Source organism: Garra rufa, chromosome 3, assembly GCF_049309525.1.
Source record: "Garra rufa chromosome 3, GarRuf1.0, whole genome shotgun sequence".
NCBI classification, from domain to species: Eukaryota; Metazoa; Chordata; class Actinopteri; order Cypriniformes; family Cyprinidae; genus Garra; species Garra rufa.
This window is the reverse complement of record NC_133363.1, coordinates 45,724,349-45,864,846: the sequence shown is the minus strand read 5'-3', so window position 1 is coordinate 45,864,846 and position 140,498 is coordinate 45,724,349. Positions and strand designations below refer to the sequence as shown.

General features: G+C 38.3%; 4 protein-coding genes across 5 annotated transcripts; 2 read left to right on the top strand and 2 right to left on the bottom strand.

The window, feature by feature from the left end:
• The first annotated feature begins 19,075 nt into the window (after positions 1-19,075).
• On the top strand, positions 19,076-72,800 carry tspan18a (tetraspanin 18a). Of its 2 annotated transcripts, none has more exons than XM_073837159.1 (9): positions 19,076-19,288; positions 46,331-46,401; positions 66,073-66,168; positions 69,516-69,710; positions 70,521-70,595; positions 70,681-70,779; positions 70,861-71,022; positions 71,838-71,921; positions 72,152-72,800. In XM_073837159.1, the coding sequence occupies exons 3-9, from the start codon at positions 66,106-66,108 to the stop codon at positions 72,197-72,199; spliced, it is 726 nt and encodes a 241-aa protein (XP_073693260.1). In that variant the 5' UTR covers positions 19,076-19,288; positions 46,331-46,401; positions 66,073-66,105; the 3' UTR covers positions 72,200-72,800. The 2 variants fall into 2 exon arrangements, with proteins under 2 accessions (XP_073693260.1, XP_073693259.1); XM_073837158.1 differs by having other exon boundaries at positions 46,331-46,410.
• Positions 72,801-74,034: 1,234 nt separating this feature from the next.
• Positions 74,035-78,021, bottom strand: LOC141332505 (uncharacterized). Its single transcript, XM_073837640.1, has 5 exons — positions 77,541-78,021; positions 77,292-77,362; positions 75,475-75,651; positions 75,333-75,394; positions 74,035-74,351 (listed from the first exon to the last, which is right to left on the bottom strand). Exons 1-5 carry the CDS (start codon positions 77,699-77,701, stop codon positions 74,193-74,195), a joined length of 630 nt encoding a protein of 209 aa, XP_073693741.1. The 5' UTR covers positions 77,702-78,021; the 3' UTR covers positions 74,035-74,192.
• A 214-nt stretch (positions 78,022-78,235) lies between these two features.
• On the top strand, positions 78,236-112,752 carry ext2 (exostosin glycosyltransferase 2). The gene is made up of 15 exons (XM_073837156.1): positions 78,236-78,413; positions 79,782-80,122; positions 80,228-80,451; positions 80,943-81,032; positions 82,982-83,098; positions 83,183-83,378; positions 85,493-85,632; positions 87,059-87,152; positions 94,808-94,939; positions 99,547-99,736; positions 102,777-102,943; positions 105,710-105,853; positions 106,016-106,144; positions 110,892-110,974; positions 111,717-112,752. Exons 2-15 carry the CDS (start codon positions 79,808-79,810, stop codon positions 111,853-111,855), a joined length of 2,160 nt encoding a protein of 719 aa, XP_073693257.1. The 5' UTR covers positions 78,236-78,413; positions 79,782-79,807; the 3' UTR covers positions 111,856-112,752.
• Positions 112,753-113,758: 1,006 nt separating this feature from the next.
• On the bottom strand, positions 113,759-139,801 carry alx4a (ALX homeobox 4a). Its single transcript, XM_073837155.1, has 4 exons — positions 139,225-139,801; positions 124,179-124,489; positions 120,394-120,522; positions 113,759-117,770 (listed from the first exon to the last, which is right to left on the bottom strand). The coding sequence occupies exons 1-4, from the start codon at positions 139,568-139,570 to the stop codon at positions 117,453-117,455; spliced, it is 1,104 nt and encodes a 367-aa protein (XP_073693256.1). The 5' UTR covers positions 139,571-139,801; the 3' UTR covers positions 113,759-117,452.
• Positions 139,802-140,498: the final 697 nt, after the last annotated feature.

Here is a 140,498-nt window from a genome sequence, read left to right as displayed (position 1 = left end):
CGGAATTCGAAGTGCGGATCAATGCACACTCTAACAGCTAATATTGCCCACAACACATTGCACGGTGAATGAGAATTTGATTAGAACTACAAACACGCATGAAAACTACAAACATGGCGGATACGCGCGACCAGCGGACAGGTATGCCACGTTCCAGGCAACCTGTTACTCGTGTTTTTACAACCTTCTACCCGTGAAAGTGCACCCGAACGGCAGTCAAACCCGTGACTTCCCACTTGTGAACTCGTACTAGATCGATGTACTCCCAGTTCCGAGTTCTGGCGTAACATAGCCCGCGAAACAACAATGTCAGTCCTAATGGGTGCAGTGTTTATGCAAGTGGTACACGGTGGAAAAATAGAGCTTAGGACAATATAACGTTGCAATCAAATTAATAATAATATAAAAATAATAATAATCATAAATGTGCCCAGGCAGTTTGGCGTGACTTGCCTGGAACGCTACAAAGTCGTGAGTCGTGGTTTGAAGTGGTGATTTACCATAGGGGTGGGCGATATGACCTAAAATTAATATCACGGTATTTTTCATCTTTTGAACGCTGACGGTATAATATCACGGTATTACTTTTGTTGGTACATTTTGGGAGGAGTAGCCTGTCCTGTCCCTTTAGTATGTGAATAAAGTTAATATTTTTATAATATAATAAGTAAATGGTAGGTATCCTTATCAAAAAGAGACATGGGAGAGTATTATGCATTCTCAACATATTTATTTTGCAAAAAACCTAAAGATCTTACTTAACAGTGTACAATAAAACAAAAATTATTTTTTGTTGAAATTTAATTTCTGCAATATTTAAAACCTTTAAATAACTGGGGGAAATCAACCCATAGCAACAGTTAAAAAGTAGACAAATTCTGTGGAGAAAAAACGCGGACTTGGCAACCCTGCATCCAACACGAGCTGCTGGAGTTAATAAAGTCATTGGACACATGAGTACGAAATTTTCGTCTAAGATTTTTGCACGTAAAAAAAAGATACAGGTTATGTTAATCGAGTTTACACACTGCCTCTGAAACTTTCCGTCCGTCATAAAAAAAATTTGGATCGTGTTTGATTTTCTGCATTTTCGCATCCATAATAAGCATTTTGAGAAGGATGGCGAATATGAGAAAAAAACGCATACGAAAATCGGACTCACTGTACAATGACCTTTAGATTTGAATGATCACTGGTCGAAAGTAAAGAGAGATGACAAAAATAGACTGGAGGACTTGCTGCAATCTTGTACTCACTGACAAATATCTATTATAAGATGTGCTGCTCCCTTTACACAGAGTGTGCGTTATCGCAAAATCGAAAGTAAAAGTAAACAGCGCGATCACTCATTTAAAAGCGATTTCTATACCCTGCATATTGAAAGTGCGAAAATTATATACAATATTAGTTCGCCTCGCGCCCGCTCAATTTGTGACCCGCTGTATAAATCCTTCGGCCGGCCGCCCGGGAAAAGTCCCGGTCGTCCCGATTGCCACTCCGCCCCTGGTATAGTCTACAGGCCCGACCTTTCTTCGCGATGTTTCACCAGTCGTTTAATGGCCACTCCCCTTTTACCTACCACCTGCAAAGCTGATACGAATATGTTTTACTTTTTTATTTACAACAAGATATTTAGTATAAGGACAGGTATTCAGACCACAACTGAACGTTTGAAGAAAATGTAATGCCTTATTATTTAGAATGAGCTATTATTGATGTAAATGCAGCCGTTCGAAGCACATAATTGATTTATTACGGTATTGACGGTATTAGAAAATCCATGTCGTGGCGCAATGTCACACCGGTGCTGACTATGACACCGGTGTACCGCCCACCCCTAATTTATCAGTTAAAAAACCTGCCTGGAACACAGCATAAGCAACAGAGCGTCCAGTACAGATGCAGCTATGACGAAGTAGTATGTCCCAAAGTTTGCCTACTATTCTGCTACATACTCAAAAGTATGTACTTTTTCTTCACAAAAAGAGTACATACTTTTAGGGCATAGTATAAGTAGGCAAATTGGGACGCAGCACAGGATTCCCAGAGCAACAATCTTGACAACATTTGTGTTTGTTCTTATCATTTCCGACCAGGTAGGTGAAATATTAGGCTAATATCTTAATTAATACTGCTTGTATGTATCTTGTATGTAATAACTTTAGTTTGTCAAAATATTGCATCCTTTCTTGCTTACAAAGTCATTCTCTATATGATGTAAGAGCTTCCACACATTTTTTCCGTGGTTTAGACAGCATAAATTAGCAGAACAACGTAGTAAGTAGTACATTAACTGTGCAATTCATGCTATTGTTTACATCTGAGTATTGCCAGCCGCGCATCTGGGTAACTGACCAAATTGTGACGTAAGTGCAAACCCTCTATTAAGTAGAAACAGAGTCTGGAAATATAAAGCATTGTTCCAGTGGGACGAGGCTTCCGCATTCAGAAAAAAGTTGGAAATCAAAAGCAAATAGTAAATTAATTATATTACATTTTAGGGGTTAATCATATATTGCAAATAATTTACAAAGTGTTGTGGATTCCTTTTCCTGGATTTAAAAAAAAAAATGTAAATAATTATTGAATGCCACAAAACTCCAAAAAGCGATGAAGTGTTGACATGAGTTGGGACATTTTCCCATCTGTCCCCTCTAAAAGGAATAAGAAGACAGAAACCAAAAGCCTTGGGACCAAAAAAGTATTCAAGATGAAAGCGAACATCGGCAAAGCTTTTGATCATTGGAGGAGCTGAAAGCTTCAAAAACCAGAAGCCAAGCTTGCTTTGCTTGACAGGTAAAATACTATGCTTACACCAAAGCAGCGGGATAGTAAAGTGAGGGGGGCATGTTTTCAATTGCTAAATTTGGTCGAAGTTTTAGATTGACATCGCTTACAGCACTTCAATTTTGTTTTATACGATGATAACAGGCTATTACTGTAGCACAAATTCATCTTTTCCCAAAGAGATATTTTAAGCTAAATCCATGTCTGCTGACTGTTGCACGCCTTTTTACTGCAATAGTGAATCTATGTTGATCTGTGGACAGATGCTCTGATGTGCTGTATCTGGCCAGAGATGGCATGAAACAGGAAGGAAAGTGTAGGGGAAGACTGAACCGAAGCTGTTTAAACAGCTGTACTGAATCAGCAAGTCCAACACCATAGCCCGCACACCTAGCTGAGATATACAGTTTAAAACCTTTGTCCTACATTTTTCTATCCAAACTTGTGTTATGTTCAGATTGTACACGTTATCTCAAAATACTAAAGCCAAACCTTGCATTAAGAAGATGTCTTTTAAATATTGTCTCTCACTGATTATTTTAGCTTTTGTCCAAGTCCATACTCTTCCTCATTATAGCTTACTTTTGCAGCCTAAATGAGACTGTATTATCTACATCACACAGTCATTTACATAGTCTTTTTTTATTAACAAAGTCATTCATTACAGCGCAGCTATAACAGTTCCTGTGATAATCCAAACTGGGTGGCAGCTGCGCAGTGCCGCTCAATTAGTTCAGGCAAAAGATTGCCCACCCGCTAAATAATATCCTGAACACTTGTGCAGTGAGGTTTATTGCCCTGCGGAGCAGAGTTACTTTGGGGATGCAGAATATATTATTCTTATAGAAAATACTGAATGAACTGAGGTGTTGCTTTAGTGTTAAACCCCAAGTCAAAAAAAACCTTTAATAAAGTATACTTTAATGCATATATTTCAGTATATTTAAAAATATAAGCTAGTTTCCCATATATGGAACTGTATTATTTAATATATTAGATTATTATTTTTATGGTCTCAGGCAGAGGATGTTATTGTATTATATTGAATTTTTATGAGATGTGTAGAGCTATAAATATATCCCCACAACATCTGTCTTTTTCATTGTATTTTGATCAAATCAGTAGCGACACATATGCAACACTCTATGACTGCTGTTTGTTGATTTAAATGGACTGCTTCCAAATGACTCACATTTTATCACTGAAGATTTAAAGGCTATTACTTTAACCCATCTGGCATGACATCACTCCAAATCACTCCTCAAAAATGCATGAAAGGCGACTCAGTCTTGGCCTTTCTCTCATCTACTCTCTGTCAAGAATCTGATGTTCAGCTTGATGGGGCTGAAACTCCTATGACAGTTGGGAGAAAAACACAGTCCCAGTAGACTCCAGCTGTCACTCTATCTTTATGTAAAGTGGAGATGAGTGTGTCAAGACAAGTCTTCACCTAAAATTTACTTGGACAGCGGCAGGCAAGCTCTGCACTGAAAGAAAACACATACATGTCATCTGAGTTAGTTTCGCTTTAAACATTTTCTTCCACATTTTGGGTCCTTCATGTTATTAACTTAACTTAAGATTTCAACATAGTTGTTATATGAAGGGAACAATTAAATTATTATTGTTGCTACTTTTAATAAAATTCTATTTATGTATACGTTTTATTTTGTATTCTTGAACCAGACTTTCAGAGTCCTGGTCTATATATATATATATATATATATATATATATATATATATTATATATATATATTATATAGCAATATATATAACACACACTACCAGTCAAAAGTTTTTGAACAGTAAGATTTAAAAAAGAAAAAAATTGTAAGATGTCTCTTCTGCTCACCAAGCCTGCATTTATTTAATCCAAAGTACAGCAAAAACAGTAAAATTTTGAAATATTTGGCTTACATAACTGAATGTCAGTGCCCACGTCTCAAGAGTTGGCACAATCCTTGCGGTCGGACAGAAGGAGAGAGAAAAGAAAGAAAGGAAGAAAGCATAAAAAACAAAAACAAGGCAAGGTTAAAGTTTACAATGAGTAGTGTAGCTTGCCAAAACCTAATGGCTTGATATATGCCCTGCAGCACACAGACGCCAGGCGGTACCTGTCTCCTCCAAGCACGGCACATGCTGTGTCTTTATAAATAGAAAAAAAGGACAAAAAACAGACTACCTCGACTTGTGATGATGAATTCATTGCTTGAAACTATACTATAGTATCTGTATCAGCTTCAACACACTTTACCTGTCTCCCCCTCAGGGAGAAGGAGGGAACTCTATACCTGGTTGTATCCACAGCATGTGGATGTCAATTAATAATGTCAGTTAACATTTCCATTCCCGCTCCCCACCCTCAGAGCTTGACCTTTCCTGAAGCCCTTTACTTTGCTGGCTTTTTAATAGCTCCTGCCAGGAATGATATCAGAGCTGGAGGGTTAGAGCCGCAACTGCAATACAAAGGAGTAACAAAAGACAGGAAGACGAGAGGAGCTGATAACCAGCTCTGCAAAGAGGTAAATGTGACGAGACACACACACACACACACACACACACACACTGGTTTACATGTTTTATAGGGACATTCCATAGGCGTAATGGTTTTTATACTGTACAAACCGTACTTTCTATGGCCCTACACCTACCCTACACCTAAACCTAGCCCTCACAGGAGATTGTGCACACTTTTACTTCCTCAAAAAAACTCATTGTGCATGATTTATAAGCCTGTTTCCTCATGGGGACCTGAGAAATGTCCCCACAAGGTCAAAATCTACTGGTATTCCTATCCTTGTGGGGACATTTGGTCCCCACAACGTGATGAATACCAGGTACACACACACACACACACACACACACACACACACACATTGGGTTTACATGTTTTATGGGGACATTCCATAGGCGTAATGGTTTTTATACTGTACAAACCGTACTTTCTATCGCCCTACACCTACCCTACACCTAAACCTAGCCCTCACAGGAGATTGTGCACACTTTTACTTCATCAAAAAAACTCATTGTGCATGATTTATAAGCCTGTTTCCTCATGGGGACCTGAGAAATGTCCCCACAAGGTCAAAATCTACTGGTATTCCTATCCTTGTGGGGACATTTGGTCCCCACAACGTGATGAATACCAGGTACACACACACACACACACACACACACACACACACACAGCTTTGTCTATTGATGGAAATATTCTGAAAACATTTAGAATCCTTTTCTGCAATTCTAACCAGCAAACATGCTTTCTATAAACGACAGGCAATTGTTTCACAAAACTTTCCAGAATTTATATTCAACATTATTGCTCTTCGTAGAGTAAAGCGGCTTATATTCGGATGTTGCTCATCTGTATTAAGGTCTATCAGGGATTACTTGAACTGTGAAAGATCATTTCTGACTCACTGAACCTGATGAATCAGACATACCTCATTTTCACAAATGCTTTCAACTTTCTGCACTGAAAAAAAATGACTTTTAAAACTAAAAACACCAGAACGATTTTGGTGAGGTGTTTAATATATATTGTTATACATGTAATATATTCTATAATTTTATATGCAATTCAAATGCATAAGTCTAAATATATTTTTGAGAGTATATACTCAAACAAATTTAAGCCTAAATTTAATATTTATGTATTTGGATTGTATATAAAAAATTGCATAATTTATAATAACTATTTGCATGTATTTGGTTTTCTTTAAATAACCATATATACAGCTGAGTTCAAAAGTTTACATACACCTTGCAGAATTTGTGAAATGTTAATTATTTGACCAAAATAGGAGGGATCATACAAAATGCATGTTATTTTTTATTTAGTATCCACATAAAAGATGTTTCTATAGTCCACAAAAGAAACAACTGAGGGACTCATATGCAACTATTACAGAAGGTTCAAATGCTCACTGATGCGTCAGAAGGAAACACAATGCATTAAGAGCTGGGGGTGAAAACATTTTGAATTTGTCTTCTGGGAAACATGTAAATATCGTCTGTGGCTTCTGAAGGGCACTACTAAATGAAAAAAGTGCATATCTTCAGTCTTTTCAAAAGTTTTCACCCCTGGCTCTTAATGATTAGTTCCCTTCCGGGAACTCGAGCCGCGTCAGGAACGCTATGGGGAACGCCATTGGCGGGCCGCACTCTGAACTGTGTATAACAACCAATGAAATGACGGGAGTGACGTCACAGGCGCGGTGACGTCATCGACCGGGAAGTATAAAACGCGTGCGTTTGAAGCCGGCGGCAGCTTTTGTCATTCAGCGAGAGCGCTCTGTGTCTGTGTCTGTCTCGGTCATACTGCTGTTTTTTCGTGCCAGTTTGCACGGCTTTTATTTGAGTAGTATGACCTTTAAAATGCAACCATGGGGGAAAGAAGTGTTACGAAACTAGGCGGTACAAGCAGCCACATAGATAGTGTGTTCCTTCCTGCCAATGCTTCATTGTTGGTGGGGATACACACAGTCTATGTGTGGTCTGCTTGAGTGTAGAGCACGCACAGTCAGCCCTCGAAAAGGCTGACTGCCCACAGTGTGAGCGTAAAAATCTCCACTGCGGGTGCTCCACAGAAGGCTCTCTTCGAGGAGGGAGCCTTCGCCAGCGTTTCTCGCGGGTCTGGCCCCGCTTCCGCCGAGGCGGAGCGGTTGCTGCACTCGCTGAGATCGCGGCTCGATCTATTAGAGGGACTGGAGACGGGTGTTTTAAAAATACCCTATCTCCTCTCCTATCTGATGGATCGGTAAACCTTTTTTCTGGATGAGGAAGCCCGCAATGCGGTTACTTCCCTCCAGGAAAGGTTTTCAACGCTTTCCATATCTTCCTCCAAGGAGGTTGATGTAAGGTGCGTTGTCAAAAGTATTTAACCGCCCCCCCTGATCGCCTCAGTATGATGAGCTGGTGGTTGTGCTGACTGTGCATTAGCTAAATAAGATATGAGCCGCAGAAAAGCAAACGTTTTGCTTCCTGCGGACTAAGTCAGCACTTCCAAACGGAGCTTTCTGTCCTTCCCGATCTACATTGAGTTTTAGATCTGGGAAAAACTAGAAAGTAAAGATGACGCCGCGGGTTGAACAGACGCTATCAGCCTCTGTTCCCCGGTCTAGGCATCATTTCTGAAGGCTCCGTCTTTGCTCTTCAGGCCGCCTAATAAAACTTCAGGCTTGATGAGCAAATGAACACGTGTCGGGGTTCCTGACGGGAAAGATTTAAACCCCAGCCGTGTACCAGCTCTCCACATCAGAGGCGCAGAAACAGAGCGATGCCGCCCGCGTTCCTCCGGCTATGCCTAGAGGACCCGGAAAGCAACGCTCTAAGTCGGGGGCTTCCAAGAAAAAGAAGAGGTTCGACCTGAGGGTCGTCCTCCTATCCAGGAAGTCCTCGCCTAAACGGCCCTGACGGTTGTGGCTCAGGGCCGTTGAGGGCAGCCCCTCGCGAGGGGGTTTGCACCGTACCTCCGGGTGCGGGTTTCAGACCCCTTCGTGGCCCTCAGGAGATGAGTCAGCTAACCCTGCCAGTGTTACAGGGCGCGGCTATCTCCCGCGAACATCCTCTAGCTGTTCCGCCCGGAAACGTAGCGGCCCTGGAGAGTTCGCAGCCCCCGCGGGGGTCTCTCGAAGAGCTAGTTCAGGAGCTTCCTGCCAGCTTGCTGTTACAGGTCTCCGAGTTAGTTCCTCGAGTAAATCCAGACACCAGTCTCGAGAGGCTGGTACCCTAAGTAAACTCTCTGGCAGCGTGGAAACTACTGCCAAATGTTTCAAAGTGGGTCCTGCGTACTGTAGAGAAAGGTTACACTATTCAGTTCGGCGCCAAGCCGACACCTTTCAGCGGGGTAAACCCCGAGCAGGGTCTGGAACAGGAAGTCAGTACAGGAAGTTTCTCAGGCTCGCTTTCAGGGGCAAAGCTCACCAATACAGAGTACTTCCTTTCGGCCTAGCTCTCACCCGAACTTTCACGAAGTGTGTGGATGCTGCTCTGGCTCCTCCGTGATTCCAGGACATCCGCATACTCGACTGGTCGATTCTGGCCAGCTCAGAATAATTAGCGGCTCAACATCGAGGTGTTGTTCTCGCTCTCATGAAAGAATTGGGGTTGAGACTCAACACCAAGAAGGGTGTGATTTCTAAAAATCACTTATCTAGGTGTAGTCTGGGATTCGACCACGATGCAGGCACGAATGTCACCTGCTCGGTTCGAGTCGATCCTTACTGCAGTAAATGCGGTCAAGCTAGGCCCGTCACCCACTGTCTACAGTCCCAAGTACTGTTAGGTCTTATGGCAGCCGCTTCCAACGTGATACCTTTTGGACTGCTGCTTATGAGACCACTTCAGTGGTGGCTCAAACCAGGCGGTTCTCCCCGAGGGGAAACCCATTTCGCAAGATCAAGGTCACGCGGCGCTGCCTACGTGCCTTGGCCATGTGGAAGAAACCCTGGTTTCTCTCTCAGGGTCCGGTTCTGGGAGCTCCTCGTCGCCGCGTCATGCTAGCGACGGACGCATCCCTCACCGGATGGGGAGGCGGTCATGAGTGGCCGCTCAACCCAAGGCCTGTGGAGCAATTCCATCTCTCCTGGCACACAAATCGCCTAGAGATGCTAGCCGTGTTCCACGCCCTGAAGTGTTTCCTTCCAAAAGGTATCCGCTCACGCCCCTTATATAAGCTGGCGTACCGGATTCTCCTATGGTCTTAAGGAAAGACTTCTCTCCCTGAGAGCAGTCCAGTATCTCTGGACGTGGGAGCAGACGTCCTGCCAGGCAGGGGCTGAGGCCCGGGGAATGGATGCTTCACCCAGAGGTGGTGAAGCAGATCTGGAGAACATTTGGCCAGGCACAGGTGGACCTGTTTGCGACTCAAGAGACATCGCACTGTCCCCTCTGGTACTCTCTAGTTCCTCCAGCTCCACTGGGGCTGGATGCCATGGCACAGACGTGGCCGAGGCTGCGTCTGTACGCCTTTCCCCTGATCGCTCTGCTCCCGGGAGTTCTGGAACGGGTCCGTCGGTTTCAAGTGCGGCTGCTACTAGTAGCCCCGTACTGGCCGGCACGAGTATGGTTCTCGGACCTGGTATCTCTCCTAGACGGCTCTCCGTGGGAGATTCCCGTCAGGAGGGACCTCCTGTCTCAGGCTGGGGGCGCAATATGCCACCCCCACCCAGAGAAGTGGAGGTTATGGGTGTGGCCCCTGAGGGGGCACAACTCATAGGAGCGAGTCTCTCAACCGAGGTTGCTGAGACCTTTCTCCAATCCAGAGCTCCCTCTACGAGGAAACTGTATGGCCTTAAGTGGAACTTATTCACGAGATGGTGCCGCGAGCACCACCTGGACCCAGTCAACTGCCCGGTCGGTACAGTTCTGGAGTTCCTATAGTCTCGCCTTTCCGCAGGGCTAGCTCACTCCACCCTGAGGGTTACGTGGCGGCTATAAACGCCTTCCACGCCCCTCTAGGTGGCCTCTCAGTGGGCAAGTACCCCCTGGTCACACGTTTCCTCCACGGTCGGGAGATCGAGGCTTCATCAGGAAGTAATGAAGCATGGAGACTCAGAAGTTGGGACCTCTGGCGACTCGATAGATATCGCAAGGTTCTCTCTGGTTCTCCTTAGTGCCTCCAGGTCCGCCCGGACTGGACGCCATAGTACAGACGTGGCTGAGGCTGCGTCTGTACACATTCTCCCGATCACTGTGCACCCTGGAGTTCTGGAAAGAGCATGCCGGCATCGTCACGGCTAGTCCAACCATGGCCTTGGACCTTCCCTCTCAAGCTGGGGGCGCGGCCTGCTACCCCCACATGGAGAGGTGGAAAGTTATGAGTATGGCCCCTGGGGGGGGCGCAACTCATAGACTAGGGTCTCTCAACCGAGGTTGTTGAGACCCTGCTCCTATCCAGAGCTCCCTTCACGAGGAAACCTTAAGTGACTGTTTGCTTCATGGTGTCACGAACACCATCTAGACCAAGTTACTGCCCGTTGGTACAGTACTGAGTCCTCGCAAACCCACAAAACCAGCTCACTCCATCCTGAGGGTGTTCGTGGCGGCTTATTGGCCTACCACGCCCCTCGTGGTGGCTCGTCGGTATGGTTTCCTCGGTGGTGCACTCAGGTTGAGACCCTGAGGGGTCTCAAGCCTCTATTACCTCCATTCCTGGAGTGCGACCAATGGGAAGTATATCTGTCCAGTATGCGCACTGGGCACATACGGCCACAAAGAAAGCATGTGGCACGTTCAGAGCTATCAGTAGATGGATCACAGATGCCATTCCTACTACTTCCAAGTCCTCTGGTCTCCCAGCTCCATGGGGAGCCAAGACTTACTCCTTCTGAGGCTGCCTGCCTCCAAAAGCTCTGACAGCAGGTGTCCCCCTCCAGGACATCTGCAATGCTGCGGGTTGGTCCTCGCCCCTGACAATTGGTCCTCGCCCCTGACATCCGTCAGGTACTATGAGCTTGACCTCAGAGCCGCTCCAGGCTCGGCTGTACTCTCGGCCTAGTGCGCTAGGCCTAGAGGGTTAGCCACCTCCCTAGCCAGGAGGAGACTTCTCAAGGCGCATTCTTTCTGCGGAAAGAAGAGAAGTCGTTTTCGCCACGACGCTCCTCGTGTGCCCGAGGGCCGAGGAGTGTCCCTGCATCCTCGCGAGCCTGAGGGCCGAGGAGCAGACCTAAAAGCCTCTTGTCCGTGTAATGCTAGACAAAGGCTCATACTCTCGCGTCCCGGTATGCTTACCAGGCCGAGCTTCCGGTCCCTCTTGTTCTGGTTACCCCCAGACAAAGGACTAAGACTCCTCGTGAGCCCGAGGGCCGAGGAGTACCTCTCGCACTGGCTGGCGAACCAGGCAGAGGTCACGGTTCTCGTGTGCCTGAGGGCCGAGAACTGCACAGCCCTCTTGTCCGCGGAATGCTAGACAATGGCTTAATTCTCCTCGTGTTCTGACGCAGGATGCTATCAGACCGAGTGTACTCCGGTCCCTCTGGTTTCTGGCTTTCCCCAGACCAAGGACTAAGACTCCTCGTCTGCCTTCACAGAAGGCCGAGGAGTGCCTCATGCACTGGCTGGCTACCAGGCGGAGGCCCCTACTGTCTTCCCCGTGAGCCCGAGGGCCGGGGATTGCAGTGCCCTCTTGTCCGCGTAATGCTAGACAATGGCTTATTCCCTCGCGTCCTGGCGGAGCTCCAGGCCGAGCCTTGGATCCCTCTTGTTCTGGCTGAACCCCCAGACAAAGGATCACCCTCTCCTCGTGTGCCCGAGGGCCGAGGAGCCTTGAGGTCAAGCTCACCGTCCTCGTGGGTCTGCGGACCGAGGACTTCCCACACCATCTGTCCGCCGAGTGCTAGACAGTGGTCATTCGGTCCCTCTTGCTCTGGCTAACTCCCAGACAAAGGACTAAGACTCTGCGTGTGCCTGAGGGCCGCGGAGTACCTCTCGTTCTGGCTGGCGACCAGACAGAGGAAGACCTCCATTCCTCGTGTGCCTGCGGGCCGAGGAGCACTCTTGGGGTCGAGTGCACTGTCCTTGTGGGTCTGCGGACCGAGGACTACCTAACACCATCTGTCCGCCGAGTGCTAGACAGTGGTCGTTGCAGTCCCTCTTGTTCTGGCCACTCCCAGACAAAGGACTAAGACTCCTCGTGTGCCCGAGGGCCGAGGAGCACCTCTCGCTCTGGTTGGAGACCAGACAGAGGTAGAACCCCATTCCCCGTGTGCCTGCGGGCCGGGGAGCACTCTTGAGGTCGAGTGCATTGTCCTCCTGGACCAAGGACTACCTACACCATCTGTCCGCCGAGTGCTAGACAGTGGTCATTCGGTCCCTCTTGTTCTGGCTAACCCCCAGACAAAGGACTAAGACTCTGCGTGTGCCTGAGGGCCGCGGAGTACCTCTCGTTCTGGCTGGCGACCAGACAGAGGAAGACTACCATTCCTCGTGTGCCCGAGGGCCGAGGACTACAGGGCCTTCTTGTCCGCGGAATGCTAGACAAGGGCTCTTTCCTTTCCACCCTGGTTGAGCAGACACTCGCAGGGCTCGGAAATTATGGGGGCGTTGGTAGTCTCGTTCCCCATAGCGTTCCTGACGCGGCTCGAGTTCCCGGAAGGGAACGTCTCGGGTTACGTATGTAACCTTAGTTCCCTGAGGGAACGAGACGCCGCGTCTCGGACCATAATTCCCGCACCCTGCGGCGCTCGCTTCATTCCTAAAAAGAGCTGCCGCCGGCTTCAAACGCACGCGTTTTATACTTCCCGGTCGATGACGTCACCGCGCCTGTGACGTCACTCCCGTCATTTCATTGGTTGTTATACACAGTTCAGAGTGCGGCCCGCCAATGGCGTTCCCCATAGCGTTCCTGACGCGGCGTCTCGTTCCCTCAGGGAACTAAGGTTACATACGTAACCCGAGACGTTTTTCCTTCTGGAGCATCAGTGAGCATTTGAACCTTCTGTAATAGTTGTATATGAGCCCCTCAGTTGTCCTTATTGTGAAAAGATGGATCTCAAAATCATACAGTCATTGTTGGAAAGGGTTCAAATACACAAAAATGCTGAAAAACCAAAGAATTTGTGGGACCTGAATCATTTTTCTGAAGAACGACAGGCAGTTAACTGTTCAGGACAAACAAGGGACTCATGAACAATCACTAAACAAACAAACAAACAAAAAAGCTGTGGATCATTCAGGTAACAACACAATATTAGGAATCAAGTGTATGTAAACTTTTGAACAGGGTCATTTTTATAAATTCACTTATTTTCTCTTGTGGACTAAATGTTGTTTTGAGTGTATAGTGTATATATACCGTATTTATTTTCACATTTTACAAAAGAAAAAAAAAGTATAGAAGTGGTAATGTAGAAGTCTAAAGCACTAAAGTTCTAAAGCACTAAAGTGCTTCAGTCAGATTAATTATTTTCAAATCGGCATTTGCAATTACATATCCCCAGGGTGAACACCACAAAGACACAATGAACATAAATGCATTAGCTAAATTATCTATCTTGTTGACATGTGTTTGCAGAAGCATCACCATGCCTTGTCTTGTGATGACATCAGGAGCTGTAAATAACTTGACTTCTCTCACTGCGATCTGTCATTCTCCCCACAGGCGACAAGGAGAGTTGTACATTATTTAATAGTGACCTCTGGCTGTAGTCACAGCAGCTCTGGAATTCATGGAGTTTTTTTTCCACTGAGTAAATAGTTTAAAATCAAGCTGCTGACAGCGTTCAAATGAGGTTCTCCCCACGTACGCATTGTGTGATGGATTTATTAGTCATCTCTTTTAGAAATAATGAGCTATTGTATGATAAAATACAATGTTTTACTTCAACCGCTTTATTGTTGTTTAGAAATGCTAAGATTTAGTCATCTGCAAACCTATAGTGACATCCAAAAGACTCAGACTGCATTGAAAAACTAGGAGTTGAAAATGATTGAAAACATTATTATGTAAAATAAATATTTAAGGAAATTTGTGACACTGATCATGTGAACTTCTCAGGTCAGATGTTTTTGTGACTCTCAAGATGTTCTTGGTTCATTCTCAAATCATGCTGGAGAACATAAACATTGTGTTTCCTGTCAAAGAGCTTAGTGCATAGCACTAGTAACACCAAGGTCATGGGTTTAATTCCTAGAGACATCAAGAACTTAAAAAATGTAAATGTGTACATAGCAATGCTAAAGTGTCTGCCAAAAGCACAAATGTAAATGAGCATCATGTTCTGAACAAACTTGTAGAGTTCATGTCAGTTTGAGAGCCAAAAAACATCAACTTTTCATTAGCGTTTAAGACTTTTTGAACCCCGCTGTCTGTGTTTTGCAGCTGAAATGTTGTTGACTGCTCTGATCTTTGGCCCACCTGTGGTGAGGACGTCCTGTATCACAACAAGCGAAGTGCTGACCTCTACCTGAGGCTTGATCAGACTCCCTGCGGTTTATTGTGCCTGACCGAATGACAGCTGGATCTTACAGACTCCTCCACCAATTTAGGTGGTTATCATTCAAGGTGGAGTCTAAAATATGATTCTTTAGTCTTGTTGAAACTAGTAAGTCTATTTCCCTTAACAACTGGCAAGAAACGAGTCACTGCATGGAACCAGACCGCATGTTAATTTTCACTCAGCAACGGAAGCATAAGTCATGGTTTGTCAAGTGACTCACTGGTGCCCTGAAGGGACAAAACATTCACATAGTCCACAATTGCTGACATATATATATATATATATATATATATTTTTTTTTTTTTGGTAACTATTTCTGAATGGTGTTTATTTAGAAAAGCAGTATAGTGAGATAAGTTATCATGTGATATGCGCAGGCCATCTTGGTCTTGGTAGATTGAATCTTATTATGTTGGCCTACCAGTCAATCCATTTTATATGAACATAATGATCAAAGATGGGTCACATCACTGGGATCTTCCTGTTATGAATGACCTCCTCCTTCCTTTCGTGCGACAGTTGCAACAGGACGTGAGCGGTCATTGACAGAATAGGAGGAAACGCAGAATGAGTGCATTTGAGAGTGTGGGAGAATCGAAGGAAGACATTTGGAAAACTATTTAAATGCTTCTTTTGGGATTTAGGGATTTGAGAGGCACTATTTGACCCATATTTCCCATATTATGATTTTAAGCCGAATTCCCATAACCTGAAAACTACAGATAGATCATTGTTAAAACGGCATGCATAAAATATTATAGAGGCTACGATGCACATTATAAATGTCAGAATATAACAGTTGGCTTTCTGTTGCACATATGCAACCACCAAAGTCAGAATGCAGCATGCTTTTATTTCACTTTCAGATGTTTATGATTTATTTTTACAGAATTTGCTTTTGTAATGAACAGCATGATGCTTTTTCGATTGCCTGCAGAGGTCATTGGAGACAATGGGCTTCCTGGAAAACGGAAAATAATGAAACAAATTTGCATGCGGAACATACAGCAGGTTGGACTTCAAAAAGCTAGCTGTCTGCTAACAGAGCTATGGCTTATTAGACAACATTACTCATTAAAAATCATTCCTAGGTTCCCGGGAAAATCAGACATTGAGTCACCTTTAGATCATAATGCAGCTCAAAATGCATTTTTTGTACAGAACGGTTACATTCAACTGCACAAGCAAGAAATCCCCATGTTACAGTGATTAATGACGTAAAAAAAGAAGAAGAGAGATTTCTGTATTATGGTAAATGCCTATTTTGAGCACTTTAAAAATACTAGCTCATGCAATGCTGTATTGAACATCTTTGGTATTTCAGTCTTCAGTCCTAAAAGGAGTTAGATGAGTTTTTATTTTTGCTGATCTTCACACAAGAAGGAAGTAAGTGATAAGATAGTTTACTAACTTGTATTCCATAAATGTTCTTGAGCTTTCGTAGCTTAAACTGATAAACTATGTACATGTCAAAAGTTTACATACACCTTGCAGAATCTTCAATATGTTAATTATTTTACCAAAATAAGATGGATCATACAAAATGCATGTTATTTTTTTATTTAGTACGGACCTGAATAAGATATTTCACATAAAAGATGTTTACATATAGTCCACGAGAGAAAATAGTAGTTGAATTTATAAAAATCATCCTGATTAAAAGTTTACATAAACTTGAATCTTAATACTGTGTTGTTACCTGAATGATCTACAGCTGTGTTTTTTTTTTTGTTTTTTTTTTGAGTCTCTTGTTTGTCCTGAACAGTTAATCTACCTGCTGTTCTTTAGAAAAATCCTTTATAGGTCCCATAAATTGTTATTTTTTTTCTGTGTATTTGAAGCCTATTCAACAATGACTGTATGATTGTGAAATGACTGTGTGAAAAGTCCATCTTTTCACACTAAGCACAACTGAGTGACTCATATGCAACTATTACAGAAGGTTCAAGCGCTCACTGATGCTCCAGAAGGGAAAACTATGCATTAAGAGCTAGGGGTGTAAACTTTTGAACAGAAAGAAGGTATGTACAATTTTCTGATTTTGCCTGAATGTCATTTTTTTTTACATTTAGTACAGCCCTTCAGAAGCTACAGAAGATACTTACATGTTTTCCAGAAGACATCTTCAAATTCTAAAAGTTTTCACCCCCTGAGACCTTGGTTTATCCATTAATAGTGACTTCTAAAATTCATGAAAACAGTTGGAGAGGTCACCTGTGACTTTTTGGATGTACTCTCGCTAAATCAAAATAACAATCATCCTATAAAGAATATCTAAATGTGACCTTTTGACTATAACTTTAGGAGTCATCAAATCTTCAACATCCCCCCTCCCCCTAAAAATAATTGTCTGTGACAGAAAAGAATAAAGTGAAGAGTGCAACAGAGCAATGTACCTGTAGTCTTTGTCTATAAATATATAGCCTCAGGGCTCAAGCGGAGCGTGTAATGATCTAGGTTGGGTCACCTTGCCTTGAAGCATTATTTATGCAGTTCTCTCAGGACCACACAGAGCCCAGATCAGTCAGTTACAGTTCCTACAGGCAGCACTGAGCGCTCACTTGAATGTCACAGTCAATATAGAGTGTGAATGGTCAAGAGTGTTGCCACAGATTCACATTCATGTATATTTTCAGAAGAACATGCATACTCATTATTTGTCTCTAGAGCTCAGGGCTGGAAATTAGAAGGTTGCAGGTTTGCGGTCAGAAACAAGAGAGCTATCATCCATCATTAGGTTAACCCCAGGTTTCTCCATCTTTGTAAACGTCATTGTCTTTTTTAAATTATATTTCTATTGGCTCTATGGGTGTAATTTACAACAGACTGAAACAGGATTTTCAGGGCAAGAATCTTAACAATATTCATGTTTGTTCTTATCATTTTCGGTTAGGTAGGTGAAATATTAGGCTAATATCTTAATTAATACTGCTCGTTAGTTTCTTTATCACCTATTAACTTTACTTTGTCAAAAGTGTGCCCTTTTCTGCTTACTAAGTCCCTCTCTGTATGATTTAACAGCTTCCACACGCTTAAGTGGTTTACGCACTGTAAAAAGTTTTCACTAGATTCAACTTAAAAACCTAAGTTCAGCAGCTGCTTTAATATTTTAAGTTAAATCAGCTTAAAACTACAAGTCATTTTAACTTATTACACTAAAAATGAGTTGATTTAACTTGTGAGTTGAAATGACTTAAGTTGATTTAACTTTAAATTTTAAGGCAGCTGCTAAACTTAAGTTTTTAAGTTGAAACTGGTGAAAACCTTTTACAGTGCATGCTTTTTATGTGGTTTACACAGCATAAATTAGCAGAACAACATATTCAGTGCATTTACATGCAATCCATGCTGTTGTTTACATCCAAGTATCTCCAATATGGCCGTGCATCCGGGCAACTGACCAAACAGTGACGTAATTGCAAACCCTCTATATTATGCATTAATGCATCTTAGCAACACCAAGGCCAAGGGTTAATTTCCCAAAGAATACATACAATTATAAAGTACATTTTGAAAGCAATGCAAGTTGCAAATGAAAATAGTTTAAACATTATAGTTCAAATTAGAAATAAATGAATTATATGTTAATAATCAGCCATTCAATTATGTAATTACAATGCATTGATGCATGTTTACTTTGTACATATTTTCAGGATTCAAAATGCTAGACTGCAAGAATGTTTAAAAATCATTTTCTGAAAGTTTAATGATGAACTGATGCTGAAGTAATAGTATATGTGCTGTCTTCTGTTTTATATTTGGGCCCTATGTGAGGAGCTGAGAAGCTAGTAATGGAAAGAAAAGTAGAATTACAGAGGCTGCTACAGCAGCCTTTATTAAGGAGACAATTTGGTCTCTCATCTTTTGTGGACTTTTATTATTTTCTGTGTTTTCTGTTCACTAGTTGATGTTCATGTAATATGTGACTCATATGTCTAGCCTACCTGTGTAGTTAATAAAACCAAATCAGTGCAGGCTCAGTTGTGAATCTTTCATTTGAGAAAAAGACTATACCCATATACTGAGTTTTCCCCCAAAGCATATATAAATAAGCCTTCGACAAAGCCTCCAAGACACCTGCTGGTCAGAGAGTTCGGTCTTACTGGAGACTTGAATGACTTGATTTAGGTTTCAGATAAAATATAGCTGCGGCAGCACGGAGTAAATCACTGTCAAGGATTTCCAGCTGTGTCCAGTTATATATAACATGATATATAAAAGGATATAGCAGGTATATATACACTAGCCCTGTGATTTTGTCTGATTTACAGGACAATTCGTCACCATTATGTGGAATATGAAGAATTAATGACAGGAGGCGTGAAGGTCTAGTAGCCGCCCCTGGCCAATGTGTGGCTGAGGAGAATCACACAGCGAGCAGCACAGCGAAGTGTTGAGTGGAGTCAGTGCCGCTGAATGATTCAGTGCTGTCGAAAGGAATGAATAAACGGGGCGAAAGATTCACACAACAGTTGAAATCCTAAGGACGTTTTCATCCTCTTGGATAACGGAGTATTCGTTAAGTTCGCCTGTACTTAAACGCGAGGATATCACAAAACACGGTAGGTGTTTTAAACCACCGCCAACATCACTGTAAACTGAAAGCGGCAGATAACTGTGGAGACGCGCGTGTGTGTATTTCTGAGATTCTGAAAGTTTCTTTGCAGACATGACATATCACAGGATACATTTGATAAACAACATTTTTATTTTAATTTATAAGTGGTGTTTTTGGCTACCTTGCAGTGAGATCTGCTAACTTTGACTGTAATGCTATAAAAGATAAAATAACGACTTTTATATAAATTGTAACTTTTGTTTTAGTTTAAATTGATGACAGTAATATAATTATGAGCATTTCACATTGCCTCATGTGTACTGACGACCATGTCTTGGAGATGAATTACAGTAGGGTTGTTTACAGGTTTGATCATCAGGTAAACATTACTGCTATCCGTTTGCATAGAACAAGGTGGGAGATGTCACGTGATGTTTGGGTGTAACCTAAGTCATTTGCAATGTGTTTTGAAGACGGGAAGACTATTTTGTTTGTTGGAAGGAAGTCTGTGTTTGTGGCTGAAATGACTAGCAATCATAGCGGGAGCCAAGCGTTTACTTATGCTTTGGTTAACTTGTGTAATCTCATTTGGCAGCTGCCAAACCTCACACATGCTCTTTGGGATTATGCTGTGCGTTTGAATTCAAGCCAGCCATATTTCTCATTTATCCCTCTTCATACTATTCCCACTGCCAGTTGTACTGTAATTTTTAGGTAAAGTGATAACAGCAAGGAGTTTACAGGTACAAAAACAGAGCTACAAAAATATTCCTAACTAATTTCTTCTAAGTGACAGAAGTGAAAATAATCAAATAAAGCCAGTCAATATGATTTTGTGCAACATGTTGGTTTGTTACTGTTCCAAGGTGGCCACCCTGGTCTAACCAGTTTGATCAAGATTTTCCTGGTCAATTTCTGCCCCACCAGATGGCAGTCCACCTGATTCATTATTTGGATCATCTTAGACCAGCTAATGACCATAAATGTCTAACTTGGAATATAAACTACCTTAAACAAGCTACCATAGAGCACTTAGCACTTATGTCACAGTTTGGTCAGTTACCCCAAAGTGGCCATATTGGAGATACTCGGATGTAAACGACAGCATGGATTGCACAGTTAATGTACTACTGAATATGTTTTGTACTGCTAGTTTATTCTGTCTAAACCACAGAAAAAACTGTGTGGAAGCTGCTAAATCACATAGAGAAGGACTTAATAAGCAGGAAAGAGCAGAATATTTTGACAAACTAAAGTTAATAGGTGGTAAAGATAAGAGCGAGCAGTATTAATTAGGATATTAGCCTAATATTTCACCTACCTGACCGGAAATGATAAGAACAAAAATGTTATCAAGATTCTTGCCCTGGAAATCTTGGTTTAGTTTAGCCAACCACAAACACCTTGTTGTATTTTGCACTCTTCTCCTTGATTTGTTATGACTTTTAGTACTCCTCCAAATGTTTTTCCTGGTCTGACCGATTAGTACAACCCAAAACATGACAATAATTCAGCATTTTTAGCAGCAATAATAAGCAAAATAAACAAGTTTTGTTTAGTTGTCATCCACATTGTATAATTATGGGTAAAGGGATTGTTCATCCAAAAATGTCAATTCTGTCATTAATTACTCACCCTTATACCATTCCAAACTCGTAAGACCTTTGTTCGTCTTTGGAACACAAATTTCAGAGAAGAACTGTTGAATAAAGTTGTTATTTTAGTTTTTTTTCTTTTTCTTTTTTTTAAATCCTTTATTCAACAATTGCACAATTTACAGGAATGTCAATCTTCATTATAAAAATAACAAATTGTGCATTTTCCAAATATTGCAGGTGTTTTAACAAAAATAAAATATAGACAAGACACATATCATCACATTTTGCCAGGGGAAGTACGGGGTTACAAAAATATATCAAAGTGTTTACAAACATTCACAGTTTTTGTTGCCTTTTGATTAAGAGAATGCTTAATCGAGTTGACATATTGCTTGACCTCATTGTTAAAAGCAATAAAAGATGTTTTGGAATGCGCAAACTTACATTTATGAATGTAATATTTTGCCAAAAGAATAATGAGATTAATAATGAAAGTTTCATTAGGCATAGTCTTAGTTCTGTTGAGGTCATAAAGGCCAAAAAGAACATCCTTCCAAAATAACTTGAAATCTTTCTCAATTTTTTCAGCAATAAAAATACAAATGTCAGACCAGAAACTTTGGACAAAGGGGCAGTGCCAAAACAGATGGGTCACTGTTTCAATACTCACAGAACAAAAAGTGCACATTACATCAATGTCTTTTTTAAATTTTTTAACAATATGATCATTAGATGGGTAAAACTTATGAATTATTTTAAATGATATTTCTCTAATTTTATTAGTCAGCAGGTATCGGCTGGGTATTTAGTTTTAGTTCTTCTTAAAAGTAGGGTTGAACCACTGATGTCACATGGACTATTTTTTTGATGTTCTTGGTACTGTTTTGACCTTGAACATGGTAGAACTCTTGCTGTCTGTGGAGGGTCAGAGAGCTCTGGGATTTCATTAAAAATATCTTAATTTGTGTTTCGGAGATGAATGAAGGTCTTATGGGTTTGGGATATCAGGGTGAGTAATTAATGACAGAATTTTCATTTTTGGATGAACTAACCCTTTAGATGTCTGATGAAAGACATAGCTTTAATGAACTATATAGGGTTTGTTGGTTTTTTGTGATGATAAATAAAATATTGGGTAATTTCATTTAAAAATATTGAAGTCTGCAGAATCGTATGTCCTTCTTTTCATGTCCTTAATGAAGAATTGAAATTTCCCACAGTGTCCCACATGGTCTGTCTCTCTCTCAACAACTCGTTGAGTCTTTTATGCATTAGGTTATGTTTTTTTTATTTGCTCAGGCCACTTAATGGGACGATCTGTCATTTGCTTACTCCCATGTTGTTTTAAACTTGAATTTATTCTGTCTAAACCACGGAAAAAACTGTGTGGAAGCTGCTAAATCACATAGAGAAGGACTTAATAAGCAGGAAAGAGCAGAATATTTTGACAAACTAAAGTTAATAGGTGGTAAAGATAAGAGCGAGCAGTATTAATTAGGATATTAGCCTAATATTTCACCTACCTGACCGGAAATGATAAGAACAAAAATGTTATCAAGATTCTTGCCCTGGAAATCTTGGTTTAGTTTAGCCAACCACAAACACCTTGTTGTTTTTTGCACTCTTCTCCTTGATTTGTTATGACTTTTACTCCAAATGTTTTTCCTGGTCTGACCGATTAGTACAACCCAAAACATGACAATAATTCAGCATTTTCAGCAGCAATAATAAGCAAAATAAACAAGTTTTGTTTAGTTCAGTGGCATTGTTTATGTCCAGTGCCGCCAATATGGCCAAATGATGACGTGCCATGAAAACACTCTATTGGTTTTAATCTGTGCAGCACAGTTAGAGTTAGATTATTATGAAATATTTCAACATGTTCTCACAGGAAGACATAGATATTTCATGAAGAGAAAAGGAAGCATGAAGGCCAACCCCTAAGCCCACCCCTAAACAGAATTATCACTGGGGCACGAGCAGATCGTATAATAATATGCAAATAAGATTGCACAATTTCAGATGAATTAGAAACCAATTAGCCAAAACATAAAGTAGCTAGGAATTGCCATGGGATTGTGTTGAATATTCAGGCTTCAACTGTTGTAATGATCATAATCCATCAGAACAAGAGACTGAAAGCTACTATCCCCTGTTCTCTGATATTTTAAGCTAAAGTAGTACTTTTTTAATGTATCGTCCAATCATCATTAAAAAAAAATCATTTGCGGATTAAATATTGATCACACCCATTATGAAAAATAATAACATTGTCAAAATTCCATTTAAAGATGATCAATCATTATTTGCTGTGCGTTACTTGATGTCCCACTTTTGCTGAACCCACCCTACACAATTTCAGACACATGTTCTTCAGTACTCCTAATACCCCTGCAATGTGCTGTCATTCACGACACTTCTGTCACAAATCCCTGCTTCCAGAAATCGACTGGCCATTTAAACTTAAGATAGATATCAGGAAAAATCCCTTTTAAAGCAGCCAGAGCCGTCATCCTCTGATATCTATTGCTATTCATCCTCTGGCTTTAGTTAAGACAGGCAAAGCCACTTAAAAGAAGCAGTCGCGCTGGGGAGGAGCTGATTGGCAGGTGAGGGGCTGATTTGGAGGCAGCGGGATTAGAGAAGTGTCTGAAAGAGAGGAGAAGAGAAGCTCGGTCAGGACCTGATTCCCCTTTAGTGATTAAACCGATTAAATGCATTTACTGGGTGGAGAAAAAGAAGGGTGTGAAAGGGCTGACGTGCCAACACAAAGCCTCTTCACACTGTGTATTTGCTGTTTACAGCATAAAACCGATTTTACGTATCTCCATCAGAAACAATGGCTCTTTAAAACGGGCTCAGACAGTTTAAGTCAATTATATAACCTGTCAGTGTCGAAAGCTGTTGGATTTAGTCTGGCTTTGTGGCTGGCAGGGGGCGAGGAAGAGCAGAACAGCTCTACAGGTGTAGCACTTGAGTGACTTTAGCATATCGGTACACCTGTGGTGCCAGTTACTGTACAGAATATAATTTCTACCGTCCACTTTATATTAGTTTATGTTCTGTTAATGCTAGTTGTCATCCACATTGTATAATTATGGGTAAAGGGATTGTTCATCCAAAAATGACAATTCTGTCATTAATTACTCACCCTTATACCATTCCAAACTCATAAGACCTCTGTTCGTCTTTGGAACACAAATTTCAGAGAAGAACTGTTGAATAAAGTTGTTATTTTAGTTTTAGTTCTTCTTAAAAGTAGGGTTGAACCACTGATGTCACATGGACTATTTTTTTGATGTTCTTGGTACTGTTTTGACCTTGAACATGGTAGAACTCTTGCTGTCTGTGGAGGGTCAGAGAGCTCTGGGATTTCATTAAAAATATCTTAATTTGTGTTTCGGAGATGAATGAAGGTCTTATGGGTTTGGGACATCAGGGTGAGTAATTAATGACAGAATTTTCATTTTTGGATGAACTAACCCTTTAGATGTCTGATGAAAGACATAGCTTTAATGAACTATATAGGGTTTGTTGGTTTTTTTGTGATGATAAATAAAATATTGGGTAATTTCATTTAAAAATATTGAAGTCTGCAGAATCGTATGTCCTTCTTTTCATGTCCTTAATGAAGAATTGAAATTTCCCACAGTGTCCCACATGGTCTGTCTCTCTCTCAACAACTCGTTGAGTCTTTAATGCATTAGGTTATGTTTTTTTTTATTTGCTCAGGCCACTTAATGGGACGATCTGTCATTTGCTTACTCCCATGTTGTTTTAAACTTGAATAACTTGAAAGAAGGGTGACATGTAGAATGAGAGCCACAGTTACCATTCATTTTCTTTACATTAGCATCATTTTATTGCAGTATTCCATACAATAAAAGTTAAGTCTCTTATTGTGTTTCACAAAAGAAAGTTTTTCAAGTCATGCAGGTCTGGAACAAAAATAAGAGTGAGTAAATGACAAAAAATTTATTTTTGGGGGAACAGTTCAAATTCAAACAGGCAGAATTTAAGAACCGGCTCCTTTTCATTTTATGGGTTGGAAAAGGAAGTTTAATTGGAATTAAAGCAGGTGGAATTAATTAATTTTTTTTTTTTTTTTTTAACAGGTGATGTTATTCTGCTTTTTTTTTTCTTTCACCATTGTCCATAAATGTATTACATGTAAAGAAGTATATATGTAAATTAAAAGATTAGTTCACTCCAGAATTAAAATGAACTATGTCATCCAAAATGTGCATGTCTTTCTTTCTTCAGTTAAGTTAAGGTTTTGAAGAAAACATTCCAGGAGTTTTCTCCATATAGTAGACTTCAATGGGAATCAACAGGTTGAAGGTCCAAATTGCGGTTTCAATGCAGCTTCATAGGGATCTACACAATCTCAGCTGAGGAATAAGGGTCTTATCTAGTGAAACAATCTGTCATTTCCAAAAAAATAAAAAAAATCTATACTTTTTAACCACAAATGCTCATCTTGCACTAGCCCTGATTCTATAACTTGACACATTATAGTCACGTTGGAAAGGACACACATGACGTAGGCAGAAGTACCGACCCAGTGTTTACAAAGCGAATGTGCAAAGAAAGTCAATGCCCCTTACAAAAAAAGGTAAATGATGTCTGACGATTTTGAAGTTGGAGGATATAAGATACCCTACCCTACCTTTTTAACTGGAGCCGGTACTTTTGTCTACTTCACACATAACCTTTCCAACATGATTACGTAATGCATGAAGTAGTAGATGCGCATTGCAGAGCTACTGCAAGGCAAGCATTTGTGGTTAAAAAGTATATACATTTTCTTTTTTTTTTTTAGAAAATGTGACCCTTATTCATCGGCTGGGATCGTGTAGAGCTCTTTGAAGCTGCTTTAAACTGCAATTCAGACCTTTAACCTGCTGATCCCCATTGAAGTCCACTATATGAAGAAAAATCCTGGAATGTTTTCCTCAAAAACCTTATTTATTTTTGACTGAAGAAAGAAAGACATGAACATCTTGGATGACATGAGTGAGTAAATTATCAGGAAATTTGAATTCAGGAGTGAACTAATCTAAAGATGACATTTTAAACGAATTTATCTCTTTCTCTTTTTAAACTTTCAGACATGACTTTGTCAAGTTATCATTCAAAGTTCGTTTTGACAGAACCTAAGTTTTGTAGTTTGAACCTGTAATTATAGTAGTTACATTTAAGTTATTTGCAGTACCACTCATTAGATTCAGATTCGAATAGCAATTCTTGTGTTTGCTACTTCAATTCAAATTCAGGAACTTAATTTGAATTTTAGAAAGCATTCTCAATTGCACAACCCCGCACCATGCAACATGTCAGAGCATGTGCGCTACCCACCAGACCACGTCTCAAACAATAAATAGTTTCTTTGTCCAGGACTCCACCTGTGAGCATTTGTGATGTTTCTTCCCCCGCCACGATCAATGGCGACCCAGGAGATCCCAGATTTCAGCTTGTAAAGGCTGGGGCCATGCATTGAGGCCTCGCCTGGGCCCATCTGAAAAGCTTTTGAAGCGTCCGTATGTGGTTGAGAACGTGGGTAAAGCTCACAGGTGTCTGTGTTCATTTCTACTTTCTGATGCGAGTCAGGGACCTGCACCACGCAGAGCATTGGCTAATTAGGAAAGAAAAGAGAGGAGACGGAATTTTATTTCACAATGAGGCAGTTCTGTCATTCCATGTCGCATATATGTGTAGATTGGTGTCTTGTAGGGAGTCACGGTGAAATGTCCAGAGACACGCAGAAGTCCCATCTGTTCCTGTTTTTCAGCTGCAGTCAAAGCCTTGCTGCTTTCTCTAAAGGCTTAGCAGGGGGCACTGATCAGGGGAGTGTTTGACTGCATTCAGGTGTTACTTTGGTTCCAGAGCTGTATGTATTATGTAAGTGTATTTTAGATAAATACAACATTTATATTATTATAGAAAATATAGAATAAAAAACAGCATATCTAAGTATCATATACAGTATAATGCACCTAGCATCTAAACTATATACAGTCAAGCCCAGTCATACCCCTGGCAAATTCTGACTTAAAGTTACCTTTATTCAACCAGCAAGTTTTTTTTTTTTATTAGAAATGACACAGATGTCTCCCAGAAGATAAGACGATGTACAAGAGGCATCATTGTGGAAAAAAATATTACTCATCTTTTATTTACATTTGAACAAAAAGTGGCATGTCCAAAATTATTCATACTCTTCTCAATAATCAATAGAAAAGCCTTTATTGGCTATTATAGCAATCAAACGCTTCCTACAATTGCTGACCAGCTTTTTGCATGTCTCCACTGGTATTTTTGCCCATTCATCTTTAGCGATGAGCTCCAACTCTTTCAGGTTGGAGGGTCTCCTTGCCATCACCCTGATCTTTAGCTCCCTCCACAGATTCTCAATTGGATTTAAGTCAAGACTCTGGCTGGGCCACTGCAAAACGTTAATTCACCACTTTTGCTGTGTGTTATGGGTTATTGTCGTGCAGAAAAGGCCACTGGTGCCCAAGGCCAAGTTTCTCTGTGAACTGCCTGATGTTGTTGTTGAGAATTTTGATGTATTGCTCCTTTTTCATGGTGCTGTTTACTGTGATTAGGTTCCCTGGTCCACCGGCTGAAAAACATCCCCAAAACATTAGGTTCCCACCACCATGTTTGACAGTGGGGATGGTGTTTCTAGGGTTGAAGGCTTCTCCTTTTTTACACCAAATGAAGGCTACATCATTGTGGCTAAACAATTAAATTTTTGTTTCATCTGACCATAAAACAGAAGACCAGAAGTCTTCTTCTTTGTCCAGATGAGCATTTGCAAAGGGCAAGTGGGCTTTTGTGTGCCTTATCTGGAGAAGTGGTGTCCTCCTTGGTCTGTGTTCGTGAAACCCAGCATTGTGCAGTGTCCGTTGGACTGTCTGCCTTGAGATGTTGACACCAGCAGAGCCCAGATTCATCAGGATGGCCTTGGTGGTGATCCTTGGATTCTTTTTTACCTCTCTCACTATCCTCCTGGCCAGCACAGGTGTCACTTTTGGCTTCCAACCACGTCCTCTGAGATTTTTCACAGTGCTTGCTGGTTGAATAAAAGTAACTTTAAGTCAGAATTTGCCAGGGGTATGGATAATTTCTGGGCTATATATATATATATATATATATATATATATCATATGTCTATCATACTCAAATTTGCTCAAATGTGGCTAGGCTGAAATTCTTGTTTTATTAAAAGTAAAAAGGAACATTAACTCCACATTCTGAAGTCATTGTTATGCTTCCTTGTAGATGTCTGCAGCATATTGAACAATGGCCAGGTGGTGCCGGAAAGCCTTCTGTCAAAAACTCTTTGATACAGCAGGATATTTAGTGTGTACTATCAGTAAGCTATGAATAATATCCTTGCCTAATTGTTTTCTCTGACAGATCTTTTTCAGTATGCACAAAATTAATTTCCAAGTGAAATGAGTTTTGTACATCAATGAACATCTCCCAAAGTTTACACGTAATTATCTTGGAATCACCATAGACCTAACACTTGTGAGCCTACAAGTAAGCAAACTAAAGATGAAAAGATTGTCATCAAATAGATTTTTTTATTAACAAAGGATGCGGGATTGAGTTTTGGATGCTAGTCGCTATCATGGCATGCAGGTGTTCCAGTTTTGGATGTGTGTGGAAATTCAATATGGTGTATTCAAGATGAACAGGAGGCTATTTTGTGTGTGTTGTACTGTTGTGCTAATAGCTATGAATGTTGCTTTGTTTTGTATTCAGTCACAGCAGAACCAGATGGATGGAGTAATAAATTGACATCTTTAGTTTTCCTGTCAGTGCTTTGACTGGGCCATATCTGGTCTTTCTGGTTACCTTGACAACTATAATAGAGACTCGTGTTTGCTTTCAGATGATTTGGTTGTATAAATGTTTAGACTGGTGTTTACATTGTATTGAAGGGCAAGTTAACTTTTAAACCCCTAGGGACATCAAGACCAGACTGTTTTCCATTAACATGAAAGTTAAAGTACTGGGACTGTTAGCAGGTGGAGGATGCTGTGTGTTGAACATTAGAACAAAAGCCAGAATCCTGTTCTTTCTCTGTGTGCTCTCTTGTTATAGAACTGGGTTGGGTTCAGCTGATCCTGTGTTCATCTACCTGTAAACGGGCCACGGCAAAGCTCTAATATTTAAGCAAATTTGTTAAAGTTTACAGAAAAATTAAAATTCTGTCATTAATTACTCACGCTCATGTTGTTCCAAACCCCTAAGACCTTTGATCGTCTTTGGAACACAAATTAAGATATTTACAAAATTTTATTCAACAGTTCTTCTCCCGCAAGCTACTGCCTGCATTGTGGTACTCTCCAAAATGGCAGAAGACGATAACTTGCTGAAGAAGAATTGCTGAATAAAGTTGTCATTTTGGAAGTGTCGTAAAAATTACGGTTGATCCACTGATGTCACATGGACCATTTTAACGATATTCTCATACTATGTTTCTGTGCCTTGATCATGGTAGGACAATGTTACAATTTTGGATGATTATGCTAATTATTTTTATGTATAATAGCAATATAGCAATACAATTCCATGCTCTTCTGTCTGAATAAATTAAAGGGGTCATCGGATGCAAACCACCCTACAATGATAAATATCCACCCAGTGGTATTTTTTTAATCTTTAAAAGTAATTCCCTTTTCAAAATCAGGTCATTCTCAGCTTCTTGTCAGAGGCCGCTCCCACGATAGTTGATAGTTGACATGAGCGCCTTACCTTAGACCCGCCCTCATCGAGCTCAAACAGTCCGACTCCGATCGCCATTGTGTCGACTCAGGAGGAAGACAAGAATGTCTCAGATTGAGCGATTGAGGTGTTCTGTTGTTGGATGTAATAATGAACATAGTAGTCGCCATTTACTCCCGACATCTGAGCCGCTGACGATGCAGAGGATTAACGTTACTTTCGTTTTTTTAAAGAAAAGCGCCTTTACCGATCTACATATGCATCTATGTTCGTGCGAATCATTCGTGATGCAGCTTTATTACCCACAGCAGAAGTGAGTATAAGGGTTTTTTATGCATCTTTGCAAATGGCCTTTCTTAATAATGTGCTAGTAAGCAAGTTTTGCAGCTAAACGTGGCTAAATGCGGATAAAGTAAACATTATGGCTCGTCATCCCACAGCAGAGAGGGGCGGGACGAGCAGAGCTCATTAGCATTTAAAGGAACAATCAACAGAATGGCTCGCTCTAAAATGGGCTGATTTTGACAAGGTAAATAGAGTGGTTTTTTACACTACCATTGAGAAATTTTAACCAAAGTATGTTATAGACTTCTCAATAAGACCCTAATGAATCATATCAACTTGTGGAAAATGGGCATCCGATGACCCCTTTAAAAAACTGCTACGCCTGAAAAGAAAGTTGGAAATTACACAAAAAATTGAATTAATTTAAGTTTCACAAGTATCATGTACAGTATTAAATAGAATGAGATAGATATTCATTTTGAGAATCATGACAAACAATTAACATTATTATTGTCAATAGACTTGACTGTTCTGACTTGCAGTGTTTGGAAAATGTGTTTAGTTTAAAGGGTTAGTTCACCCAAAATGAAAATTTTATTACTCACCCTCATGTTGTTTCAAACCCACAAGACCTTTATACATCTTTGAAACACAAATGAAGATATTTTGGATAAAATCCGAGAGCTTTTTTCGTGAATGGCAACGGAGAATGAAACGGAAGAGAAGAATCGTTGAATAAAGTTGTTATTTTTTTGCACATAAAAAGTATTCTCAAGGCTTCATAAAATTAATGGACTATTTTAACAATGTCCTTACTACCTTTCTGGGCCTTGAATGTGGTAGTTGCATTGCTGTCTATGTAGGGTCAGAAAGCTCTCAGATTTTATCAAAAATATCTTAATTTGTGTTCTGAAGATGAACGAAGGTCTTACGGGTTTGGAACAAGATGAGGGTGAGTAATTAATGTCAGAATTTTCATTTAAGTATCGAGAGGTGGCTTGTTGCCAAGGAATTTTAGGTCACACTTTATTTTAAGTTCCAATTCTTGCTATTAACAAACCATTAACTACGACTTTTGCCTCAGTAAACTCCTAATTTGTTGCTTATTAATAGTTAGTAAGGTAGTTGTTAAGTTTGAGATTGGGTAGGATTACGAATGTAGAATATGGTAATGTAGAATAAATGCTTTTTAAGTACTAATAAACAGCCAATATGTTAATAATAGCTATGGTAATAAGCAACTAGTTAACAGTGAGAATTGGAAAATTGTTATCTAACTTTACTACTATTTCATTTTATTTTTTGCTCACTATCTGCACTTTTTGTTCTCAATATGCATAGCTGTCTTTTTAGCTCTCCAATGAAACAAAATTATCTTTAATTCTAAACTGGCACCCCTTGTAGACTAAAGTGATGTTATAATTAAAAAATAGCAGGTCCGAACTGCATATGCTTGAAATAAAAGCAGAAAGAAGAGGATTAGGGGTGAGGAACTGCTCTCCACAATTCATTAGACATGCTGCTTTACTGCTGTTCACCATGTCCTACTGTGCTCTAATAGAAACTGAGCTTTGTGTTGGTGAGGAGAAATTATTTGTAATGATCATTAGGCCCAGATGGCTTGATTGCTGTGAGGCAGGGGTCCCCAAACTAAGGCCCGGGGGGCGAATGCGACCCGCCCCCACATTTGGACCGGCCCTCTGAACAATGCCAGTAAAAATGTAATTTTTAATACATGTTTTACTTATATTATGTCGGTATTTGATAATAGAGGTTGGCTTTCAAACTAAAATTTCCCTTAGTTATTAACATAGCCTAATTATTTGTTAAATTCACCGAATGGTACATTCAACATAATGCGTCATCGTGATTGAACAGGTGCAAAATCAAGACTTCACTCATCTCCCAGTTACCCAAAATTTTTCAGCTGAAAAACCAGTGGCCCCATTCCCAGTTGAAAAGCCTGTGGAAGCGCTGAAAATGCTGAAGGTGGAGTTTGACGTTTGTTAAAAAACACAGTGGACCAACAGAAGACAATGCAGCCAGAATGAGGAGTGAGACATGAGCAGCTTTAAAGTCCGTATAATTGTGAACAGGTGTTGAGACGAGTGTAACGATCACAAGACAGGTGTATACAATCAAGGAAATGCAGTGCAAGGGAAAGGGAAACAGCGACCTCAGGTGGCTGAGGGAACCCCACATCCAAGAGTCATGACATTACCCCCCCTCTAGGGATCGGCTTCCAGACGTTCCCCCACGAAAAAAAAAAAGAAAGAAACGTCAGCGGGCACCGCCGCCAGAGAAGCGTCAGCGGGCATCGCCACCACGGGAACGTCAGCGGGCACCGCCGCCAGAGGAACGTGAGCTGGCATCACCGCCAGAGGAACGTCAGTGGGCACCGCCGCCACGGGAACGCGAGCTGGCCTCACCGCCAGAGGAACGTCAGTGGGCACCGCCGCCAGAGGAACGTAAGCTGGCATCGCCGCCAGAGGAACGTCAGCGGGCATCGCCGCCAGAGGAACATCAGCGGGCACCGCCGCCAGAGAAACATCAGCGGGCACCGCCGCCAGAGAAGCGTCAGCTGGCATCGCCGCCAGAAAAACATCAGCGGGCACAGAGTGAGCGGTCACCGCCGCTTCGGGCACAGAGTGGGCGGACGCCGCCGCAGGAACGTCAGCGGGCACTGCCGCCAGAGGAACGTCAGTGGGCACCGCCGCCACGGGAACGTCAGCGGGCACAGCCGCCAGAGGAACGTCAGTGGGCACCGCCGCCACGGGAACGTCAGCGGGCATCGCCGCCACGGGAACGCGAGCTGGCCTCGCCGCCAGAGGAACTTCAGCGGGCACCGCCGCCACAGGAACGTGAGTTGGCATCGCCGCCAGAGGAACCTCAGTGGGCACCGCCGCCAGAGGAACCTCAGCGGGCACCGCCGCCAGAGGAACGTCAGCGGGCATCGCCGCCACGGGAACGTCAGCGGGCACCGCCGCCAGAGGAACTTGAGCTGGCCTCTCTGCCAGAGGAACGTCAGCGGGCACCGCCGCCAGAGGAACGTCAGCGGGCACCGCCGCCAGAGGAACGTCAGCGGGCACCGCCGCCAGAGAAGCGTCAGCTGGCATCGCCGCCAGAAAAACATCAGCGGGCACAGAGTGAGCGGTCGCCGCCGCTTCGGGAACAGAGTGGGCGGACGCTGCCGCAGGAAGTCAGCGGGCACCGCCGCCACAGGAACGTAAGTTGGCATCGCCGCCAGAGGAACATCAGCGGGCCTCGTCGCCACAGGAACGTCAGCGGGCATCGCCGCCACTGGAACGTGAGTTGGCATCGCCGCCAGAGGAACATCAGCGGGCCTCGCCGCCACAGGAACGTGAACTGGCATCGCTGCCAGAGGAACGTCAGTGGGCATCGCCGCCACGGGAACGTCAGCGGGCACCGCCGCCAGAGGAACGTCAGCGGGCACCACCGCCAGAGGAACGTCAGCAGGCATCGCCGCTACGGGAACGTCAGCGGGCACCGCCGCCACGGGAACGTCAGCGGGCACCGCCGCCACGGGAACGCGAGCTGGCCTCACCGCCAGAGGAACGTCAGCGGGCACCGCTGCCAGAGGAACGTAAGCTGGCATCGCCGCCAGAGGAACGTCAGCGGGCATCGCCGCCAGAGGAACATCAGCGGGCACCGCCGCCAGAGGAACATCAGCGGGCACCGCCGCCAGAGAAGCGTCAGCTGGCATCGCCGCCAGAAAAACATCAGCGGGCACAGAGTAAGCGGTCGCCGCCGCTTCGGGAACAGAGTGGGAGGACGCCGCCGCAGGAACGTCAGCGGGCACCGCCGCCACAGGAACGTGAGTTGGCATCGCCGCCAGAGGAACATCAGCGGGCCTCGTCGCCACAGGAACGTCAGCGGGCATCGCCGCCACAGGAACGTGAACTGGCATCGCCGCCAGAGGAACATCAGCTGCTGCAATCCCCGAAAGTATGCCTCCCGTGCCGCCGCCGTCCAGTGAACGTCCATCGACGCCAGAGAAGTGTAAATGGTCGCCATCCATTCAGGCATAGCGTGAGCGGACGCAGCCGCATCGGGCACAGAGTGAGCGGTCGCCGCCGCTTCGGGAACAGAGTGAACGTTCGCCGCCGCTTCTGGAACAGAGTGAGCGGGCATCGCCGCTTTTAAAAAAAAAAATACTTCCCCGCTGGACCCATTTGTGCTGGCTGCATTCTGTCACGGAAAGGATGAGAGATGGGTCCAAATTTGCAGGGAAGGTGAATATTTATTAAATAAACAAACAAACACAAGAAAAGGCCAACACGGCACAACACGACCTGAATACAAAACCAAAAATAAACAAAACAGGAAACACGTTCTAGGAGCCAGGATCAGTAACACAGAAATAGGGCTGTCGCGATAACCGCAATATCGCAATACCACGCTATTGACGTGCATAACCGCAGAGGAATGCAACAACCGCAGCAACCGCGATATTTGCCTGTTTTCTTTTTTTCCTAAGGATGTGCCCTTCTCACTTAATGCCTGTGTGCTGAATATTAAATTAGTAATAAGTTAGTAATGGTAACATAATGTGTTTATTATGAGGCTCGATCAGTAGATATGCACTTAACATGCCTAAACAGACAGCGAATGAGAGATAGATCGACTGAGCTTGTGCTATTACCTGCGTCTGTCAGGTATGTATGTGAAACTAGCTTGTCATGTCCAAGGAAAGTGAAATCTCTGTCTTAACATCGACGCTCTGCTGGTCAGCTGAGCCTTTAAAAGTGGCGATTAAAGTTAAAATGATTTCAACATCGTGTTTCATTACGTCTCTCTTTGAATGAATAAGCGTTTTTGAACGTGTAGTTGAATGTCCGCAAGGGAAATTCCTTAACCGCGACAGCCCTACACAGAAACAAACCACACAGAAGACAATGCAGCCAGAATGAGGAGTGAGACATGAGCAGCTTTAAAGTCCGTATAATTGTGAACAGGTGTGAGTTGAGACGAGTGTAACGATCACAAGACAGGTGTATACAATCAAGGAAGTGCAGTGCAAGGGAAAGAGAAACAGCGACCTCAGGTGGCTGAGGGAACCCCACAGCCCAGAGTCATGACAACAAGCTTCTCCACCCTTCCACCAGACTCCAGGACCTTGGTTTCCAAATTAAATACAAAACTTGCTCTCATCTAAAAAGAGGACCACTGGGCAATAGTCCATTTCTTCTTCTCCTTAGCCCAGGTATGATCCCTGTGATGTTGTCTGTGGTTCAGGAGTGGCTTAACAAGAGGAATATGACAACTGTAGCCAAATTCTTTGACACGTCTGTGTGTGGTTTGCTCTTGATGCCTTGACCCCAGCCTCAGTCCATTCCTTGTGAAGTTCACCCAAATTCTTGAATCGATTTTGCTTGACAAGCCTCTCAAGGCTGCGGTTCTCTCAGTTGGTTGTGCATCTTTTTCTTCTACACTTTTTCCTTCCATTTAGCTTTTTGTTAACATGCTTGGATACAGCACTTTGTGAACAGCCAGCTTCTTTGGCAATGAATGTTTGTGGCTTGACCCTCTTTGTGAAGGGTGTCAATGCTTGTTTTCCGGACAACTGTCAGATCAGCAGTCTTCCCCATGATTGTGTAGCCTAGTGAACCAAACTGAGAGACCATTTTGAAGGCTCAGGAAACCTTTGCAGGTGTTTTGAGTTGATTAGCTGATTGGCATGCCACCATATTCTAATTTGTTGAGATAGCGAATTGGTGGGATTCTGTTAAATGCAAGCAAAATCATCACAATTAAAGAAACCAAAGTCTTAAACTACTTCAGTCTGTGTGCATTAAATTTATTCAATACACAAGTTTCACAATTTGCGTTGAATTACTGAAATAAATGAACTTTTCCATGACATTCTAATTTATTGAGATGCACCTGTATATCTTTTAAAAAGAAATTATAATTTTTCTGTGTGGTGCATAACAAAATAATAAACTATTCTAGCATTAAAAGGTATAATAAATACAGGTAAAATCATAATAAAATAATAATAATAATAGTAGTCAGTCAGGCCCATGGAATTTTCTTTTATAAACCGACCCGGCCCCCCATTAAAGAAAAGAAAATTATGTGGCCCTCTCAGAAAAAAGTTTGGGGACCCCTGCTGTGAGGGATATGTTCATCTTAGAAATTCAACTTGGCCTGAACACACACTATGCAGACCAACCAATATTAGACAAGAAATAGCGGAGGTGCAATGACTATGTAATTTCAGTCATAGTTGTACATTGTGATGATGACTATTGATTTTTATGGTCTTGCGGCCTTCAATTACGCACCTAATCTAATGTTTTGAATTTGCATTCATGAAGTGCCATGAACTCTCTCCCAGAGACTTTTTATTGGGTAGATGCTGTTTGCTCTGAGGCTGTGCGAACTGAAGTCAGAGCTGCTGACTTTGACCAGCGCAGTAATAAATCACACTGACTCCCTCAGGAAGTTTGAACATCTCAGACAATGAAACATCGAGAAGAAATCTGGCCATGCAGTAAATAAGTTGAGAATCTGTGCCTACGTTTTTTCCTTTAGGTATTGCCTCTTTGTCTTTCCAGGTGTCTCATGGTTGCTAGTTCAGTCTTTCATACTGGTATCACTCGAGCTGCAAGTAGAAAATGAAAAGTCTGTGAATGACAAGGTTTTTATTCTTTTTCTCCTTCAGTGCTGTTCTGCAGCCACTGTCCATTTATGTGTATCCCCTTGAGATATAAGCATAATATGCATGTAAATATCTACAGTATCAGTTGTGGCGGGAGGGACGAACGACAGACACAGTGGGTGTGGCGTCAGGCCTCGGAGAGGCTTTTATTAAACAGAAAATGAAGGGAAGTGTCCAAAAGGGAAATAAAGTGTCCAAATAAAAGGGGGATCTGGTGTCCTCGTTGTGAAGGAGGTTCCGTGAAGGAGGGGCAGTGTTCAAATGGGAAGGGTCCAGGTAAGGGGCGGAGTCCGGCGGCCGCACACGCTCCCCGCTTAGGTCCGGAGCGCGAGGTGCGGCGGCATCTCTTGCAGCAACGTCCTCCTTCTGCTGCTCTGCGGCACTCTCGGGGGATTCGACGGCCCGGCAACCTGGCCCGTCAGCCGACTAACGGGTGCGGCGTTCGTCTGGACACACGGGGTCCGGCTGCTCGTCCTCTGGCGGCGCTGGATTCCTCTTCACCCCTTCCTGGACCCACGAGGACACCAGCGTGCATGCACGGGGGAGAGACCGGTCTCCTGAGGAGAGGCGCGCTCGGCATTTAAACAGCGGCGGTGATGAGGCTTCATTCCATTCAGGTGCCCTCATCACATGCCGCCAGCCCAAGACGATTACTCGCCCCTCCTCTCCCCTACACACCCACTCCCGTCAGGAGCCTGGAGAAGGGCGGCGAATAAGGGACGAGGTGGTGATGATATTTAGGGGGGAGGCAGCCGACTCGTCACACAGTGTAGGAATATAATCCTGCACTTTGAGAGCTTGCTAGACCCTGTTTTGTCCTAATACAGGGTTAAATGCAACATAAAGAAAGTGAAAATGTAATAGTAGTGATAATCAGTTTATACAGTTGAAGTCAAAAGTTTACATACACCTTGCAGAATCTGCAAAATATTAATTAGTTTACCAAAATAAGAGGGATCATGCAAAACGCATGATATTTTTTATCTAGTACTGACCTGAAAAAGATATTTCACATAAATATGTTTACATATAGTCCACAAGAGAAAATAATGGTTGATAAAAATGACCCTGTTCAAAAATTTACATACTCTTAATTCTTAATACTGTGTTGTTACCTGAATTATCCACAGCTGTGTTGTTTTTGTTTTGTTTTGTGATAGTTGTTCATGAGGTCCTTGTTTGTCCTGCCCACTGTTCTTCAGAAAAATCCACAAATTCTTTGTTTTTTCAGAATTTTTGTGTATTTGATCCCTTTCCAACAATGACTGTATGGTTTTGAGATTTATATTTTCACACTAAAGACAACCAAGGGACTTAAGGTTCAAATGCTCACTGATGCTTCAGAAGGAAAAATGATGCATTAAGAGCAAAAGGGGTGAAAACTTTTAATTTGAAGATCTGGGAAACATGTAAGTATCTTCTGTAGCTCCTGAAGGGCAGTACTAAATGAAAAAAATATAATATTAAAGCAAAATTACAAAAATGTACATGTTCATTCTGTTCAAAAGTTTACACTCCTGGTTCGTAATGCATCATGTTTCCTTCTGAAGCATCAGTGAGTGTTTGAATCTTATGTAATAGTTGAATATGAGTCCCTCAGTTGTTATCAGTGTGAAAAGATGGATCTCAAAATCATACAGTCATTGTTTGAAAGGGTTCAAATACACAAAAATGCTGAAAAAACAAAGAATTTGTGGGATCTGAAAGATTTTTCTGAAGAACAGCAGGCAGTTTAACTGCTCAGGACAAACAAGGGACTCATTAACAACTATCACTAAAAAAGAAAAAACCCACAGCTGTGGATCATTCAGGTAACAACACAGTATTAAGAATCAAGTGTATGTAAACTTTTGAACAAGGTCATTTTTATAAATGTAACTATTATTTTCTCTTGTGGACTATATGTAAACGTGTTTTATGTGAAATAAAAAAAAAAATAACATGCATTTTGTATGATCCCTCTTATTTTGGTAAAATAATTAACATTTTGCAGATTCTAAGTTGTATATAGCTGCATATAGGTGCTATTTATAATATGTAAAGAAAAAGGCAGAAAGTTTTGGTTTGATTTTGAAACATTCATTTAATTCATTCATTTGATTGTCATTCAGTTTGATTCATTGTTAATTTGATAACACTGAAGGAAAATACTCAGTAAGAATGTAGTGTTCTTCTACCATTTTACACATTTCATAACATTTAGTTCAATTCTACCGAATGATTTTCTTCTGAAGTCAGTGCAGAAAATGTGAAAGACGTCTGGGCCAAGGAGATCTATAATACCTGGACATTATCGATTGATATTTTATGAGAACAGTAACTGTAATAGGATTATAACTAGAAATGGGATATGAAAGTAGGAAGTCTCTTATAGGACAAAGAAATGTTCTTCAGAGGAATGAATGTGTGAGATTTATTCTTGGGAGTTAAAGGGATAGTTCACCCAAAAAAGAAAATTACCCCATGATTTACTCACCCTCAAGCCATCCTAGGTGTTTATGACTTTCATCTTTCAGACAAATACAGTCGGAGTTATATTAATAAAATGTCCTGGCTCTTCTAAGCTTTATAATGGCAGTGAATGGGTGTTGAGATTTTGAAACAAAATAAAGTGCATCCATCCATCATACAAAAAGTACTCTAAATGACTCAGGGGGTTAATAACGGCCATCTGAAGCAAACTGATGTGTTTGTATAAGAAAAATCAATAGTTAAAACTATATCAACTGCAATCTCTAGCTTCCGCTAACTGTTATATACGCGTTCATGAGGAAGCGGTGTTTCAGTGGATGACGTAGGTGTAGCGTAAGTTCCAGTAAGAATATGCTAGTAGAATATGCATTGTTTAATATAACTCTGATTAGATTCGTCTGAAAGAAAAAAGTCATATACATTTAGGAAGAGTTTTTTCTTTTGTTTCTTTGTTATCATTTATAATTTAGTGACATAAGCTGCCAAATGTGCTTTAATTTATAATGCAACATTTATATATTGTAAAACTTTATGTATTTATTTATTTGCACATAATACATACTGTAGCATAGCCTGCATTTAAACATTTATAATGGGTTGTTTTGCCTTCTGTTTGCACATCGTTTGCAGCATAACAATGGGCAATATGTGCATTTTATTAAATTACAGAATAAATTTGGGCTTTTTATCAGGTTAATTAAAGAAACATTTGACAAAACACTGCTAATTAAAGCAAACTAAATCACAACCTTTTGCTTTTACTGGCTATATTGTGACTCTGATTAATGAATAATTTGATTAAGTTTAGATTAATTTGATTAAATGTGCAGCTGTAGTTGGTATATTTCGATGAGGGAGTGTAACTGCACTGTGAATGGGCCAGCCAAAAGATGTTGGAGCTTTGTCTCCATTGAAATCTTTGTATATTTACATAAATTGATTTCAACAGCTGGCTCACAAGTCGGCCGCCCCATAAGGGAAAAGTCTTGGTGCTTTGTATGTCTAGTCCATGCCTGGATGTTTCTAAGTGTCTTTTATGCTAGCACACCACCCACACTGAACCACTGCTTTACCCAATGACTTCATGCTGAAGGAATCGTTGAGCCAGTCATTGTTATTGAAACGTCTAAAAGACTGATGCTGATCGTCATGCTAGCTGCATGTGTGTTATTTGATCAAACATGCTGTTGAGTGAAAAGTGGAGATCAGTGGACCATTGATTGTAAACGTGCTACATTTAGTGAATGTAAAGAGCATTGTAGGAGATGAAGAGAAGAATTGTGAGTACTGAGTCCTCAAATATGCCAGAATATATAAAAAGTGTATCAGCTGTGCACTGCACTCTAGGTTTGTTTTGAAGAAAAAGATCAAAAGGTATGCCTACACCAAAAATGATAACATGAAAAGAGAGAACTAGTCCTTACAAATAGCAAAGCTGGACAAATGTTCTGTGGCCTGATTCTGTGTCCTGCCAGGAGTGAGCCTTAGTTGTTTATAGGACCTCAGGTACTGTATAGTGGCCCAATAGCTTTGTGCTCAGTAAGTGGATGGATATGGGTCATGATTGATTCCCTCTGCCCCTGCCATACTGGAACAGACCCCAGAGACCATGAGAGTAGCCAGGCTCCTCAGTGTTCTTGCCATGTACTTTGAAGGTATACTGCACATAATTGTGTCCTTAGGGTATTGAGTTTGGCCTTCAGTGCTCCCCATTTCATGCCTAAGGTTTTCTCTGATACCTGTCATCTGAAACAGCAGGAATGGGGCTTTTTCAAAGTCTGATCTGCATTTTACCATGTATTGCTCAGAGGGACTTGTACGGGAAGGGAATCCTTACAAGTAGTATGCTGCAATTGTGCTATTCATCTTTTTTTTTCTTTTGACCTGACTGAGGACAACCTGTTCCCAGAAAGACCTTTGGGAAGCCCTACTTAAACACTGGATATTCAAGCTTACTTTAAAGTGGAAATAGTTTTGCAGAAAAGTGTTCAGATGGCAGAATGTCTAGATGGATCCATCAAATGGCACTGAAAGGCATAAAGGTAGGCTGCTATAAACTACTAAAATCATTTTCAGCTAATTAAATAAAACTTAAATAAAATACAAATATTGGATTAAAAACTTTTTAAAATTGAGAAATATTGTGTTGGTAGTGACTGGCTGAAATAAGTTCTAAAATTGCTAAAACTGAAAAATGGCTGTAGAGAGAAACAAAATTAAACTAAAAATCTAAAAAAAGGTAAGTACAAATACTACAAAAGTATATAAATAGTAGGCTACTAACATAATACTGGTCCTGAGGGAATTAGTAAATTATGGGTTGCTTTCCTTCTGTCCAGTTTATATGTACTGTCTAAAAGTTCAATGCGCGCCCATTAACAGTTTGTTCTATTTTGTCACATTGTTCTATCTAGGCCATAGCCTGAATCTGTCATTGGTGTGACAGGTCATATATTCCATAAGCAATATAAAAAAGCACCTATTTTTAACAGTAATGTCATACACAGTGTCATATTAGTACTCATACTTTGAAAAATATATTTGCTGATTTCCGCCCTATAACAGGACAGAATTGTCACGCTATCGTGGATTGCGAGGAACGAGGAGCAGACGAGAAAGTCCAATGCAATACATTTATTAAAACAATCCACTGAAGGCAGGAACAGACGGGAACAGCGGGGCAATCCAAAGTAAACACAACGTAACCAAACAAAAACAGAATGACAATATAAACACCGACAAACTTAACATGACTCAACCAAACTTATATCCACATACCAAACCAACCAGGGAATAGGCAAGGCAAGGCAAGTTTATTTATATAGCACATTTCATACACAATGGTAATTCAAAGTGCTGTACATAAAAAGGAATTAAAATCACAACAGCAAACAAATCATAAAAATTTAAAATAATAATACTAACAACAATAAAAACAGAATTTAAGAACATTTAAGATGATTTAAAAAATTGATTTTAAAATTAATTAGCACAGTAAAATGATTATACATGAAATAATGCAGTCTGTTCGGACGTAGCACAGTGCTCATTCAATAAATGCACAACTAAACAGGTGAGTTTTGAGTCTGTGTTTAAATGTGTCTAATGTATTAGCACATCTGATCTCTTCTGGAAGCTGGTTCCAACTGCGGGCGGAATACAATGAGACAATGACGTACTAACAAGAAACGGAAACGTAAAGTCCAAATATGGTCATAGACAAGGAAAAACACACACAACAGACCAAAGGGTCTGACACTACCCCCCCTCCTAAAAGGCGCGACCCGCGCCGTAACAAATACACAGGGGTGGGAGGGTGGCAGCCCTGGAAGTCCGTACAGGGCAGACACAGAGTACATAGAAGGCGTACCTCCAGGGCGGATCAAGGAGCTCAGGGAGCCATAGCGGAGCACAGAGTCCATTTGGCCATGGCGGGTCAGGGAGCTCAGGGAGCCATAATGGGGATCGGGGAGTTCGGTGAGCCATGGCCGAGCACAGAGTCCATTTGGTCATGGCGGATCAGGGAGCTCGGTGAGCCATGGCCGAGCACAGAGTCCATTTGGTCATGGCGGATCAGGGAGCTCGGTGAGCCATGGCCGAGCACAGAGTCCATTTGGTCATGGCGGATCAGGGAGCTCGGTGAGCCATGGCCGAGCACAGAGTCCATTTGGTCATGGCGGATCGGGGAGCTCGGGGAGCCATGGCCGAGCACAGAGTCCATTTGGCCATGGTGGGTCAGGGCGTTCGAGAAACCATGGCCGAGCATTCAGTCCATAAGGCCATGGCTGATTAGGGGGGTAGCCCCCCCCCCAAAAAAAAATTTTTCTTGGGGGAACCTAGGGCGTAACCCGCCCAGGAGAGCATGGCAAGGCCAGGCTTATTAGGCGCAAGCTCAGTAGGACACTCAGGCAGCGCCGGCTCTGGAGGAGGTGCCAGCTCTGGAGGGCGCGCTGGAGGCAGCTCGGGCTCTGCTAACGCAGCAGTAACTTGACTGGGCTCAGAAAACACAGCAGCTACTTGACTTGGCTCAGTAAACGTAGCTTCCTCTTGACTTGACTCAGGAAACGCAGCTGCAACTTGACTTGACTCAGGTAACGCAGCTGCAACTTCACTTGACTCTGTATACGCAGCTGCAACTTGACTTGATTCAGGAAACACAGCCGTAACTTGACTTGACTCAGTAAACACAGCTGCAACGTGACTGGACTCCGTGCACGCAGCGACAACTTGACTTGACTCAGGAAACGCAGCTGCAACTTCACTTGACTCTGTATACGCAGCTGCAACTTGACTTGATTCAGGAAGCACAGCCGTAACTTGACTCAACTCAGTAAACACAGCTGCAACGTGACTGGACTCCGTGCACGCAGCAACTTGACTTGACTCGGAAAACGCAGCACTTTACTTGATTTAGGAACCGCTGCTGTAACTAAGTCTTTCCGGCGCCTTCTCTTTGCCGGCTTCTTGCGAGCCGTGGGCGGCGTAGAGAATACAATTAGTGACATCAGTGGGCCCCTTATACGATTTTTATTCATTTTTATTTTCATACATGGTAATATAGTTTTATTCATCACTAAATAAAAATAAAATATGCACAGTGACCCATATCGTTGCATTACATTATGCAACTTTTACTGTCCTATATTAATGTTATGGCATACAATTATTTATAATAAATATATGGGCCATTCTATGTTACAGAATTGGTTCAAAGTCAGAGTTGGAAATGAGAATTTATGTCTTTAAAGTCTTTATCCGCAAATTTTGTATGTATACAAATTGTATAATATTCAGGGTAAACATTTTTAGTAATTGTGCAGTTAATTCTTATATTGTATTTTCTGAAAGTTTTGGAATATTTGTTCTCTCCCCAAATTTGTCACTACCGAAACACAGTAATATAGAATTTAATAGGGTTATATTGACCTATTAAGATTTTGTCTACATCTTCCTTGTAAATATATATATGTTCTATTTTATTAAAAAGTTATCAGAGGTAAATCAATAACAATTACATTTTGAACAATATTTCAAGTGTTATTTATGAGATTTGTTGTACTTTGAATCCAATTTTTGTTTGTAAAAGGCAAAAAGTTAATCATACTGATTTCAAACTTAATTCATTAGTTTAAATATACATCGAAACACTATCATAAAATCTTAATTAATAATTCAGTAAACTTCTGTATACAAAACATCTGATGTTTCGGTCGTAAGTGCATGACCGTAATGTTTTAGTAGCAACCACATCACATTATATAATACTAAAACACTACTAAATCATACTAAAAATACTAAAAATTTGCATAGCTGTACTAAAATTTAGTTTATTTCCCCAAAACAAAAGGATTATGTGAGGACATGTTTTGATCATGACTGTTTCGGTAGTGACAATTTTAGATACTTTTGAGCCTAGCTCAAAGATGCTAATCAGCACATGGTTAGCTAGCACAGTTCTGAAGAGTTGTACACATATAAAAACTAAAAGTTATGGAATAACTCCCAAAAAAGTGTGTTTAATTATAGAAATTAAATTATTTAAAGTTACACACAGATTTTTCAAAATGATGGGGCCTATCTACTTACCATGTAGCTATAAGACAAATGAATGACAAATGAATTAATATTTCCTGATTATAAATGTAGAGGTGTAGTTAAAATCAGTCTCAGCCAATGGACTAAAACATACACTGTTTAAAACATACAATTTTTTTTTTACAGAAATTTTCATAATTTACAAAGAAAATATAAAATAAATATTTTTACAATTTTAAATAATATATATATATATATATATATATTAAGCTTACTGATATTTTAAATATTATTGTTGGTTCCAATGGATAGTAGAAGGATCTTAGTAAACATCTAAGATTTGAATACTTAAATGCTTTTTAAATGTGTTTTTTGGTCGTGGGACAGCAGTTTGGACCAATTCTCGAGAATGGCCCATATATGAGCAATATTAAATATGGTAGTAGAATATCTGCTCAGATTTGACCTGTAACAGAAAAACAAACGTTCCTCAGCTGGGCTTTTCTACCTAATTGAACTGAATCAAAACTGTCAGGTTCACTTTTATTATAATATACATTGAATTACCATTGTAGCCCTTATGACAGCTGGAAACAAGTCTTGGTAATGAGTGCTGGTTTGTTTATCACAACTGTGATGAGTTAGTCATCACACTGTGTTTCAGCCACGGTAAAGTTAATGTGCCGCTCTGTCTCAATCATCATTTCTCACAGTTTGTGAAGCATGGCAGGCTGTGGAGCCTGCAGAATTGAACGGCTCCTGGAGGATGTAACTCCGCTGCGCAACAGCTGGAAAGTTACTACAGGCAAAGATCAATAGGGCTGGGGAGCAGAATAAATGTTCAGGAAAATGTGTGGTGTGTGGGGAGTTTTTTATTAATTTTATTATTTTTTTACAGAATATATGTCAGGTTTCTGCTTTGGGCTATATAGATAGAATCACATTTTTTGTGGAATTCATTTTTACTTTTTTCAAAGCAAAAACAGAGAACTCTGCAAGTCTGATCAACTTCAGATTTGCCTTTGCCTCGCCATTCTGGTTCTCCTGAGCATTTCATTGTAACACACTTTGATGTGATCTGGTTGGCTCTGTGCACCTCAGACAGTTTCCTGCGACATTTTATTGGTACTCCATTTTCCTCTCTGTTTGTTTCCATGGAAACAGATGAACGTTTCAGTCCCTTAGCGGCGTGCCCTATACGAACTCCCCACCATGGCTAATCTGCTCTTGATGCTCTGCGCTCAGAGGGTACAGGTTGACAAAGAGTTTTCTACACAGTGCATTAAGTACTCTGGACACAATATTGTTTCAGTTGTGTGGCCTCCTAGTTAATAATCAGTGTGTTAATGATATTCTATTTCTCCGAAGAATTGTGCATGTGAAGCATCCTCAAGCCTGAAGGTTAAACTGAATAAACTGCCTGTGAGGGCCTCTGGGGAAATTCTTCTTTTTGTGAGTGGAGACATTGTTCATATTGGTCTCAAGGTCAATGGTCAGATTATAAGCATTAGGCCTTTGTCTTAGTTGGATGCTTTTGTTGTTGCAGAAGGGACTCAAGCAGACATCTAGCTGCTCACACTTGGAGCACTCAAAGCATGCATGAATACTAATAGCAAGATGTTTGCAAGCTTTGAAGAGAACTGAGAGCATAAGGTCTCATTTCTAAGTAACAATTGAAAGAGTGTGCCATATGAAATAATGACTTCATTTTTTGCACATTTATTTACAGAAAAGAAGTGTGAAGCAGATTTCTGAAAAGCATCACGCTTGCCATCAACTGGAAGGGAGAGACATTTACAGGTACATATGGTATGGTGATTTTCGATCATTTTTAATCATGCCGTCAGAATCTGATGGCTCACTAAGGTCAGCATGCAAATTAACATTCACTTCTTAATTTTAACCTCACATTTAAACTTGTTTGTGTGTTACAACCACTAATGCTACAGCCATCCATTTATAAAATCATGTTTTCATAAAACCCTTATCATCCATCGGTTGGTATTTTGATCTTGGTTTCACAGTGTTCCCTGATACAATTTAGTACACTTTTCTTCTCCTTTAGCAATTTCTTGGAAGAATCAATAGTTTGTCTGTAATGCTTGTCAAACCATATTGACAGTATAATGGTAAATGCTCCTCCTAATGATTTAAAGTTGGCATGAAAGAGAAATTTGTGATCATCTTTTCTTCCCTATTGTGAAGTATATCTAAGTGAAATGGCTTTTCGAACAAGTAGGGCGGGACTTGATGTTGTCTGTAGGGAATTGATTGGATCGTTGTTGTTTTCTAAGTGCAGTCATTTTAGGTGAGTAACAGGTTGCTGGAGAAGAAGGATTGAAAGTCTTCTGGCTGTTGGACAACCTTGTTGCTTATAGAACATTTTTTAAAGGAGACCTATTATGCCCCTTTTTACAATACATAATATAAGTCTCCAGAATTAGTCTGTGAAGTTTCAGCTCAAGTATTATATCATTTAAATCCCTTTTTTGAGTGAAAGCAGAAACACGCTGTTTTGTGCATGTCTTTTTAAATGCAAATGAGCTGCTGCTCCCTGCTGAATTCTTTTCCAGAATAGGGCTGTGCCTTTACAGCTCATACATCAGATACTCTGCCAAAAAGCATTTGTTTGGTTCTGATTATCATGTCTATCGCACTGAAATCATGTGTTTTTAAGCCATATCAAGTTAAACTTCTGATATAGGGTTTTCTAAGAACACACATCTGAAGCACATGCACAGAAAGCATGCGTAAGTTCTCTTTCATGTCGTACTGCGCTTAAACTGTCAAATACACACAAGTTTATGTTAAAAACACACAGGATCTACAAAAACAGTCAGTTATGTCTTTGAAGGTAAACAGCTGGGAAAGAAATTTCATGTTTATATGAGATCTGTGTAGCAGCTCCATAATATACAGTAAATAAGTCCATAAATCCACTGCTCTTTTGTGTCCTCTGACGTTGGGACTCTAAAAAATGTGTTTTGTGCTCGTCTGTGCAACCATTAACAGAACAGTTAGCATGCTTTGCTTGAACTTTGTTAGAAATGGGACACCTTTGTTACTTGCGAAAACAAAATGACAGTGCCGTAGGTGAAAACGTGCAGATTAAGTAATATTAAGTAATATTATAATAAGATCCTCTTTCTACGTCATGAGTGGAGTGAAATCTGAGCAGCTCGTTTTTTCAGAAGCTTGCAAAAAAAGGTTAACCTAAATAAAGTTACTGAGTTGTCCTTTTTCACATTTTCTGGGTTGCTAGATGCACTGGGGAATGCAATTATACCACTTAATCATGGAAAAAGACAGATTTTCATGATATGTCACCATGATATGTGTATAGGAACTGTATATTTTGATTTCATGGTGACTTGAACCCTAAAAAGCCATGTCTTTGATGCCTTGATAGTTCACACTTTTTGGTAAGTAAAAAGGCCATTTTATGTAAGTAGTCTGCTATGGTGTTATAAAATCTCCTTAATTTACATTAAGCAATCAGAACTACATTTTACATTTTGGCCAATAAAAAATGACAACATCTGCACCAAATTATGAATTTTTGCTCAGTTTGGCCTCTAAATGAAACTTTTCCTTGAGTATGAGCTCTGTATGTTCATGTTTTATAATAAATGAGCAAAAAAGCTTGATTAAACTCTTAAACTCTTCCATTTAAAAACATGTTTTAATGCCTCAGGTTTTACAGGGTTAATGTTTTACATGGATTTTCCTGGTTATATTCATTATTTGCAGAGAATTGGCAGTTGCCTTCAGCCTGCAATCTTGAACAAGAAAATTACAGCTAAGAGAGAACAGACTTTAGACTTTCCATTTGAAAGTGTTGTAAGTGTCTAGTTCTGAGCAATCTGAAAAGACGTTTTCAATGGAAACTGCCATGGTTTTTCACTATCTGCAACTTCAGACATTCCCACACTGAACAAATGTCTTGTTCTCATGCTGAGTACATTGTGGCTTTTTACTAAATTCAGCCGCTGTGAGAATGTACAAGAAGAACAAGGGTAAATTTAATCTTTGGATTTGTGTGCCATAAAATGGCCTTTTCCATTGTTAACACATGTTTTGTCTAGTGCTTTCCTCTTCCTTCCTTTGGAAGTGCAAAAATGTGAAGGAGCCTGAACTGAAAAAAATGTGAAGGAGACTGGACACCAGTATACTAAACTTTCTCAAAACAGGCTCAGTCTGAAGTGTTTTAACACTGTTCTGCATTGCTTCATTCATGTTATTGTTAGTATTTAGAGCAGATGGTGCAAGACTAAAGTATTTGTGCGAGAAGGTTTCCTGCTGACTGTTTTTTTTATCAATACTTCTCCCTCCAGCCTTGCCTTTTTTTTCTGGCTCCCTGAGTCTGTCAAACCTTATCTCAACAGGGTGTTAACAGACATTCAATATAGCTAATGGTAAAGTTATTCCCACACGTTCACGATTTTCATTGCTGAAAGCATGTGTTTTTGAGGTTACATATCCAAAAGGGTCTCTGGCAATCTTTAAGTTTAATAAAATGTGAACATTTGCAAATATAAACCTAAAATTACCTTGTTTTCAAGGGAACCAGACACCCACCCAATCTCATGTACATGTTTGTATCATTCTCAGCATGTCGCAGAAGGTACGAAATGTCTTTTGGCAGATGTCTTACTCTCAGATTGTGACTAGTATCCTCTAGAGACTAAGAAGAACAGCACAGTTCAGTGTCTGTCAGTTTGCAGATAGCACTCACTTGCCCTCCAACACTAACAGCCTCTTTTCCTTTTAGAATAATTAGAGCTGGGGACATTATGGTAACACCCAGAGGTTGTTAATGTTCATGTACTGTCCTTTTTGTGTGGGTTTCAGATTTGTTATTCTCTGTTGTCATAGTGAGGAATTTTGGACAAACTAGACAGATTGAGAGAGAACACTCTACATCTCATTCATAATGCACTTAAATGACAAGAAAATATTACTTGTTTTTGAACAATAAGATACATATTATTTTCTAATAAGAAGTCTCTTCTGCTCACCAAGCCTGCATTTATTTGATCCAAAATACAGCAAAAGCAAAATACAAAAATAATTTTATTTAGCAAAAATGTTTTAAATTGATCAAAAGTGATGATAAATACATTTATAATGTTACAAACAATTTCTATTTCAGATTAATGCTGTTCTTCTGAACTTTCTATTTGTCAAAGAAACCTGAGAAAAATCTACTTTTCAACATAATAATATTAATAAATGTTTTCTGAGCAGTAAATCAGAATGTTCGAATGATTTCTGAAGGATCGAATGACTGAAATATTGATGCTAAAAGTTCAGCTTTGAAATCACAGAAATAAATTACATTTAAAAAAATATTCAAACAGTTATTTTAAATAGTAAAAATATTTCAAAGTTTTAGTGTTTTTGCTGTGCCTTGGATCAAATACAGTAAATGCAGGCTTGGTGAGCAGAAGACACTTCTTTAAAAAACATAAAAAATCTTACTGTTCAAAAACTTTTGACTGGTAGTGTATAATTACCTTATTTTTGTACTAACACATCTACTATTGAAAATCTCCCTCTTTTAAAAATTTACTTTTACAAAATTACTTTATTAGCAGTTGTTATTTATTTATTTTTTTAGGGGGCACTAATCAGCTCAGAATTTCAGTGGATAACCAACATTAAGAGTGTTTTATAAATCCTATTAGTTAAGTGATTCTCTGGCATTTATTGATTCTCTCCGGATCAATTAATATTTATTCAGGTTTTAGGTTTGTTCTGAAATGTCCACTTTGTTTTTGTCACTCACAGCATAAATGCTGTGGCCTTCTGCTAAAAGGACAGTTCAATACACAGGTCTCTTATGTATTTTAGGGTCAGCGTTTTCACTTTCCTAAAAAAAATCAGTTTTGTCAGTCTGACCTTACCTTATGAGTCAAAACACATCATCTGAAGGTCATAGCATTTTGTGAGGATCAGAGTAACAGCTCCTGAATACCAATGGGAATGTGGTGGATGAAACGTCTGATACATGAAACTGTGAAGGATTAGTCAGTAAATCAAGGGCTTTCCAAAGTTTCATTCAGTTTTTAAAGTTTTATAGTTAAAATTGGCATTAAGTGGAAATTCTGAAAATATGTTTTCTTTATTTATTATATTGCAAAAGATTTTTTTCGTTTTCTGGTAATTCGTTTCACTTGGATGTACAGATCAGGACAAAAGTTTACATCTCCTTTTCAGAATCTGCAAAATGTTAATTATTTTATCAAGGACAAAAACACTCACTGATGCTTCAGAGGGAAAAACCATGCATTAACAGCCGAAGAGGGCCGTTTAAAAGTTTTACCCCCTTGGCTCTTGCATGGTTCTTGCATGGTTTTTCCCTCTGAAGCATCAGTGAGGGTTTAAACCTTCTGTAATAGTTGCATATCCCAGTTGTCCCTCAAATACACAAAAATGCTGGAAAACCAAAGAATTTGTGGGTCCTGAAGGGTTTTCTGAAGAACAGCAGGCGGTTTAACTGTTCAGGACAAACAAGGCACTCAATGAACAACTATCACTAAACAAAAAACACAGCTGTGTATCATTCAGGTAAGAACACAGTATTAAGAATCAAGGGGATGTAAACTTTTGAACCTGTTATTATTATATTTTTTTTTGAGAAATTAAAGTATTATTTTCTCTTGTGGACTATATGTAAACATATTGTATGTGAAATATCTTATTTAGGTACTAAATACTAAGTAAATGCATTTTATATGATTCCTTTTATTTTAGTAAAATAATTAACATTTTGCATATTCTAAAAGGGGGATGTAAACTTTTGGGGGACCTCAACTGTATGTCACTATATGGAAGAAAAACTGTCACTACTTCTATTACACTGCAACTAAGTGCCATAACAGGTGATTAAGAGTTCAAACACAGGTGATTAATAGTAAGGGAGCGAAGAATCACTGTTTCTACTTGGGCATGAACAATGAGAAATGACGAGCTTTATCTCCAAACAAAAGGTGGTGAGAATATTGGTGTAGCAACTAATCAACAGATCAATTCTTAGCCTAAATGCATCGAATGCCTCTAGCACTGGTGCACGCTTCTCTCTAGGGTAGATTGAGGTGCTGACATAATTAGATACACAGGCATCTCTCTTCAGAAACATCATCCTCAGATACAGCATGCTTTAGAATGCAGAGACCGTGGATGATTGAAGGCGTCGAACTGCAAAGGGAAAGCCATAAATAATAGCAGTGTTTACTGGTGCATGCTCTGAAAATAACTACCTTTATTACAGTAATGCATTAGCATGTTTTTTATGTTGTATAATTCAATAAATGCTATCACATAAAAGCAAACACTCTTTTTTATCTAAATAGTTTCTTTTAAGTGATGCCCTTTAGCTTAATATACTCCTTTGAGAAACAGAGTAGCATTCATTGACTGACTGGTTGTGCACCAGAGTGTGGTTCATTAATACAGAGGTTATGATGTATGTGCTGATGCCACATGAGATGGTAACTCAGACACAGTGGTTTCCCAAGAGCTTCTGTAACTGTCTAAAGAGAAGTGGCAAGTCCTATAAATTCACTTTATGTGTCTGCTTAGCATTCAGCTCACCTCGCACAGCAACCATTGACTCCTGCTCTTTAATATGGATCGTTCCTCCACCCTCCTCCACAGGTTTTTTTTTTTCTTTTTCCTATCAGTTGAGACCCATACGAGGAAAATAATATATTTTTGTATGTATTTAATATCATGCTGTGACATTCATTTGTAGTTATTTGGTGCAGTGACTTATCATCAAAGGTAAAAGCAATAGCCGTTTGACCTCAGTTTAGGGACTTGGAATACGAAGAGCGGGAGGAAAAAGGAAAAGCTCCCCGGGGAAAAATATAATCTTTACTAGGTCAGTCTCAGTTCAGGAATGTATGCCAAAAATATCAACTTGGTTTCGTCAAAAGGACTAGATACAGAGAGGTCTGTACATCTACAACCATAGATGCAATGTACAGTTGCGATCAAAAGTTTACATCCCCTTTTCGAATTTGCAAAATGTTAATTATTTGACCAAAATAAGAGGAATCATACAAAATGCATGTTATCGTTTATTAAATACTGACCTGAATAAGATATTTCACATAAAATATGTTTACATATAGTACACAATAGAAAATAACAGTTGAATTTATAAAAATGACCCCGTTCAAAAGTTTACATCCCCTTGATTCTTAATAAGGGGAAAGTGATTCCAATCCTCAGAGGAGAAAGAACGACTGCGGGTAAGTTGCTGCTTAAATACTATTTTAATAGGCGAACGTTACATTGAGCTGCAGTTAAAAGCACTCGTTTGAATTTATTAATTTATTCGTTTCAGTCTGCTTTGTGCTGCTGTTAAAAGCACTCTGTCGTTGGATTCGTTCATTTATTCGTTCTGTTTACATTGATCTGCTGTTAAAAGCACTCTGTCGTTGGATTCGTTCATTTATTCGTTCTGTTTACATTGATCTGCTGTTAAAAGCACTCTGTCGTTGGATTCGTTCATTTATTCGTTCTGTTTACATTGCGCTGTGGTTAAAAGCACTCTTATATTTATTTAACTAGGGTATTCGTTTATATTTACATTAAGCTGCTGTTAATTAAGCACTCGTTGGTCTGTTATTTGCCTTGCTAGTGGTTTCTGCGTTTAATAGTAGTTTTGATTGTGCTTATTAAAATTCAAAACTGAGCGGACGGCCAAGGGAAGCTTTGGTTATTCATATCGCGCCCTTCCAGAGCAATTAGAAGTGCGAAGTTGGTTGCATTTAAGTTTCGATTAGAGACATTTTGCGTGCGTGCAATACATTTGCGGCTGTACTGAGCCCAGGAGGCGTCCCTAGCTGTTTCAGTAAAGCTTTGTTTGGTTGTGTACTTAACGGTGTCATACCAGCTGACGCTGAAGCGTCAGCGGAAGCGTTCAGCCTCCTCGCGTGAAGACCGACAAGAGTAAAGACTTGCGACTTTTCCTGCGCGACTTATCCGAGCAACGACACCGACAACGCACTTAAGTACTCCTTTCCTTTTCTCACTCTTCTTTCTGTCCTTCTCTATCATGTGTTTCCAACTCATTCCGGTGCTCTCTACACACCGCACTAACATCACACGCACACGCCGACGCAATCTCTCTAACCTGCGTCCAATACACACCTCTTCCACTGAACCTTTCTCCTTCACGGTTGGACTTTGGAACTGTCGATCAGCTGTCAACAAAGCAGACTTCATTTCGGCATTTTCCTTGCAATCTGGCCTGAGCATCCTAGGTTTGACTGAGACCTGGATACGTCCAGATGACTCTGTAACCCCAGCTGCTCTATCTAATAAATTCTCCTTCTCTCACACCCCTCGTCAGACTGGAAGGGGTGGGGGTACGGGACTTCTGATTTCCAACAACTGGAAATACTCAACCCATTCTCCTCTATGCAATTATAACTCATTTGAATCTCATACAATCACTATAACATCTCCTATCAAACTCCATGTTGTGGTCATTTACCGCCCTCCTAGTCAACTTGGCATCTTCTTAGAAGAGCTGGATGGGCTGCTATCCTCTTTTCCAGAAGATGGCAGCCCACTTCTGGTCTTAGGAGATTTTAACATGCATCTGGACAAACCCTATGCTGCAGACTTCCATTCACTTCTTGCTTCATTTGACCTAAAACGCACTACCACTGCATACACTCATAAATCCGGCAACCAACTTGATCTCATCTACACACGAAACTGTACTTCAGACGACATTGTGGTCAAACCCCTTCACATCTCTGACCATTTCTTCATTACACTAAACCTACATCTTGCTACTTGTGCACCCCCACCCCCCCTACCCGTTACCTTTAGACGAAACCTACGCTCTCTCTCACCCTCCCATCTTTCTTCATCAATATCCTCCTCTCTTCCCTCTCCTACCCACTTCACATCTCTGGATACTAATGCAGCAACCGACACGTTATGTTCCACTCTTACTTCTTGCCTAGATGAAATATGCCCTCTCTCCTCCAGGCCAGCACGGGCTGCTCCTTCCAACCCTTGGCTATCCGATGTTCTTCGTGAGCATCGGTCCAAACTTAGGGCAGCTGAGAGAAAATGGCACAAATCTAAGGATCCATCTGACTTGAGTATGTATCAGTCTCTGCTGTCATCTTTCTCTACCCATGTCCATACTGCCAAATCTTCATACTTCCACAACAAGATCAACAATGCTCCGGACACACGCAACCTTTTCAAAACTTTTAATTCACTGCTCTGTCCCCCTCCACCACCTCCCACCACTTCTATAACAGCTGATGATTTTGCCACATTTTTTACAGACAAAACTACATCTATCAGTAATAAGTTCTCAGCTCCACACATACAGGAACTAAAACTGACCACACCCACGGCTGAAACTCCCCTCTTCTCCTTCCATCCCCTTTCTGAGGCAGAAGTAACCAAACTTCTCCTCTCCAGCCATCCGACGACATGTCCTTTAGACCCTATCCCCTCACACCTTCTCCAAGCAATCTCTCCTACAATCCTACCAGCGCTCACACACATCATCAACACATCTCTTCTCACAGGCACTTTCCCCACTACATTTAAGCAGGCCCGGGTAACCCCACTGCTCAAAAAACCTACACTTAACACTTCACTCATAGACAACTATAGACCTGTCTCTCTCCTTCCGTTCATAGCAAAAACACTGGAACGAGCTGTCTTCAACCAGCTATCTTTATTTCTCTCACAGAACAACCTATTGGATGCTAACCAGTCAGGGTTCAAGAGTGGCCATTCAACTGAGACGGCACTACTGTCTGTCACTGAAGCCCTGCGGATTGCAAAAGCTGATTCCAAATCATCAGTACTCATCTTACTGGACCTTTCTGCAGCATTTGACACGGTAAATCACCAGATCCTTCTGTCTACCCTCTCATCGTTGGGCATCACAGGGACTTCACTTCGCTGGTTCAAATCCTATCTCTCTGGTAGGTCTTTCAGAGTGGCCTGGGGAGGGGAGGTTTCCAAAACTCATCAACTGGTCACTGGGGTTCCTCAGGGATCAGTTCTTGGACCCCTCCTCTTCTCCATATACACTACATCTCTGGGCCCCATCATACAGGCACATGGCTTCTCCTACCATTGCTATGCTGATGACACACAGCTCTATCTTTCTTTCAAACCAGATGATCCATCAGTAGCTGCAAGGATCTCTGGCTGCCTGGCGGATATCTCTGCATGGATGAAGGAACACCATCTTCAGCTCAATCTAGCTAAAACTGAGCTCCTTGTCTTTCCCGCCACTCCAACTTTACAACATGACTTCTCCATCCAGTTAGGTTCATCAACAATTACCCCATCGACTTCAGCCAGAAATCTTGGTGTAATCTTTGATGACCAATTGACTTTTAAAGAACATATAGCTAAAACTGCTCGATCCTGCAGGTTTGCGTTGCACAACATCAGAAAGATCAGGCCCTTCCTAACAGAGCATGCTGCACAACTCCTTGTCCAAGCCCTGGTCATTTCCAGGCTGGACTATTGCAATGCTCTTTTAGCTGGTCTTCCAGCATGTACAATCAGGCCTCTACAAATGATTCAGAATGCAGCAGCACGGCTCGTCTTCAATGAGCCCAAGAAGGCCCATGTCACACCTCTCTTCATATCCCTGCACTGGCTACCGGTTACAGCACGCATCAAATTCAAGACACTGATGCTGGCCTATAGGACAGCCACCGGCTCATCACCGGCCTACCTCCATTCACTACTACGCATTTACACTCCCTCCAGAAGTCTGAGATCCTCTAGCGAAAGACGCCTTATTGTACCCCCACAGAGAGGCATGAAATCACTTTCCAAAACATTCTCCTTCAATGTCCCTGCCTGGTGGAATGATCTTCCCACCCCCATCCGAAACGCTGACTCCATTACTGTCTTCAAGCGACTGCTGAAAACCCATCTTTTTCGACACTATCTGACTATCTGAAAAAAAAAAAAAAAAAAAAAAAAAAAAATTCTCCTCTCTTTCCTGATCTTCCCTTTCTAGCCCGTACTCATCTGACAACGCCTGACATATGGTACTTTTGAGCACTTCCTATGTCGATCTGCCTCCTTAGGATGAATTATTTGTTGTATTCCCAATTGTAAGTCGCTTTGGATAAAAGCGTCTGCTAAATGAATAAATGTAAATGTTAATACTGTGTTGTTACCTAAATGATCCACAGCTGTGTTTTTTAAGTGATAGTTGTTATGAGTCCCTTGTTTGCCCTGAACAGGGGGATGTAAACTTTTGAACAGGGTCATTCATCTATTCAACTATTATTTTCTCTTGTGGACTATAAGTAAACATCTTTTATGTGAAATTCTTATTGAGATCAGTACTAAATAAACAATAACAAGCATTTTGTATAATCCCTCTTATTTTGGTAAAATAATTATATTTTGCATATTTTGAAAGAGGGATGTAAACTTTTGACCTCAACTGTATTACAAAAGAGTGTGTGATATTTACAGTTTTTCTTAAATGCTAAAACACATTTCACAAACGTTTCCTCCATGTTCCCCAATGTCTAAACACAACACCCTTTTCTAAAGCTACAACCACACTCACTTCAACTTCTCACTTCAAAACTCAAACTTTCACACCAAAAGAGCAGCTCGAAGCTTTCAAAAATGTAAACACTATACACATCATTACACACTACAGCAAAACAATTGAAGACACAATGCTCAATTTGTGAGAAGGTTCTTTGTTCATAACTGCCAATGCATATTTTTAGAAACTTTACAGTAACGGATCTTCTTAGATCTCTGCAGAGGATTAGGCATTTAGATTTGTGAGTTTCATATGAAGAGTATAAATCTATAGAAAATACTGCATGTACACTACTGTAACACAACTCAATGCAAAAACAGAATCTATTGCACACAACAGTACTCTTGAAAACATGATCAGGGTGTGAAGTTTTTTTATTTACTTTATTCTCACCACACACACACCACAATCACTGTGCGGCATCATGTCGCTGAGCTGCATCGGGCCACATCACCTCATCCACATCGCAGGCTATATTGTCTCTTGCCAGGCACCTCGGGAAAAATGCCCTGGAATGGCGAATCCATCCTTGGAAGGCCTCAGCTCCATTGCCCTTAGGAGGTTCTCTCTAGTGTATGGTTGTCTGTCATAAACCTTCCATCTCCACAATGAGAAGAACTCCTCTATAGGGTTCAGGAAAGGGGAGTAGGGTGGCAGACAGACGTTTAAAAAGTGGTTACTGTTGGTTGTGAACCACTCTCTGATTTGGTTTGTTCTGTGGAAGCGGACATTGTCCCAAATGATCACATAAATGTGATGTGCGGGCCCAGGATGGTGTTGTTGGCGGTCCAGGAGGATGTCTCTTAGCTCCTCTAGGAAGGTGAGGAGACGTTGGGTGTTGTAAGACCCAAGGACAGCATGCCGGTGGACAAGCCCCTCCGAACCCATGGCCGCACAAAGAGTAATATTACCTCAGTGATGGCTCTTTGGCCAATGATGTTACGGCCTCTTTGCCTTCGTTTCTGCAGGTTGAAGCCAGCCTCATCCAGGAATGACTTTGTCTCTGATCTCCCGGAGTCTGATGAGGTTGTTCTCACGAACCATATCCACAATGAGGGTTTCTTGTGTCGCTGTAAATATGGCAACCCTCCCACCTCTATGTGGCATTCTTTCAACTCTAAAGAAAGAAACATGTGTTGTCAATTGACATGCTTTACAATAACAACTGATTTGAAACCAATAGACTACTTTCACAGGCTTGTAAAACTCTATTGTGACAAAGAAAGCAATAGAGTACAATACCTGTTGTGTTGTCTGAATGCCCTGATAATGGTGGCCACGGTGAACCTACTCAGGTTTGGACGGACTCTTAGTCCTGCTTCAGCCATTGTCATGCCATGGACAATGACATGGTCAATGACTGTTGCTCGCATCTCGTCCGTAATCATGGTGCGATGTTGTCTTGCTCTCCCTCCTGGACCTTCTCCTCTCCCTCCTGGACCTTCTCCTCTCCCTTGTTGGCCTCCTCCTCTTCCTCGTTGGCCTGTTCCTCTTCCTCCTCTGATTTGAACTCCTCTTCCTCGTTGGCCTGCTCCTCTTCTTCCATGGCCAGCTCTTCTCCCTCCTCTGACTCGAATTCCTCTTCCCCTGACTCTGCCTTCATCCATTGTGTTTGTTTGGAATCTTCAGCAAACTGTGCACTCTGAACTTGCTTTTATACATGTGGTCACAGCATTAGCAACAAGTGTCTTCAATTTTGAGTCGTTGTGTGTAATGAATGACGCCAGGTTTGTTCATTGTGTTCAAATATTGCTAACTGTGGCAAGCATTTTGCATCACATGAGCTTTCATTTGAGAATATGAGCAGAGTTCTTTTGCAACTTGTGTTTTAGCAAGGAAAAATGTGTTTAGATTTATGAGAACGGAGGATTGTGTTTTGTGAATTGTGTTTTCATGTGAAATGTGTTTATGATATTGGAAAATGATGGCTAGATTTAGTAAATGTGTTTAGACAACTGGTCATTTGGTTTAGAGGATTGGCTTTTGTGTTTTAGCATTTGAGAAAAACTGTAATGTGGCTTATGAATGTTAGTGTATAATCATTATGTAGCAAAGTGTTCACAGTTGTGTTCTTTCAGTTTGTCATTTCCACCTCGTTTTCTTTATTGTGAACAAAGGAAACATTGTTAAAGGTAATTGATTAAAGAAGTTTAGAACCTTTGAAATCAGGCTTTAACTTTGACTCATCTCTCCTTTGTATACAGACTTTTCAGCGCTAAAGTGATTTAAGGTGAATATATTCCACTGAAATCAGCCCCATGCTGGCACAGTTATGAGAAAAGTTAAAAGCATGCTGTCTGGGTTATATCACTTGGGAAAATGCAAATCTGTTAAGTGATTGTCTTTTACAATGCAGTATATATGGCTCATTTTTCAGTTGGTTTCTGTCATAGCAAACCCTCATGTTGTTCCAAACCTGTAAGACCTTCATTCATCGATGGAATACAAAAGATATTTTTGATGAAATCCGACAGATTTCTGACCCTGTATAGAGAGCAACACAACTGACATGTTCAAGGACAAAGAAAGTAGTAAGAACATTGTAAAAAAGGTCCATGTGACATCGATAGTTCAACCTTAATTTTACCTAACATTGTCATATGGATAATTTTATATTCTGGGCCTTGAACGTGTCTGTTGTGTTGCAGTCTATGCAGTTATTGACAAAAAACATTGAGACACTTTTCAAAATATCTTCTTGTTTATTCTCGCTGAAGCTGCCAGTAAACATATTTACCACTGCATCTTCATTCAGGCGGTAGTTTGTTCGTACGGTATTCCTGTTCTTATTTCACTGAGCTCAGATTGATTTGCTGCCAAAATGGGCGTTGCAGTTTGTGACAGGGAATCGGAGAGAAATGTCAGAGGCAGTCCTGACAACCCTCTTCCTTTTTTAATTGGTAAATGTGACAGACCTCTAACAAAAGACAGCAAGATATCAGCAAAGGCAGTTGGTAGGTGTGACATCCTTTACCAAATTAGAGTTAAGTGCAGTTTTTCCAGTTGGAAAACATGCTAATCTTTCAAACAGAAACATGTTGCCTAATGTCATTATTTGTTAAGCAATTTGTACTTCAAAACCAGAAGAAACGGAGCAGATGGAAAGATCTTACACCAGTGCTGGATCTCATGGGTCAGCTGAGACAAACATGCACAGATGGTTTGAAGAGCAATGTCCTCACGTCGTACTCAAATAGCTTATAACAAGTGTTTGCACGCGATGTGAGGAGTGGATGAAGAAGATCCTCCATACTGTCTCTCTCTGAGCTGTACCACCCAGTTGGAGGCTGTCTCGTGATGGATGAGAGCGTCGTGAATTCAGTGTTTTGCCGGAGCTGTGTGAAAACACTTCATGCGTATGCTACGATTCCTCTAGGCAGCTGTGACAGGTTGATTTATTCTGTAAGAGGCAGAGGCGGTGTTTGATTGGTTGTGTTCTCTAGCTGGATGCAGAAATCATAGCTCAATCCTGCTCCACTATCTTCACTGTCATTGACTCTCATCTAGTGCTCTAACAGTGCAGTGTTTTTTCCTCTACAGTTCAAGAGGTCCCTAATGCATTAAAAACACAGATTTTTGGGTGCTTTTTTCGAGTTCAGTGAGCAAACAACCCATGACTGTAAAATATGATATGTAGATATTTGAGTTTTAACTGAGCAGAAGTCAACTGGCATTTTTATTTGACAAACAGGAAAATTACTGGATCAAGAAGTGGTTTAGTTCCTGTAGTGATCCTGGTTTTACTTGCGCCATATAGAGGTTAATCTGTTTTGTTTAAGAAAAGAAAAAAATTGTTGATTGTACCAACATGTTACTTATCTTCTGGTTTTACTACCAAACAAAGATTCTCTTATTATTTTATTATTTTAAGAAAAACATTTACTTCAACAAAATCTGGTAGTGATTATGTATTTGTAATTACTAGTAACATGTCCAAATTAATTTTAAACAGATTTAACCGGAAAATTACTTGCATTTGTTTCATTAGGTATGTTTACATACACTAATTATTGGCAGTCTGATTGAATCCAATCACATTTCACAATCTGAAAGTTCTGTTTATATGTACAGTCGTGGCCAAAAGTTTTGAGAATGACACAAATATTAGTTTTCACAAAGTTTGCTGCTCAACTGCTTTTAGATCTTTGTTTCAGTTGTTTCTGTGATGTACTGAAATATAATTACAAGCACTTCATACGTTTCAAAGGCTTTTATCGACAATTACATGACATTTATGCAAAGAGTCAGTATTTGCAGTGTTGGCCCTTCTTTTTCAGGACCTCTGCAATTCGACTGGGCATGCTCTCAATCAACTTCTGGGCCAAATCCTGACTGATAGCAACCCATTCTTTCATAATCACTTCTTGGAGTTTGTCAGAATTAGTGGGTTTTTGTTTGTCCACCCGCCTCTTGAGGATTGACCACAAGTTTTAAGATCTGGGGAGTTTCCAGGCCATGGACCCAAAATGTCAACGTTTTGGTCCCCGAGCCACTTAGTTATCACTTTTGCCTTATGGCACGGTGCTCCATCGTGCTGGAAAATGCATTGTTCTTCACCAAACTGTTGTTGGATTGTTGGAAGAAGTTGCTGTTGGAGGGTGTTTTGGTACCATTCTTTATTCATGGCTGTGTTTTTGGGCAAAATTGTGAGTGAGCCCACTCCCTTGGATGAGAAGCAACCCCACACATGAATGGTCTCAGGATGCTTTACTGTTGGCATGACACAGGACTGATGGTAGCGCTCACCTTTTCTTCTCCGGACAAGCCTTTTTCCAGATGCCCCAAACAATCAGAAAGAGGCTTCATCGGAGAATATGACTTTGCCCCAGTCCTCAGCAGTCCATTCGCCATACTTTTTGCAGAAGATCAATCTGTCCCTGATGTTTTTTTTTGGAGAGAAGTGGCTTCTTTGCTGCCCTTCTTGACACCAGGCCATCTTCCAAAAGTCTTGGCCTCACTGTGCATGCAGATGCGCTCACACCTGCCTGCTGCCATTCCTGAGCAAGCTCTGCACTGGTGGCACTCCGATCCCGCAGCTGAATCCTCTTTAGGAGACGATCCTGGCGCTTGCTGGACTTTCTTGGACGCCCTGAAGCCTTCTTAACAATGCAGTGCAAAGTTTTTTTGGGATTAACTTAATTTTCATGGCAAAGAATGACTATGCAATTCATCTGATCACTCTTCATAACATTCTGGAGTATATGCAAATTCCTATTATAAAAAATTATGCGCATTAGCATTACATCTATTTTGAACTTCAGCACTTGCACATTGTCAGTAACTCTTGTGACATTGCAAGTCACAAGAGTTCCACCACGCATAACTGACATATTTTTGCTTTGATGACATAGGCCTATCAAAAAAAAAATAAAAAAAATCAGTCTTCAACACTGACCAGGTCATAACATAAATAAACATATGCACACATGTTTGTAAGCTGTAAACATCACTGCACTGTGCATGTGTACTTTGCTAGAATTTTTCAATCAAATATACACCACCCCTTTCAATCAGATCTAAATTTCATTTTGATCAAGCTCAGCCAGATTGATTGAGCCAACAATTTGTTTTTAAACGGATTTGGTTGCATGCAAACATGCTTTAGAGTGAATTGTGAAATGGTTCTGGGGTGTTTCCCAAACAATGACTCAACAACTCGCTGCTTAACTACCATAGATTGATGTATTGTTAGAGAGACTAACTAGCTCACAATTGTTTCCCAAAAATGCAGGAATTTTGCAGCACAACCATGGTTTGAATTACAGTTCAAGAGCTGTATTTCCAACCACACAACTTTGCAACACTGTTTGCGAACGTTTATTAAAATTACAGTATGTATTCAGAAAACACCAAATTGTTAAACTATGCTGGTAACATCGGAACTTGCTTTTGAGAAAGCACCCCTGAACGATTCACTGACTGAGTCTGATTTATCATTTTTGTTCTTAGAAGTGTACACAGAGCAGGCGCAAGGCAGAACAAGTCCACTAGGTGATACTTTAAAAGCTGTGTGGACAAGGCTGTGTATGAAACCCCGTTACCGTTAATGATTAAAAAATAAAGGTTATTGCAACTTTTTATCTCACAAATTTGACTTTTTTTCTAAGAATTGCATGATGCAAACTCATAATTCTGACTTTTTTTTCTCAGAATTGTGCGATATAAACTCGGTATTCTGACTTTTTTTCTTGCAAATGCAAGTTTACATATTAGTCTTTTTTTAGCTCTCAATTCTGAGAAAAAGTCCGAATTGTGAGATAAAAAAAGACTAATATGTTCTCAGAATTGCAAGTTTATATCTCACAATTCGGACTTAACTCTGAATTGCATGTTATAAAGTCAGAATTGCAAGATATAAATTCGCAATTCTGAGAAAAGTCAGAATTGTGTTTTTATCTCGCAATTCTGACTTAAGTTCTCAGATTTGTAAGTTTATTTCTCAGAATTGTGAGTTTATAACTCACAGTTTTGACTTTATAACTCGCAATTCCGAGTTTACATCATGCTATTCTGAGAAAAAAGTCTGAATTGCGAGTTATTAGCAAAAGTCACAATTGCAAGACATAAACTCAGAATTCTGAGAAAAAAGTCAGATTTGCGAGTTTATACCTCACAGTTCTGAGTTTATATCTCGCAAATGCGAGTTTATATCTCAATTCTGAGAAAAAAAAGTCAGAATTGCAAGTTTGTACCACAATTCTCAGAAAAAACTTGCAAGGAGATGTAAACTTGCAGTTGCGAGAGAAGTCAGAATTGTGAGAATAAAATGACCTCTTTTATTTTTTATTCAGTGGTGGAAACGGGCTTCCATAGCTGTGCTCAAGATGGAGCAGAACACAAAAAAAGTAATATCCCTGGGCCTTAACTCATGTGTGAGTTAGGGCTATTTTGTGAATCTTTTTAACTTATTAAAAAGAACCCCTTCATAAAAATCATTGGTTTGCAAATCATACACAATGGCTTGTGCTGTGTTCATTGTAGTGTGCTGGAAACACTGGTGTGCAAAGACGTGTTTAAATAGCATAACCCCTACAGAATGATACTGAAACGACTGGTGCCACTGGTGACCAGATTTTAAATTACTGTCCCAAATTAGTGTTGTCTGTAATTTGCATTTTGCATGCAGCCTGGAGCCCTTCAGACGATATTTAGGCAAAGCAGAACTGTTGACAAAAGTAAATTAAATACAAAGATACAAACAAAAATTGTAAATGGTCCATTAATTTATTTAATGCAACTTCCTTTGTCCGTTATTGGAGCGCTGGATTGTTATGATGAGGTTTAAAGGCCTCAATAAAAAAAGGCAGCTGTGGCTCTGTGATAATGGCCTTGAGACTTGTGGGTTGAGCCTTCAAACCTTGTGAGGCTTGTGGTCTTAATCTAAGAAGACTGATATGGCCAACCCCCCACCTTTCCACACACATACAAATAAAATTGCTCACCCACCTGCAAGTTAACCGAGTTTAGCAGGGCTCCCGAGATCCCTTCCATTCCGCCACTTATAACACCTGACTGACTCACAGTGTTGCACAGGAAATTACTTTGGAAAAACCAGGCTGGGGGGATTATTGAATTATGCCAGAACCATTCCGTGAGAAGAGAGGTGGAATTATTTGCCGCCACGGCATCTACCGTCAGCTCCCGTGAAATCGGCCAGCTGTTCGGAGCTATTTTTACAGGGACCACAGCTGCAGAAGGCTAGCCGAGACACTGGCTGGTCATAGCAGACCAGAAAATATGAGAGTCCGTCTGTTATTATACGCACTACTGCTTCACCTGATCCCAAGGGCCAGTTTTTGAGGTAGTAGCAAAGTCAAAGCTACCTGTGGGAGGTAAGCTCAGGACCCAATGCACTAATGAAGAACTGTACCATCATTAACCTAAATTCCCCTAATGGCCTGTAATTATAGAGAGTGCATTGTCAGCGAGGGACACTTTAGCTTTTCACTGAGGGGAGCACTTACCATCAACCTTATTACTCTAAAAAGACATGCGGGAACAAGCATCACACAAATATTCTTTATCATCACAAAGCTGAAAAGCAGGAGTCTGAGTATAAATGAGTATAAATGCGGGGCAGGCTAAAAATGATTTATTTTCAGGAAACCAGAATCTAATTCGCCCACTCATTATGCTGTATTAGCACCCTCTAATAGTGTTTTTGTACACAGTGCACCCTGTATTGTCTCGTCGCAGAGCAAAGGAAAATTTGCATCATTAAAAAAAGCACAGGTGATGGAACATCATTTGAAAACACCTGGAGCAAACGAGCAGAAAAGAGCTGGAGTGCTTAGATGAATTTCAGAGAAAGACTGGGGCACACAGCTTGCGGTCTGGAGTGCTGAAAGGACATGTTTATTTAGCCGGCTGAGTATCGCTCCTGGTGTGAAGATGAGCAAATGTGATCCAGCCGTCCTGATGGTGTTTTTTAGCCAAGCTGCCCGTTTTCAGCACTCTTCCTCCTCCTCCCTATTTCCTTTCGAAAACAACTCATCGTGTACGTCGAGTCAGCACGTAACATGCATGAGCAGTCGGTGTGAAATGTTTTTATAGAGAAACGCTGTGAATTTTGTTTTACGTCCATCTTTGTGTTACATTTCCAGGCATATGATTACAGGAGCTGCCAGTCATTCTTTGAACTACATAATGCGGCATTATTCATCTGGAGCGCCTGAACACAATATGTCTGTCAATGTGTGTTTTGTCAATGCCAGTGTATTATTTAAGTGACAAATTCTCAGAATGATCTCACTGAATGAGCTTAAAAACACAAAAGCCCACCAGTCACTGGCAACGCTGACTCACGGACTTATCTTTAAACGGAGCATGTGACTTTCCCGTCTCCTGTGCAGTAACGGCTCTCTTTGTTTCTAACCATGCTTCCTCAGGGGCAAGGAGAAGCTTCAGCAAGAGGCACAAGCATGGAGGGGGACTGTCTAAGTTGCATCAAGTACCTCATGTTCATCTTCAACTTCTTCATTTTTGTGAGTCCTCTCTTTCTCGTACTTTCTCTTGAATGGCATGAGAAAATTATACACTCTTAAAAATAAAGCTTCCCAGATGGGGGATTTGCAGTGATGTTATCTCTTCCACTATAAAGAATATGCAGGTTCCATGAATGTTAAAGGGGACATCAGATGCCCATTTTCCACAAGTTGGTATGATTCTTTAGGGTCTTCATGAAATGTCTACACCATACTTTGGTTTAAAGGGGTAATGCAATGTGTTCATGTGGTTTAAGGTTCAAAACATTATTTTCCACATACTGTACGTTATTGTTGCTCCTCTCTGTCCTGCCTTTCTGAAACATGTCTATTTTTACAAAGCTCTTCGTTCTGAAAAGCACGGTGTGCTCTGATTAGCCAGCTATCCAGCGCGTTGTGATTTGGTTGAATAACAGAATTTTAACGCCACATCCCGGCGCGACAAAAACAATAAAACCCATCATAAACAAGGCATTTGTTGCATCCAGTGGGGACATAATTACTGATGACTTACGCTGTCTTTTCATGCGTTGCATCGCGTCACACCGCAAGGACAATACTATGTAAACATAAAGCCATGTCTGCATTTGTGATTGCAGAAACGGCAAATAACAAGCGCTACTCTACACTGCTCAAAACTCGCGTTTGAATAGTTAGTAGCAAATTCTTTAAATATGAAAACACTTACCATCTGTGAGTCAGAAGCTCTCCTTGCAAAGTTGTAAGAACAGCAAACTCTCCCAGGTTCAGCAAACAATCCTCCATAAAACGCGCTGCACACATTTGAATATTTGGGTTGTACTGTTCTGGAACAGTGTTTAATCACTGATTTCTAGTTGTGTCCTCTTCAAAACAAAGTAGTTTTACTTTCGCAAGGAAACACACAGCGCCTCCACGACATGGCGGCGGCAGCAGCAACAATACTACAGCAAGAATAAAAGTTCTGGCTTCTTTCTGTGCATATGCATTTGGGTAGTGTTATGCAAATCTTCCAACACAGTGACATAAATTTGTGGGAGCGTGTTTGAATTAGGCGTTTTAGGAAGGCGTGGTTGAGTCTTAACTTTTATAAAGAATATCTCTTTGGGTTTGACTTTAATCTTTGTGAGCTTGTAACACTCCAGAGACAAGGGAAAACATGAAATCGCCCTTTTAAATTCCTCAATGTAAAACAACACCCATTTTTACCTTGTCAAAAACACAGCGACCTGTTTCGGTGCATGTTTCTTTAAATGTTAATGAGCTCTGCTCATCCTGCCCCTCTCTTCCCTTTTTTGTGTATTTGGTGTGTTACCATCAAAAACAAAACTAATTAGTGATTGACCGATACTGATTTTTTAGAAGCGATACCGATACCGATTATTTGCATGTTAATGTGCTCGATAACCGATATGCAGAACCGATATTTACATACTGTTATTAAGTAAATAAATGAGTGAGTAAAGTAAGTCCATACTCTACTTTTTGATTTTTCCTCCTTTCAATCTTAAAAAAAGTGTAAAAAATTAGCAGTCTTTCATGTTAAATGTTAAATCAGCTGCAACACAAGCAAAATAAATGTAGAGTCATATCAACTTTTAAACTACAGTTTTAGTAGGATTATAAGCAGTTTAATATAAAGAGTGAAGAATAATTCATTGGATAATGTTATGTCATTTCCATACCAAAACTACAGATTTCACAGTAAACACAGCTAAAAAGCTTCCTACCACAGTGGCCATCCTTCACTAAACTAATACCTACCACAGTTTTATCACAGGTAGAATGCAAAATGTTTCAATACAAGCATTTCAGTCAAATGGAATTAATGCAATATTTCAAACTTTTAACCCACGGCAGAAAATCAACCTGCTGCAACAGTTTTAAATCAGCCCAATTCCATGGAAAAAAATGCAGATTTGGCCACTCTACATCCAACACTAGCTGCATCTAAAGCGATTTAAATACTCTGCATATTGATAGCAACTCTGTGATGGGCGAAAATTATATTCAATATTAGAATGTTTCCTGGAGTGGGATTAACAAAAAGCAAAAGCCGAATCCCGGACATTTGGACAATTTAAGGCCTGACGCGACAAGTCCGGGGAAGAGAGGACGTATGGTCACCCTAAATTACATTAGTTCTTTATTGGAACAGGACTTGACAGATTATTTTAGCCTTTGTGACTTCGACTTCACGAGACTAATGATGAGCATATAGACAACAGAGTCAGAATTAAATTTAGCACTTTCATTTCCAACACGTGCTCATTCATGGCTGTATATTATTTAATTCAGCCGAATTTATGTCTTTATTGGGCCAGGACTTGACAGATTATCTTGTGACTGTGAGTTTGTCTCTATTTCTTAGAGCCAAGCTGCATAAACTAGCTACATATCAGGCATTTATGTAACACATAATGTGTGCATTAATGGCTCTTTTGTTAAATAAAGTTTGCTAATTACAGCTAAGCAAGTGCTTTACCCGATGCACGACATAGTAAATCAATATATCGGTCAATCTCTAAAACTACTGCATTCTCAGTGGATCTGATGTCGGGAGAAAATTCGAACTCCCATGTCTGTCTGACAAAGTTTGAGCTTTGCATCAGCTCTGGCTGAGGACCGAAATATGCTAATGTGGGACAGTCCGTCAGTGGTTGTGGGCGGGGCCTGAGCAGTGTGACATCAAAGACGGCTTGATTTTATCATTGTAGGGTGGTTGTGTCCACACACTGCTAAGACAAATTTATATGCGAACACCGTGTAAAAGTGAATTTTGCATCCATTGTCCCCTTTAAAGGATCTTCATGGAACCATACAGATGCAGATAAAGAACTTTTTTTAGAGTGAAGGCCAATGTTTTACATACCATAGGATGATAAGATCTAGACTGTGACATGCTAGTTGTGTTCGTTTCTGACCAACTAGTAGTGATGATTTGCTTTGGTTGGAAGTGTGGTCAGCCTCTGTTTTCTTTATTATATTGAAAACCTGATGATATGCAGGTGCAGACTTTTGCTTTCCTAACAAAATGTGTAGTTCAAAAGAGTCTGAATGATCCAAGTCGCCACTTTGAACAAACATTAACGTTACGGTATGAAAAAAACCCACTGATCTTGCGCCAGCGTGCCTTCATTTTTGCTCATGAACCACACTGCACTTCCTTTTGTTCCTCAAAGATGTTTTTTTAGCAGCCTCATGAATTTCCCTCTACCACACTAGTGCTGTGGGAAAATGTGCTGTTCCATAGATAAAACTGAGCATCGGTTCACTATTTGATAAGCTCAGTATGGCTATGTCATAAAATCATATTTTGTGTTTATATTGTGCTGGCATCTATACTAAGCCATTTTCTCCTTCTTTAGCTTGGAGGTGCATTCCTTCTAGGGGTGGGAATCTGGGTGCTGGTGGATCCAACAGGTTTCCGGGAGATTGTGGCAGCCAACCCTCTACTGTTTACTGGAGTCTATGCAATTTTGATCATGGGCGGGATGCTGTTCCTACTGGGATTTCTGGGCTGCTGCGGAGCCATACGAGAAAACAAATGCCTTCTACTGTTTGTATGGAATTTGATTTCTTAGATATATAAATTATTGATATCAGTCAGTATTGGATATATATTGTTAATGCTAATTTCCCCCTTTTGTTCATTTTAGATTACCATTGCTGTCATCTAATGCTCTCTTAAAATCAATTTTTAAAATCTCTAATATTTTAATAACACTAAATGTGACCCTGGACCACAAAACCAGTCTTAAGTAGCACGCGTATAGATTTGTAGCAATACCCAAAAATACATTGCATGGGTCAAAATGATAAATTTTTCTTTTATGTCAAAAATCATTAGGATATTAAGTAAAGATCATGTTCCATTAAGATATTTTTTTAATTTACTACTGTAAATATATCAAAACTTAATTTTTGATTAGTAATATGCATTGCTAAAAACTTAATTTAAAGGCAGTTTTCTCATTATTTAGATTTTTTGGCACCCTCAGATTCCAGATTTTCAAATAGTTGTATCTTGGTCAAATATTGTCCTATACTAACAAACCATACATCTTAATTTTAAAAAAAGACCTTTATAAATGGTTTTGTGGTCCATGGTAATTTCAGCAAATATCAAAATAAATCTCAGTTTTTATACTGTACATTATAATGCAATAATGATTTTAATTCACTTTTTTATTTTTTGTTTATTTTTACAAAGTAATATACATTTTAATATCAGCCATAACATTTAAAAAAAACAGTTGGCTTATCAGCATCAGCCAGAACTATATTAATATTGTGAATTCCTATTCCTATTTGGACATCAAAACATACTTCACATCTGATTTAGATGCAAATGTCCTGTTTTTCTTCCACAGTTCTTCATGCTCATCCTCATCATATTCCTGGCAGAGCTAGCGGTGGCCATTCTGGCATTCATTTTCCGAGAGCATGTGAGTATTATTATAGCTGGATATCATCAAGCCACCTGTAATATGCCTCTGCTCTCACTACTACTGTCTATCTGTGGATCAACAGCTCACTAGAGATTACTTCACCAAGGAACTGAAAACACATTACCAAGGCACCAATAGCACTGATGTCTTCACCTCCACATGGAACGCCATTATGACCACAGTATGATAACATACTTTATAAAATATATAGCACAATAATGCCATTAAAGATATTGTAACTGGGGTATTGGTGTCCTTATAGTTCGATTGCTGTGGGGTGAACAGTGCTGAAGACTTTGATGATCAGAGCCTCTTCAGACAGCTGAACCCCAGCAGACTAGTTCCAGAGGTCTGTTGCCAGAGGAACGATCTGATGATGAGCAAAGAGGAGTGTCTCAAGGGAATTATGCCAATCCGTAACAAGGTCAGCGATGAGTTTAGTGCAAATTAGTAAATGAGTGGAAACGAATATGGAACTTAAAGGGATACTTCAGCCAAAAATGAAATTCTGTCAGTAATTACTTCCTTTCATGTCATTCCAAACCTGATCTTTGTTCATTAAGGGAACACAAATTAATATATTTTGATGAAATCCAAAAAATCCGAGAGCTTTTGATGAAATCTGAAGGCTTTCTTTGTACATCGTGGTACTCTTGTGAACGCATGTTAAAGACCGACACGGAAGAGAAGAAACTTGAATAAAGTTATTTTAGTTTTCTTTGCACACAAAAAATATTATCGTAGCTTTATAAAATTCAGGATGTCACATGGACTATTTTAACAATGTTCTTCCTACCTTTCTGGGCCTTGAAGGTGGTAGTTGCGTTGATGCCTATACAAGGTCAGAAAGCTCTCAGATTTTATCAAAATATATATGAATTTGTGTTCCGAAGCTAAAAGGTCTTACGGGTTTGGAACGACATGAGGGTAAGTAATGACAGAATTTTCATTTTTGAGTGAACTAACCCTTAAATGCATTAGGAAATTAAGTAAGAATGAAAACCAAAACAAGAAGAAATAAACGTTTTTTTTTTTTGTTTTTTTTTTGGAAGAAGGACAGCTACATAACGGCTCTCAAAATGAATGATTTGAGTATCTGAGTCATATAAACTCTTCTACAATTATAGACACATTGATTTAGTATTGCTATGAGTAGCCTAATAAATTAGAAATTCAATATCTATTGAAGAAACAACGTTTTGTCCTCTCATATTAAAACTCTTTACTTCTTTGAAACAGGGCTGTTATTCAGCGGTGGTGGACTATTTTGAGACATACATCTATATGGCTGGAGCCCTTGCTATTGTGGTGCTGACTATTGAAGTAAGGCTATAATTTTTCATTTTAATAAAGTATGATGTGATTTTACACCTGATATGTGTCAAATCGTATCGCAAGAACTATAGGTTGTGATCGCCATCTAGTGGAGAGAGTAGAAATATCATTGCCATGAAACGGGCTTCTCACAATTCTTTATAAATAAAAGTAGAATAAATCAGCATTTGCATTGAACTCTTTGCTAATCTATATTTGTTTTCTTTCCCTCCCTTCAGCTTTTTGCCATGGTGTTTGCTATGTGTTTGTTCAGGGGAATCCAGTAATCATTAACATGCTATACATTAAGGACATTTTAAGGAGGAAGAACATGGCATGGAAGACATTTTTAAATAAGAAAAAGAAGAAAACACTTATATATTTGCCATCTCTATGTTGTTATGCTAGAATATCTGAAAATTGCCAAAAATGTATTGTACCTCACAGCTGGGACTTTGAGGTAATTGTGAAAAACAAAACTAAAAGTCATTTGTAAATTAAGGGTGGCATCTATGGCAGTCCTTTACGGTTAATGGAGGACACCTTGCACTGATATTTGGTTGAATATTTATAAATGACAAAAATACTGATTTGTACTAAGATGTTTTACCTCTTATCTACAGTAGATTGTTCACCACTGCTCCAGAGCCATGCTTAAAAAAACTACACTGTGTGAATGAGAGTGTGTGTCTGTGAAACAGAGAAGATCGGTTTGTGTGCGCTTGTATTTCTGTATAAAATGCCAGAGGCCAGCAGCTTCTATAAAGTAATGTTTTGTGAGTTGCAACCGTGAATATTTTATGTGATTTTAGCAAAATGTGCTGTATTCGTGTTGTATCTATTGTACACATGACATTGAATGATATTAAAAAAAGAAAAAAGAACATATGCAGTGCTTATTATCGTAGTGTTTTCCATCACGGGTTGAATCTGGCTATTCCAATAGCAAATACTAAATACTACATAAACCAGTTAGTTTTAAAGCCTGTGTCTGTCTATACACTCTTAAAAATAAAGGTGCTTTAAAAGCTTCTTCACTTATGAGCGATGCCATAGGAGAACTACTTTTGGTTCCATATAGAACCATTCAGTCAAAGGTTCTCTAAAGAACCTCTTTCTCACCTTTTTATAATCTGAAGAACCTTCTTTCACCACAAAGAACCTTTTGTGAAACAGAAAGGTTCTTCAGATGTTAAAGGTTCTTTATGAAACCATTTAGACAAAAAGAGTCTACTATGGCATCGTAAAGCACCTTTATTTTTAAGAGTGTACACTAGACTGTTTAGTTTTTGGGAAATGTATGATTCAAGTGTAACTCATATCTCCAGAGTGGTGCTTAAATATTGCATACTAAAAATGAAAATATTATCCAGGAAGCTGGATTTTAAAACCAACCTAATAAGAAAGTGGTTTACAGTTCAAAGAAAAATAAATTAATGAGAAAAAGAATTACAAGCTGCTTATGCTGCCTCAGGATGTACAAGATAAATATCCTGGGCAGTGAGAGACTCATGGGACTTCTAGAGACACACACAAGCAAGTAAGAAGCCTAAAAAGTCCAGTTGTTCTCTAAAATCATGCAGAAATGGTTGGACAAATCACTGATTCCTGAATCAAATAAGATGTATGGAAGATCAATAGTTTGATCAATAGCTTGACAGCTATGTTTTGGCATGTTGTACAAGCTTGTCATTAGGTTTGCAGCCAGAATGAATTAGCTTTTTTTCCAAGTGCTATTCATCCATTAACCACTTGTCAGCCACATCATGTTTATTGATTTTTATTTCCTTGACTACCTGTAATTATTTTCCGAATGCTAACTGCATGTTTTATTTTGTTTGTTTGCTCTGCAAGCATTGTTTGTACTGTTTGTAAAATGTTTAAATTGTACATTTAAACTTCTTAGTTGAGTTTAATGGTAGACTGGAGGTGGACTTTATCACTCACACTGGACATTAAAAAGGATATTGAAAAGAACAGTAGGTTTATAATAAAAAAAGGCTTTATTTTTAACATGAAGGATCAGCCTGTAGTAAGAAAAAAGATGTACAATTACTATTGTTATTGTAGTTCCAGACACAAATTAACCTAATAACCAATTACCAATAACCAATTGTTGAATTTTAAGTACATGTTGTTGTATTTTTGACTATTCATTGTAATATTTCAGAAATTAACATTAAAACATTTTTCTTTCTTTTTAAGTTTTCTCAACTAAACTAAGGAATTATAATTGTGGGTCTAAAAGGTACACTTATTCTTTATTCTGACAATTCATTATTAAAACATCACACTTACATTCAGTTTCCTGTCCAGTAACTCAATTTCCTTCTCCACTTTGTGCATTTTTAAAGCTCTGTATGCCATTTCTTGCTTTCTGTTGGAGATCTCTATTTGGAGATACTTCTTGTATAGTGTCTTAACATCTTCCACAGGTTCCTTCAAAAAGAAAGCATTAAAACATCTTCCAGCATTTCATATCAACAAATAGCACAGTTGTGCACAGCCACATACACTACCAGTCAAAGGTTTTTGAACAGTAAGATTTTTAATATTTTTTAATCTCTTTTATTTAAGCTTTTATTTATTTTGATATTTTTACTATTTAAAATGGCTGTTTTTTATTTGAATATATTTCAAAATGTAATTTATTCCTGTAATTTCAAAGCTGAATTTTGACACATGATCCAATCATGATCTAATATTCTGATTTGCTGCTCAAAAAAACATTTATTATTGTTGTTGAAAACAGTAGAATGTTTTCAAGTTTTTTTTGATGAACGTTTTGAATGAAGTTCAGAAGAACAGCATTTTTCTGAAATAGAAATCTTTTGTAACTATAAATGCCTTTATCATCACTTTTGATCAATTTAAAGCATCATTGCTAAATAAAAGTATTCATTTCTATAATTTCTTTGGTATAATGTTACAAAAGCTGATCTTTGGCTCTTTCTATTCATCAAAGAATCCTGAATTTTTTTTTTACTCAACTATTGTAAATATTGATGATGATAATAATAATAATAATTAAATGTTATTCGGACAGCAAATCAGCATATTAGAAAGATTTCTGGAGGATTGTGTGACACTGAAGACTGATGCTGAAAATTTAGCTTTGAAATCACAAAATAAATTACATTTTAAAATATATTCAAATAGAAAGCAGTTATTTTAAATAGTAAAATATTTCACAATATTACTGTTTTTGTTGTATTTTGGATCAAATAAATGCAGGCTTAGTGAGAAAAAAAAAACATTAAAAATCTTACTGTTCAAAAACTTTTGACTGGTAGTGTACTATTAATTAAATAGCCTATAAATAGTAATTTGTCCATATTATTTCTAGGCATTTAGTGTGTATTTAATATTATGATCATTGATATTCCAGTAAAAATTTGAATAAACACATCCGTAACTTACAGAGTCCAGCTCTTCGTCTGATAATACAGGTGGCTGAAGTAGCGCCAGTCCATGATCAGTCACTGAAATGACATGATATGAATTATGTATATTAACTGCAGTATTCCCGTACAGAGATTAATAAAGAATGTGGTGCACATACCTCTGACATAACTGCTGCAGCCAGCCGTATCTCCTGGATCTGAGGAGCAGCCACCAACTATGCTCGCTATGATGGGACCCTCCACATTGTTCTCAGGGGGCAGCTCCTCTTCATCTATGTGCTCTTCTTTTGTTGGGATTAGTCCCATCTTCTTCAGTGCAGCCCTTCTCTTGTTAGCTAAATTATATTAAACCTTTAAGTTAATAAATTCAAGTCACTTAAAAACAAATTCTGAGTTTTTAATATAGACCAGGGGTTTTCAGACTGAGCCCGGGGGGCCACAAGGGGGTGCTAAGGGTCTAAGGATGCTAAAATGTCACAGAAAGATACAAGAAAAAGGTTTGGTTACACTTTGATTCAACTATATAACAACAGCAATAATATTTAGTATTTTTGATGTATCATAATTACTATAACTAAAATAAAAGCCTCCTGTCTCAAGCTACAACTTGCAACTCATTTTTGAACAGTAGACTTCTGCTCACCAAGCTTGCATTTATTTGATCCAAAGTACAGGAAAAACAGTACAATTTTGAAATATTTTTACCATTTAAAATAACTGTTTTTAGCATCATTACTCCAGTCACATGATCCTTCAGAAATCATTCTAATATGTGACCCTGGACCACAAAACCAGTCTTAAGTCGCTGGGGTATATTTGTAGCAATAGCCAAAAATACATTGTATGGGTCAAAATTATTGATTTTTCTTTTATGTCAAAAATCATTAGGAAATTAAGTAAAGATCATGTTCCATTAAGATTTTTTGTAAAATTCCTACTGTAAACCTATCAAAATGTAATTTTTGATTAGTAATATGCATTGTTAAGAACTTAATTTGGACAACTTTAAAAGTGATTTTCTCAGTATTTTGATTTTTTTGCACCCTTATATTCCAGATTTTCAAATAGATGTATCTCGGCCAAATATTGTCCTATCCTAACAAACCATATATCAATAGAAAGCTTATTTATTGAGCTTTCATATGTATATATCTCAGTTTTGTAAAATTTAACCTTATGACTGGTTTTGTGGTCCAGGGTCACATATTCTGATTTTCTGCTGTATGTATTATTCTTATTATGTTGAAAACAGCAGAGTAGATTTTTGTCAGGTTTCTTTGATGAAAAAAGTTCAGAAAAAAAGCAAATCTTTTGTAACATTATACATGGCTTTATCATATGATGAATTTAGAGCATTCTTGCTAAAATAAAAGTATTCATTTTTTATAATTTCTTTCCCAATAAATAAATTAATTATACAGACTTCAAGCTTTTAAATAGTATAAAATGTTACAAAAGCTTTTTATTTCAATGCTGATCATTGGATCTATCTATTCATCAAAGAATGAAAAAAGTACTCAGCTATTTCAAATATTGATGATAATAATAATAATAAAAGTTTTTAAACAGCAGATCAGCATATTAGAATGATTTCTGAAGGATCATGTGACACTGAAGACTGGAGTAAAGATGCTCAAAATTTAGCTTTGATCACAGGAAAAAATAAATTTCAAAATATATTCAAATAGAAATAGTAAGCATTTATTACTTATTTATATATTTATTATTAACAGTTATTTTAAATAGTACAAATATTTCACAATATTACTGTTTTTGCTGTATTCTGGATCAAATAAATGCAGATCTTTCTGTTTAAAACGTTTGACTAGTAATGTATCTTTGTGTTTATCTTCATAGTTATACATTTACACTTCTGCATTATACAGCTGACGTCACTTTAAAAGTGATTAAAAAAAGAGACAATGTCCTTATATTGTGTAGTCCCTTACAATAAGAAATGAAACCCATGACCTACCACTCTGAACGATGTTTTTGTATTTCGTCTTCACTTGTTGCCATGTTCTTCTAGGTCCCATAGGGTTGGATCTGTAATTGTAAGCGTGACCAACAACAGAATAAGAAGGTAGCCTAAACATAATACACATGCACTAGTTGGTCAGCACAGGTGTCATATATTCTGCATTAGTGCATTTTCCCAGACCAGACTATTAACTGTAATAATAATAATAATAATAATAATAATAATAATAATAAAAATACTTACGCATTTAATTTGGCGGCTATTTTTCGCCACGCATCCTGACGGACTTTTGCAGCCGCTATAGTATTCCCTTTGGTTCTTATTAAAGGTTTAACCTCCTCATATCCTTCCATTATAAGTTGCAATTCAGCAGCGCTGAAATATGCAGCACGCTGTTTAGCCATGATGTACTTAGGTTAAGAGTTAGGCTAGACTAACTTTTCTATCCTTACAAGAATGCTCAGCTGTCTTTATTTGCTAGATACGTGTATCCGAGATATGTTTTTGAAGAGCAGAACTCCATTTTAGATCGAGCTAGGTCAATCCGGGATATGTGAACTAATCCGGGCTTTGTTAAACCACAGTGGAAGAACTGGACCCAGAAGACTGTTTCTTGCCTAAAAACACCGTGCATGAAGAAAAGATTGGTCTAATGCTCAAAACTAATATAGAATAATAACGTTTAAAGTTATTTACGCCATAAGGAAAAAAATGGTGGCTGAATCGGTGAACTGGTAATTGTTGTTTATGGCTGTGTCTAAAATAACTAGTGAGCTAGCTAGATAGAAACATACGGAACGTGGTATTAACACCCTAAAATGCTGTCTAGGTAGGCTGCTCAATAGGTTTCGAGACGAAGCTTATGCCTCCTATTCATTCTCCCTCTACAACAGATGGCGCTACGCGATTCGAGTAAAAAGAAAAACGTGTGGAATTACGCATGAAGGAGACGAATTTCTTTCCAGCTGTCCCTTTAGCATAAGGAATGTGTTGTGGCATAATAACTAAAGTCAATCAAAATATTTCACTGTCAGGCTTTGTTACATACTGGACCAACAAATGAGATTATGGTTGAGGCGTGCTGAGATTTGAGGGAGTAAACTGGACACCGTAAAGGTTAGTTGATGATTTTGTAGCTGCTAGCATATCTGCTATCGTTAGCGAGTGTGTTTTGGATTTATTTACATTCAAGACAGCACATATTTTGAGTGAAATGCTTAAATATGGCATTCTTTTATTTATTATTATCAGTCATAAAGAAATGAGAGAAATTGGACCAATCTAGTAACGTTAATTTACCTGGAGTTTGAAGGATTATTCATATGTTAGATTAGATGTATCAGACGTGTGGTAAATAATTGGAATTACTTAAATTAGTCATATAATAACTTCTTTGTAATTAAATGGACCGATAATATAATCAATCACTATTGAATCAGTCATATGTTTGTTAGAATTTGAACAGTCAATCATATAATACATTTATTGGAGGTGATGCATTCATATCCTATTCCAGTATTATATGATCGATTTATCAAATTCCAAATAAACATCGTGCTATATAGCAAATTAATTGGAATTAAGTAATACATTGGAATTAGATATATTATTCATATCCAAAATAAAGTGAACAATCATGTAATAAATTAAATGGCATTATATGGCGTAATCGTATAATAAATTAGAATTATAACAGTCAGTCATATAATAAATTAAGATAGATCATATCATTAGATATGATAAATGAAACATAATTTTATCATTTGAATAATAAATCAGTATTTCAAAAAAGTTAGAACAGTCAGTCATATAATAAATTAATTGTAGTTTAATGAATCAAAAATGTAGTAAATAAATTGGAAAAGGTAAGATGTGACCTTGGACCACAAAACCAGTCATAAAGGTCAATTTTTTTAAATTGAGATTTATACATCATATGAAAGCTAAATAAATAAGCTTTCCATTTGTTAGAATAGGACAATATTTGGTCAATAAACAACTATTGTAAAATCTGGAATCTGAGGGTGCAAAAAAATCAAAATATTAAGAAAATTGCATTTAAAGTTGTCCAAATGAAGTTCTTAGCAAAGCATATTACTAAGCAGAAATTGTTTATATATATATATATATATATATATATATATATATTTGCAGTAGGAAATTTGCAAAATATCTTCATGGAACATGATCTTTACTTAATATCCTAATGATTTTGGCATGAAAGAAAAATAAAATAATTTTGACTCATGCAATGTATTTTTGGCTATTGCAACAAGTATATCCATGCTACTTAATACTGGTTTTGTGGTCCAGGGTCACATATAATGAATAAGAACAATAAGTGTGGATCAATGTATAAATTACTTAGAATTAGATAATCATGTACAGTTATTATGTCTTTTTATGAATATATGTCCATCAAATACATTTAATGATATTCTCTGACGTGTAGATGTTCATTATTGTTGTTTGTGTCTTTCGCAGTGGTTTTGGCTCTGGAAAGCCTCATCATGTGTGCATCAGTGAAGTATGGTTCCCGGGGCCCTGCCCTCATACCCCGGATGAAGACTAAACACCGGATCTACTACATCACCCTCTTCTCTGTAGTCTTACTGGGGTTGATCGCAACAGGGATGTTCCAGTTCTGGCCTCACTCTATTGAATCCTCCGCAGAATGGAGTCTGGACCGTCGTAGTGTGCATGATGCTCCTTTGGTCAGGATACCTGTGAGCAGCCCTATTCCTGAGAGGGGTGACCTGAGCTGTCGAATGCACACATGCTTTGATGTGTATCGCTGTGGATATAATCCCAAGAATAAAATCAAGGTGATACAAAGAGAGATAGTATTGCATTATTGGTTTGAATATTATTACAGGGCTGTTTTGATCTATTGATGGTGTGTGTGTGTGTGTGTGTGTGTTTGTACACAGGTGTACATCTATCCTCTCCAGCGATTTGTGGACGAGGTCGGGGTGCCCATCAGCAGCACTGGCCTTTCTCGAGAGTACAATGACCTGCTGAGCGCCATCTCAGACAGTGATTTTTACACTGATGATGTAACCAGAGCATGCCTGTTCATACCCTCCATTGATGTGTTGAATCAGAACTCTCTGCGGATTCGTGAAACCGCTCAGGCACTGGCCATGCTGCCGAGGTAGATATGTCTTTCAGTATTTGCAAATTACCCTTGCCTACTTCAAGGGATAGTTCACCCAAAAATGAGAATTGCTCCATGATTTGCTCACCCTCAGGCCATTTTAGGTGTATATGGCTTTCTTCTTTCAGACAAATACAATTAAAGTTATATAAAAAAATGTCCTGGCTCTTCTAGACTTTATAATGGCGGTGAATGGCTGTTGAGATTTTGAAGTCCAATAAAGTGCATTCATCCATCATTAAAAGTGTTCCACACAGCTCCGGGTGATTAATAAAGGCCTTCAAAAGCAAATTGATGCATTTGTGTAAGAATTTTCATTTCAGGGTGAACTCTCCCTTTCAGCTTTACTGGGTAGAGTTTTTGTATTACATAGTCAACTCTCTGCTTTCTCCTTTACAGTATCTCCTATTTTAGCTTTAGAAACATGCACTTTACTGAAGTCATAACTGTCTGTTTAAAGCTATATGTGTTTATTGATATGCTCTTAGGTGGGACAAAGGTATGAACCACCTGCTGTTCAATATGCTTCCTGGGGGACCCCCTGATTATAATACAGCTCTGGATGTGCCCAGAGACAGGTGAGAGTTAGTAAACACACAAACTGAATGTTCATCATACTGAAATTATGCAGACTTCCATTTAAAAATTTGGGGTTAGTAAGATTTTTTTTTTATTAGATGCATTAAACTAATCAAACATGATGCTAAAGACCTTTACTTTTTTTTTTATTTATTTATTTATTTATTTTTTCAAATTTGAGATTTATATGTCATCTGAAAGCTGAATAAAAAAAGTTTTCCATTGATGTATGGTTTGTTAAGGTAGGACAATATTTGGCAATCTGAGGGTGCAAAAAATCAAAATACTGAGAAAATCACATTTAAAGTTGTCCAAATTAAGTTCTTGGCAATACATATTTCTAATCAAAAATTAAGTTTTGATATATTTATGGTAGGAAATTTACAAAATGTCTAAATGGAACTTATTCTTTACTTAATATCCTAAATTATTTTTGGCATAAAAGAAAAATCAATAATTTTAACCCATACAATGTATTTTTGGCAATGCTAAAAATGACTGGTTTTGTGGTCCAGGGTTACATATTAAAACAGAAAATCGTTATTTAGAGTGTCAAAAATATTTCACAAGATGATAGGTACACAAGAACCTTCTTTCAAAAACCTTAAAACAGTCTTACCAATCCCTAAACTTTTAAACAGTAATGTAGATTTGGTCAGATAATCTCTATACCCTTTATTCTTCAACTTGTATTTGCATATTTTGCAGACAGTATTCAGATCCTCATATTCTGGGTACCTGGTTCTCAATTTGCTGTTCTGGCCTCATTCTGGTGTGGTGTAACCTAGGAAAAATTTGTTCTTTCACATTGTATTTCAATATTTATTATTTCATTAGTTTTATATAAGTTTTTGTCCTTGAATAGGGCAAAAATGCCTTTGAATAAGGCAAAAATTGTCACTGCATACAATTGTTAATTTCTAGAGATTGGATGTGATATTCACCAGTTGAGGGCAGTGTGTCTCTATGTTTGACCTTGTGCAGCACTAATGTTACCTGAGAAGCAATCAATGCTCTCATGTCCTCTTTTATATTTTTTGGTCTCAGGATAGTTGTATTTACATATGTTTGCAACATGCCACTATTTTACCTCTGTAGTGTGTGGTTGAATTGACGCTTCATGGTCGTCCACAATGACATTGAACTACAAAGATGACAGCCTGATGCCAGGCTCTTGAAGAATTCTATGCTGGATATAAGGATCTTCTTGGTGTTTCAACACACTTGTATTGAGATAAACTGGAATGCTTGCAATATATAGTAAAAATAGACATCCATCCCAACAAATCTGTTATGTATCAGTGTTACAGAACTGTCCCAACTGAATTTCCTAATTTGTATTTGTATCTATATATAGGCATCATCATCATCCTAGTGTGTTCTTTAGACGCAGAGATCAAAGATGCAGTGAGAGCGATCATGAAAGAGAATAGTGCACTACCGCCTAGAGCAGGCAGACAAACATAATCTCTTGGTATTTACTGCAACATGGGCCATGTTTCTCAGCCTATTATTTGGCTGATCTTTTGCTTTGGGTGGAAAAGGTGAGTTTTATGTACTAGAAAGCCCTGAAATGATGAACACTTATCTGGAGCTGTAGGGAATTTCCTGGGCTCATCCAGCTGTGCTCCATTTGGCGTACAGCCTCATCAGAACCAGCTGCCCATATGCGCATATGTGTGGGGTGAGATAAAAAGACAGTGTATGTTGCGTGGCCATATTTGCAGCTCTCCCTATACTCACTCCATTCCCTCAAACCGAGCCCCGTTTGAAGTTTTATTGACTCGTCGTAGAACGAGGATGCGAAGGCAACTCTGTTAAATGCTTCGGAGTGGCATGTTCGCACATTTGTCATGTAAAACCAGATTAAGGACGTGTTTTATCTTCGGCGCCTTTTGCAGACATTCGCGGCGACAGAGTTGTCATCTTCATTGCGTTTGTTTCACAGAGCCCTGCTGGCTGGGGGAGGCTTCTCCACTTGGACGTACAGGCAGGGTTATGATGTCAGCATCCCCGTGTATAGCCCTTTATCTGCTGAGGTGGACCTTCCTGAGAGGCAACCAGGGTGAGATCATGCTCATCAACATTGATTAACTGGTTTTAAATGAAATGACAGAAAACGGCATCATATAATATGTGTTTACTTCAGGCCCCGACGCTACTTCATACTATCATCTCAGACGGCCATCCATCGGGAATACCGTGTGGAACTGGAGAGGCTGAAGGAGGAGAATGGGGAGGCCCTGCTCCTCCTAGACAAATGCAGTAATCTTTCGCAGGGTTTGGCCTCCGTCAGAAAACGCTGTTATAAAGGACAGGTCTACGACTACCCACAAATCTTACAGGTTGGTTTCTCCGCACATCCATTCATATTAAATAACACTGAATTCACATAGTAAACATACTAGAACATATTTTAAATGTCAGCAATATCAGAATCGTTTAGCTCCTAAATTTATACAAAAATAAATATATTAAATATATTTACAATGATTTTAAATGTATAATAAAAACTGTGATTTTTTTGTACGCATTTTAGTGCTGTTAAGCGATTTAAGGTTTTTAATTTAATTACATATTCATGAAGTTTTAAAAATTGGAAAAAAAAAGTTCCATCATGCATTCTATAAACTTTTTTTTTTTTAAATGTGACTTACAAATGTGACGACAAAACCAGTCATAAGGGTCAATTTTTTAAAATTGAGATTTATGCATCATCTGAATAATCATCAAAGCTGAATAAACTTTCCATTGATGTATGGTTTGTTAGAAAAGGACAATACAATAAATGTGACTTACAAATGTGATGACAAAACCAGTCATAAGGGTCATTTTTTTTAAAGGAACACTCCACTTTTTTTGGAAATAGACTCATTCTCCAACTCCCCGAGGTAATAAGTTGAATTTTACAGTTTTGAAATCCATTCAGCCGTTCTCCTGTTCTGGCGATATCACTTTTAGCATAGCTTAGCATAGATCATTGAATCCTGTTAGACCAATAGCATCACATTCAAAAATGACCAACAAGTTTCGATATTTGTCCTATTTAAAACTTGACTGTTCTGTAGTTATATCGTGTACTAAGACCGGTGGAAATGCAAAGCTTCAATTTTCTAGGCTGATAAGATTAGGAACTACACTTCCATTCCGGCGTAATAGTCAAGGAAGTTTGCTGCCGTAATAAGGCTGAAGCAGGAGCAGTAATACCACGCAGCACATGTGCAAATGCTAAACTAGCTGGGAACTCTGGGTATTTCTGATAATACTACGCCTGCTTTGGCCATATTACGGCAGCAAACTTCCTTGACTATTACGCCGGAATGGAAGTGTAGTTCCTAAACTTATCAGCCTAGAAACTCGCAGCTTTGCATTTCCACCAGTCTTAGTACACGATATAACTACAGAAGAGTCAAGTTTTAAATAGGACAAATATGGAAACTTGTTGGTCATTTTTGAACGCGATGCTATTGGTCTAATAGGATTCAATGATCTACGCTAAGCTATGCTAAAAGTGATATCGCCAGAACAGGAGAACGGCTGAATGGATTTCAAAACGGTAAAAAAACTAATTATTAACTCGGGGGGGGGGGGGGGGGGGGGGGAGTTGGAGAATGAGCCTATTTCCAAAAAAAGTGGAGTGTTCCTTTAAATGGACATTTATACATCATCTGAAAGCTTAGGATAGGGCAGTATTTGGCTAAGATATAACTATTTGAAAATCTGAAATCTGAGGGTGCAAAAAAATCTAAATATTGAGAAAACTGCCTTTAAAGTTGTCCAGATGAAGTTCTTAGCAATGTCTATTACTAATTGAAAAGTTTTGATATGTTTACGGTAGGAAATTTACTAAATGTCTTCATGGAACATGATCTTTACTTAATATCCTAATGATTTTTGGCATAAAAGAAAAATCGATAATTTAGACCAATACAATGTATTTTTGGCTATTGCTACAAATATACCCATTCTGCTTAAGGCTGGTTATGTGGTCACAAATGATAAATCGTCATGTAAATAAAGCCCATTCTTTTGAGAGCTTAGCCCAAATGTTCCTAGAGACATTAAATCTTCAACCCATCCAGAAGCGTTCTATACCAGCGCAACACATTTCTCCATCGTGTAAGCAAAAGACACAAACGCTTGTTCCTGTCCACCATGCTCATCTCCCGTCCAGCCCTGTCTAGACAGGAAGTATGCTTATCATCTGGGCTGGGTGCTGCTGCACATCTGGGAGACGTTCCACAGCGAGGAGGAGTGGAGGCCATATCCCTATGAGAGCCATCACCCCCTTTTCAACACAAAGCCCCTCTAGACTCTGATCCTAGCACCTTTCATGGCAACCCCTTTATTTACACCACACGCCTAGATCACACTGCTGTCTATGTTACAGCATAACTGAAGAGCTCTGGGAGTGTATCGTTATTACAGATGACAAATGTGTCCCGTGTGTGTTCTGCAGGAGTCATCATTCTGTGTGGTTCTGCGAGGGGCCCGGCTCGGCCAAGCCACGCTTAGTGACGTGCTGCAGGCTGGATGTGTCCCTGTCATCATGGCGGATTCCTACATTCTGCCTTTCTCTGAAGTGCTGGACTGGAAAAGGTAGATGTCAAAAATCTGTTGTCTGTCACCCTGTTCATTAATAACATTAATAAGGTACCTACTGATCTCTTTATTAATATCTCATTTAAAAAAATCATATTGAACTCTTTATTATAATTTTTGTAAGCCATGAGCCAACACTTAATAATAAGCAAAAAATCTGTAGTTCATGAACATTTAGATGTGTGTATTATATACACTACCGGTCAAAAGTTTTTGAACAGTCAGATTTTGTATGTTTTTTAAAGAATTCTCTTCTGCTCACAAAGCCTGCATTTATTTGATCCAAATACAACAAAAGCAGTAATATTGTGAAATATTTTTGCTATTTGAAACAACTGCTTTCTGAATATATTGAATATATTTGAATATTTTAAAATGTGATTTATTCCTGTGATCAAAGCTACTTTTTTTTTAGCATCATTGCTCTGGTCTTTATTGTCACATTATCCTTTAGAAATCATTCTAATATTTGCTTTTCAAAAAACATTTTTTTTTTATTATTGTCAATTTTTTTTTAGGATTCTTTGATGAATAAAAAGATGCAAATATCAGAATTTATCTGAAATAAAACGCTTTTGTAATAGTATACACTATACCAAGTCAGTGTATATAAGTCAGTATTATTATTTTTTTCAAAAAGAAATGATAGAAATTAATATTTTATTTAATTTTAAATAAGTGATGATAAAGACATTAATAAATGCTGTTCTTCTCAACTTTCTGTTCATCAAAGACACCTGAAAAAAGTTCTATTTAGCTGTTTTTAACATTATAATAATAATAATAATTAATGTTTTTTGAGCGGCAAATCAGAATATTAGAATGATTTCTGAAGGATCATGTGACCGGAGTAATGATGCTAAAAATTCAGCTTTGAAATCAAAAGAATAAATTACATTTTAAAATCTATTAAAATAGAAAACAGTTATTTTAAATAGTAAAAGTATTTCAAAATTGTACTGTTTTTGCTGTACTTTGAATCAAATAAATACAGGCTTGGTGAGCAGAAGAGACTTCTTTAAAAACATTAAAAATCTTACTGTTCAAAAACTTTTGACTGGTAGTGTGTGTGTATATATATATATATTTAAGTGCATTTGAACTTTTAACATGCCAAAGTATAATTTCACATGGGGTTAAGTTTGTGGTCGGTAAGATGTTTTTAATGTTTGAAAGAAGTTTCATATGCTCACCAAGTGGTAAAATATATAAACAGTTTTTCATTTATGAAATGAACTGTTTTCTGTATTAAAACATAATTTCCTTCTTTAGCAGCTGTTATTCAAGTCTACAGTGACACATGATCCTTCAGAAATCATTCTAAAATGCTGATTTGATGCTCAAATCAATGTTGCAGTATTAACTTTGTCACTTGAAAATCAAGTGCCTGAAATCGAGTACTTAAAAGTGTGTGTACTTGCAGGGCGTCTGTTGTCATTCCAGAAGAGAAGTTGCCAGAGATGTACACTATTTTGAAGAGCATCCCTCACAGACAGGTGGAGGAAATGCAGAGACAGGTAAGAATGTGATTACGCTTGGTGTCACGTGGTTCTTTTTCACTTCTTGGAATGTGAATGTGAAGACACTTTATTTTGTACAATTCACTCCATCCTTTCTGTGAAAGTTTGAACAGAATTACAAATACCCTTGGAGCTATTTGTGAAAAGTACCAAAGTACCAAATACTGTCAAAACTGATGCAACAGTCACGTTCAGACTAAATGTGAGCAATCCTCTCAGGTTTAATACAGGGTGAAGGCTAGGTTAAAGAAGTCACAACCTCTCTTCTTCTCCACTAACATTCTTTCTTCCTTTCAATGGAGTGCTAGCTCTGCTATGAAAATAACCGTTAGACAGGTGGGTTAAAGCCAAAAACAATATTCCTGCAAGTGTGTACTTTTGATTCTCTAAAGATGAAATTTCTGCCGCCATAGTAAATCATGATGAAAGCTAATTTTAAGTATTACTGATGTATCTTTATCCAAACAAATTGTTAACCGCACACTTTCGCTTTAATTTTTTTTCCCCTTCAGCTTTTTCAGCTGTACACTTAATGTTAAAACGGCGAAACCACATGGAATGCATGTAAAGAGTAATAATATGAGAATAAGAGAATAATTATGGTCAATATATTGCCATGTCGAAAACTATACGTTAGCCATAATTAATAACAATTGCATTCTGCTTCCATTGCCAGTCGCCTCAAGTTCTTTACCTCCATGTTGAATATTTTGTGTGAGGAGAATGTTGTAGTTTAGTTTCAAAAGGTTCCTGGGTGGTGTTAAGACTTGGTGTTCAGAAACACATCTTGTGCTGGAATTATGACATGGCATGAAGCCAGTGAGATATCAGCCCACACTCGAACACATCTTGATCCACTCCTTTCTTGCTAGCCTATACCACCTCCAGACAGCAGAGCGATTGTATGGCTGCCATTGTACAAAAGAACTGGTTCTTGATATATACCTAACTTGGATTTAAATAAAAAAAAAATCCTACTACTTTGTTCTTGATCTTGCCAGAAAACAATCCTCTTCAACTTTCAGTGTTGGACTGCATAAAATGCAGATGCCGCAAATAATAGGAGGCAGAAGTATTACAGACAGTTGTGAGAAATAGGTGTCGTGGATTTTCTCTGCATTTTGACCAATAGAGGGAGCAGCCAACTACTGTACTTCATGGTGTGATTGCCAAGTTTTTCAGCCTAAGACTGTTTCTGACATTTCAACAAATTGTCTCATGTACTTTTGCTGAATGTAATGGGTTGTGCCCTCTCCACGGATGGAAGAGTGCTAGCATATGGGATTACATCTCTGCCACAATTTTGAGCGCGAAAGATCATATTTTGAAAAGTGCATTTTGCACGCGCGTGAATTGAGTTTTGTAAAGAAGAAATCATTTTGAGCGGACGAAAATCAATTTTGCATTTAAAATAAGTTTTTGGATGTGTGCAGATCTTCTCTTTTGCGTATGCAATGTTTCACTCGCTTGCTCCCCTGATGCCCGCCCTCAGTGCTCTCTAAATGCTCTAGTGATGTCCGGTTCGCGAACGAATCGTTCAATTTAACCGGATCTTCTTAGTGAACCGGTCGAACCAAATCGAACTGAATTGTTTGAAACGGTTCGCGTCTCCAGTAAGCACTAATCCACAAATTACTTAAAGGTTTTTACTTTTTAACGTGCCCGACACTCCCTCTGATTCGAAATGTGCAGAATGTGCGCATATTCAGAAACGCAGGTTTTGCTTTACAAATTTAATAATAAATATAATAAAAACTTTAAAACATGTGTTCATGACTGTGTTATCGATTTTTACATTTACTTTATTTTTGTATTTATTTATTTTCTACTTCCTGTCTGAAGTACGACGAAACAATTTACGGCAGTTTATAAAATATTAATAATATATCAAAATAATATATAATAATGTTGTTATAAAACTAACAATGTAATGTGTTTGTGACACTACCCGACCTGTAATAATTGAAATAATTATTTGCCCGGCGATTCCAAAGACTTTATATATAGAAAAAATAAAAAAAATAAAGTAAATGTAAAAATCGATAACACAGTCATGAACACATGTTTTAAAGCTTTTATTATATTTATTATTAAATTTGTAAAGCAAAACCTGCGTTTCTGCACATGCGCGGTGCAAATCGTGTAAAGGTACTGATCCAGTAGTGATACCCATCACTAAAATGCTGAAGGCTGCTTGCTCAACACAACCCGGTGTTACAATGTGCCACAATTCCAGCCAATCAGAGACGAGGCTGCTAAATTCTGATTGGCTGTCTTGACAACCAATCACAACATTCCCTGCATTACCAATGACAGCGAAAGTGAAAAAATACAGTGCATGCATAATTATTATGCAAGTTGATATCCTGATCATATTCCAAACAAAATAACTACTATAAGTTTTGTATTTTAATCATTTATAAGTGATACAATTGTAATTGTAATATATAAAAGTGAATATAGGCTAAAAATGAACTTCCAAAACTTACTGCCATATTCTGGAAAATAAATTCTTCAAACAGTGGCAATAAATTCTAAACTTATCTATAAAGCCTTTAAAAAAATCTATCTTTAAATATTTCACAACACTTTGGCATGCTATTCTTTATAAGTATTCTTTACTTAACCTAAGTCTCTGAGAACCTGACACATTGCTCTTCTGGAGTTGTTATTAAGATTGATTTCATTTGTAATTGCTACAATATGCCTGGAAAAAATATGATCAGAATATCAACTTCCATAATAATATTTTTGGCTCATTTTATCTGTAAAAGAAAACCCAAAGTATCACTTCAGGACTAGCCCGACGTCCCGGGGCTATTGTGTTTTCCAGTCGGGCTACTAAAATGTTTGACTGGACTGCCCAATGGGCTATGTTAATATCGAGGGCTCCTGCATGTCCTTAAAAACTCCTCAATTTAGTTGTAAATGTAAGGCCCTAAGTTTAAAATGTGTTAAATAGTTTAAGAAAAGTCTTAATTATAATTTAAGAGTCTTACAGCTGTGGACGGAAAGGCGAGAATCGCGATAGGGCTGGATAAAACTTTAAAAGGCAATGATGTCAACTATGCGTGTTGCACGTTTCAAAGTCAAAAGGCGGCACATGTCTATATATGAATGTTTCTGAAGGGAACCGACTGTCCTCAGAAACGTGTCGTTGGCATTTTCATTTCATGCCTGATAAAACAGCATTAATGCTGCTTTGTGTACAGCCGTTACTAGAGAAAACGTAATATTTCAGCGCTCCTAAAGCGTATATTGTGTGTTCATTTTACTTGTGCAGCTCTTAAAAAGGGTCATAAATTGCCTTAAATTGGTATTTAAAAATTTTGCATATACACTAAAAGTGAAATAAAATTCCTTCCTTGATATGTTTATATTTGTGTATTGAAACATTTTTGATTGAAATTTAGCCTCCTATTTGATTTTCTATATATAAAAAAAATAATAAAAAAGCTTTTTTATTTGGGTTAGTTAAATTAATTTTCAGGCTACCAAAGTTTGAAGGTTACCTGCCCGAAGGGCTACCAGAGATTTTGAAATTTTTCGAGCCCTGCACTTATATATAATAGTTTAATATAATAAATACAATATAAATAGTAGTTATTAAGATTTATGTCATTTGGAATTGCTGAATTCCAATTGCTATATTCACTTTCATATATTACAATTACAATTGTATCACTTATAAATGATTAAAATACAAAACTTAGAGTAGTTATTTTGTTTATGATCAGGATATCAACTTGCATAATAATTATGCATGCACTGTATATTTTCACTTTCGCTGTCATTGGTAATGCAGGGAATGTTGTGATTGGTTAAGACAGCCAATCAGAATTTAGCTGCCTCGTCTCTGATTGGCTGGAATTGTGGCACATTGTAACACTGGGTTGTGTTGAGCAAGCAAGCCGTCAGCATTTAGAGAGCACTGAGGGCGGGCATCAGGGGAGCAAGCGAGTGAAACATTGCACACGCAAAAGAGAAGATCTGCACACATCCAAAAGCTTATTTTAAAAGCAAAATTGATTTTCGTCTGCTCAAAATGAATTCTTTGCGATTCGGACATTTTCTTCACAAAACTCAATTCACGCACGTGCAAAATTGTGGCAGATATCTAATCCCATACTAGCAATGCACGGATTAACTGCATGGATGTTGCTGATGAGTTTGCGTGTGTGATTTGCGCATGACAGTGCTCAGTACTTTTGCCTAGTGGTCATTTAGTATTGTCAGCACATAGATTGATGTTATTTGTTATATTGGGAGTTATTTAGGACAAATAAACTGAAAAAAAAGCCGGACAAGCATAGTCAGATTCTCATAACAAATGTCTCTTATGAGACGGTTCTTTTTAGTGAATCAAAACCATGCACGGCAACCAGTGTAGCTCAACTTATTCTTCATAAAATAACTCTCATGAATCTGTTCTTTTTAGTGAGTCATAACAATGATGCAACAGCTTCCAGAATGAATCAGTTTTGTGCGCTCTTTCGTTTTGGTGAATCTCAACCATATAGTGCAATCAATGCCAAGTCCATCCTATTCCTAAATGAATTTCTCAAATTGAAGTTATCTTATTTTGCAATGAATTAATTCCTCAGAGGTTCTAAAGCAATCATTTATGGAACCAGAATCATTAAGATATTTTGGAACCGAAATCATTCAATTCTTTATGATTCCCATCCGCAGTTATTATAGCGACAGCTATGTGTTTTATAGGAATGCTCATTGTATGTTCAAGAGTGTAGCACATGAGCAACTTTAAATGTGTCAGAAGAGCAGCCAACGTCCTCGTACGAGACTCCGTCTCTTCCCTCCTCATAAAAATTCTTGCAAGCGTTCAAACGGGGCGGGTTCACCGTTTGGTGGGTGCGGTTTTCTCTTTGCCTTCTCCTGGTCGGAAAGGAAACTTTCATCACGAGTTGATTTATGGGCGGCTGCGCTCCCCTTGGGATCAGAAAGTCTTTTTGAATCCTCTTCCCCTCTCCATAAAAAGAAAAGCTGTTTTTGTGTAGTTGTATTTCTTTAAGGTTTAAGGGCCAGGCCCTTGGGGGCCAGTGGAAGGGGGGCGACTATGCTCTTCTAATATGCTGAACTTGAGTTCTGGGTTGGGTAAATGACAACAAACACAGCAGCCAATGAAAAGATGTGTAGCAAAAGACCTTCACAAGCAAAAAAATAATAATAAATAGCTTGCTTTGCTGAGTTCAGTTCACTTGAGAGTAACTGGAATGGTCAGAGGATTCCCTGATTTTAAACGTGTTGCACAAAATGCTGTCAGTCAAATGACAATAAATCAACATTTAATTGTTGTTTTTAAAAGAAAGACCATTAGTGTTCTCTGAAGTTGTTCAATAATTGGCCCACGAAAATTTAGGAGCGCCATTATTCTTGTTTTTTTTTTTTATATTCACCCTAGTCTCATTTGACTCTTTGTAGTTGGACCTAATCTGACACTGTTTGCGGTCAGGCCAGGTAATGAGGCTGCCTCTAGCATGCACTTGGTCGACCCTGTTAAAGAAAACAGGGTCAAACAGGACCAGGAAGGGTGGAGCTGGGTCACTGCGGCGTGGCGCCTCCTAGCAGGAGATAGCACTGTTTTATGGGTAATTAACTCTTATGTGCTCCTCGCCCCTCACTGCTGGAGTTTTGGGTTTGTTAATGGATCGACAGTGGAGGGAAAAGAGTGTGTGTTCTTGTATTGACAAGTTATGTATAGATTGTTTACCTGTTAATTTGGTGAATCATGAAAGTAGCTTTTCTTCTCCCAGATTTTGCAGTATTGATGATATTTTTGTCTTCCTTTTTTAAACCTTAATGGTTTAATTGTTAAAGCTTAAAGGTAGGGCCCTATGATTTCTGTGATACTGACGGAATCACGGAATCCAGTCATAAAAATGGAATATACAGAGGAATGTCACGGAATTTCCCAAATTTTGGATGAATAAATCAAAAGTAGCTCAGTACACTTAAATCAAAATGTCATATGGACTAGTTTCTGTAAATATTAAGCTGCAGAAGTGCCATTTAGATAATCCTGCATGTTCTGCGTGTCTGTGTGAAAGAATGGCACAAATGCACCGTTTCGTTTACTGCACACATATTGATGCTAGCATAGGTGTTTTCGGCCTCAATATATATGAGTACATAAACGTAGTCACTTCACTTCATGTAATGATAGTACTACTACTACTAATACAATTATTAAAACATTATTCTTTAAGTACTGTTTACCAGAAGTGTATTTACCACAATTTATTTACAGCATTTTTTTTTATTATAAAATCAATTATTTAGAAATGCTTTTGATTATTAAAATTTAATGCAATTATTCAAATAGAACCCAGAAAATTAATGTAAAACACAGGATTTGTTAAAAATTAAATGGAAAAATAAATCAAAATTGAGGGGGAAAATGTATTTCAAATGGCCTAATTAAATTTTTGTTTAACATTTTTTAAAATTGCTGAATTTCATGTAAGTTTTATGATTTCAATTAATTAGACATGCTTTTTTATTTTAATATTTTTTTCATTTAACCGTTAAAACAGAGTCTAGAAATGAAAAATTTGTGGAAAAATATAAAACAGATTTTATAGGGCCCTATTTAGGTCAGCTACCAAAATTTGGTAGTGACTGGTACAGGTATAGGCTATTTTTTTCTCGATGGAGTTATGGAATTTACAGAATATTTTGTTCTCATTTTAGTTACTATATGCAGTCCAGTTCAAAAGTTTGGGGTCGGTATGATTTATTTCATTGTAAAATTTTATTTTATTTTTTGTGAAAGAAGTCTTTTATGCTCACCAAGGCTGCATTTATTTAATTAAAAATACAGTAAAAACAGTAATATTGTAAATAGTATAACAGTTTAAAATATTTTTTCTGTTAGTTAATAAATAATAATAATTTTTTAATTTGAGTTAATTCTGTAATGGCAAAACTAAATTTTCAACAGCCATTACTCCAACCTTCAGTGTCACATGACCTTCAGAAATCATTTTAATATGCTAATTTGGTGCTCAAGAAACATTTCATATTATTATCAATGTTGAAATTTTTTTTTAATAGAACGTTCAACAGAACAGAATTTTTGGATTTTTTTTATTAATGTAATTTAATTAATCCACGCTTAAATATAAATAAATAATTTTTTAAATTGTGCTGACCCCAAACTTTTTGAATGACAGTTCTGAAATGTTTACAATTGTACTATTATTCTATATTAATCAGCATATTAAAAAGCATTCAACAAACATGGCAAAAGTGTAAATACTTTGCAACATATCCCTGTGCTGGTGTGGAGTAAAATGACCTGACCTCTGCCCTTAAACTTTAGCTGCAGTCTCAGTGCCACTTGAGTGGAAAAGTTAAAAGACTGATAGTCTAAAGGGCTCATAACCGTCTGGAATGGTCCCTGCAGTCATGTCACCAGTCTTTAATGGGCTGTTTTGCCTTTGAAAGTGTGTCGGGGTCATAAAGGCACGAGCAGGATGGTGGGAGTTAAGGGATGTGAGAGGCCTTATCTTATGCCTTTGGTTTGTATCTTTTACATGTTTTTTGTGTGCTTATATATTTCTGTTTATCAGTCTGCTTTGCTGCTCTTTTCACAAATAGTTGAAAGTCATGCCATTTATTTTGTTTCCTAGGCCCGCTGGTTCTGGGAAGCCTACTTCAGCTCCATGAAGGCTATTGGCATGACCACTCTCCAGATCATTAACGACCGCATCTACCCCTACGCAGCTCGTACCTACGAAGAGTGGAACAATCCTCCTGTAGTTGTAAGTAACTTTTTTTGGTCCTTTTTTATACATACACATAATGAATTTTACAATTTAAAGGGATAGTTCACCTAAAATTTCTGTCATTAATTACTTACCCTCATGCTGTTCCAAACCTGTAAGACACACAAATTAAGATATTTTGATGAAATCCAAGAGCTTTCTAGCCCTCCATAGACAGCAAGGGTCTTACCACGTTCAAGGCCCAGAAAGTTATGAAGTTACGTTTGAACCACTGATGTCACGTGGACTATTTTGTCGATGTGCTTCATATCTTTCTGGGCCTTGAAAATGATAGGACCCTTGCTGTATATGGAGGGTGAGAGAGCTCTCGGATTTAATCAAAAATATCTTAATTTGTGTTCCGATGATGAACGAACGTCTTATGGGCTTGGAACAGCTTGAGGGTGAGTAATTAATGACAGAATTTTCATTTTTGGGTGAACTATCATTTTAAATCTTCTTCAAACTCCCAACTTGTTATTTATAGCTGTTTCTTAGAGAGTAATCACATTTTTCTCAGATTGACTATGGGTGTCTTTTCACACCAAGTTGAAAGCAACTGCTTTACTGAAAATATTCTTTTTTAGCACTCTGTGATGATTGCTACAATGTCTGGTGCTGATTTTCATCTTTCATTGGTGACTTTTTTTTTTATAATACAGAGTATGGACAACTTAATAGAGTGAGAGTGAGCTTGTTATTTTACTTGGTGTCACTCAGCAGACAGGCAGCAGACAGCTTTATAAAGACAACGTTGCACATTGGCATGAGCTTCAGAATACTCCAGCATCACATGAAGGACCCTCTTCTGTCTGTCTGTCTATCAGTCAGTCCTGTTTTGAAGCACAGATCCCAGCTCATACTTTGCAGTGTGCCAAAAACTGACTAATCCAACATTGTTTTTCCTTCACCTCATCTTTCTTTCGTACACATTCAAAGCTTAGACCAGAAATGCCAGAAGAGTTCATTAGAGGTTTTGTTCATTGTTGTTGTTGTTCTTCAGCAGTTCTCAGCATCACGCTACCATTCAGATCAAATGAAGAAATCCTGACCCTCAAGAGGCTAATAGTTTTGTCTCTGTTTGACTGCTAAAGTTACGGGAAATATTAAATACTTTCTGAATGTTCAGTAAAAACATGCTGAGAATCGGAGCAATACATAAATCGAGTGCATTTCTTGTTCTGCTTCTCTACATCCACAGGGACATAATTGAAAGCACATTTCTCCGGCTCTGCCTTAGGAGACGTCGTCAGGACAGGCAGCTTTTTGTGCTTGACTTCTGAGGGAACTCTCATTCATCCTCTGCTCAGCAAACGAATGCTTTATGTTCCATCATACATTTATTATCTGTGAAGAATTCTTAACATCACTCGTTTTTGGGATGCCAGAATCAGATTTTCTAAATGCTGAAATAACTGGAAAGGTTAATAGAGCTGAAGAAAATAAGCTACTGCTTGTAAACATGTAAGCACTTTATGTGTCCCAGTGATGTATACTTTTCTCATCCTATTTCTCTCTGGCATTGGAAAGAAGGCAGGCACTGTTCATCTGTTTGAAGGACGAAACTAAAGCAACGTGACCGGTGCCTGTTCCCGACAGTTCAAATCTGCAGGAAGCCGCTGCCACTTAGAATGCAGCTCTTATTTTAGCCCAGTCTCTGTGATGTTAGCAATCGCTGCCCATCAGCTTCAATGAGAATCTGGAGGTAAATGTTCTGCGCACTGAGCCTTTGCAATTGAACAGGCGTCCACGCTTTCATCTGGGTTCCATTTTCGACTAATCCCAAAGCTGTACTAGTATGATCCCAGCTGCAAGACTCGCCAAGCCCCCTCGGCCCACATGAAACGGCCTGCAATCCCTCAGCATCACTCGAGCCGCCTGTAACCTCTTCTTTTCACGTGCGACAAAAGAATACTGGTGCCCAATAACAAGCTCCTCTTGAGTAATTGTACCTAAACCACACACTCTCGTATTGGAGATGATAATAACGGCCTTGTCTTTAGGTGGTGAAATTTGTCTCCGTATGATGCATTTCAAAGTATAGATGAAGAGATTTAAATGGGACTTCTTGGCACTGTATTTCAGAGCTTGGAGAGTCTTGGTTTGAGCAAATCTGCATTCACAGAAACAAGCCAAAAGTTGAGAACCCGGTCATTTACGGCTTGTTCCAAATAGCAGGTGAACACTCACTAACCGCAGGCAAATATTCTGGCGTTGACTGTCGGAATAAAAAATTAGTCTTGTTTTCCTGCTTATTTACTTTAACAAATCACAAAGGCCCGACATGCACCGAACCGCAGTGGAGCCTGCCCAATTAGATCAGAGCATTCAGACCGCGCTTATGCGCACCACACCCCAGTGTTCTTCTTTATTCATCTTACCACTTATATGTCACAGTGGTACTTTAATTATTTCCCCCTCTGCTTTTGGTGTCCGTGTCAGGCACCTCAAAGAAATTTCCATTGGCATATAAAGTTTGTTTTTTATTAGCAGGATGGTTGACTGATGTTGTACGAAGGACGGCTGTGTCCATGGTGATAGACCGTGGCGGACGCTGCGAGGGAGCTGGTTAACCACGGCTCTCTATTTGCGGGCACCTTCGGCAGCTGCTGGATAGGAGGGTGTAAAGAGCCCACAGCTTTCCTGTAGGCTATCAGCACCATAGCATCTCTGCTTGCGGGTCTCATTTTGTGGGTCCTTTTCTAGTTTTTTTTTAATTAAACACACATCTTGATTAAAGGAAGTGTTGTTAGTACTGTTATGAGGAAAATTCAAATGAGGGCCTCACACCAAAAGTGAGAATTTTACGTAGACAAAGTGAAAGATTTAGTGTGTTTTTTTTCTTGATAGAAATACAGAGTTTAGGATCTGTACACCAGATGCAAACTAAATCTCTTCAAACCAACTTTTCTTTTCCATTGGAGTCGCACCGAGCTGTTTGTTATTTGTTGCTTCGCTTTGTGTCTCTTCTCCACTGACAAAGTAAAAGAGACCATGAACGGTGAAGAAAGTCTGTGTACTCAGTCTGCGTTCAGTCCTTATCCTTCAGGCCAATAAACAGCAGTGTTCATGACCGCATCAGAGGCCCTTTAAGCTCTCGCAGTATTTACTTTACAGCGTCACTTGATCTGGGCTCCAGTCCGTGCATCTTTGGGAGTTTACAGGCTGTTTTAAAGCGGGCCAGGAAGATGAGCCAAGCCCCACACTGGCAGGAGACAGCCACTGACGCCGATAGCGTCCCAGCACCCCTGCTTCACCCCGGTCCTGCCAGGACTCATCTGCACCCCTGCTGCACCAGAGTTCACTGGAGTGCAATCATAAAATTCCACTCTCGACAAAACAGCTTGGGATAAATAGCAACAAAGGGATCCAAATTAGAATCGGAATTGTGCTCATTAATAGGTGTATCACTTTACATTAAAACTCGAGCTTGCTTTGATGGTGGTCTAATGGATTAATAGTCACAGTAAACCAGTTTTATAAGTACCAGAACTGTAGAAGGAGCGTATGGATTAAAGTAGAAATTATTTAAAATACAAATATGGGCCAATTATAACTATTTTACAGCTTAAAGCTTAAGTATGTCCAGAAGTAATTCAGAGTTTTATGAAGTAACGATGGGTCTGATAAATATTTTGAAGCTAGACAGAAGACCAGTGTTGACGGTCTCTTAATTAGATTAAACATCGTTGCTGTTGACTAGACCTAATGGTCATGACAATTGCTTGACATTGGAATCAAGTTCTCAGTTTCTATACTTATTTTGTAGGAAGGGAAATATTAAGAACTGTTGATGTTTTGACCAAGCTTTAGTGGATGCCATATGTTTGCATTTTATTTCAAGAAGAACACCAGGAAGTTTAACATTATAATCAAATTCAGATACATAACAGTTAATAGGAAAAGAATGGACGGATGCCATGGAATGACAAAGAGCCTGAAGCAAGGAAGTATTTCATTTAGCTCTTAATATCTGACCACAGTGTATTGGATCTTCACGTTGTCGTCTTCTGCTCTCTGCCAGATTTCACTCAGGTCAGCTAAGGAAAACATTCTCTCTTAATCCAACCAGTTTTTGAAATTTAGACTACTTCAAGGAATGTAGCACCTATGCACACAAAGCCTGCAGAGGATTAAACTGCGATAGAAGTTTTACAGGACTGTCACGATAGAGATGCTTTATTGGGTAGCTTCAAGTATAGCTGATAGCAGTTCTCTTGGTTATAGAGAGATTTCCTGACTTTTTTTCCATCTGAAGGAGAAGGTTTGGCGCAATGAAAGGTCATGGCATGCTGCTCCAGCTGTTTGTTAACTCTCGTCTAAACTTTGTTGGTTGTGCGCTTGACATTCCATGCCACTTTTAATCACCTACCCACCACTGCTGGTTATTAGCCTTCTCAGTAATCTTTAAATTTTATAGTGCATGCGTGTTTCCAAATAAAGCCATGTTTTGGCTAAAGCTGCTGATTATCTTACTGCACTTCAAGTCATTAAATAAGTCATGGAAATGGCTTGCATTTGTTGTAAAGATAAGAAAACAGGTACACTGAATTGACTTTCCCATTGATTTATTTTAATTGATTGTTTTTTCTTTATCTCAACAGAAATGGTCAAGTGTGAACAGTCCACTGTTCCTTCCTCTCATACCGCCACGTTCACCCGGGTTCACAGCTGTGGTGTTGACCTACGATCGAATTGAAAGTCTCTTTAGGGTCATTACTGAGATCTCCAAGGTGCCCAGCTTGGCCAAACTACTGGTGGTGTGGAACAACCAGAACAAGAGCCCGCCTGAAGGTTAGTGTCACATTGTCCTATATACAATATATTTTACATATTTAACTGTGCATGCTCATCTCCTCTATTTTTACCTTTAGATGACCTTTACCAATATGCAATGCGTAAAACATGGACAGATTGTGGAATCAAGTCATAATAATTGAATTTACTGTACAATTTTGTAGGTCAGTACACTTAAATCAACACGTGATATGGACTAGTGTCTGTAAATATTAAGCCACAAAATACCATGTGGCTTAATAAATGGTGCAGACATGCGATTTCGGTTACTACACACATACTGAAGCATGCACAATGTTTTTTCAGCCTCTGCTGCCTCATTATATAAGTACATGAACATAATCTCTAAAACTGCTCTGAGAGTGACTTTATATAAATTTTACCGTTTCTTTGGAGAAAATGTATCATCATATTACATGTAAACAGAATCTTGAACTTAACAGCAACCCGTCAAAATAAAAGTTCAGTTTAACTTGAAGAAATTGTAACAGATATATTACTTAATATAATGATTGTACTACTACTACTAATAATAAAACAATTGGTAAAACATTATTTTTTAGGAATAGCTGAAAAGCAGAACAATTATTTACCAGAATTTATTTACCAGAAAAATTTTCATTTTTTACATTATTTCTGAAAAAAGAAAAATGAAACATATTTTTATCAAATCAATTAATTAGATACTTTTTATTTATTAATTTTAATGAAACCATTCAAATTGAATCCAGAAAATTAATGGAGAACAGTATTAGGTAAAAGTGAAGCTGAATTTGAGAAAAAAATAAAACGTAGGGCCTTTAATAAAATGTATTTTAACTCTTAAAACAGTCTGGAAAAATAAAAAAAGAAATTTGAAAAAAAAAACATAGGGCCTTATGTAATACATAGAAAGCTAATCTTTAAACCACTGACTTATTAACACTCAAGTGCAGTCTTTTAATACAATTCACTTTTAGCATTTAAAGTTTTTTAGTTTTTAGTTTGTTTTGTCTTATTTAGATTTATTTCAGGCAATATACAATATAGAAACGTAATACTCTGTCAGAAAAATAGAACTGTTTAAGATTGACATTTGTATTTTATTTGTTTAGCAAATTGTTGCATTTGAAAGGAGATTGTGACTAAATCTACACTGTTTTGACAACTTCACTTATTAAAGAATAAAAATGTGACACTCCTATGAAATGCAGTTGTGCAGCTTTCACAAAAGACATGAAACTCCTGATATGGAACAGATGAATGATAAGCCAGTGAGTAGCCAAATCGTGTTCCTTCTGAGGTTGGAGAATTGAAAGCATGATGTGCCTTGGTCTGTGGCCAAACCTCTCTGGTTTATCTTCAGATATGGAGTAAGAACCCAAGTGTTTGGTACAGCCCCTGGCATGTAGATGCACGTGGAAGACAGCAGAGATTTGGCTTTACTCATTGACTGTCTATGAGTTGTTAATATCTATGGGTCCTATTACTCCTGACGAAACGAATTACGTGTATTTTAATTCATCGTGATATATGGCCTGTTTTCACCAGACGTCCACCCTTAAACTTTATTGTCAAACCAAAAGGATCGTTTCCATAGCGGTCTCCCTTTCCTACAGCTGTGGTCAAATTTATGGCCCATTACACATGTCCAAATAAGCTGATATTACTCGTTATTTATTATGGTTCTGCCTCTAATGATACTGCTTAACAAGGCGATTAGGTATGCATCTGTTTATGAAGTCCCCAGGAAAAAAAGCGAAATGGAGAATTGAATATATCCTCTCCCTTAGATTTGAGCAATGCCATTATGAAGGGAAATACTTTGAAGTAGACTAATGATTCGCTGTTGCCTTTGATTAGAGGCGTCGGTGAAGCCCGGCTCAAGCTTTTGTGACCCATTAGAATTAATAAGGTCTGTTCACGGGTCAACCTGGGGCTCAGGCCCTGATGAGGATGGATTTCCTCCACACCCTTGTCCATCGCTGATTATGTTTGTTTATTTCGAACAGCTTTAGCTGCCTAAGTCCTGACTGTTTGTCATTTTAATGAAGTGCTGGCCACTTCTGACAATAGGACTGTGTTTAGGGAGTTTCTCAATTGGCTTAATACTTGGACAGGAGGGGAGCTTTTATATGGTGGTGTCACAGGGGATATAATTTTCTAAAGCTCTTTTAAAATGTTCGTACATAAAGTACAGCCCAAGTGAAATTTCAGTGCAGGGCAAGGAAGTGATTACAGGCCATTAAAAAGCTTTCGCACAAGTTGAGTCAGTCGAGATTCCTGGTTGTTCTTATTCTCCAGATTTATGATGTGTTAACGTCTAAGTTTGTGCATTGTGCCGCTCTGGATTACGCCGGTTAGTTTTAGTTGTTAAAATGTTACTTGTCTTTGTAGTCCGTCTTGTCAGTGTTTGCTTCTGTCTTTGCTGAATCCTCTCTGCCATGCTTGGATGTGGTGACAGTATCAGTTTCCTTGCATGTGAAGATCTGGCTCTTCTTTCAGCCTTTGTCTGAGGCCAGAGAGGTTTTCCGGCAGTTAGGAAATGCCTCTTCTTTTCATTTTTTTCCCTTTCATAGTTTGTTGTGTGATCTTGTGGAAGTACACTGTAGGCTGAATTGCGTCGACCTAACGGAGATGAGCTCATTCCAGATCTCCTGAGATTTCAAGGGGTCTGTATCCCCGCTTTGGGCTTTGGGGTAGCGGTATAATTGCAGACTCCCCCAGTCTTAAGGTCTCTGTGTTTGAGTTCAAGTAGACTTTCTCTCATCAGTTTTATTAGGTGACACTGTGTGTGCCATCTGTCTTCTGCGTGCTCTGAACTCCTCCCAAGCTCTTACACAACTGAAAATAAAGAGCGTTGTCTCTTCTGCCCTGAGAAGAATGTAAGTGTGGTCAGATTCATATGTGCTTTTACTCAGTGATGTGTTTAGACTTATCCACCCACGCTCTCTTTTCCACAGTTGCTGCCATCTCTCATAGTTTTTCATCTTCTCTGAAACTGACAGTGTATTATTATTAGCTCACTGTTTTCTTTCTCTCCTCCTTTCTGCAACAGAGTTGCTCTGGCCCAAAGTCGCAGTACCTCTTAAAGTGGTCCGCACCAAAGAAAACAAGCTCAGCAATCGCTTCTTCCCATTTGATGAGATCGAAACAGAAGCTGTCCTGGCTATTGATGATGACATCATCATGTTGACCTCAGATGAGCTGCAGTTTGGATATGAGGTAGTAAAGGCACTGAATTCTGATTTGCGTACTACTACTTACGACAAAAAATATGTACTAAGGTGAAGAAGCTTTAGTATATACGGTTGGCTTGAAGTAAGTCAAACTGCATTAAGTCGCAAACCAGTCCTCTTGAATAGCACATGCGCTGTTCAAAATTTGGGGCTAAGAATTTAAAAGAATTTTTCCATTTAAAATTTATTTTTTCCAGCAGGGATGCATAAAATTAAGTGACAGTAAAGACATTTTTAATGTTACAAAAGATTTCCACTTCAAATAAATGCTGTTCTTTTGAATTTTGATCTATTTTGAGCTATTTACCAAAGAATCCTGAAAAAAAAAGTCATATTTTCCATGAAATATTAAAGGGATAGTCCAACCAAAAAAATGACAATTCTGCCATTAATTACTCGCCCTCATGTCTTTAAAAAACCTATAAGATCTTTGTTCGTCTTCGGAATACGAATTAAAGGAGAAGTTCCATTCCATAACAAAAATGTACAGATAATGTATTCACCCCCTTGTCATCCAAGATGTTCATGTCTTTGCTTCTTCAGTCGTAAAGAAATGATGTTTTTTGAGGAAAACATTTCAGGATTTCTCTCCATATAATGGACTTATATGGTGCCCCCGAGTTTAAACTTCCAAAATGCAGTTTAAATGCAGCTTCAAACGATCCCAAATGCAGCTGTAAAGGATCCTAGACAAGGAAAAAGTGTCTTATCTAGTGAAACAATGTTTTTTTTTTTTTTTTTACAATTGATATACTTTTTAATCTCAAATGCTCGTCTTGTCTCTCTCTGCGATGTGCATGAGTAGTCTGTGCATGTCTGGTTCAAAACAGTCAGGGTAGGTCGAAAAACACCAGTCTCATTTTCTCCCTCAACTTCAAAAATCATTTTAAAATCATCCTACATCACTGCAAAAGTACCGACTTAGTGTTTGCAAAGTTAACATGTAAAGAAGATAAAACAAATGTTAAAAAGAAGTTAAACAGTAGGACAGTTAAAACAGTTAAAGTTGAGGGAGAAAATGAGATGGGAATTTTTGACATACCCTAACTGTCTTGAACCGGGAAAAAACTGAGTTCAGGCAGAGCAAGACAAGACGAGCGTTTGAGGTTAAAAAGTATGTCCAGTTGTTTCGCTAGATAAGATGTTTACAGCCTCATTTGCGATCGTTTGAAGCTGCATTTAAACTGCTTTTTGGATGTTCAAACTCGGGGCACCATAGAAGTCCACTATATGGAGAAAAATCCAGAAATGTTTTCCTCAAAAAACAATTTTCTTTTGACAGAAGAAAGACAGACATAAACATCTTGGATGACAAGGGGGTGAGTACATTATCTGTAAAATTTTGTTCTGGAAGTGAACTTTTTTTAAGGTATTTTTGATGAAATCCGAGAGCTTTCTGATACTCCATAGACACCAAGGGTCCAGAAAGGTACAAAGAACATTGACAAAGTAGTCCATGTGACATCAGTGTCACGTTTTCATTTTTGGGTGAACTATTCCTTTAAGTAGCACAACTGTTTTTAACATTAAAAATAGAGTATCGAATGAGCAAAACTAGAATGGTTTCTGAAGGATGAAGACTAGAGTAATGGAAATTAATTACATTGTCAAATATATTAAAATAGTACGGTTGTTTTAAATTGTAATGTTAATTTGTAAAACTACTGTTTGTACTGTTTTTTGTTGTTTATATAAATGAAGCCTTGGTGAGCATAAGAGGAAAAAATCCCTGACCCCAAACATTTGAAATTTATACTTTTATTTTGGATGTAGCAATTATAATTCTGGAAAACTAGTTTGTGATTTCTGATTCAGCCATTGTTGCATTTAGGGAAAAATTAATACATTTTGACCTATATACTTAAAGCTTGCTTTTCGAGTGTTTAATGTTTTCTTTGGCATCTGGTGCTTTTTCTCCTTTAGTTTGGTTTGTGTAGAAACAGAAAACAGACAAACTACAGGTCTCAAAAATGCCTTATTCATTCAGACTGAAATAAATGTTAGTATTCTTAGTCTGCATGCAACTTACAGATTGTCGCACTGGATGACCTTGTTTCTTGATAGTTAAATGGATACGATTGAAGTAGTTGCCTAAAATGACAGTATTTTCTAGGGGTTGTATCTGGGGCAACTAGGGATTAATTGTCTTCCCCACATGCACAATGATGATAGAGCAGAACTGTGATCCCAGTACCTCTTTGGGTCACTCCTACTTAAAGTTGAGCTTATATGCAGCACAGGATTTTTGATCCATCCTCTATTGCCTAAATCTGTGCTCGGCATCTCAAAGCATTCCTTACGGTTGAAGTCTCTATTTTTATAATTTCGGTTTTTTTTATAAATATGAAGGATGACAGGACAAGCAATGCTGTCCATGGCTACAGGCCTGCCTTCAACTCACCTGCAGGCATTTATACACTATTGAGAGAATGAAGTGTAATTTATGGATAATTGTATGAAATGGAAGACAGCTTTAGACATGGTTGCCTGGCTAAAACACTAGCTGCTTTTGCTATTCGGGAATGACATCTACATCATATCCTGTAGGCCTGCCTGTCATTTTTAGGATTAACAAACCGTTAGACCTAAACGTCATTGATTTAACCCTTGATATTCAAGGTTTACCATTCTTTGAAGCCAGTACTATCTAAAATGACTCTAATTGTTGAACAGTTGACTGATCCTTTATGGTCTTAGATTTTGTGATGGGTTTTTATTATGCCTCAGATGTGTTCTGTGTGTCTGTCTGTAGGTATGGCGTGAGTTTCCAGATAGGCTGGTTGGATATCCCGGACGGCTCCACTTATGGGACCATGAAATGGGAAAGTGGAAATATGAATCTGAGTGGACCAATGAAGTCTCAATGGTCTTGACTGGAGCTGCGTTCTATCATAAGGTATAGCACAAATCTTTGACTCTGTCACTTCCATCCAGGGTTGTGCTCTGCCAAAATCTTGTCAATGTCCCTGTCCTCCCTTTGTGGTGTCCCTTAGAGATCAAGAGAGCTTATCTTGTTGTCAAAAAATGTTTTGACATAAGTTAATTTTTTTTCCCCCAGTACTTCAACTATCTCTACACGTATAAAATGCCCGGAGACATTAAGAACTGGGTGGATGCTCATATGAACTGTGAGGATATTGCCATGAATTTCCTTGTGGCTAACATCACTGGCAAAGCCCCAATAAAGGTAACATAACCTCAGTGTACGATATGGTCGATTGTGTTCTGATAGTGTCTGTTTGCTTTGGTTCTGCAACTCCTTTGGAAGGAATCAAGTGAGCCATATCATGGAAAACCAGATTTTTGAAATAAGATGACACAACGCTCCTTCTTTAGTCCACCCAAATCACTAATGGAAACTAATATCAAAAGCCAAAATCTTGACGGTATTGATATTTCCCACATAAGATTTGTATATACAGTTGAAGTCAAAAGTTTACTTACACCTTGCAGAATCTGCAAAATGTTAATTATTTTACCAAAATAAAAGGGAGCATACAAAATGCATGTTATTTTTTATTTAGTATATTTGAATAAGTTTTTTCACATAAAAGATGTTTTCATGTAGTCCACAAGGGAAAATAATAGTTGAATTTATAAAAATGACCCTGTTTAAAAGTTTACATACACTTGATTCTTAATATCGTGTTGTTACCTGAATGATCCACTGCTGTTTTTTTTTTGTTGAGTGATAGTTGTTCATGAGTCCCTCGTTCGTCCAGAACAGTTAAACTGGCCGTTGTTCTTCAGAAAAATCCTTCAGGTCCAACAAATTCTTTGGTTTTTCAGCTTTTTTGTATTTGTGTGTATTTAAACCCTTTCCAACAATGATTGTATGATTTTAAGATCTTTTCACACTGAGGACAACTGAGGGATTCATATGCAACTAATACAGAAAATTTAAGCACTCACTGATGCTTCAGAAGGAAACACGATGCATTAAGAGCCACAGGTGTAAACTTTTAAAAAGAATGTGTGTACATTTTTCTTATTTTGCCTAAATATCATATTTTTTTTAATTTATTAATGCCCTTCAGAAGCTACAAAATATACTTGCATGTTTCCCTGAAGACAAAATAAGTTACTTTTTCAGTTTTCACCCCCGGCTCTTAATGTGTTGTGTTTTCTTTTGTAGCATCAGTGAACGTTTGGACCTTCTGTAATAGTTGCATATGAGTCCCTCAGTTGTCCTCAGTGTGAAAAATGGATCTCAAAATCTTAGTCATTGTTGGAAAGTGTTATACACAAAAATGCTTAAAAACCAAAGAATTTATGGGACCTGAAGGATTTTTCTGAAGAACAGCAGGCAGTTTAACTGTTCAAGACAAACAAGGGACTGTATGTGTATGTAAACTTTTAAACAGGGTCATTTTTATAAATTCATTATTTTCTCTATTTCTATGTAAACATTTTTTAAATGTAAAATATCCTATTCAGGTCATTACTAAATAAAAAATAACATGCATTTTGTATAATACCTTAGCCTGACAAGCCAGACCCACATAAATGTAGGGTCTGGGCACTCTCCATAGACAGCGCTCAACCGGAGGGGCGGGATAAATGGTTGTCTTTCAAACTCCCTCTCCACGCAATAGGATAGCGCTACAACCAATCAGAGCAACGAAGAAGGTGACGTAGTCAACTCCAAATACATCCTTCTTTTGTAAGAACGACCTCAGGGCAGTTTCTTGTTCTTTTCTCAGAGAAAAGCTTAACTTCAAGTCTTTAAGAGTGGCGGCCAAAGCCGATTCGAAAGAAAGTTGTTCGCTAACAGCAGCCATCGCTCTCTCTCTCACGCGTAATTCACGGAACCAGAGAACGTCTGACGGAACTTATGGTCACAGGTCAGTCGTCATCATGTTAAGCCCGCCCACCGACTCGTGATTGGCCCGGTCGATTTTGGATTTTTGGAAATTTCAAGTGAACGGAGAGTTACTAGACTGCCCTTAGAAGCAAATGTAATTTGCTGCCGCTAGGGGCGCGTCTAGATTCTAGGCTAATAATACCTCTTATTTTGTTAAAATTTTTGTAAACTTTTGACTTCAACTGTCTATATATATATTTTATATATATAGTCTCATGTTTATCTAAGCATTTATTTGATCAAATAAATGGAAAATACACTATAAACAGTAATATAGTGAAATATTTTTACAATTAAGACAACTATTTTCTATTTCAATGTATTTTAAGACTTCACTCTTAATCTTCAGTGTCACATGATTCTTCAGAAATCATTCTAATATGCTGATTTGTTGTTTTAGAAACATTTCTTTGATAAATCGCAAGTTCAACACCATTTGAAATAGAACTCTTTTGTTGTAACATTATAAATGTCTTTATTTTCAGTTTTATCAATTTAATGTGTCCTTGCTGAATAAAAGTATTAATTTCTTTCAAAAACAAATATTACTGACCCCAAAACCTTTGAACTGTAGTGTAATTCTGTTTTTACAGTGGTGAAACCAAATCCCTTCATATTTATTTAAGACTGCAAGCTCACAACTCTTGTGAAATATATTACTTTTTCCCGTAGCACTTGGGATTCAACAGCGGTGTAGTGCTGTCATGAAAGAGAAGTACAGGAAAGGCAATAATACAAATTTAATATTGCAGAATATTACGGCTTTTATTTAGTCTGACAGGTTGACAAATCATGTTAAAAAAGAAAAAGGAGGGAAAAAAGTTTTATCCCTTAAAAATCAATGTGGGCGTTCCCTAAAAGAATGCAGGCATTCTGACAGTGTTCCTTTGAGCTCTGTCTCTGATCAGCTTTCGCCTTTCTCCTCCAGCCTCTACAGTCTGTAGTCTACAGTGACTCTGTCCAGGTGCTGTACGGCCTGTAAAGTCCTGGCCTTAACCTCTGTTATCTGGGTGTCACTGTCTGCCTCTCTCCTGCATGCTCTGTTTTTCTAAGCTCACTGAGGCACATTCATTCTGCAGTCAGTTACGCTGTGAACCTTCTCCCCTCTCTCCTCCACATCCCCACATCACCCACACCTCCTAGTGCCCCAACCCTGTGCTCCCACTGTGGAGAGTGTCAGTCAAGTGTGTGTGTGTTGTTGAAGGAGGGATGGGGCAGAGGGGGTCGTACATCATTCGTCTAATGAGTGCGGCAGATACGGTCATTTAGTTAGGCCACGGGCATGGACGGCTCTCTCATTATATCTGACTTATATGACCTGTCATCAAGTCATCTCCTCCCACTCAGCTCCCAAACACGCACTTCACAGAGGCCCATCATTGCAGGCCCAGCTCATTATTAAACAACCTTATCAATGCTGTGTCAGATTTTGTTGTTTTTTAATATGAGGAGTGTGTCATGATTTCTCAGCCTTAAATTGGGAGCTACAGACACATGTAGGTCAGACAATTTAGTTTTTTTGTGGCCTGCTTTGGGGTAAGAACAGATAAGACACTTAATGATACTTTATGTGCTGAATAAAAAAGGTCTCTGCTTTCTAATGATCTCTCTAAGGATATACGCTGCCAATCAAAAGGTTTGGATTAGGAAGATATTATTATTATTTTGTTTTTAAATATAATTTATTCCTGTGATGCAAAGCTGAATTTTCACTTTACTTCAGTCTTCAGTGTCACACGATCCTTTAGAAATCATTCTAATATGCTGATTTATTACTTTATTATCAATGTTGGAAACCATTGTGCTGCTTAATTTTTTTTGGAAACTGTGATTGTTTTTTTTTTCAGAATTCTTTGATGAATAAAAAGATTAAAAGCACAACATTAATTGAAAACGGAAATCTTTTCTAACAATATAAATCTTTGCTATTACTTTTTATCAATTTAACATATCCTTGGTAAATAAAAGTATTAATTTATTATTATTTTTTTAAAGTAAAGTTTATATTTTTACAAAAGATTTCTATTTTAAATAAATGCTGTTTTTTATTTATTTTTTTTTTTTTTATTTTTTTTTTGTTGATTTAAAGAATTCTGAAAAAGTATCGCGGTTTCAACAAAATATTAAGCAGCACAACTGTTAATATTAAAATGATTTCTGAAGGAGTAATGATGCTGAAAAATTCAGCTTTGCATCGCAGGAATAAATTATATTTTAAAATATATTCACATAGAAAACAGTTATTTCATTTTGAAATAATATTCCACAATATTATTTTTTAATCTTTTAAACAGTGTAAAAGTCAAAACAATTTACTTCTGTGAAATATTCCAAACAATTTTCAGGCATTTTTGACGGATTTATTAAAAAACATTAATGAAGACATCAATAATAAATAAAATTTAATACATTTGTTTTAGAGTCTATGTATTTTACAATATATTTACAGTTTTAGCTGTATACTTTTTTTACGTTTTACGTTTTTGATTTTTTTTTAGCTAAACACCTTCTCTAAAATAAATATTTGTTTGATGTCTTCAAACCTCCGATTACAAGAAGTTACTCTTCTGTAATGTATATTTCAACATATATTTAACGTAAAATTGCAAAAAAAAAAAAAAAAAAAAAAAAAAAACAAATGTATACAAAGTATCTTATAGGACCGCATTTCTCAACTCCAGTCCTCTTTGGGACCTAGTTCCCAGAATGTTTACATGTCACCATATTCAAAACTCTGAGTTGAAGCTGATGAGTTGAATCAGGTGTTTTAACTAGTGAGACATCTTAAACCTTCTGTTAGGTGGGTCACCAGGATTCTAGTTAATGAGAAACATTGTTGTAGGGCATACCAGACTGACTCATGAGTATTTATGGAAAGGTGAAAAACCACCAAAATGTCAATATTGTTAATCCGCTATGACTAAAAATTGGTCAGACCAAAAATATGTTTTACTCTGTCATGAGACAATGATTTTTACTGCAGAAAAACTACAACATAACACAACTTTACAATAAATTCTGAGCTAAAAATGATCAAATACCTAACATTTGTGTTTCTCTCGTTCTCTAGGTTACTCCTCGGAAGAAGTTCAAATGCCCTGAGTGCACAGCGATTGACGGGTTGTCCCTAGACCAGACACACATGGTGGAGAGGTACAGTATAAACAGGGATTCCCTTTAGTTGGGCAGAAGGGGCTCTGGCAGCATTCTTGGCATCTGAAATGCATTGTGGGTTTAACCAACAATTGGCTCATTGTAGCAAAGTACAGGAGATACTTTCCTGTGCTCTCAGATCAAAACAGGCACATTCACTGGACCTTACGATAAAATGTTCCTTCTCAAAGAACTGTGACTTTCCTCTCTGTCAGAGGTTCACCACAATTCATTGATTCATTCTGTTTCAATTCAAGTATGAACCAGGCGAAGCAAGCATCAGAAAGGCTTGAATTGATTTTCCTTAAAAATCACAACCGTTTCCTCATCCGCTGAAGCATAATCAGTCTTGATGATTGGTTTCATACTTCCAAGCTGTGTTTGAGGAATTAAAGCAGCCGACGCTGCCTGCGAGAGAGTGTTTGACCTTGAAGTGAATACGGAGTGGTAGCAGCCAATCAGGGACTCCGCTGACGGCTGAACCCTTCCAGGGGTCCCACTTGTTTAGATTGATGAAGGGGTTCCTGCCTCTGGTTATGCTTCTCTCTCGATACATTTCCTGTCATAAGTGCAGGGTCCTGGGAATGCCAGGCGTTTTGAAAACGTCTGATCCCTGTTTTACATTTTGCATGTACCTCGTGATTCAGATGAGTCTCTTTTTTTTCTCAACAGCATCGCCAGTATTATCCATGTCTCCTTTTTTCCTCCACTCTTTTTCAGCCTATTTCTTTTTTCTTTCCAGGTCTGAGTGCATAAACAAGTTCGCCACTGTGTTTGGCACCATGCCTCTGAAGGTTGTCGAGCACCGTGCCGATCCTGTACTCTATAAAGACGACTTCCCAGAGAAACTCAAAAGTTTCCCCAACATTGGTAGTCTGTAACACTACCACAACTCTTTTCCACCACTTTTATCTCTCGAACAGGCTATGGGCACTCCAGGATTTCTGTTTCCCGTTCCGTATCTGATCTAATGACTTTTGAGGAGTGGTGTAATGGGAAATCATGCACTGTATAACTTATTCTCATGTTTTCACTCTGGAGGACGGTTGCTGAAACAGGACAATACATCAAGTCAGATGATTTCTGTGAAGACAGGTCCGAGCTTGGCTCGATCTTAAACCTTCCTTGTGGTTGACACTATATCTGTGTGATGAAAGTGAACGCATAGAGATGAATCACAGCCCACTGGTTAACAGTGGAGGATATATATATATATATATATATATATATATATATATATATTAATGTAATTTTACATTTATAGTTTAACTCGTTATTATTATTTTTATTTTTATTTTTAAAGATATGCATTACGCTGAACAAATTGTAGCATAACTTGAACTTAATGGATATCTCAGATGTTGGGTTAGGCCATTAGTTTGTACATGAGATATTGTTTTGCACAGTCACTGTTAGTGATTTTAATACTACAGTTTGAGTTATATCAGTTTTGGACATTTCATTTTATATTCAGTTGATGACTTTTTGAATGTTGCTGGAGTAAAGTATTTTATATAAATGTTTCATATTTAGTTCAACTATTATGTCTGCCTAATTAAAGCATATTTTGGGTATTATTACTAGATATTAAAAGACAATATTAGTAGAGTTATATACTGTACAGCTGATAGCAATATTGTTATATGCCATGAAATTGCAAAGAACTCATTCTCAATGTATTCTAGTCACATTTCTTTTTGATATCTTCATTTGTTTGAATTGTTTTGTTTGTTTTTTTACATTAAGATGTATTATATGTAATAAACAGAGTGTGGAAAAAGAAATACTTAGTTTAGACGTGCATTTTGGTCATTTTGACTGAAAGTATTTTTTTTTTTTTTTTTTAAATGGGGCTCTCTGTATACATTACATGCATTTTTCACCATTGCATGGCATCTTGCTATTTTTATAGCATCTCACAAAGTGAGTGTGGCATTTTAAGACAGTGTGTCAAGTTAATAATTGCTGACGCAATTTGAAGTTGTCATCCTTTTGTAACCTCAAACAAATGGCAGAATTAATGAGGCCCCATGTCGACACATTTTTGCATAGTCGTTGCTGGATTTTGATTGGTGTGAAATGTTCCTCATTTTCATTTTCAAAAGTCTTCATGTTCATTATTGTGTTTTCATTACTGTCACTTCCGAGTATTCGGATTCTCTTGCTCACCCCTAATTTGATGGTATGTTGACTTAGTGTGGATTTTGGATGAATTGTCGTCTTTTTTTTTCCAGCTGCCTCTGTTGTCTGGGCCCAGAAGCAGATGTCTGAGTGCTTTGAGTGATTTAGGTTCAGAAGCCTGCACGTCTGAGATAAATTCATTTCGTCTCCATGGGGAGTGAACTTGTGAAGAGAAATCTATTCCTGTTCTGACTCTTCCTGCATGAAGAAAGTGAAAATCTGGTAAGGAAATTTCAGCAACATGTTAAGTATTGGAAATGTCACTGAATGACCAATTACACAGAGAGAGCCAGATTGTCTGCAGCTTGTAAAGTATTTTATGCAAAAGTTTGTCTACTTTAGAAGAATGAGTATGAGAGGGAGCATTTATCTCTGAGCTAATCATCAAAGTCAAGCATTCTGGCCTATCTGAGGTATCCTTTTTTGCATTATGAAGGCATTTGTCAAATGTTATTAACATGCATTTTATAATCCACTCTGCACAGTATCATCAGTCAACTTTGTTTCGGGCTGCTTTTCTGGATTTATAAATCAAAAGCTGCATTCATGGATTGCAGTTTATGAATATAATTCAATAAAGTTAGATTTGATTAGTTCTTTTTTAAAGTTTTTATTCGTCTGGATTTAGAGAAACAAACAAAAATGAGCACACAGAAAATGTCAAATGAAATGAAACATCCATAGTAGAATATCCAGCACCTGTAATGGTTAAACTTTTAAATGTAGGCTTTTTTAACCCATAAAGGGAAAGCCTAGTTAAAAGCACAGTCTCTAGCCAACAGGAACTTCATGTCTTCAGCATGTCTTTAATGTAAGATGGTTGTTATTTCCAACTCTGAGAACAGTATGTCAAATGTCCATTTTTTAAGAGATTTTGTTCCAAGTTTAAACAAAATGTACAGCTTGTTGACAAGCACATTGACAATACCAGCCCTTGTTACTTTACCATTATGTTCTCAAAGTACTTAATAGTTGATTGAGTACACATATTTTATAGTGATATTCCACTCGAATCAGATGTTCTCAAAGCAATTTAAACAATTAAAAAAGCAAATTGTAAGTGCAATAACTTACGGTTGTAAATCACACAATATATATAGAACATAAAACAAGCTTGAAAGTAAATAATTATCAAAAATGATTCAAAAGCCATATATTTAGCTTTAAGCCATCACAACTAATTTAAGTTCATTTACATACCAAAAAACCCCAAATGTGTCGCATTTTATCCCCTGACCCACAATACAACAAAAGCAAGAACCCTCAGTCACACATAAAATTATATATTTCTAATAAGGATATTTTTTTACAAAAGAAAGGCTCCAAGGGTATTTTATGCAAGGAAGGAATCCAAAGAAAACGTACATGCGACCACACACAAAACAAAGCATTATATTATTCTAGTACTTCGATATGCCTACTTCAGTAGTATAAGTTTTGGGAGATGGGACAGAGATTTAAAAATCTCTGTAACTCATAGGCATCCGCAAAGTACTGTCTGACAGTTAACATCTCCTTTAGGTACTGTACAATCCGTTCTCTACAGAATTTACCTTTGATTGAAATACAAGAGTTTCAAAAGCAAATGTGACGAGTTGTGTTCTGTTACACAAGTGTATATGTGTGCCAATACTACGCAAACTAATGATAGTGTTGACCTGAGCTTCATCGATGCCCCTCCCGGTTCCACAATAGTTAAAGATAGGCTAACACGGAGCCCATGCTGCTCTGTTCTGTCACAGAATCCCTCTCCGCAGATGTCTCGGTGTTAATTAAAAAGCCTGCCTGAGAGCACGGGTGTGCATTGACTCCGAGTCGCTGAGGGCTGATGCTTTGGCTGGGGTAGCAGGCCGGGCCCAGTTCAGCATGGGGCTTTGAAAGAAGAGCCATGACAGCTGAAGGGGAAGCATGTGCGAGGCATGTTTGTTTTGCATTTACTCCGCACACAGCTGTGTGGATTGTCCTTTCCCAGAACACCGGAACACTATAGTCACTTCACCCGCTCAGCAACCTCTTAAAGGCCAAAGTGAGAGTGTCATGATTCACAATTCTGCGCTCATGGCTCTCAATGAGGATTGGTGGTTGGATTCGGTGCAGGATGAATCTACTTGATGGTTTTAGTCCTAATAAAAAGCACATTAACATTATCTCTGACTTTTTCAGCAGGTCCCTAGATAGGTTAAAAAGTGGCGAGATGCTCAGTCATGAGATGCAATGCCAAAAAATTAATGAAGCATGGTTCGAACTTCAGGAAGCCCCTACACTTTACATATCATATATCCAGGCCAGGACGCAAGACTGAGCAGCAGTTAAACAGATGATCTCTAATTAACTTTTGGCAATGAGTTTCGTTTACAAGGTGATTTAATATGATATTGCACCCAATGAGTTATATTTGAGTTTTTGTTTAAGTAACGGAAGCTTGGTTTTCTGTCATTCTAAAACAGAACTTGATACAGAACTCAATTCCATGTTGTGACCCTCCCGCCAAACCAGGTAAGTCACTGCTCTGGTATTATAATAAAAAAGTTGTGTGTGTATATATATAAGTATCTCCAGGGATCTAGATAAGCTGCACAGCAGAATGAAGGAAAGGAAATGTGGTTCTCATTTTCAAATTAGAAATGGCTTCTCCAAAAGGGCAGAACGTATCGGATTCGTCTCCAGATTTCAAACAGCTTTGTTTTACCTGATCTAAATCTGACTCTGGAAAAGCGGAAAGCTTGTAGTACCTTGCGCTAGTGCTTGCTTTATATTTCTGTCACCTCTGTGCATGGTAATGTCAGTGATTCCATGCCAAAGCCCAGTATTGCTTCCACCCAATCAAAGCCGTGGTGGATGATAGTTTCATTTGAGAAATTGCAATGAGAATGTCTGCCAAAAAATTAATGAAGCATGGCTCAAAAGAGAGCCCCAGCACTGTACATATTATATAGCTAGGACTTACAAAAGGTAGGCAGAGTAACTAAGGCACCAGCATTCGCTGGAAAAATCAAGTGTCGTGAAAAAATAAAAACTTTCTCAACCTATTTTGCATCCTTCATTCTCTGTAGATTGTAGTTCTTAGTTATGTTTGACATTTAATTTGACAGCTCATGTGATGGATCCAAGATTTGTATCTTGGAGTATGCTGCTGTCAAATCTTGCCAAACAGCTTTAAAACATTTTTTTCTTCCAGAAAAAAATTAAAATGAGGTTGCAAAGAAGAAAAAGATAGGCCTCAGTGTGAACAGAGACCACCACCTGCAATTTGATGTTGATTAACTGTTACTTTGGGCTTGCACTAGGAGATTGCCCTTTTTTTCCAGGGACTACTGGTACTAGGGGCATACAATTCATTAAGTCAAGTGGAAACTTTCATAGAGTGCCTAGTTACCTGCAAGAGAGGTATGCCTTTCTTTTCTAGATCTGCTAAAGTGTTTGACCCCTTTTTAGAGTAGTGGCAATGTAGTATTTCACTCAAATTGTCCATAGACTGTTGGCAATGATAGCCTCGTGGGCAGCGTTCCAACATGTAGCGCGTTGCACTTTGGGCGTCCCAAGTTTGAATCCCGGCTCACGGACCTTTCCCGATCCCGTCCCCCTCTCACTCTCTCCCACTTCGCTTCCTGTCTAGCTACTGTCCTTTCAAAATAAAGGTGTAAATTGGCAAAAATACCTTTTGCAAAGTCGACTGAATTAACATGAACAAGCTAATCAATGTAGATGTGATCAATGAGGGATTTAGTCACGTTTTATATGGAGAGTTTGTTATAAAAAGCAAGTCCATTTTACCCTGATTACTGCTGCATATATGTTTGGAATTAGGCTGCAATGGAAAACTTTTGAACTGTCTAGGCAGAGATGGCATATTTGGAAAAGGAGTCTGTGACAGAACGAGAATTGAACAGGTTTTGATTATGCTGAGATGAAAACGAAGCCAGATGCATTTAGATAAATTTATGTGTGTTTACAAATGGGACACTAGTGGCAGATAAGTGCATGGTTTTTTTTGTCTATTCATTTTTTCTTTTTCATTACGCATTCAGATGTCAAGTTTCTGTCTTCTTTCTTGTGTTTCTTTCTTGTTTTAAAGCCAGAACATTCTCAGTTTTATGATCTCTGATTTTCTCTTGTCTCTCTAGACTTCAAATGGAAATAAATCTCCTGGTATCTCTATAACTTTTTTCTTTTCTTTGTCAATCCACGCACTCCTTGTTCCCAGGTCATGCTTTTGTGGCTAACTGATGTTCACATTTGCTCCTTGTTCTCTTATTTGTTGAGGGACTTCAGAGATAATGTCCTGATAATGGGGGAGTCATGTAGCCCAAGAGATGGCTGCGCTGTGTTCTTTAGCTTTCATTCGCAGCGCCGCGATGCTGGAGGATTTCCGGTCGGGGTCCATGTTTAAATCGTACCCATTAATGCCAGTGCTCATTCCTGGACTCCCAAACAAGCTGCCCATATGTGTCTGTCCCATGTGACCTCCAGGACTGGGCACGCCCAAGAAGTCAGACACTCCGCTAGCAGCATGTGGATGAGGTGGCATGCAGGAAGTGACCGAGTCGCAGGGTACAACACAGCCGGGCACCGGAGACGCCGCGCTGCTGCTGCCTATCCAAGAAGGGTTCTGAATCTGCAAGAAAGACGAACACAGAAGGTTAAAGTATAGGTAAGGTTTACATTCTGCAATCTCAGCATTAATAACATTAATGTAACTTATAGTCATGAGAGCATTTATCAAATCCGACTCCTCTTGTTTTGAAATATAGGTGCAGAATCCTCAGTGGTTCTCAATGTGGAGATTTATCAAGAGCTGTGAGGCATTCATCTGGTCCCGTACTGAGTGGGAGCTGCTTGCCTAGCGTGGAGGAGGAATGCCTGTCTCTAGACGTTCCTTCAACACCCAGAATAACCTCCTCTGCTGAGCAGAGGGAGCACAGAGTGAATTGATAGGGCTGTATTCTGCTCTGGGCCTGGGGAGGTGGGGGTCTGAGGGAGGGCTGTGGAGGGAGATGAAAGCCCTCTCAGGGAGATGCCCCAGATGTGAGCAAAGCTACATTCCACAGCTGCAGGCGCGCTCCCCAAAGAGCCACCCCTGCCCTCCGACCCGGCCACATATTCATAATAAATCCAGGAGATTCTTTGGCTATCCTGTGCAGGCGTGTCGTCCACTGCCACAGCCCTGGTGTGACCTGACCTCGACATTGTGTTTCCTCAGGTCTCGCAATTGTCAATGGTACACAGATCGTTTTTCATTTGAAATTTCCAAATGTTCGTCACCAATATTCAACATTTAGGTTTTAAAAAGTTAACTTACTGGTAACATGTACAATAATTTTTTTATAAAGTGACGTTTCAATAACGGTTCTTGCACATGTATTCATAAAGTACTCTGACATGGTTTCCTGCACTACTTATTCAGTGGAGCCGCAACATCAGTAGTGAATCTTTCATAAAACAGAAAGTGCAACCAGTGTAGTCCGATTCCTAAATGAATGACTCTGAATGAATTTATTATTTTTACCAAGTCAAAAACAAAGCAAAAGTGTAGTAAGATTCTTGATCAAATTATATTTATATGAAAATGTGTAGATAATGTGTACGTGTAAGCATTTTAAGTTTTGCCAACTCTCAGTAGTGTAAAGGTTTGAAATGTTTGTATGTGTTTTTTTTGTATTCGTAAATAATAGTCACACTCAGAACATCATGGTGGCTCAGAATTGTCAAAACACATCTCAAAATGCTTGCTAAGGATGTGAAAAGTGCAGGAAATTGAACCCAATCCGATTTTTTTTTTATGATAGACGAATGTTTCTGAGGCAGTCTGTAAACATGATTGATACAACGCGAGGTCGTATTTATTTTTTTTACATGCAAAATTTTGGGCGAGAAGTTCTGATTTGGTATGCAAGGACATTAACTGTTTAAAGGAGAAGTTTAATTCCAGAACAGAAATTTACAGATAAATTACTCGCCCCCTTGTAATCAAAGATGTTCACGTCTTTCTTTCTGTAGTCATAAAGAAATAGTTTTTTTGAGGAAAACATTTCAGGATTTCTCTACACATAGTGGACTTATATGGTGTCCGTGAGTTTGAACTGCCAAAGTGCAGTTTAAATGCAGGTTCAAAGGGCTCTAAGTCTAGCGAAACAATCGGTTGTTTTCTAAAAAAAAAAAAAAAAAATGGACAATTTCTATACTTTTTAACCTCAAATGCTCATCTTGTCTCATTCTGCATGTACTCAAGACAGTTAGGGTAGGTTGAAAAACTCCCATCTCATTTTCTCCTCCAACTTAAAAATCGTCATACATCACTGCAGAAGTACAGACCCAGTTTACAAAGTGAACATGCAAAGAAGATAAATGCCCTTTCCAAAACATGGTAAAACAGCGATGTAGGACTATTTTGAAGTGAGAAAATGAGATGGGAGTTTTTCGACATACCCTAACTGTCTTGAACAGGAATACACAGAGTACATGCAGAGCTAGAAAAGATGAGCATTTGAGGTTAAAAAGTATATAAATTATAAAAGATTTTTATAAAATAACGATCTTTTCCTTAGAAAAGTCACTTCTTCCTCGGCCGGGATCGTTTAGAGCCCTTTGAAGCTGCGTTCAAACTGCATTTTGGAAGTTCAAACTTGCGGACACCATAGAAGTCCACTATTTAAAGATTGATCCTGAAATGTTTTCGTCAAAAAACTATTTCTTTATGACTGAAGAAACAAAGACATCAACATCTTGGATGACAAGGAGGTGAGTAAATTATCTGCACATTTTTGTTCTCCTTTAAGTGTTCCCTTTTGTGACTTTTGTTTTTTTATTTGTCAGTTGAATTGCATTTTTTCCAAGTATTTATTCCTTAAAAGTACTGAAAGAACCATGAATAAAGAAAAAAAGGCTAACGATTTCCTAAATTATGTACTATATACTATGCACTCATTCTATGTACTCAACCATCTAGTGTATAAATTATATAAGATTATTTTGTCATCGAACCTCAGAGTCTGATAGCCCTTCCCCCTCCAGAACATAATTAAGTGCATATATTTTTGTAATTTTCAGTTTGAACCCACTATTTATATTAAAAAAGCGACATAGAATAGTGCATAATTACACAAATTGGGATGCACCTCAAAAGAAATCTTAATGTATCTTAATTTAATTTCCATCCTTAATGAACATGAATAATAATAATTTTTATTCATTAATGATATTTCTTTAACTTTCAGCTATTACTGAAGACAGCACTATACCTGAGCGTAGTTCTCAGGCCGAGTGAGCAGGGGCAGTTCATAGGCCGTGGAAAAGTGTGTCCGGACCTGCTGCATCTGTCCGAAACGCTCTCTCTTCCGCCACTTGGCTCTGCGGTTTTGGAACCACACCTGCAAGAAAGACATCAACCCTTAATCATGAGGAAATCCCGTTAGTAAGTGATTAAATGACCTCATGTTATGTGGCCACTTGTGGTGTTACATCATAGACAGGAAATGTTGTCTTAGAGGAGATTTATTATCAGAGTGGTAAACATCCATCATCAAACTTCCCATTATTACACTGTTTGTGCACTGATCACATTATGTAACTCATTTGGTGTCAAATGTCTAGTTGCATTTTTTTTTTGGTGCCTAGAGAGTCTGTCACTTAAATTGTAAGTCTAGAACTCATGTAGGAAGCCTCTCAGCTGGATTATTTTTCAGCATCTTTTCCTGGAAACAGTTTGGTGAGACCTGGCCATTGTTTGATGTTGTGGGAGCTGACAGACTGTGATGGCCTCCTCTGAGTTTCTTTTCTATCAGAGCCATCAGCAGCAGCAGGGGGCAGGGAGGAGAAAGCAGGAACCCACCAGGGCCAGAGGCCTCAGAGAACCGTCTCACTCACCCTGTTCCTCCACCACCGTATGCTAGCTTTGATTGATTAGGACATTGCCGCTCAGGTTTTAGAAAGGAAAAGGTGAATCGAAAATTAAACCTATATCCTTTACTCACCCTCATATAATTCTGGTCTGCACTTTATTCAAAATATCTTCTTTTGTGGTCCATAGAGGAATGAAAGTCACAGGTTTGTGTGCAAATAATGTCATAAAGTAATTATCATTTTTGAGTGAACTATTTCTTTAAGAAATAGTCAGTGCTGGATTTTATCTGGCAACATGCACGCTTTCTTTTTCCTCTTTGCTTTTCTATAGAAATATGCATTGTTTCCCTGAATAGATGGTTGTTATTTGGAGACCTGGGAATTAGAGAACAAATTACACATAAAGTGATTTCTCATGGGTCGCAGTCTGAAGAGCTGCCAAAATTCCATTCTTTTAATCCCGGCTCTTCTCTGTTTAGAACTATCTGTTTATTGATTTGTGTAGTGGAAAGTTTTCTTTCTTTTCTTTTTTTTTCAAACAGAGACTTTCTTTTGTCTTGCAATCTCGATTCGTCACGGAGCTTGAACTTGGATCTGGGTATGGCTCTTTGGTCAATCAGTTTGTGGTTTTTGCATCTATTGCCAGCGAGAAGTCAGCCTATCTCTCAGCGTAACCTGATAGCACCTCGGCTCTGCTTGCACTTAATGCGGTGGTGGACATCAACGTCCCTTGGCTCCACATCATATGTTTGTAGAGCTTAACTGCCTTGAGAAAAAAAAAAACATTTGTTTTTCTGAATCGCACAGATTTTTTTCAACAGGCATCATCGCTCTTGTGGCTCTCCGTTTGCATCCTTGTGTCCTCGTTTGCATGTTTTGAAATGATTCTGGCATTTAGAATACTAAAACGTCTGTTAACTATGCATTGTGTGCATCAGCATTTTTACGTTTATCTATTTCTCAGACTGTCTTCCCCTTCACAGATCTAAGCATGGAAGTCGGGAGATTGAAAAGAAAGATGGAAGAGAGTTCAAAATGGAGTTTGTTTTCATTCTATGTTTAATTTCCTGACTCTTAAGCTCCTGGCTTTCCATATCTGACTCTCCAACCCGGTGGAGGCACGTAGACGAGTGGTGGAAAGATTCCCTTGTTCCTTTCATACTGATGAGCCTGTTCTGAGGTGTGTAGTATATGCTTACAACAAAAGTTCCACTTTGAACCAGACTGACAGGGCGAAAGAGAGAGAGATTATAGATTGGGTGTTATTTGGGTCTTTAGTTCAATCACAACCTTGGTTTCTTTTTCATTTGGTGGTTGCTGCTGAATTTCAAGGCTGCCAATATTAACAAGTCACTAATTTTGACCAGCACCTGTTTGAAACATAGTAGAAAAGTTTTTTTTGTTAATCTTTTGTATGTTGTCCATGCGTGCTATTAACACAGTAATTGGTGAAGACGTTGACAGCTAAAGCAGCTTAGAAGCTTATTATGGAGCTTTATTTATGTTCCAGCACCAGGGGAGAGAGAACAGAAACACTGAACTAAACCCAGGAGAAAAAAGGGAAAGAGCAGCTTTGAAGTCCAGAGTAGCTTTGAGGATTGATGGTCTGCCTCTGCTGTCACTCAAGCTCACCTCTTCTTCTCTTATTCATTTTTAGTTTTTTTTTTTCTTTTTTTGACCATCCAAAACTGTTATTATAGAAAAACACAATTTTTAGTATTTTATTAAAGTGCCATTTTTAATCTTTTTGTTGTCATGTAAAATTACATTTTTAGGTGAAAAGGTTTACCGTTTAACCTTAACCTTTGATTAAATGCATTTAAATTATTATTATTATTATTATTATATTTGACCCTGGACCATAAAGCCAGTCATACACTTTTTGAAATTAAGTTTTATACATCATCTGAAAGCTGAGTAAATAAGCTTTCAATTGATGTATGGTTTGTTAGGATAGGTGAATATTTGGAGATACAACTTAAAAAAAACATTAAAAAAAATCTATAATTTTGACCCATACAGTGTATTGTTGGCTATTGCTACAAAAACATCTTTGCTACTTACGACTGTTTTTGTGGTCCAGGGTCACAAATATATTATCAGATCTTTCTCTTAGGAAGGCAAAAAGCAAACCAATTATTTTCAGGCAATATATGTAGACATTAGTAATTTACATTTGTACCTAAGTACTTTTTTTTATTATTATTATTATTTGGACTTCAGAAAATACAGGAGAGTAAAGAAGCAACGGGTAATCACAGGGAGAAGAAGAAAATGGGTTCAACAAATGACCCAATCCAGACTCTTAACTTTTAATTAGTTTTTCTTTCATGTTTATTTCATGTTGCTTTTTTAAAAATCTGTGGCTAACATTAGGGTTATATATAGTGTTTTTTTTTTTTTTTGTCCAGTCCCAAAGTAGATGAGGAAAGGCTGCACTTTTAAGTTCTAAAAAGGTTTGACAATCGAGTCGTTCATTGTCCCTGGAACTGAGCCATCGTGGCTCTTTGTATGCTTCCCATCATTCTTTAGTTATAGTCGTGTGCATGTACTGTATGTAGGTCATAAGCAACCCTCACCACATGAAGGAGCTTCAGGCCAGGTTCTCTCACCTACCCTTGAGAGCAGGGAGGGACACATTCTTTCCTGAGTGGTACATTAATGAAAGAAAAACAGTGTAAATCCAGGGCTTCTAAGTAAAGCGCACATTTGGGGTCGGGTAAAGGGATCTCCCGGTCTGTCTGTTGGTGCAGGAATGCAGCAGTAGTGTTGGAGGATTATATGCAAATGTAGGGGTAGGGATGGGGGTTGGGATGGGTCAGATAAAGGTTCTGGTTTTCCAAACCTATAGGGTGAGTTTAATACAGCTGGGCTCAGAGGTTCAGGTAGACGCTTGAGTTTAAAGCAGACTCTGGAAAAGTCTAAATTTCAGTCGCTTTTGTTCTGTATTCTCTATTTAAGTTTAATAATCATCGGGCTAAGTGTAATATCTCTATCTCCTGATGTTGCTGTTTTTTTACTGACTTTGAAAAATGTTTGTTGTTCCTACCATGAATCCCATTTGAGCTACAAACAGCTCAAATGGACTAAAATGATTAGAGAGAGACTTGTGTTGATCTAGCCTGAAGGTTAGAGGTTATTTAAAACGCAGGATTGGATTTGGTAATGGATATGTGGTTCACACCTGTACTCGAGCTTCTGTCAGGTCAGTCCTCAGTGCGAGTTGTTCCCGGGCGTAGACGTCGGGATAGTGTGTTTTCTGAAAGACTTTCTCCAGCTCCTCTAGCTGATAGCTTGTGAAGGTGGTACGGTTGCGTCTTTTCTTGCCCTTGTTGCTCTCTCCCTCGGTCTTGTCCAACGGAGAAGCCAAATCTGAGTTTGGCTGCTGAGGGCTTTTCACTCCTGACTCCTTTACGCTGAGGTAGCTGCCATCCATCCCTGCAGGATCACTGTTTTGGGGCAACTCAGAATCTGTCAGCCCTGTGCTGTCTTTACCTGTAGATGGAGAAATAGACAGAGAAGGGTTAATAATTACAAAAGTTGTGTGAGGAAAGCAATTCTCTAGGACTTGCCATTAGATCACTGAAACATCTTATTTTATTTATTATGGGCACTTGGTGACCTAAGCACAATGTAAAATGACAGCTGGCTCAATGTTGTTAATATGTAATAGAATTTAATGAAATTTATTAGCATCTCTTTTGAAAACAAACGCTTTACAATAACATAAGTTAGTGACTTATTGTAATAATACATTTATATTGCAATTGTAATTTACTCTGGAGCAATGGTGATATCTCATGTTAATTAAGCCAAAAAATTATATTATATTATATTATATTATAAACACATTTGTATGTATATGTTAGATCAAGTTTTGTCATGACCAATTAAATTTACTTATATCTATAGTTTATAATTAGAAAATTTAAATCTAATTAAATGAATACTAATAATTAAAATCTGGTGTGATTTCTGTTTTTAATCTATTTTCACAGTGACCTTTAGGAATAAAAATATATAGGGTATACTTTACAATAAAATGTGGATGTCATGAACTAACAATGTACAATTTAATGTTAATTAAGCCAAAAAAATAGAGAATTATGTTACATTACATATTAAGCACACATTTATATTTATATGTTAGATCGAGTTTTGTCATGACAACTTATTTACTTATCTATAGTTTATATTTAAAAATTTAATTCTAATTAAATGAATACTAATAATTAAAATCTGGTGTGATTTCCGTTTTTAATCTATTTTCACATTGACCTTTAGGAATAAAAATATGTAGGTTATACTTTACAATAAAATGTGGGTGTCATGAATTAACAACATACAATTAAATGTTATTTAAGCCAAAAAATATGTTTTTGAGAAGTATTATATTATATTATATTTTTATTATATTATGTTATATTAACTAGGGCTGTCCAATGATTAATCGTGATTAATCACATCCAAAATAAAAGTTTGTTTTTACATAATATATGTGTTAGTACTGTGTAAATTTATTATGTATATAAAAATACACACACTTGCATGTATATATATTTCATGCAAAATGTTATATGTAACTATAAAGAGTTTATATGTATATAGAATTAAATATAAATATAAATATATATAGACAACTATTATTATAATATATACATGTATGTGTATGTATTCATATATAGATTATTAATATATTCAGTACTCACACATATATTATGTAAAAACAAACTTTTATTGTGGATGTGATTAATCACGATTAATCATTTGACAGCCCTAATATTAATACATTTATATGTATATGTTAGATCAAGTTTTGTCATGACAAGTTATATTTACTTCTATATATCCATTTTATATAATTAAATTTAAATTAAATTACATTTACTAATAATTAAAGTCTGGTGTAATTCCTGTTTTAATCTATTTTTCACAGTGACATTTAAGAATAAAAATGTGAAGTTATTTTTTTAAATCTAGGTTAAAGTATACTGTTGTTTATCATACATTTTTTTTAGAAATGAACCTACATTGATATTGTTCATTATGCCTGCAATGCATCAACTTATGTTAACAAATTCTACAACCCTGTTGTATTTTATCCAAGCATTACCTATGTAATATTGGACAATGCAATGTAGTGTTTTCCTTCATAGTTTTTCATTCACAAAATTATATTTATTCCATAATTGGCTCTGTAGTGAGTGCGTGAGAGACTCTAAAAGACCCATGCTTGATGTCAGACTCGCAGCAGTAATGGCTGCCAGTCTCAGCTCATAAATCAGCTGCTCATGTGAAACAGACACCGTGGCTGTAATTGCAGACTGATAGAAAATTACAGGTTTCCCGCTTGGGCACAATTCGAAGACTGCAGGCCTGTTTGATGAGCGCAGCCTCAAACGTACACACGGTCTGTGGCAAGGGTGCAAAATGGAGCTTGGCTCGTAATGAGGCCGCTCTAGCCCAGCGACAAGACTCTAGAGTGGTAATTTTCTGCGTCAAGCCACTGGAAACACACAGCAGCTCAGCTGTGAAACCCCAGTCAGCGTGCCGGTCATAAATTCAGTCAGATCAATGAATGTGAGGATTCCAGTAAATTAGGTCATTTTTCCCGCTCTCTCTTAGTGCTCATTACCTGTCTGTACTCAGTGGAAGAGCTTTGCTACAAAGAACAGCATGCTCACACAATCCATAACGCTCGCAAAATTGATGGCTGTATTGGCAGACTTTCGTCTCTCTCACCCTATTTCACTCACTTGGCTGCAAGGAGGAATAGGGTGTAAAGCTGGATTAGAGTTCCTTTGGGAACATTCCCACTGATGTGATCCAATGGCGACCCTGAGCTTTATGTCTTACTTTAGCTCAGCACTCAGTGACGGAAAGTTATTTTAGGTGATGCAGTGTTGAGATGTGTTCATTTTCTAATGTGACACTTGATTAAAACCTTCTCAGGTTTTAACTCAGGGGCGAATGGGTAAATGCTACTGGCACACATGCTCCTCACAGCACTGCAGGCCTCCTCACAGAACCATGTTGGGTAATGCACAGGGCTGGATTAAGGTATCGCAGTGCCCCTGGATACACTTCTGCCCACACTGTGAGAAAAATGGCCAAGAGCTTGTCAGCCCCTACCAGTACTCTTTTGTACTTCATCTACCCCAACAGGGTGTCTGTTAGTACCTTAAAGGTATAGTTCACCCCAAAAAAATCATAAATATTCACCCTCATGTCGTTCCGAACCCATAAAACCTTCATTCATCTTTAGAACACAAATTAGTGAAATCCAAGATCTTTCTGACTCTGCATAGACAGTAACACAACTGACGAGTTCAAGGCCCAGAAAGATAGTAAGAACATCGTTAAAATCATTAAAAATTTATGTTTGTTTTCTTTGCACACAAAAAGTATTCTCGTAGCTTTTATGAAGCTACACTGATGTCTCATGGACTATTTTAATGATGTTCTTACTACTTTCTGGGCATTGAATGTGTCAGTTGCATTGCTATCTATGCAGGGTCAGAAAGCTCTTGGATTTCATCAAAAATATCTTAATTTGTGTTCTGAAGATGAATGAAGGTCAAACAGGTTTGGAACGACATGAAGGTGAATAATTATTGACACAAATTTAATTTTGGGGGGAATTATTCCTTTAAGGTACTAATATGACCATTAATGGGATAGTTCACCCAAACATAAAACAAAATTCTGTCATCACTTTCTTCTGTGGAACACAAAATAAGATATCTTAAGTGAAATAAAAGTCAACAAGGTCTAAAGTTATTTTGGACCCCACTGACTTTCGTTGTATGGGCGTAAACATTCTCTGAAATATCTTCTTCCTCAAAAGAAAGTAAATTATACGTCCTTCAAACAACAGAATTAGATTTTTGGATGAACCGTTTATTTAGGAGTAGATAAGCCACAAGGATGGACTTTGAGGACTTTGATAACCACAGGGACTTTAAAGGTACCGCCAAGCTAAAGTGAAATGTTAAAGTATCTTTTTTGAACTTTTTTCACTCTTTCACATCTCCCACTAAGTATATGTCAGCCTTGAATTGTGAACATCCTAAACATGTTGCCCCTGAGCACATGTCCATGTGGTTTTTCTGGCCTTTGTAATGTGTGCAACTAGAACATGTTGGCACAACCATCCTTTCACTCCTTCATCAAGTTCTATTCTTTCACTTGCCAATAACCATGTGAACTGTGATCAAGACAACGAATGTTTGTGGCTTTGTGAATCTTGTGTGCTGTCAATGATTTGAAAATTGACTCTGCCTGGGGGAAAAGCATTATTTTGATATATAACACACTCCACAAAATGGAAATGGCTTTTTTATGACATGAGATCTCTCTCTTTCTTAAAGAGAGAGTTCACCCAAACTTGTATGACTTAATTTTTTTCTGTGAAGCACAAAAGATATTTTGAAGAACATTGGGAACCAAAACATTTTAGTCACTGTTGACTTCCATGGTATGGAGGGAAAAAACATTGAGATGTTTCAAGAAAAAGTCATACGAGTTTAGATCAACATAGGGGTGAGGAAATGAATTTTTGTTTTTTGGGTGAACTATCCTGGCTTTAACTTCCATTCGTGTTCTTGACCGCATAACAGGTTGTATATGCTTCCTTTTGGTTGTCTCCCTATTTTGCCTTCTCCAGGCACCGTGGGCTCAACCATGACAGACATGGAGCCAAGCCTGGGGGTATAATGGCTCCCACATTGCCTCTTGCCCAGGACTGACACATCTTGTTAAGCAAGTGGGAGCAGCGTATTTACTTAAACATAAATATTTTCAGCTTGTCCCTTTAGATGCCTCACGCCTCTTGCCCCCACACGGAAAAGCTGACAGCCTGTTTGAAATCAGGGCCTAGCGATCAAAGGCTCTTGTTTATACCCTGTGTCACTGATGGCTTTTGGCAGACCTAGAGTATTGTGACAGTCTCATAGTCCACCAAGGGTTCAGCCCAGGCTCTCCACCGCTCAAGGTGAACAGAGACTTGGCTGCCCCTGTAGCTCCACCATATGGGCGAGTAACATGACCTGCCTTCTAGGCAAGAAATCTCATGGCAAAATGTTTCTGTCAGAGCAGAAAAGTTTTGAACCGGAGCTCTGTGGGGGGTGGCGGACAAAGATTGCAACAAAAGTACATGGTCCTGCTGTTTAACCCTGTTTGTGGTGCGGTTACACACCAGCGTTTTATGAGATCATATATGGCTTTAGGAAAAATGTCTACCACAGATGACAACAGAAAAATCATCGAATGCAAATGAGAACATTATTTTAACAGCACTGGAGGAATAAAATGTTTTGAATATTGTCCAAACTGACTTTCTGGCACTGGCTGCAATAGCAAAAATTGAGAACAAGGAATCTATTCACTGTCTTTTTCACACGCATAGCTTTAGGATACTTTTTTAAACTTGGTGCAGTACCCATTACTCTGTTTGCCTGAGTCACAGATAGGTATATGTGACCCTGGACCACAAAACCAGTCTTAAGTCGCTGGGGTATATTTGTAGCAGTAGCCAAAAATACATTGCATGGGTTAAAATTTTAGATTTTTTTTTTTATGCCAAAAATCATTAGGAAATTAAGTAAAGATCATGTTCCATGAAGATTTTTTTGTAAAATTCCTACTGTAAATATATCAAAATGTAATTTTTGTTTTGTAAAATGCATTATTAAGAACCTAATTTGGACAACTTTAAAGGTGATTTTCTCAGTATTTTGATTTTTTTGCACCCTCAGATTCCTGATTTTCAAATAGATGTATCTCGGTCAAATATTGTCCTATTCTATCAAACCATACATCGATAGAAAGCTTATTTATTGAGCTTTCAAATGATGTATAAATCTCAGTCTTGTAAAATTTAACCTTATGACTGGTTTTGTGGTCCAGGGTCACATATGTATCCATTGGTAATGAGCACAGATTTTTCTGATTATTCATTACATATTTTAATTTTTTATTGTTTTTGAATGTCTGATGTACACTGCCACTCAAAAGTTTGGACTTTTGGACAAAATACAGTAAAAGCAGTAATATTGTGAAATAATATTATTACATTTTAAAATAAATGTTTTCTATTTTAATGAACACTAACAGTCAAAAGTTTTTGAACGGTAAGATTTGTAATGTTTTTTAAAAAGTCTCTTCTGCTCTCCAAGCCTGTATTTATTTGATCCAAAGTACTGCAAATAAAGTACAATTTAAAAAAAAGTTTTACTATTTAAAATAACTGTTATCTATTTGAATAGATTTTAAAATGTAATTATTCATGTGATTTCAATTCAACAACATTACTCCAGTCACATGATGCTTAAGAAATCATTCTAATATCCTGAATTGCTGCTCAAAAAACATTTATTATTACTATTATTATGTTGAAAGAGTAGAATTTTTATTCAGGTTTCTTTAATGAATAGAAAGTTCAGAAAAAAAAAGCATTTACCGGAAAATAAATCTTTTGTAACATTATACATGTATTTATCATTATCTCTTTTGAATTTTAAAGCATCCATGCTAAATAAAAGTATTAATTTCTATAATTTCTTTCCCGGAAAAAAAAAAAAAACTATACTGACTTCAGGCTTTTAAATGGTATAGTGTATAATGTTACAAAAGCTTTTTATTTCAGATAAATGCTGATCTTTGGATCAGTCTGTTCATCAAAGAATCCTGGAAAAAATGTACTGTTTTAAATATTGATTATAATAAATATTGATTATAATAATAATAAGGAAAAAAAATGTTTCTTTAACAGAAAATCAGCATATTAGAATGATTTCTGAATGGCCATGTGACGCTGAAGACTGAAGTAATGATGCTGAAAATTTAGCTTTGATCACAGGAATAAATTACATTTTAAAATATATTCAAATAGAAAACAGTTATTGTAAATAGTAAAAAATATTGCAAAGTTTTACTGTTTTTGCTGTACCTTGGATCAAATAAACGCAGGCTTGGTGAGCAGAAGAGACTTCTTTAAAAAAAAAAAAGAATCTTACTGTTCAAAGACTTTTGACTGTTAGTGTATTTTAAAATGTAATTTATTCCTAGGAAGACAGCTGAATTTTGATCAATTTACCCCAGTCTCCAGTATCACATGATTCTTCAGAAATCATTCTAATATGCTGATTTGTTATTGGTGCCAAGAAACATTTTTTATTTTCAGTGTTAAAAACAGTTGTACTGCTGCTTAATATTTTTGTGAAAACAGTGATTTTCATAATTCTTGCAGAATGCTCAAAATAAAAGAATTATATGAAATAGAAATCGTGTGTAACATTATAAATGTCTTTTAATCAATTTGTGTCGTTGCAGAATCAAAGTAGTAATAAAAAATAAAGTAAAATCTTACTGACCCCAAACTTTAAATGTTAGTGTAGACTGCATTAGTTATTGTGTATGTTATGTACTATGTTTTTGCAAGCTTTAGCAGTGTGGGATTTTATTTCTCTTCAGTTTTCTACTTATAATTGCCTTTTCCATATGGACATCTAATGGTTTTTGTGTGTTTTCCATTTAGTTATCTGTGCGCCAGCTTTTATAACACTGGTTCCAAGACTGCACATCCGTTTTTCTGCTTCCTTAGAAGGATGTGTGAAGTCCTTAACTTTTCCAGTGCAATGAAGTAAGACAGACATGTCATCTAATCTGATTGGATTTCTAATGTTAATTCCTCACTAAAATTGCCAGTAAGTGTTATAACAGCACCAGCGTGGAGGGCTTTGCCACCTCAGACGTTGCCAGGGCAAGACGAGAAGTTCAGCTCTGGGTTAGGAGACGGTGAGGTTCAGGAAAAAGACTAATTGGCTTTTTAACCTGAGTAGATTCACACCTGTATGCGTAGCAAGAATGGGGCTTGTAAACCTATTTTACAGCATCTACTTTTACCTCTGACTCCAGAGTAAAATATCTTCAAATGGGTCGCCATTTGATATATCCTATAAATCATGAGAAAAGGGCACCACTATATATTTTCATAAAATATGCATGAATGGCTCACACAGTGGTTCCAGACTCACTCGCACTTAAAAGGTGCCTTGATTCGATGGGAGACGCCAGTGGCTCCTGGCTTTGTAGGATGTCGGTGCTCGACCTCGTGAGTTAGCAAGGGTCAGATCTTTACAAGGGGCAGTCATTTAGTACCAGCTGAAAACGGGGGAACACATCAAAGTGTAATTTAACTAGCTGTAAAGCGGCAGGGCATCCTCTATGCTTTTTTACAGAATCTGATTGTTAGGGTCAGCAGCAGGCAAATAAAAGAAACACTATAAATTAGGCTACCTGGGGTCTCTGTGAAGGGTTAATGGTGGAATATGCCAAAGCCCCGAAAAGGTTTAAAAAAATTAAAACACATAAATAAGACATAGTCGGCTTAGGCTTCGTCTTTATTATGACTGAAAACAAATGGTAAAGGAAATTGGGGAAGACTGTTTGCTCATCTAAGCTTTTATTTCTATCTGTAATTAGGTTTGTTTTCGGTGCTTAAAGTATGGATTGAATTGTAATAGGCAGCTTTGTGCTCTGAAGCCAGGCCAACAGCCTGAACTTCCCTTCCGCTATCTAATTATTTCAGGCTCTTACAGACGGACACGGCAAGGAGAGATTGATAGGTTGTGATATGAAGAGTGGCTCCGACTGGTGGCATATGGAAACGGTGAACTTTTTTTTTTTTTTATTGGTGATTGTGAGCGTGACACCACAAGATATTAGTAGAGATGGAGCCTCATTAGTAAACGTCTGCACACGCAGCCATTTGCAAAACCAGAGCAAATCACATAGTCAAAGGCAGATGTGACAACAGCAACTCGAATCTAAACACAGCGCGACCAAACCACAGGGACCGTCTCCTTCTTTGACTTGCTTTACGTTGTAGGGGTCACCTCTCGTTCTTGTGTTAGATACGGACTGTATGACTCTATTCAAATTGACGCATGAGACGGCGGTTGTTTCAGAGGGAGAGTTGCGTCTCAGCTGGTGCTGACTAAAAAAAAAGCCCGGTAGTGAGAATCTGATAGGTATCCGCGGAGAAGTCCAAACACACCGCTAGTCCTAAAGGACGATTTATCCCAGCAGGCTGCAGCAAAGAGCACATGCTGGGCAAGAAAACACAGCATTTCCTTTAAGCTGCTTCTCGCGATAAATCACAGCTCGCTCAGCTCTTGGAGAAAGTATTTGAACTTAAAACTGCTAAAACCTGAGGATGAGTTTATCAAATTCAGTTTGAATCCATATGCACCGTCAGGTTTCACTCTAACACCACTTGGTAAGATTGCTGCCTTTCCAACAATTATGATTACAGAGAGATCACATTTGGTGGTTTTCTGAAAAATACAGGGAGTTAAAGTACTCTGCGTAAGTGCAGTATTTTGGTGATTTTGGCTGTGGCTTTTCTTTTGGAATGTCATTGGGAACAAATATATATCAGTTTTCAGTGAGCATTTCTCTGGTGCAAGAGTTACAGAATTGAATCACTTTAAATATGTTGCAACAGCTTGCCTTGTACTGTTTTTATTTTTTATTGTGCTATTTTGTACCGTTTTGTTTGTTTAGCAGTTGACATTGCATTTCCCAAATCATCAGTAAAGTCTGGAATCTCCTGGATGGCATTAGAAACCACACTGGAGCGGTGCTGTAGTTAACAAGCACTATGGAATGCTGTAAAAAGCTAATCACTGTCGTTTAAGATAATGTCAAGAAAAAAAAATACAGAAAAGACCTAAAAACTAATGTAGCATTAAGACATTACAGTTTTAAAATCTTTAGAAACATTTAGATTTGTGAACATTCCGTGCTTTTCTCTGCCTTGCATTATTTTAAACTTTTGTGGAAAACAAAATATTCTGAAGATGTCTATATTAAAGTCTAGTGTGAATTGTAGCACAATGTGTACAACATGACAGTGTGTAAGTAACAGAATGTTCATCTTTTTTTGATTTCAAAACAAAAAAAAGAATAAAGATTGTAAGAAGAATAAAGTCTCTACATTTCATGTTATAAGTTCCAAATCAATAGTTGAGAATTGAAGCAAGTTTCCAAACAAAGTTTCGCTTCAAAAAATGGCTTTTGCCTAATTTGAGTAGTTGAGGAGCCATTAGAAGGAATCTATTGCGGTTTGATTATGCTGTTTAAATAGAGGCCTTGTCTTTGAAGCGTACTGCCGGCGTGCCGCGTTCAAGCAAGCAGACTGAAGCTAATGTAAACTGCAAAGCCAAATTTTGAGCTAACTGGTAAAATGATCTCAAGTCCTTGTCACCTCTCCTTAGATCAACAGAGCATGGGAATTTGCATTTTTTCCCTCAGGTTGTGCAGTATTTCTGTTACTTTGTGGTTAAGTATGCTTAAAAACGGACTGAACCTCCAAAACTAGGCTAATGGCCTCATATCCGTTGAAATGTGAATTCTGTGATACATTGTAAGTGATATTTTGAAGTTTATTGGTTTACATAGTGATATTAATTTTGTACTGCTGCAGTACTATAATCATTGTAAGTTATTACTGAAGTAAATTCATATAATATATGGTAGTAATTCACAGAATTATCATTCATTAAATATAGCCTTTTAGTATTTCAGACACTGTGTAAATGAAAGCAGTAACTGATGTTCTTTAGAAATTTGATTTAGCATATGTCAAAATATACAGTAGGAACTGTCTCTTTTTATTTACATTTTAGAACAATTTAATATATATATTTTTTATCCCTAACTTAAGTATTTAATTATGTTTTACAACAGGAAAAAGTCTTGCTGTTTTGTGAATGCTCATTATAGAAATGCAGCTGAGTTACTCCCCTTCATATACTTATTCATCATATCGGCCAAACACTCATAAAATAGTTTGCAAGATTTACTGAGAATGCTTAAAAAGGTTTATACATGTACATAAAAAAAGAACATATGAAAACTGTCATACACAAACTAGGAATAAAAATAGTCTTATTGAAACTGAATGTAATCACTATTTTTACACACAAGTTTGCTCAAACACTGATTGGATCAAAGACTTCAAATTCTGCCATTGCCTCACCTGATATGAATATAATTTTATATCTTGCTGTTGCTCTGAGCAGAGCCAGTGGATAAACTATGAGCAAACTTGAGCCTCACTGATTAAGACAACCAACAAAATACAACAATACAATACCAAAAAAGAAGCAATAACCAAACCAAACACAAGTCGTGATGTTGCCTGTTGTACAAAACTCAGCCGTCAATCACTTATTGTTCTGCAAATGTTTTAGCCCATAAGTACTTTGTAGCTTGTTAAAAACAGTGAATTGCTTCAATACCTTCTTCATCATGATCTGATCTACAGCAGATACTTAACTGATGTGTTTAATGTTGATATTACCAATTATAAGTTTATGTGATCTCTTCCATCAACATCTCAAGACAATTGCAAATGCCGCAGTGGTTACGCGGTGCGTATTTGTCCAAGGCATTTGTTTTACAAGGTTGTATGAAGTCATCATCCTTTGACATTTCATGGACTCCCTTTGGTTTTGGGCTTAGTCTTCATTAACCGGAACCTTGTCAATGTACATCTGACTTACATTACTGATCTTTCTAAGGACAAATCTAGTGTTCGTGTTAGCTAACGGGGGTTTCGCTGAAGAGGTGATGAAGGCCTCCCATTTAAGAGTGTCGTTTTCTTTTGTTATTGGTGCTGACCACAAAGGAGGAATTAGTCAATTGCTTGTTTTGAAAACCACATACCCTCTTCAACGAAATAATCATGCCCAAGGGAAATGTGGCGTTGATGCTGCTTTTAAAACCAGAATTAAATAAGTTAAAGCCAGAATTATTAAGTAAGCTACAGTCGATGCTGGTAAGCATCATGGTTTAAACAGAGGCATTTATTTATTTATTCACTAACTTCATGTCTTTCCTCTTTAGGCATCACACCTCATAAAATCACTACACACAAAATGGGCCTCAGCAGCTTTCTTTTTGGCCTGACACATTTCTTTGGCAGGACATTTTGTATGTTGCATTATCTGAGTTGCTGTAATGATGTGTCTTCAGAGCAGAGTGAATCGTTAGCGTTTAACAAGCTTTTGTAAATTAAATGAAAATCGGAATATTATGTTACGATTTACTATTTGATAAACCTAATGGTCTTTCAAATTAGATCACCTTTTGTAATTTCATTGTCATATGAAAGGTAGTTATCTGCATTGGCCAGCCAGAATGGATTATTATTCTTCATGCTTCAGTTGCTTTTTCCTAATTATGCGATGAACATATTGTTTCAAGATCAAGAGTTGTTTGTAGCAGTTACATATGTCCATTGCAAACATATTAATATCGTAAATATAATACACAAACAGTCATAAACTCATCTGAAATGGATAAAATGTGTTTTCAATTTAAGTCAGTTACTCTGTGTTCACTAACTTCTAGATCAATTACATGATGCATTCATTATCCCTTATTTAAAAGTAAACTAATCCTTTGAACTGAGATGCAGTTTTTTTACAGGATGCAACCAAAGTAATAGATTCTGTAGCAATCATTTTACTAATAGTCATGAACAGAGCAGGATATTGTTAAAAATAAAATAAGTTTTACCTGCTCTTTAAACATTCTTTTTTTTCCATGCATGATGTGCTGTCTGCTTCATATTACAGGCAGTAATATTATACCTTGTAAGCAGATCAGTTATTAGTTATGTGCTGGAAGATTCATGAGATCTGCTCTTCTTCCTATCACAAAGTATCACACTTTCATTTATGAACAAACATTATTACATAATGCCTAACAGGTCCTTAATGTGCATTTTGAAATGTCATAACGTTTAGGTTCATATAAGATTATAATTTAAATCAACAGCTGGTATTACATCATGTTATATTAATAATTACATACTAAAGTGTTTCCTATTAAAACAGGTTAACTTAAAATTAAACGAGCTAATTTTGCCATTCGCTTGTGTGGTTCTGTTAATCAACTCACATGGTCTTTTTCTTCTGTCAGAGGGGTTTTGATTAGTTTGGGAAATAAGACTTTTATTTGACAACATCTGCACAACAGACCATTATTAAATCTAATGTATGTCGATATTCTCGTTGCGTCATCCGCTTATTATGTAGCGCGATGCCGAGAGCTGCAGCTGCAAACGAATGATGGCTTTTGTTTTTTATAAAAAAATGTGAATGCGATTACAAATGCTTATTAATTCATCTCTAAAGGTGTTACTATTAATGCCGTTGTTATTGTGCTGCTGTTGCGTTTTTATTTAGGCCTATTTATTTTTTTCTCCGTTGTTTTCAATGACAATAATCTTGCCATGTCTCTTTTACAATACTTTGTTTTTTAAATCTTGTTGACAACTGTAAAGTTGAACCCGTATTGCATTTTCCGCCCATATCAAATAGCCAGTGGAATTGTCGTATGTCTAGTGTTTATCGGAGGACATGTTTTAGGCCTGTAACAGATTGAGATATAGCGTAGCCTTTCTTACTGGAAGCCAGTGTTATGTGTTTTTCTGGTGTCCTGGATTGTTAAAAAAAAAGACTATCCAATGTCAGAAAAAGCATTTTTTCTTAGCTATTCGTGAAAGGTGATTCGTGTTTTTATTTAAAGCATTTTATAATGTTATAATATTTATTTGTAATTGTATATCGGTATGAGCCACTTTCCCAAACTTTTTTTCTCCACCGAAATTTTATCTTACGGTTTTTTAGATTTGGCAATATATTCTACATTCGAAAGAGTCTAAATCCATTATTTTAAGCAGCAGACACCTCATACAGCTGTAATATATGGTCGCACAGCACACCTGAGGTTTTTCCTAAGTCGATAAAATGCGTTTAATCTCAAACACATTAGTGTCAGTTTAAAATATGTGCATTGTTAAAAATGCTTTAACTAAAACAAACATTTGTAGAAGACTTTTTATGGACACATTGAAACATTTTTCCAACCTCATTATGGGCTACCGCTACTAACTCTTTGGCTTCCGTGTCCCTTCTATTTCCCTCTTATTTATACTTTACTTTATGTATTTATTTTTTCTATTTTTCAATAAAAATGTCATTCGTATACTACTAATATAATTATAATATTAATTATTATTAATATTGTCATTAAATTGCATGAAATAGTGATTGATGTCAAAGGACGGGAATCCTAAAAAAAGTTCTCTTGTATCTAATGGTGAACTTTAGTTTCCTGGCTTCCTTTACAAGCCCTCAGGGCCGTTTCCATCTACGAGCACTATAGGCTTCATCCACAGATTGCTAGAACGTGTTGAAAGAAATAACTCTGTGGGTTTCTTTTTTTTTATCTTTACTTTCCTTTTTCTTTTTTAATATACAATTATAGAAGATGAAATAACTCTACAGAATTTATTATTATACCTACAACCTGGTTGTGCCACTTTTAGAAGTGTTTTGATTTAGTATGCTAGTCCGGTTTCAGTGGAAAGTCTCCGATTTTCACAGTAACATTTTAATTTATTTGTATGGCGTTTACAAGTATTTTATTGAATATGGCTAATTCTATATAAAGCACACAACTTAATTTTCTCTGTTTAGAAGTACGCACTTGCATATCTGTTAGAATTGTGCAAAATGTTCTCCTATTGGCTTTGTTAGTCTAGATGGATATACAGATGCGAGCCTGCAATCACACAAGTGAGAGAATTTCAAAACGCACTTCAAAATGTACCGTCGACAACTTGTAAAAGCGTATAAAATTAGTTGCGTTTGCCTTCCGAAATGTGTTAATTCAATTGTCTGATTCAGATCCAGTATTAAGGATTGTAATTCAGATTATCGCATTAAATATAATTTAATTCGGTCTTCAAAGGTAAAATGTAATAGCCGGGGAAGTTATGCCTCTTCCTAATTGTGTTACAGGGATAGCTGAGCCAGCTATATTGGTAGTAAGTTGTGAAGTCCATTGCATTTGCTTTGTAAATATTAGCCTACAGACGGACTTTACTCTGATGTGATTATCAATATGAATAACTGCCTCTCACGTAAAGTAACCTGGTCTAATTGTAGCTTTTTATTGAAGGGCTTTGCAGATTATCCTGTCTTAACAGAGTCATAAAAACATTAATGTCACTGCAGTTGAATGCTACGCTTACTAGAATCTGCTTGTGCTCTTGTTTTGCGTTTATTTGTCGTAAACACAAGATAGTAAAGTAGAGTTGATTCTCTCAGCGTACTAAGGCTGTTTTAACAAATGCTTCGTTTTGAACTCACCATAACACGCGATGAGCCCTCCGTTGTGTCCGCTTTCCTGCTGGAGTTTGCTGCTGTCTGGGGGAGTTTTGCAGGAGGACCTCTGCATGAAGAGGTGGTATTTGTTAAAGGTGCCTTCCCCAGCAGTGGCATCCAATGACTGGCATTCCTGCTGGAACGGGCTCCCAGATTTTTCCCCGTACGCCTGACCTTTGTTGGTCAGGAAAGCGGGGCTGTATTTGGTGTCACTCGCCTGGAATGTCCTGAAAGGGTTCGCCTGGTGATCCCTACCTTGCGGTGCAGATGGGCTATAATATGAATCCATGGATGTCATTTCGCAGTATGAAACGCACGTCTCGGCGTTCATTCCTAAAAAAAAAGTTTCGGGAGGAAAAAGACGTCCAAGCGTTTTTTTCCCTCCTTGCTTTCTTTGCTTTTTGGAGAGCAAAGCGAACAGATACTCTCACACTCTCTCCCTCTTCCTCATACAAACGAATACACGCATACACGCACACTCACGCACGCATAGACTTGTGCCGCAGCTGGCTTTGGTTATAAAATGATTCAGATGTTTTCCAGAAACGGATAGCTAACCAAAAGCTAAAAAGCCCCCTTAAGGTTAGAGGAGTAACGAAAAATGCGTCTTCTGAAGATGCAGCCCAGATCTCCTCGGTATAGACCACTACGCACGTCAAGACCTCTCCTCGGTTATTATGTAGATGAAATGAATGGGTGAGGTCAGACCTTTGCTAAGAAGAAAAAATGTTTTGTTGGAAATATGTGGGGGGACTTAACACATGACATTAATGTCATTAGGATGTGAAATATATAACTCGTTGAATGTGAAGGGCAACACGGAGGGAGCAATTTAATGCTTGATTCGCAATGCTTTTCAAAACTTAATCTTGCCAACAAAGAAGGCGGCTAGAACTCTATACGGGGTTATATGTTTGTTGTGTATTAGCCGCTAATGTGTTTTCACTGTTAGCCTCTAATGTTTTTCGCCTTACAAATCCTTTCTCACTTTAACTGACGTTTTTATCTTTTCAAACAGGTTTGTGGTGATCATTCTTTTTCGATATCACGTTTGTCATTATATATTGCCATCGACTTGATGTAATTTCGGTGCATTTAAATCATTTTAACGCTAAGTACACTATTAAACTTAAATAAATACGCACAAGATCATTTACGTTCTATAAACCTATTATAGTTAAATAGATTCAGGCCAGAATAGAATAGAACTTGTCACTAAATTGTCATGTAGCCTATGGTCATGCAGTCCCTTGTTTTCT

Bases quoted from the DNA above. Each gene is read 5' to 3' on its own strand.
- LOC141332505 (XM_073837640.1), bottom strand. From the start codon at position 77,701: ATGGCTAAACAGCGTGCTGCATATTTCAGCGCTGCTGAATTGCAACTT. The intron at 75,652-77,291 runs GTAGGTCATGGG...AATATAATTTAG, and splicing joins CAAAAACATCGTTCAGAGTG to CTAACAAGAGAAGGGCTGCA. The intron at 75,395-75,474 runs GTATGTGCACCA...ATGTCATTTCAG, and splicing joins CTGCAGCAGTTATGTCAGAG to TGACTGATCATGGACTGGCG.
- tspan18a (XM_073837158.1), top strand. The intron at 71,023-71,837 runs GTCAGCGATGAG...TCTTTGAAACAG, and splicing joins TTATGCCAATCCGTAACAAG to GGCTGTTATTCAGCGGTGGT. The intron at 71,922-72,151 runs GTAAGGCTATAA...CCCTCCCTTCAG, and splicing joins TTGTGGTGCTGACTATTGAA to CTTTTTGCCATGGTGTTTGC.
- alx4a (XM_073837155.1), bottom strand. From the start codon at position 139,570: ATGAACGCCGAGACGTGCGTTTCATACTGCGAAATGACATCCATGGAT. The intron at 124,490-139,224 runs GTGAGTTCAAAA...CTCCATCTACAG, and splicing joins AGGGCTCATCGCGTGTTATG to GTAAAGACAGCACAGGGCTG. The intron at 120,523-124,178 runs GTGTGAACCACA...TCTTTCTTGCAG, and splicing joins TGACAGAAGCTCGAGTACAG to GTGTGGTTCCAAAACCGCAG.
- ext2 (XM_073837156.1), top strand. From the start codon at position 79,808: ATGTGTGCATCAGTGAAGTATGGTTCCCGGGGCCCTGCCCTCATACCC. The intron at 80,123-80,227 runs GTGATACAAAGA...GTTTGTACACAG, and splicing joins ATCCCAAGAATAAAATCAAG to GTGTACATCTATCCTCTCCA. The intron at 80,452-80,942 runs GTAGATATGTCT...ATATGCTCTTAG, and splicing joins GCACTGGCCATGCTGCCGAG to GTGGGACAAAGGTATGAACC.